Genomic DNA, 143291 nt, shown 5'->3' with positions numbered 1-143291 from the left:
GTTCTACATTAATAATAGGAGACTTTAATGCATCACTTTCAATAATAGGTAGAACATCTAATGATCAATAAAGAAATAGAAGATTTGAATAATACACTAAACCAACTAGACTTAACAGACATATATTAAACACTTCACCCAACAGCAACAGAATACGCAATCTTCTCTAGTGCACATGGATCTTTCTTCATGACAGACCATATCTATATTAGTCAGGGTTCTCTAGGGAAACAGAACAACAGGAGATATCTGCAAATATGAGATTTTATAAAAGCATTTCACACAACTGTAGGGATGCATGAGTCCAAATTCCGTAGGGCAAGATGAATGGGTCCAAATTCCATAGGGCAGGCAGTGAGCTGGCAGCTCCAATGAAGGTCTTCGATGAACTCCCAGGAGAGGCTAACTGGCTGAAGAAGAAGTGAAGGTTCTCTCTCTTCTCCCTTAAAAGTCTTCAACTGATTGGATTAAATCCAGCTGATTGAATTCTCTCATTGCTGAAGACATGCCCTTCATTGATGTAATCAGCCACAGATGCAACCAACTGACGGTTTAATAAACCAGTTTTATGGTTTATTAACCAGCCACAAATGTCCTTGCAGTAATGGTTAGGCCAGTGCTTGCTAGATCAGACAACTGGGCACCATCAAGTGGCCAAGTTGACACATGAACCTAATCATCACAATATCTTTGGTCACAAAATTAGTCTCAAGTGTAAGCTCAAAAATATTGAAATCATACCTTTCATTTTCTCTGACCACAGTTAGATGAAGCTAGAAATCAGTAACAGAAGGAGAAATGGAAAATTCTCAAAGATTTGGAAATTAAACAGCACAATCTTAAACAACCAAGGAGTCAAAGAAGTAGTTACAAGGGAAATTAGGAAATATTTTGAGGTTGTGTGAAAACACAACATACCAAAACTTATGGGATGCAGCAAAGGCAGTTCTGCGAGGGAAATTTATAGTTCTAAATGCTTTTTTAAAAAAGAGAAAGATTTCAAATCATAGACATAACCTCAAAAATGGAGGAACTAGAAAAAGAAAAGCAAACTAAACCCAAAGTAAGCAGAAGGAAGGAAATAATAATTAGAGTGGAGATTAATGAAATAGAGAGTTTTAAAAATAGAATTAACAAATCAAAAAGTTGATCCTTTAAAACTTAATAAGATTGACAAACCTTTAGCTAGATTGACAAAGAAATGAAATGGGGGATGTTATTCCTGATGCCACAAAATAAAAACGACTTTAAGAGAATACTATGAACAACTGTACAGAAAGAAATGAGATAGCTTTGATGAAATGGACAAACTTCTAGAAACTCACAGACTATTTCCACTGCCTTATGAAAAAAATAGAAGATCTCAACAAACCAATAACATGTAAAGAGATTAAATCAGTCATCAAAACCTCCCAACAAAGAAAAGCCCAGGACCAGATGGCTTCACAGGGGAATTTTACCAAACATTCCAAGAAGAAATACTACCATTTCTACTCAAACTCTTCTTAAAAATTGAAGAAGAGGGAATACCTCTTAACTCGTTCTATGAAGTCAACATCACCCTCATACCAAAGACAGATAAAGATACCACAATAAAAGAAAATTACAGATCAACACCTCTTATGAATATAGGTGCAAAAGTCCTTAACAAAATACTAGGAAACTGAATCCAGCAGCATATTTAAAGAATTATACACCATGATCAAGTAGGATTTATCCCAGGTATGCAAGGGTGGTTCAACATAGGAAAATCAATTAATATAATCCACCACATTAACAGAGCAGAGGGAAAAAGCACACATACATTTCAATTGATGCAGAAAACACATATGACAAAGTCCAGCGCTGCTTCTTGATAAAACACTTAGAAAATTAGGAATAGAAGAAAACTTCTTCCACATGATAAAGGGTATATACGAAAAACATCACACTTAATGGTGAAAAACTGAAAGGTTTTTTCAGCATGTATGTCCACTGTCAAGACAAGTATGTCAACTATCACCACTGTTATTCAACATTGTGCCTGAAGTCCCAGCCAGAGCAATCAGGCAAGAGAAAGACATAAAGGCATCCAAATTGGAAAGGAATATGTAAAACTTTCCCTCTATGCAGATGACATGATCCTATATACAGATAATCTTGAAAAAATCCACAACAAATCTCCTAGAGCTAATAAATGAATACAGCAAAGTGACAGGGTTCAAGGTCAACACCCCCAAATTTTGTGTTTCTAAGCACTGGTAATGAACAAACAGAAAAAAAAAGTGAGAAAAAAAATGCTTTTATAATAGCAACTGTGGTGGTTTGATGCTGTACATACTCCAGAAAAAAAAGTTCTTGAATTTAATCCATTCCTGTGGATGCAGAGCCATTCAAATATATAATTCACAACAATGAGAATGTATTCAATAGCACTGAATCATATGTTTGAATATGGTTAAAGGGGGAAATTTTAGGCTGTAAATATGTTACTAGAATAAAATTTTTAAAAAAAAATCCATGGGACCGTACAACACAAACAGTAACCCCTAAGATAAACCATGGACTATAGTTAATAGTACAATTATAAAAATGTCCTTTCATCAATTGTAACTAATGTACCACAATATGTAAGGTGTTAATAGGGTGGTATATGGGAACACTGTATTACATGCATAATTTTTCTGTAAACCCACAATTTATTTAAAAAAAAAAAAAAAGACTACAATATCAGTTCCTGTCTGAGTTCCCAGCCAGCCATCCAGCCTAATGGATTTCAAACCCGCCAGCCCCCACAATCACATGAGCCAACTCCTCTAAATCAATCAGTCAATCAATCAATCAATCCTTTTGGTTCTCTTTCTCTGAGACACTGCCTCAGTGGAAGATACAGGTTGATCTGCCCATACTGCTTCTTGCTCTGGGCCCTTTTAGGAGGCAGACTACCTGCACTCTGCTCTCTGGCCGCCTGGGAACAAGGCACTTGCCACTCAGAGACTCTGCAGAACCTCTCTGAAGCCCCACCTTTCTCCTGGCTCTGCAGAGCCACTCCTAAGAGGTAAGGTTGCAGGAGGAATCCATATTTGGGCTCCTAATGAAACTCCCCACTAGACTACTGCTCTAGCTTAACTAATCTGGAAATTTGAGCCAATTCTTCTCCATGCCCCTACCCATCTAGGAAAGAAACTTGCAGGGGTCTGGAGAGCAGGGAAGCTTCTTACTATGAGCATAATTCATTGAAGCGCAAGGAGACTAACATCAGGGTTAAGCTTCTGTTGAAATGATTGAGTGTTTGTGTGCTTGAGAAGCAGGATAAACAAAAAACGTGATGCTTTTAAGAACCCGTTATTTACAAAACAGTCTCATAGAGAACAGAAAGTCACAATAGAGCTGGATGACCCCTTTCCCAGTCCTAGTGGACATCAATTCACCTATTGATGATTCAGAGACAGTCGCTGCTGGCTCAGCCTCTTTCCAATCCTGATCATCGTCCACCTACCAAACTAGCTTTAAGATCACTGAGTGGAAGAGCTGCCAGTAGCCACTCATAGCAGAGCCAGAAAGATACCCTCCTCCCTCCACCCATCCCTTCCTCACTTAGGCTCCTTGGGAAGAAAGGGTAGGCAAATCCTCTTAGTGCTGCTCGGACCCACTAGACCGATGCGATACTCTGGCCAGGCACAAGAGCCTGCCTTGGGGCAAGTGTGTGTCCAAGGAGGTAAAAGGTAAAGTGTAAAGCTGTTACAAATAAGTAAGAAAAAGATGAACACATTATGGGGATGAAATGGCAAACGAATTTAAAAAAAAAAAGCAAATCATAAAAGAAGAAATGAAAATGGCAGTCAAAAATTTAAACAATGTTCTACCTCAGTGGTAATCAAAGAAATGTGACTTAAAAAATAAGATGCTATATTTACTTAACAGATGGCAAAGATTAAAAAGAAATTATAATGCCCAGTATTGCCAAGGGGTGGGGAATGGACATTCATACACTGCTACTGGGAATAAGTGGGAACAAACCTTCTGGAGAGTAATAGGGTAATATATATCAGAGGCTTTAAAAATAATCACATTCAAGAAAATAATTAGGGAAGTGGGCAAAGGTATATGCATAATGCTATTTTCATCAAAGCATTGTTTATAATAGCAACAAAAGGAAGGAAATTTAAAATTCAAACAATAGGGAATTGTTAAGTAATTTATGTTATGTTCACACAATAAAATTATTATGAAGTCATTAAAAATGATGATGTCAATCTATATTTATCAGCAAGGAGAGATGTTCAAATATACTGCCAAGTGAGAAAAAGCACACAATAGTCTAATATAATCCCAGATATGTATGTGTAGAGAGAGAGATCTAGAAGGATATATACCAAGTTACCAACTGCTAGGAATTGTTTTGTTTGTTAGGAATTATTTTGTTTGGTTTTCTAATTTTCCTAAAATGAAAATAAATGCTTTTTGAAAAATTAATATATGCCTTAAAGGAATGAAATGGGTTGGAGTGCTTCTCCTGCTGTCAAGCCACATTCCACATGATGCCCCTGGAGGAAAGGGTCCAGCCTTCCTATGCCCCTTTGCTCAGCCAGGGAGTCAATCGTTCAGAGCAGACAAATTTTGTTCAAGAATGGGCTGAGAGCTGACAAGTATTCCTCCTCATGCATCTTACCTCCACTTGACTCTGCTTTGAAGCCTCAAGCTGACCTTCCCAGATCTCCTCATTTCACCTCCAAACCAGCCAGTTCTTCCTTTGGCTTCCGTTTTTTGGGGTTTCTGCTCTCTTTGCTACTTCCCCCTAATTTTTACACTGGGTCTAGTAACAGGACCAGTGCTTTTACCCCCTCTCCCACAGTAGCCCAGCTCACTCTAAAAATGCCCGTTTCCCCCATGCAGTGTGAGCAGCTCAAGGTCAAATGCATCTTGTCCAACTGCATCTCCAATTTCCAGCACTGTGCCTGATGCATAATAGGTTCCTTGAATCGGATTGAATCTTACAATTGCTAGTACAGAAAGGGACTTGGCAATCAATTAATAACAATCAACTTACTCACTTCATAGATAAAGAAAAACAAGGCCCAGATAATCAAAATGTCTTGCTAGAGGCAAAATGAGACAAGAAGCCAAACCTCCTGATTCCTGGGCCAGGGGGCCTCTCAGGAGGGAACTGAGCAATTTCCTCAGAACCTTCCAGAAGTCTTCACTGAATTTCTCCCAGAATCTCTTTACCAAGTTTCTCTCCTTTAGGCCCTTTCAGCAGGAGCAAGCTCCTTTATCAGTGGCCCTGACCGGCTGCACCTCAGCCCTGCCTGCATCATTCTGTCCCTCTCCAGTGGCCTGGAACCTTCTGAGCACACTTCTCTGCACCCCTCTCCCTCCTCTCCACATCTCGGTCTCACTGCCCCCCACCACCACCCCCAGTCAACTCCCAGCCTCTTGAGTCCTGTGACTGCCTGCTCCCCAGAAAGATGCATCATGCCACTGTTGCCCCTCAGGCCTCACATTCCACCTTCCCCTTGGGTTTACACCTAATGCCTCCCCACAGGTGACGGCTCGTAAAGTCTCTGCTTCAGCCCCTGCGGGAGTTCTCCTGACCGTTCCTAAGTGCAGCTCTAATCCACGTGTGGACAACCACCTCTTCCCCTCTGTCTTTCCCTCACTGAGCCCGTCAGAACATAGCCAGCCCACACCTCCTTCTTGCCCAGGGGGGGCCTCCTTCACCCCTCATGGGCCCCAGTTAATCCAGGAATGACAAGCACATTCTTCTGCAGAGATGAGCACCTGATTTCTTAGAAAGCTCACCAAGGGCTCCTCAGGGGCAACCAGGCACCTGACTTAGTCAGTTCAGTTTTAACCCCTGCTGCTATCCATGGGAAGGGAAAGGAGAGAAAAGAGGTAGGGGCAGAACTCAGGAGCCAGACCCAAGGCAAATGGAGGTAGACAAACAGTGGCAGTGGCTTTTCCAGCTGCATACCACAGACACAGAGCTCCTGGGGTCCCCACGAAGTGGGGAGGGGGAGGCTGAGCTGGCAGAGCTGAGAGCCCTCCCTCCATTTCATCCAGAGCAGCTCGACACTTAACTCTTTTACAGATTGGGAATGCCTTCAGGTTTTATTTGACAAAAAGGATGCCATTACTAAAATCAAGGTCTAAAAATAATCACTGAACTAGGGCAGCAGAGGAAGACTGGGCTTTAGGACTAAGGCAAAAGTTCCATTTCCACAATTGGAAAATGCCTTTATTCATTCATCAAACAAACATTCTGAGTCACTACTATGTGCCGACAGTGAGTCAATGTCAGGCAGACCTGATTCATCTTAGGGGCAGAAACATCTGACAACTCGGGTCAGGACTGGTTCAGAGGACTTGGGAAACTGCCTTGGCCTGGGTTCCAGTTTTCTGACAAAGCACACCAAGGATAGAGCTGCAAACAGCAGTCATTTATTTTACTCTCATATCTGCAATTTGGGCAAGGCTTGGTGGGGACAGCTCTTCTCTCCTCTGTACACAAATCGTCAGATGGCTTGCTTGCATATCTGGTTGCTCACGCCGGCTGCCAGTGGGATCTCAGCTGGCACTGTCAGCTCAAACACCCAAATGTGGCTCCCCAGGTGCCTGCTTGCTACCTGGCCATGTGACAGCTGGGTTCCAAGACTGAGCACCCCAAGACAGAGGAAGTGGAACCTGCTAGTTTCTTTAGGCTCTGGCTGGGAAACTGGCACAGTGTTACTTGTCCAGTATTCTATTTGTGAAGTAGTTACAGAACCTAGACTCAAGGAAAAGGACATAGACTCCCACCTCATGTTGAAAGGAGTGTCAAAGAACCTTAGGGCCATGTTTAAAATAGCCAGAGGCTGAAAGCTGGAAAGAAGTGGCCCCAGCTGTAGAGAAGAAGAGTCATGTGGGCTGGAAACCCAGCTCACCTCTGCCTCTTCTTCCATAGGGTATCGTGGTTAACAATGTGGATTATAGTTAAGTTCAATCCTTGTACTCTAGTACTGCCCTATGGAACAAAATGGAATATCTTTCTGTCCTCTGCCTTCATAGCAGCTCTTCACAGATCAAGTGATGGCTACTTAACTCAGTCCCCAGTCCCAAGAAATACCCAGGTCCAAACTTCAGTATTCTTAGTTTCTTCATCCATTCTTTAACTGGTTTGATTCCTATGCCCCTTAGAAAACTAGTCACTACCCTGGAAAATGTCTGCACTTGCTGATGTTCCTTGGAAAACGCCACCCTGCACTCAGCTCTCTAGTCACTGTCCAGCACCAGGTATCCCTGGACCCCAGAGCCTTTGCGTGGCTATTAGGTCCACTGATGTATACTGTTTCCAGGAGGCTAAAGCTTTCATCCCTGTGGTGCTGTTAAACTCAATTCATTCATGCAATTCAATCCCAGAATTTATTAAGAGAATGACCTGCGCTTAGGTGGCTGACTGTTTGGGACAACAATGTGGAACTTCACATTGCCTGCAGAAATGAAAAGTCACAATGCACATGACCATTTCTCTCTCTCAAGGGCCCTTTAGCCTAAGGTTCCTATTGTCAGAGGTATGGAAGTTGAAATGGGCAGGAGAGAGCTATCACCTGTGCAGTAATTGTCACCAAGTTTCAAATACACAACAGGACAGTGAAATAATCTTGGGAGATGCCAATATCTGATTTCACATCTCCTCCCAAATCAACTACCCGACTCCCTCTCAAGTAAGAGAGGGCACATTCAACAAAAGATTTGGCTCCTAAACTGACAGGTGGCGGCACGGGGCTAGATTTATTTAGAAGCACCTAATTAGGCTCCAGAGTATACTAGTCATCAAGGGGTTTAATTGGCAGTATGTGACTATTAGAAGCTAATTAAATTGTTCCCTCATACTTTAATTAATGCTTGTCATTCGACCACTGGATGACAGGCACAAGGTTAAGGAAAGTAGAAGGGACCCACTGGCCAGCCGTTAGACGCAGTGGCTGTCCTCAGTATCAAGGTGGAGCTGAGCAGATGGGGCAGTGTGTGGTGCTGCACTGCTCATTCCACTGCCCAAGCCCCAGAAGTTACTTTGAATGCAATTAAACATTTATTGAGGTTGTACCCTGTGCCAGCCAGTGAGGCAGATGGTGTAGTAGAAAGAACCTGGCTAGCCTAGGTTCAAATCCCACCTCTGTTTCTTACTATCTGTCTACCCACCTGGCTTTCCTGAAATTCAGTTTTCTTATCTGTAGAAGTAAAACAAGTAACACCTACCTCATACAGCTGTTGTTTTAATATGAAAATCAGGTCTCCTCCATCCTGTGTTTAAAATTCTTCAATGACTACCCATCTCTGAGTAAAAGCTAAAGTCTTCAAAGTGACATGAAATTTGCCTCCTTCCCCCATTTGCCTCCCCTTTATCGCTCCACTTCCTTCTACTAATCTCTCCTCGCTCTCCTCATTCCAGCCACACTGGTCTTCTTCCTGTTCCTTGGCTATGCCAAGTTCTGTCCTGCCCCAGGGCCTGTACACTTTCTGTTTCCTCTGCCTGTCATGTCCCCCTTCCCCCACCCCAAATATCCACACATGGTTCACCCCCTCAGGCTTTGCTCAGTCACCTTCTCCAAGAGACCTCCCAGGACTTCCTGATTTAAAATTCCAACAACCCCTCCATAAAAAAAAAAAAAAAAAAAAAAAAAAAAGCTGGCTAGTACTCTTTCCCATCCCTGCTTTATTTTTCTCTTTAGTATTTAATCTCATCTAACATATACATTTCAATATATTTTTCTTATTTATTGTTTTAGAATGACCATCCCCTATCTAGAAGGTAAACTCATGGTTGCAGAAAACTTTTGTCTGTTTTGCTCAGTGAAGTATTTCCAGGTCCTAGAAAGGTACCAGGTACATGGTAGGTGCCTGATATATATTTGTAAAATAAATGAATAAATGAGTATTAAATGAGATAAAGAATACAGAGGATATAAATAACACAGTGCCTGGCACATATTAGTGTCCATTATTATTCATTTGCTTTTCCTTGCCTTCCTCTTCTCTTGCCACTGAAGTAAGAACTAGTCTCTTTTCTTTTAAGGTCCTCATCTCACCTCAATCACCTGCCTTACAAACAATCTTCTACCCACTCCTGAAAACTGGAAACAGGGAGAGGATGGACAAGACACCGCTTGAGGCAAGGCTAAGTAGCAACCAGCAGCCCACAGTATTGATTGCACGTTTGCTGTCTGACAACTGTTCTGCCATGTGCTGTGGGAATTCAGGCAAGAATTCCCACACTGCCTGCCTGTAAGAAGCTTATAGTCTAGGGCTTGGCAAACTTTTCTGTAAACGGCAAAATAGTCAGTATTTTAGGCTTTGTGGGCCATGGGATCTTCATCACAACTACTCCACTCTGCCATAGAGAATATGTAAGTGAATAGGTGTGGCTGTGTCCCAATAAAACTTTATTTATGGATACTGAAATTTGAATTTCATGTAATTTTCAAGTGCCGTGAAATATAATGTTTTGATTTTTTCCCAACTGCTTAAAAATGTGAAAACTATGCCTGGCTCATAGGTCATCTGAAAACAGGCAGTGGACCATATTTGGCCTGTGGGCCATAGTTTGCCAACCCTTGGTCTAGACAGGGGGAAAAAAGAATAAAATACATAACATTGCTTATAGCAAAGGTCTAAATATGGTGATACATTTAAGTCTCATAAATATTCATGGAGTATGGGGTGACTAAATAAGGATTGGAGATGTCAGTGAAGGCTTTGGAGAAGAGGCGAGACTTAGGCCAAGAACTGAGACACGATTAGGATGAGGTCAGCTCCGTAGAGGATGGGAGCGCTTTCCAGGCAGGGACAATAACAATGAAAATGGTGATAATAATAATAACAACAACAACATATTGAGTGTATACCAGGTGATAGGCCCTGCTCTCAGCCTTATAGAACAATGCTTAATGCTTTTTAAACAGTTAAAGCATTGTTTAATTTAATCCTCACAACTCTAATCAGAAGTAAATTTTGCTCCTATTTTCAAACGAGAAGACCAAAGCTCAGAAGGGTTAAGTAATTCACGCAAATAAACCCAGCTAGTCAGCAGCAGAGTCAGAATTTCAGCCTAGGGTGTCTGCCTCCCAAGACCACTTCTTGGTGGTCTTCACAGTTCCTCCTTGGTAACCCCCTTTTGATCTGGATTCCTGCCCATTTCCGATGATCAGACACAACCATGTCCCTGGTGTACCCGTCTTCATGTAAATAACCATTTCCTAAATACGCTCAACGAAAAATCAATTACATAGCAAAGTGGCTGAGGTTTGGATAAACAACCTAATTGTTCCCTCTGGGGCTGCTGTCTGAGCAATCCCTGCTGAGATAAGAATGAGAGCTAACATTTATGAAGAGCTCTGCTCCGGCTCTGGAATGAGTCCCCTCCCTCCTGGACCAGAATGGGTCTGAGCCCCTGTGCCCAAGCCCTGCACAGCATCCCATGGAAGCAGCGGGTCTCTTACATCACTTGCGATGGGACTAAAGGAGAACCTGATGTTCAAAGAAGACTTCTAACAAAGTCAACCTTGAGACTTTTACCTCAGGGGTCCTTCCAGGTACCTTACTCAAAGACAAACACCTAGCTCTTTCCTCTGATTTGATTTCATTCCCTCCAGGAAGGCCATCCTGCCTTCACCCCAAAATGGTCCTCACTAGTTCTGTTCCCTTTTACTTAAAATTCTGCAATTGGACTTTCCTTCTTTTGCATCAGGGCACTGTCTCTGGTTGATATGCACAGATCCCAGGAAGGCATATCCAATCAAATCTTATTAATCATTAACACTTTGTTCTGAACTTGTTTTCATAACTTTTCAACCAGACAGGTAATTAAAATTGAGCAACTGGCTAGAGAAGATGTAGAATCTGGGTTTAGGGCACAGAAGGGGAGGTCTGGGTGAGTTGATGAAAGTGGCCTTTGGCAAGAGAGACCCGGGAAGGAAGGTGTGCAATTCCAAAGGCCTGAGTCTGCATGTTGTTGTTGTGGTTGTTTCCAGTTAGTTCTTATTATCAGTCGTTTATGGTGAGCCAGACACAGTGGGTGACTGGTGATGCTGGAAGAAATAAGACACAGTTCTCAGTGTGGGGTTCACAGATAATTACAACACCTTCAGTGCATACCATAAGCACTGTAGGGATGCAAGAGCCACATCCACCAATTTGGAGTAAAGAGTTCTACGGTCTGACCATCTGACTAGGATGGTGTAGGATAAGTGAAGGAGCCCTAAGCAGAGAGTCAAGAGATAAAGGTTCTAACCCTGGTTTCCTGCACATTCGCTGTGTGGCTTTACCTGAGCATCTTTCCCTCTGTGGACCTCAGTCTACCCATTCATTCATTCATTCAACTCTGTGCCAGCAGTGTGATAAAGTCTAGGGAGAGAAAAAGTGATAAACATAATACCATTCCTATTCTTACAGTTTTCACAGTCTAATGAGGGAAACAGGCATAAAAGAATTAATTTCATAGTAATTGCCCTGTAAAATGGTGACACTGGTCTAGATCAGGACTTTTCAACCTTGTCTGCAGGTTAGAATCATCTTGAGAGCTTTAGGAGGAAAATAAACAGACTAATGTTTAGGCTTTATCCACTAAGAATATGAGTCACACAGGTAGGGCTCAGCCATAGATATTTTAATAAGACCCCCAAGTGTTCTAATGTGCAACCAGGGTAAAAAAATCACTGAGTTAGACAATATCTAAATTTATTCCTGCTCTAACATTCTATTAGTTTCACATAATCACTTCTTCCTCCAATTTTCTTCCTAGAACAAGATGCAACAGCCAGTACATCATTAGCCATCTTGAACCACGTGATGACTTAGGGGATGGAGAGATACAAGGAAACTGCATGAATCCTTGGGAACAGTCACCTGGACTGCCTACTTCTGTTTCTCTTTCAACTGAAAGAAAATAAAACCCCTAATTTGTTGAAATACCACAGAGGACATTTGATTCTGATACAGGAATTCTATGAAAAAAGAGCTTCCCATTCAAATAAGTTTGAGAAATATTGTGCACCACAGTATAATCCCCCACTTTGACTCTTAAAGTTCCCATTGCACATTTGCCTATTGAAGATTCCCAATAAGGAAACCTGTTCACTTTGTTTAACCTGGCATTTCAGATCCCAGGTTTCCCTACACTCTGTTCCCACAGCACACACACACACACACACACACACACACACACAGAGAGAGATGGATCACCTTTTAATAGTCCATGAAACTAATATTCTTTTCAATGCATTATTTTGGAAACCCTGACATAAATGCATAAACCCCCACCTGTTGAAACTCCAGACTACCCAAAATCTGAGCAGTTCAGGCCGAAGTCTCAATCAAATGTTTGATATCAGATGTGACACAAGTTAGTGTTTCCTTTTTTACATTTAGTTGTTGGTGCACTGAAGAGACACTATCACAGGTGCCCAGCTCCAAAACAGCTCCAACAACCCAGGTCCAAAATAGTCCAGGAGAGTTTTCTCCCTCTAGAAGCTAATTGCTCCTTTCTTATATTCTGCAGCTGATTCAGCTGCAAGCATTACAGTAAAGCATGTGTTCTCACTCTGTCCCACCTGAAAAGCTTCCAATGACATAAACAAAAATCAGGGAGGCCCAAGGACTGACTTTCATAATGAAGATTTTTTGAAAAACCCATTTCTCAGGCAGACCTAAGAAAGTACAAACCATTCAGACATTAGCTTCTCCGCCGCGAGAATTAACTGTGTGTACACACACAGCCTAACCTACTCATGCTAGGCCATTTCAAGAGTTACAAGGAGATTACCTATACCCTTTCTCACTTAAAATCCTGTTAATGATGGCAAATCCTTTTATTTTACAAAGGGCTTAAACTGAAAAAATTCATGGCAAAAGGAGCACTGAAAAATTCACAAGTATAAATGCCTGATACAGTTTCTTGAAAGCTAGTTTGGCCAGAGCAGGGGTTCTCCATCTCCTTACTGTTGACCTGTCTGTGCCTTTATATTTAAAGAGTGTTTCTTGTAGACAACGTAGTTGGGTCTTGCTTTTCTTTTCAATTCACTCTGGCATTCTGCAACTTTTAATTGGTGTATTTAGACTATTCACATTTAAAATGATCATTGATAAAATTGGATTGATAGCTACCATATTTGAAACTGTTTTCTATGCATTGTACTTGTTTGTTTTGTGAGCTTCCCCTCTTTCTCTGCCTTTTCTGGCTTGAATTGAGCATTTCATATGATTCTATTTTTTCTCCTCTCTTGGCATATCTTTATACTTCTTTTTAAAATATTTTTAGTGGTTGCCCTAAAGTTTGCCCTAGAGTAAACACAATATACATTTACAACTATGCAAGTCTACTTTCAAATAACTCTATACCACTGCATGAGAAGTACAGGTACCTTGTACCAGAGCAGTCCCAAATCCCCCTCCCTTCTCTTATAACATCACTGTTATTCATTTCACTCATCCATATATTATAATCACCTAATACAATGTTACTATTATTACTCTGAATGATTATCTATTAGATCAACAAAGAATAAGAAAATTAAAACATTTTATTTTACCTTCATTATTCCTTCTCCAGAACTCATCCTTTCTTTGTGTAGATCTGTGTTTCTGCCCTATGTCATTTTCCTTCCCTCTGAAGAACTTTTTAGCATTTCTTGTAGGGCAAATCTACTGGCAATGAATTCTCTCAAATTTTGTTTGCCTCAGAAAGCTTTTATTTCTCCTTCTCCTTTGAAGGATAATTTCTCTGGATATAGGATTCTAGGTTGGTGTTTTTCCCCCTTCAGTTTAAATCATCAGTTTAAATATTTTACTCCACTATCTTCTTGCTTGCATGGTTTCTGAGGACAAAGTCTAACGTAATTCTTAACCACATTTCTCTATAGGTAAGGAGTTTTGTTCCTCTGGCTTCTTTCAAGATTTTCTCTTTGTCTTTGATTTTCTCTAGTTTCAATATCATATGCCCAGCTGTAGACTTTTGGGCATTTATCCTCCTTGGTGTTCTCTGAATGTCCTAAATCTGTGATTTGGTGTCTCAACTGCTATTACTTCAAATCTTTCTTCTATTCTTTTCCCGCTTTCTTCTTCTGGTATTACAGTTTTGCAATTGTCCCACAAGTGCAGCGATTCTCAAAGTGTGTTCCCTGGACCAGCAGTATCAACATCATTTGAGCAGTTAGTTGTTAGAAATGCAAATTCTCACGCCCCACCCCAGCCCGTACCTACCTATTCAGAAACTCTGAGACAGGGCCCAACAATCTGTGTTCAGTCGAGCCCTTAAAGTGATTCTTTTGCATGCTAAAGATTGAGAACCACTATGCTAAGGCAAGAAAATGAGCACTAGGACATCTGAAGGGGTGATGCAGAGGAAAGGAAAATACAGAGCTGGAAACATATAGTTTACCTTAAAATTTTGCCCTTAATATTTTGCCTTACCTGTAGGTGGCACTTCCACATGAAAAACCACAGGAGCCACCAGCCTTCCTGCCTTCTTTAATTCTGCTCCCAGTTAATGGCTCCCCAAACAGACATCATGTCACCCAGAGAACACATTTAAAATAAACTGTAAACCTACTGAACCAGAATCTCTAAGGCTCGAAGCCCATGCAATCGTACTTTTAACATGATTACCTAGGCATTCTGACTCAGCTAGTCCTTCGCCTGGCAATAGGAGACCACTGCTAGAGTCCCATAACTGGGCCTGTAGGTTGCTCTTCATGAAAACTCAGGACGAATCATGACATTTCTTGGGCCATATTTAAATAGCCACTACTTCACCCTCCCTCCCTCCTTCCAACCCTCCTTCCTTCAGTTGACCTATTATCTTTCACACCCTTAGAGATGGGCTTAAAAGCCCCAGAGCTGAGTGCTGGACTCCAGGTGACTCCTCAGTCTCCTTTGATGCCATTCAAACACAGGACATAGTGCTCCTAGAGACACTGACTAATGTCTGGACTTAGACCAGTCCATGAAAATATGTTCCAACTAGTTACCCTAGTACTGCAGATTCTACTCTAGGTTCAGTTGGTAGCTAGGAGCCTTGCTGATCTGCATGTTTTTTCTAGGTTTACATCCTAGGACTGTTAGCTTTCTCCACATTCCTGTCCATGGGTTGCCACTACCTTGCTCCCTTGGACAGATTGCCTGTGAGGGCTCTTCCTTTACCAGTCTCTGAATGCTGCAAACATTAGCTATTCTGGATTCCCTAGACCCCACCATTTCTTGGGACCCTACCACTCTTCTTGTGCCAAAAGTCTCTGAAATCATGCTGGGAATTCTGGGTCCCTTGGGCATGGGCTGGTCTCATTCATCCCAACAGCTCTGTACATCAGTGTGAGTGGCAGAACTGGATTCCATGGAGTCTGGTCTATCCCTGTATATGGGGCCTATCCAGATGGCAAGACTTCTGCAATCCCTCTCTCCTGAAAGTGCTGGGACTAGAACAAGGCAAGTCAGGCACCCTGGAGGCAAAATTTAAGGAGGTACTCACTCTTGGGTGCCAACCTTGCACTTGCACAACTCATATTTTGTACCATAGCCTCCTCACCCACTGAACCCTAGACTCTTCATTCCAGAACACACTTAGTCCCAGCCCTGCCTCATGCCCAGATAGCAATGAATGTGCCTGGTCCCTATGCAAGACCAAAGATAGGGCACATCGATCTCAAGGCCTGCATAAAAGCATTCAGTCACTCAACCAATAGTTACTATATACCCCTAGACTGTAAACAGAAAGAAGGTTGAGTCCTTGCCTGTAAGGAACTCATAGTATAGTGTGGAAGGAAAGCACGTAAGCAAAACAAAACAAAACAAAACAAAACAAAAAAAACCACAAGGTTGGCTATGACAAGTTCTATAAAAGAGGCATAGATAGAGGTGCAGAGGAGGTCAGGGTTAATTATAACGAGAAAGAGTAGAGAAGACTTAAGAAGAAGGTAGGAGTTTTACCTGGGCTTGGAAATGTGTAGACTACATCTAAAAAGAGAAAGTGGGAACCTGTTGGCAGGTAGAAAACAGTGTGAGTCAATACTTGATATATTCTGAGATCAGCAGGTAGTGAGGACTAACTAGTGGGTTGAGGACTTGCAATGATGAAAGACGAGAACAGAGAGGAAGAGCACCCGACTGCAGCGAGCCTTGAATACCATGATAAGGAGTGCTGGGCTTCAGCTTGTGGTCCATAGGTGTCTTGGAAGACTCTGAGGCAGAGTAGCAAAGTGATTATATTTCAGCATCACAAATAAAGAACCAGAGGTTGGAGGCCATAAATAAGATCAGAGATGGGGAAGAACAGCTGCCAAAAGTGTCTGGTTTTTCAATGCATGGGAATCAAATGCCAGAGGCTGTTAAACTATAGGCTGGAATGGGCTGGAAAACTGGGCAGCCACAGGAGTACTGGCCCTAACAGGTACTCCATCATTCCCTAAGCATCTGCAAAGCATTGGCCTCTGAAGAAAGAGAATCTAAAGCCACTGACCCAAGTGTTCTGTGGGACAGCAGCCTCCAGAGCCAACGGTCAGAGATGGCATGTAAGAGGGGGCTAAATCGGCTGTGTGTCTGGTGTCTTGGGATGCCCTCAAGCTGCTGATGCTTTGACAAGCTTCTGTGGAGAAGAAAATCTCTTCTCCCAAGTCCAAGGAGCAAAGCACTTACCTACTATATTGTTCTTCAGGTTTGGGATTAAATGGTTCCATTGTCTCAGAACTCCTAAAGAAAAATGTCCAAATAATTTCCAAGCTATTTAGGATTCATTGAGTATCACACTCAAACACTGGGGAATTTAGTCCTTGTAGGGTTCTTGCAGAAGTAATCCTGGTGTCTATAATAAATATTGATGTTTCACTTCTTTCTATCCACAGTGCAAAAAGTGTCCAAGCCCCTCTCCTCTCTCCCCTGGACCACTGCTAGAACCTTCTGCCTGGTCTTCCTTTTTTCAATTTTGTCCTCACTCCTCATTCCGTTTTCTACAAAGAAACTGGGGTAGAAAATCTAAAGCACATCAGTCTGTTCAGGTCCTGCTTAAAATTCTTCCTGTTCTCTAGCTAAGCCAACTTGGAAGGTGAAATCACTGCCCTCCCCACTATGTGGGATCAGACACCCAAGGGAGTGAATCTCCCTGGCAACGTGGAATATGACTCCCGGGGAGGAATCTAGACCCGGCATCGTGGAATGGAGAACATCTTCTTAACCAAAAGGGGGATGTGAAAGGAAATGGAATAAGCTTCAGTGGCAGAGATATTCCAAAAGAGCCAAGAGGTCACTCTGGTGGGCACTCTTACGCACAATATAGACAACCTTTTTCAGTTCTAATGAATTGGAATAGCTAGCAGTAAATACCTGAAACTATCAAACTACAACCCAGAACCCATGAATCTTGAAGACGATTGTATAACAATGTAGCTTATGAGGGGTGACAATGTGGTTGGGAAAGCCATAAGGACCATACTCCCCTTTGTCTAGTTTATGGATAGATGAGCAGAAAAATGGGGGAAGAAAAAAAATTCTTCCTGTTGCCTTCAAGATATAGTCAGACTCCTTCAGGGCATTCACTGGACCCTTTGCAATGCTGCTCCCTGACCTATCCAGCCTTGGCTGTCACCAGCCGCCCCCCCAAACTCCAACCTCAGCAACTAAAATCCCTTCCAATTCCCCAAACCCACTGAACTCTCATCTGCCTCTTGGACTTTGCAAAGACCATTCCTTTGACTAGAACTGTGTTGGCCAATAGAAATATTATGTGAGCCACATGTGTAATTTTAAATTTTCTAGTATCTACAATGATAAAAAGTAAAAAAGAAAAGGTGATCTCATTATTAATAATACATTTAACTTCACTCAATCTACCCAAAATATACTCATTTCAACATGTAATCAATATAATAAATTAATAATGAGATAGTTGGTAGGAAGTCCAGAGAGGTCTTTTATTTGCTTCAGGTCACATAGCACAACTGGGGCAGAACTGAAATTATAGACCCAGGTGACAGCTGGGGCAACCATGCCACCCTTTGCTGGGCAATTCTCACAGCACATCTCGGTTTGGATGCCACATTTTGAAGGGCTCAGTGGCTATATATGGCTGATGGCTACCATACTGGACAGCACAGAGCGTTCTGCTTCTCCTCCACCCAGACCCCCATCCCCTGCATTACTGAGCTCTCAATGGAAGAGCCACCTGTTCAGGTGGTCTTACTCTGTGCTCCCACAGCTCCCTAGTAGCCCATCTTCTAACACTCATGCTGAATTGCAAAAGCCTGTGTTCTTGTCTAAATCCCCAAGAATGTAGGCTCCATGAGGGCAAGGACCACATTTGCCTTCTTTACCATTAAACTCCAACACTGAGCCCAACAGCAAACATGTTGTATGTACTAAATCAGTATCCATTGAAGGAAGAAAAATAAATAATCTCATGTGTCCTGGCCCATCACTGGGAGATACTAAAATTCCTTCAAAATTCCTTTATAGATTGCTTTCTGCCTCATCCTCCCTTCCTCTACTATTGCCACGTATGCTCACTCACACACCCTCTCTCACATGCTCGCATTCACCACACACTTTCACATAACTCCACGCTTAGAAACACACCCACATGCACTCACACACTCATATACTCCCATACATCCATACACACACACTCCCACTCATGTACTGAAACACACTTAAACACATCCACATGCACTCATGCACACTCAAAAACACACTCGTGCACACTCACATACTCAAATACACACTTATACACATTGCAGAGACTGGTGGGAAACCCAGAAAAGTCTTTTATTTCCTCCAGGTCACATAGCACAACTGGGGAAGGACTGGAACTACATCCCATGGAGACAGCTTCAGCAACCCTGCTGGCACCCCTCCTGTGCCGGTTTGGATGTATTATGTCCTCCCAAACGCCATCTTGTGGGGGTTGACGTGTTAGTGTTGAATAGGTTGGAATCCTTTGATTGAATGTTTCCATGGAGACGTGACTCGATCAGCTGTGAGCAAGATCTTTGGAAAATTTCCATGGAGGTATTATCCCACCCGTTCAGGGTGGGTCTTAATTGAGTCACTGGAGTCCTATTAAAGTGTTCACAGACAGAAGGAGGTGCTGCAGCCAAGAGAGAGACACTGAAAAACGCACAGGAGCTGAGAGTGGAGCTGGAATGCAACCTGGGATCAACAGACACCAGCCACATGACTTCTCAGCTAACAGAGGTTTTCCGGATGCCACTGGCCTTCCTCCAGTGAAGGTATACTTGTGTTGATGCCTTCATTTGGACATTCTCATGGCCTTCAGAATGTAACTTTGTAACCAAATAAACTCCCTTTATAAACACCAATCCATTTCTGGTATTTTGCTTAACGGCAGCATTAGCAAACTGGAACACCACCACTGGACAAGCAGAGGAAGTGCAAGGGACACAGCCTATCTAGGTGCATTAATAATGATTCTTGTTTCCTGCCAGCCAGAAACTGTTGCCATAATTGACCATCAGTGAAGTACCTCCCTGAGCTTTTATCCCTGGCTGCACCACCTCAGAAAGAAAGCACTCTGTTGATACTCAGACAGAGCTTTGCTGACACAGCAGTGGGCAGCTGGCTGGTCGGTGTGGACTTGCCAGGATCTGACGCTTGTCAGTTTAGAAGAGCAAGGAGCTGAACACCACAACAGAAAACCAGACCTTTCCCAGTTTCAGAGAAGGAAAGCAGGACTTTAAGTCTGGGTAAGGGGAGCTGTAGGTGATGTCCTACAGCAGTGGGACACACACCTCTGGAGTTCACAAAGACATTCCATACATGAGGACGTTCCAAAGGGTATGTGATATGGCAAATTTTATCAATTTACAGATCCTCACTTGCACATCACATATACTATTTTATTTTATCACAGCAGTTCCTTTACCCACACACCCCCTTTATAATTGCTCCTCTCCCACTTCACAAAAGAAAGGTATTTCCCTCACCCAATCCAAACCTCACTATGGTGTGTTCTCCAGGACATAAAATCCTTCTGGGCACTGTACAAAAAGGATAGTTGGAAATATTATTTGGGGTGGGCCTCCTTATTGATTAATTAAGGCACAATAAACCCAGCTTGGGTCTTCCGGTCCTTCCTTGTCTAATACATATTTTAGTTAACAGAAAGCCACCGCCTTAGTAATTGCCTCTATTTAAAGTGGTCTTTAATCAAAGATATTATAGAGTATGAGAGGCGTGACGGGAAAGTTGGCAATTTTCATGTAGGGAACTCATCTCTGGCATTCCCTAATTACTGTCAAACAATGCACTGCTTTTGATAGAGACTGGGAAGAACAAAGAAAAGACAGTATTGTGAGAAATAGTGAAGGCTAAAAATAGTGTTTTTCCCCCATCTACTAAATAGAAGCAACCTTTTTCAAGTACTCAATACTCAACCCCAGGAAAATAGAAAAAAAGGAAAAGAAAAAGAGACCTCAAAACAACCAAAGCAGTAGAATCTTCAAGGACTACCAAAGTTTATAAGTTATATGGATAAAACTCACACATAAAAATTGTAAGTGATTTCTTTTGAATGCACTGTGCACCATTCAATAGCGTAGTTAAAATCTATTTTATCAAATCATATGAGACATTTATTCCAACTACAATCAATCCTGAGCTTATTTCATCTTATAAAATATTTAATGTTTAATATTTTTCCTCATATACTGCCTATTAATCAAAAAATAAAATTAAATGCTAACTGCTGAACCAATTAATTTTTAGCAGTATATACTTTTCTCTCTCATTAAATTAATTGGAAGAGTTTATCACAGTGTTTAATTAAATTATATGAGTTATTTCTGTGTTTTTGTACAAGATTCTTATTTGATTATTGCCAAAAGCCAACTTCCAAGTTCCGTACATGCTTGCACACATATTTGCTAAAGCAATGTCACAGCTTTGATCATGTTCTTTGTCTCATAAATAACTTACAGTCTGGTCTGCACATAACATTATGGTATGACAAACTAAGTAATGAGATGCATTTATAATTTTTCATAAAATTGATTATATTATACCCTTCATGATTCTAATCTTGACTGCTTTTAGTAGTATTTTTACCAGATTACAAATAATCCCTCTTACGGTAGATTTTATAATATTTCTTAAAAGACATGTAATGTTGATTTGAATTAAAAATTTGTCAGACTTTTTCTTACAGAGAGTAAGTCTGATTTGCAAACTGGTTAGCAAAAGGAGACTGGTTTTGTTAAAAAGGTTGGGTGCAGGGTATTTTCTATAAATTGAATGAGATAAAGGCATATTCCAAGGTTTTGACACACACAAAAAAAGATATTTAAAGCATGTAATAAAATAAAAGGATTTTATTCTTTAAAAATTGTATTGGATAAAAGGCATTGAAATTAATAGTATTTTAAAATTCCAATAAATTGGGTAAGACAAGATGCCTCTAAGTGAAAAATAAATGGATGTAATTAATAGTCATTTAACAAATTTTGGGAAAGCCTTTAGGTATATTCCCAGAAATTGAGAAAGTGAATGTTTCTAATGATGGGTATCAAATTCCTTAGGAATTTGTCTTCTATATTAACAAAATAAAGGAAGAAATCATTTTTGATAAGTTACTGTGTGATTTGGGAAGTTAACCCAAAAAGAGGTCAAATATTTGATGAAGTTTCTATAATACAGCACCTTACATTCTCATCAGCTTATTCGTGAAAGCTACATGTCTACACTCACATCTATATAAACAAAACAAATTTTCAAAAGCGAATAGAATTGATGCTGTACCCTTTCTCATTCTAGCAGTAAGTAAATTTATTATCTAATTGAGGGGTCATATTCATCTTACTAGGAGATGTATTTCCAATAAAAGTTTACTACTTATTTATTTTAGTATTGAAAATGTATATTACATTTATGTTATTTTGGTAATTTGTACACTGATATAAATTATATTGATCAGCAATCAACAAGTAATTTCAACACTTAAAGTTTTATGGAAATATTTTAGAACCAAAATTTCTGAGTCAGTATTATTTCAGACCTGCATATTAAGTGATCAGTAAAAGACTATCAATCATTGAAACATACTACATTAGAATAAAATTCTATGGAAGACAGAATAGAAATGGGAACTTAAGAAGGCTAACGAATGAAATAAAATTCCCAATGTTAAAGAAAGAGTTTGTTCACATGTTTTGCAAATGGAAAACGATGGATAGCAAATCACCACAGCGTGTAGATTTCATTTTAACAAGTGATAACATTTTCAAGTCAGTATTAACAGTTATGCCTTCCACATCGCAACTTTTGTGGTTTCAATATATCGCGGGTTGGCATAAGAAATTAAATGGGAGTTTAATGGGGGGAGTTTTGCAAACTCAAGAAGGCCAGCAGACAACACAAAAAAGTTTAGAAATGCAGCAATGCATAAAACATATGTATCTTATTGTATAAGACAAACATATCTATCTTTTAATACCATAAATATATAAAGTTTCTTTTTTTAACTTTACTCATCAAATAAAAAAAAATTCCAAACAAAACAAGCAAAGCAATGGGAAAAACAAATATCCTGAAATAACTTCATTCCTTCCAATATACTCCTACCATACCAAAAGAAATTTAACGAGCTATGGTCACACTGAGCATTTCCTTATCAATAAGATCATCCTCAATATCTTGTCTGTTCTTATTAGATTACAATGTCTTTTTTAATTTTCATATTTATTTTGTATTTTAAAATTTCTTTTTCTTCCAGTATTTTTTACTTAGCATTGACTTACATACAGCTTATGACCAAACACTTAACCCAAATTTTACAATAAGGTACTATAAACACTGTATAAAAGAAAAAATACAGACTTCTTCTCTGGTACAAAGGGAGAGCCAAAATATTTTATGTGGATTTTCCAGCTCATGGTGTGCCGTGTCCCTAGCCCCTGCAAAATGGAAGGGATAACTGTATAATACACCGAAATTATACCATCTTCCTGAATGATTTCAATTTATGTAGAAAAGTTGGAGATGTCAACTTTAAAACGTTTGAGGCCCCATAGAGGTTTTCAGAAATCTTTTGGGAAGTACATGCACAAAACTGAAGGCCACTGCCCTCGAGCCAGAGGAAAAGGACGGGTCTTCCAAACAGAGAACGGTTCTGTGCTTCCTGAGGAGTCGCGATTGTCTATCCTTGTTACGTTTCATTCCTTCAACCATTTCTTTCTCGTGGAGAAAGCAATGACCCTGTAGACCAGAGTTCTCAAAGGGGTGTGACCTTCTCAGGCCTTATCCACCCTGATACAACAGCCTTTCGGTTCAAGGGGAAATCAGGTGGGCAAGGTTACTACATGAACTGGTTCATTCATTTAGGAAGATGCAGAGGTGGAGATCTTTATTTACTGAACATCTGCCACATGCTACATACTGTGCAGGATGCTTGATATACGTTAGCTCATATATTAATAAGAATAGTTACAGTTATTATTATATATGTTTTTTTTTATATTGAGCATTTACTATGTACCAGACACTGAGCTAGCTGAAAACTTTACATGAGTTATCTTAATCAATGTTTACAATAATCATGTGTAGTAGCAATTATTATCATTCCCATTTTACAGATGAGAAAAATGAGGCTCAAATAAATCTCCCAAGGTCAAATACCTAGTAGGTGGTAAAGCCTGATCATGATGCCAAAGTCTGCAATTTTGACCTTAAATGGTATCATGCTCATTTTAGAAGTGAGGAAAATGAAACTCTGAGAGTTTAAATAAACATGCCAAGATTACAATTGGTAAGTCACAAGTAAGTCTGATACATTCATTCCCTATTTTACTCCAGAAAGGAATTGAGCCACTAATATACACAAATATTTCATATTTATCTAGAATCTCCAAGTTCATTATTCTCCTTGCTTTTAGCCAATTTTGTAAAGTGAGTAGAATTGATTTTATTGTAATTACTATCCCCTCTCTTTTTTTCTTTTTCTTTTTTCTTTTTTCATTTTCACAAATAAAATTTAAATCCCCAGAACCTTTTCTGAGAATCACCCCACCCCCGCAGCTTTCTCCAAACTCCTGATCAGAACACGCCTAACAGCTGTGGAAAACCAAGCCAAAGCAGCTGATGAAATACCAGGAGCCCCCGAAGTACAAAAGGCCTGCACAGCTAAGCCCAGGGCTTTTGGGTATCACTGAACATGAGGGACCCTAACCAACACACCCCGTCAGGTGGGGACCTGTCTGTCAACAGTCTCATTCAGGGTTTTGAGCAGCAAGCACTTGGGCCCTTGTCAAGGAGCAGATGGGAAAGGGCATGCCTGATAGTCTTGAGAGAAAAGAGGGTCACACTAGGGTGGGCTTCTGCAGGCTAGAAAAACCTGCTGCTCCTTCTCCCTTCCAGGAGAAACATCATGAAAACCATTAGTAGCAGGTGCTTATTCTGTTGCTTAACAAAGGCAGGGTCTTCAGTGGCTTTGTATAAGGACCTGTTTTTACTAATTATGACCCAGCAAATGGTGTGAGTGGGAGGGTGGGGAGGTGTCACTTAAACATAATGTATATACCACTTGCAAAAATCCAAACAGAGATTTGATTCTGAGAGGTCTGAACCTTTGAGGAACATGCTAACACTGATAGAAAAGAAACAAGAGGTAGACCAGAAGACTGTCCCCTTCCAACATTCAGCAGGATTCCTCCACAGGGAGCCTCTACCACAGTTTGCCTGCAGAGATGCCCAGAATTCTCCTACTTACCCTATTTTACTTCTCCCCAGGGAAAGTGCATCCAAGGAAAAATAAATGTTCTCACACTGGTGCTTTTTTTTTTTTTTTTAAAGAATCTAGGGTATAAGAATAGCTTTTATTTTCTTTTATTCCCTGTGGCAAAACATGACATCTGACCTACAGGCTTGGAAAATAATTTGACCAGCAGCATGAGCAATTAGACAGGATAACATCCAGGGGTATTTTCTCATGGAATGGGGAAAGCCCAGGTTATCTTGTCTTCTAAAATTTGTGACAATCATCAGAACAAAGCAACTGTCAAACTTGCCTCTTGCCCCAGTGGGGCTGCCAGGTCAACTGCAGTCTTTATTTAATTGGGTTATCAATCTTATAGTGCAACTCAGTCCAGGCTCTAATTGTGCTTTACTAGAATAACTTTGTAAATATGTTTAATTAAGCTCCAAAACCAAGAGCTTCTCTTCTCTTTATTACACACTCTTACCAGGCCAGACACCAGCCAGAAGTGAAATAAACAAGTGACTCTGTCTCCTTGCCCATCTACTCCCACCTAGGGATGGTGACACCAGAAGAGGACATTCTTAGGGAAGAAACATGCTCCACTTCATCTGAGGTTTGTTGCTTCCCATGGTGGGAGAGCTGCTATCCAGTGGAGAAGCATTAAGTGTTCTAGAGGGAAATGAGAGAAAATAATGTTCTTCAAACTTTTATCTACAAATCCCTAGTTTTTCTAGCCACCAATACTTGCTTGGGAGGGAAATCTAATCTACCACCAAGGAGCAGCCCTTCTCTAGTAGTCTTTGAACTCCAGAGGACAATGACCCCATCCTGGAGATGTGGGGGAGGGGGACAACAGGAAACGAGGAAGAGAAAGTAAGATGTCCAGAAATGGGCAGGGAGAAGAAATGAACTTGTGCATATTCTACTACTGTGTTTTAATAGTTGCATGCACATCTGTCTCATCCAATAAACTGCTAGTCCTAGCAGGCAAGGAAGGAAGGGAAAGAAAAAAGGAAGGGAGGGAGGGAGGAAGGAAGCATCAAAGGAAGGATAAGTGAGTGGGTGACAAAATGGGTGGACGGATGGGTGAGGATATGATAGGGACTTGCACCAGGGGCTGCACTCACAGACCCTATGGCTCCAGCAAACCAAGTCATGGTGTTTCTTCCTTAGGCTGCTCTGTGTGTGGAGGAAACCCTTTCCTAGGAGGGCATCCAGAGAACATGATCAGAGATGGCTAACATGGCATCTGCACACCATGCCCCCAAAACAGCACAGCAGTAAGAAGATCCTAATCTATCTATTAGTTGTTTTGATGATGCTGAACAACTCACTGCTTGGGTTGTAGAGGTTCCCTTCATTTATTCATCTATTTGTTTTTACTGAATTGTGTCCCGAGGGCACAAAGCACCCAGAATAAACAAAACTGCAAAAATTTAATTCACCATCTGGACATTTCTAAACATTTGGATATTTGGCATCATGTTGACCCCAGCTGACTGTCTCGTGGCCATGGAATTATAGCCCAGAGCAACAGCAGGACAGAGGAGGAAACACATAAAGAGGAGGTGTTTAGAGCGATCATACCTCCCAGAATGCTCACAAATGTCCAGATTCCAAATGCTCTGACCCATTGTCAGGCTATGTCCTGGTTTTTAATTTAATTTTAATTTAATTAGATTTTCAATCTCGTTATGCTATATACAGGAGTAAGAGAGGGGGCAGGGCATGGAGAACAAGGGAAAAGGGAGAGAAAGAGGAAGCAAAGATAGAGAAGGAAAGAAAGCAAGTGAGAAAGTGAGTGGTTGGGGGCAGTTGGCGACAACACATCATGCCACATGGCATTCCCGAGAGGATACTTTCCAGAGCAGCTGGGTAAGACCACCTGGAGCTATTCTCCTTAATTCAGGCTCAAGACCCAGGTGGAAATAGCCAGAGAACCAGGATCCCTTAGAGTTTATCTTACACCAGTTACACCAGTTTTAGTAATACTGCCACCTTGTCTCACCCAGTGTGGAATAGAAAAAGGAGAGTGAAAATCTCCCCATTCTACAGAAAAGAAAACTGAGGCTTAGGAGGGAACAGAAGCTATTCAGGGAGTCTCCTGAAGGCAGAGGTAAATCTAAACCTCCTTGCTTCCAGAGTGGCACTCAGATTTGTTCCTTTTCCAGAGGTAGGAGTACAGAGAAGTCTTAACTGGAGTTATCTTTTCACACTGCCCATACATGCGTCAGAAGTAGGGCAGGGGGTGGGCTGGAGACTTCTTGGAAGCCAAGAAAAGATTGGCATCACTAGAAACATGAACCTTCCCCCACACGTGCGTGCATGTACACACGCACATGCCATATGTCCTTAAGATTCATTTTATTTTAAGCCCATAAAGAGAGAAAACATCCTTTCCACAGGGTTCCCTTCCTCACTGCCTGCCTTGCATCTCTCCTTAGCCATTCCAGCCTTGCTGGGGTATGCTTTTGTTTTCAGTACCAAGTGATTGATTATAGAAGTGCAAATTAGCTCCCACTGCTTTCAAGTTACATTTTCTTTCTTAAAGAGAAGATGATGTGAGCATTACTTCTCTCTCCCCCTGCCTGCCTTGGCTGTTGGCCTGTAGTTACTGCAGCTTTAGAAAGGCATTCCGGGAAGGGAGAAGGAACAGCAGGTTTTTCTTGCCTACACAAGCCTATCTGCTGTGACCCCATCCTTCTCTTCTCCTCCTACTGCTTCCCCACACCTCCCCCTCCTATTCCAAGGAAATCTCTGGTTACTCCAAGCCATTTTTACCCCTCTCTGTATCAATACATGTGAAACCAGCTGCCTAACACAGAACAGACACTGTTGAGTGAATGAACAAATAAACAATGAGTGAATTATAAACATTAAGGTCTCAACTTAATGAAATAAATATGCTCTGGGTTCCAAAGCACTTAACTCTCTCTCTCCCTCTCCCTCTCTCTCTCTCTCTCTCTCTCTCTCTCTCTCCCTCTCCTATGGACCTTGCTACTCAAATTGTGGTCCCCCTGCCAGCAGCACTGGCAATCACCTGGGAGCAAGAGACCCAGGTGACCTACATACAGAATAAACTTTGAGAAGCCCTGCTGTGTGATTCCCATTGGAGGTAAGGTGGTAGACAAGATGGCCCCTTAAGGCCACTCAATGCTTTATAAGTTTCTCAAATCAAAGTGATATTGTATTGATATGTCTACAAGAAGTCCAAACTCAGGGCCGTTTCAGACCTATAGAGTTGGCCTTGGATGAAGAAAGAATTTCAATTCTTCTTTCCCTTCAGCTCTAGCCCTTCCTGCTGTTCTGCTCCTTTGGAGGTCCCAGCTGACAGATCCGAAGCACGGCATAGTTTTGCTCCAACTAATTGCCAACAGTTGACTGCAGCTACATTTATTATTCCAAAAGGCTATTAATCTCCTAATGTTATTGTATCCATGGATGCTAATGGTGCTTCTCACCTTCCAACACCCATTTCTTACAGTGTAGCAGTAGGAATGGCTCCCTTCTCAGAAGGCTAAGCAAGTGTCTGGAGACATGGAGCCTGGCTGATTTAGAACCTGGTTGAGCCCTGGCCCTGGCTGCAGTGGTCCTTGGAAACCTGACCCAATTCCAGGTCACCCTTAGGTTACAGGGTCTTGAAATGGTTCAGCTGAGAATAAGAATAGATAACAGTAATCCCACACAAGGAGGGTTAACTGGGACCTCTTAGATCAACTGAGATGCCCTCTCACAACCCAATCCAGGATTTCACTCTCTTGGGACTAGGGATGAGCTCTATCTTGGCAAACATTGCAGGATGTTAGAAGACGTAGAGGAGATACGTCCTAAAAAGCTCATGATGAGGAAATCCCGATGACCTCTGGAACCTTTGCCAAGGTTTAAATGAGAGGTTCAAAATTTTATTTATCCTATGATTCAATGACTTAAATTTAATTTAAATGTTCTCCTATCTTTTTCCTCCCTCTAAGTCCAGCTTCTGTGGATGTCTTTCTAAGACTGTAAACTCTCAAGGGAGGGGATCTGTTGAATCCTCCACACCTACCCCTGGTGCCCAGTACCTGTCCCTGCTAACCCACAGCCATCCGCCCAGACCCATGCCTATTGAGATGTTTAATAAAGATGAAGTCATTGCTTCCAGGGGCAATGGGACTGGCCCCAGATGGGTGACCTACCGGTGATAGGTTGGAGGAAGGCACAGCTTAGGGCTCCATCCTCTTTTTTCTTCCAACATTTTATTATGAAATTTTTCAAAGAGGGAAGTTGCAAAAAATTGTACAGAAAATGTTAATTGTAAAATATAGATGGTGAGTATATGGATGTCCATCTTTTGTGTTCTTCAAATGGACCAGCCGCTCCTGCCTCCGTGAGTTCTGTCAGTGTTGCCAAAGTTTGTGTGGGCAAGCAGGACGTCACACCTATTTGTTTGTTAAAGCAATACTGCCCTCTGCTGACCACAGGCTCTCATTTCTCCGGAGCAGTTCCACTTCACAAAGGGCCCGGAAAAGGGCGAATCAGATTGCCCCTTCCCAGCCTTATCCCTCCCATGACTCACTCTTAATTCTGGTGGGACCAGGCAGTGATGGGCATCAGGACTGAGACACAGTTAAGCTAAATGCATCAGTCCAGCAAATGTTGTTGCATCTTCATTTTCCTTCAACTGTTTACTGGCATCTTCTTGTGCACAACACAGTGCCAGACTGTGTGCAGTGCAAAGTTGTGTCTCCATGCGGTGGACAAATAACATGACCACTCTGAGCCTCAGTGAAATGGGAAGCATCAGACTCTTTGTTTCCAAGGGTAAAGTGGGGCCTGAAAGCAGAGTGAGAGAGTGAAATAAATACATGAGCAGGTTCTGCAAATTCTCAGTCTTTTTGAGATGAGTCTGAATAAAGGAATCAGATGATTGCAGACATACCTTAAAAGAACTAGAAAGCATTCTCCATAAAGCAACACTTTCACTTCTTTCCAGGTGGTTCACTGATTTCAGGTATATACCCTGGACCTTGGAATATAAAATTGTTGTTAACTATTCTGAACATTTGGTGCTTAAATATTTCTACCAATGGAAATGGGTAAAGGAAAATAGATCATCCCAGTGGTGACAAACACCCTTTAAATGGCCTTGAGTATGGAGGCCCTAGGTACCTGGAAGCTGAAAGAGCAGGCTCTCACCTTGGGTTTTGCCACCTGTTCTACTCAGGATGGGATAGAGCAGTGGTTCTCAAACTTGAGCTGTATCGGAATCCCCTGGGGAGTTTGTTAAAGCTGGGATTGCTGGACCCCAACCTCTGAGCCTCTGACTCAGTGGGTCATGGGAAGAGCCAGAGAATTTGTGTGTCTAACAAGTTCCCTGGTAAAAAGATCAGACAGAAGACTGCTGGGCTAGGCTGGGCTATGCTAATAGACCCAAATCTTTGTGGTTTCATACCAAAAAAGCTTATTTGTTGTTTATACTACATATCGAATGAGAGTCAGCACAGGCTGTGTTCCACTCAGTCACTCAAGCACCCAGGCCAACAGATGCCCCACTGTCATATGGCTGCAGCTTTGGGAACACAGTAAATTCTTGGTTGCTGTGGCAAAGGAAAAGAAACTGGAGAATCACATTTGGGCTTTTGACTGTCTCGTCCCACAAGTGATGACACGAACCACGTCAGTTCACAGATCATTGACCAGCCCCGCCCATGTTCCAAACAGAAGTCTTCCGTATCCCTAAAAGGAGAGGTGAACTGGAGGTTGGTGGGGTCTTATTACCATCAACCATGCCACTTAAACGTATCTCTTTTCTCTTTCAAGAATATGTTTGATCAAATAAAAATGGGTTGGTGGTTAATAGGGGCACAGTTTCAGCCTCTTAAATTTTGGTCATATAGTAATGATGATGATCATCATGATAGATAGATGATAGATAGATAGACAGATAAATAGACAGATAGATAGATAGGCAGGGTGCTTACTATGTGCCAGGCACGATTCTAAGTGCTTTTTGTGTATTAACTCATTTAACCCTCATAACAGTCCTACATGGTGAGCAGCACTATTTATATCACCATTTTATAAATGAGGAAACTGAGGCAGAATGAGGTTAGGTAGTTTGCCTGAGGTCAACAGCTAGTAAGAAAGAGCTGGTATTGGCACTAGAATCTGTGTTTTTGACTACCATTCTGCTCCATTGCTGTGAAGTTAATTTTATTTTTGAAGAGAGAGCAGGGAAAATTGCAGTGGGAAGGCCTGGCTTCTGGAGTCCAAACTCAAATATTCTAAATATAAACAGTTCTACAGAGAGCTCTACTGATTTACAAATGCATTGAATCAAGTAAATATTTTTAAATGGGTTCCAGTTCCAAAAGAGTGTCCTTAAAGGACTTCTCAGATGATCACAATGTCCAAAGGGCAAACAGGAAGTGTCTACTCCTCCAAAACAACACAGTCTTCCCAGGAATTGGCCAGGGATCCAGAGGATGGAGCAAAACATTTCTTGGCTTTTCTCTCAGGATTGCCTCCTAGATCATCCAGAACCTCCTTAAACGGGGACCAGGAAACTTCTTACTCTCTCATACCTCCCTCTCCCCTCCCCAAACCCTCTCCTCACCACTATTCAATCTGGAGAGACACTACCAGCTGTAGCACCTCCACTCAGACTCAACATCTCTTTTCATGTGATTGTGGAGGGCCAGTGGCAGTTTCATATGTCAATGATATCATAGAAGCAGCATTGCTGAGGGGAAACAATTCCTCAGGTTGTAGCATCTACACAAACAAAAAGCGAAAAATAAACCTTTCTCCCACTGATCGTGATAGCCTCTTATTACCTTCAATGAGTTATGCTAATAAAAATTCTTTTCCTTCATTCTGTTTTACCAAAAACCCCTTACCTACAGAACTTGGGCAAAGAGGAGCCGGAAAAAAATATATTTAAGGGAATGAGGAGAAAATCCCACCTGGACATAACTGGTTTGTCAGTGAAATGGGTAGGATTTAGGAGCAGAGAGAGGCTCCGGGTGACCCAAGAACAGCCAGCAGAGGGCGCTGGTCTAGCGCCTTAAAGAGCTTCAAAGGAGAGCTCCAGCTTGGCCCTCCCTGGCCGCCCCAAACATCCCTGTTATTGCATCTAAGGGAGTCAGTCCTTGGTCTCGAAATGTCATATTTCTTCTCTAGGATTCACAATCCTCTCATTTCCTGTTTTTCTTAATAAAAATTCAAAATCTCCTTGGCAATGATTTTGAATCACTACAGTTTTCAGAGCAATCTGAAAATACCAACTATTTCGTTTGGACAGCTATAAGGACTCATGACCAGACATCCCACCCACAGCTCCCTCCCCCCATCCTCTCTCTTACACACACTCAAACACAAATACACACACACACACACACACACACACACACACACACGGTGGCAGGGGGTGGGCAGAAAGGAAGAGAGAGAGAGATTTATTCATACCACATTTACAATTTCCGCCAACAGCTTAAACCCACATCTGCAGCCTGGGATCCGACTGAGGAGGAGGAAGACTGGGAATTAACTGCATGCTCAGATGAGTTATTCTGCACTGCAGATCTGCACATGAAGAATCTCCAGTCTGCTCAGAGGTGTGCTTAGCATTGCTAAGGCACAGTTCCTTTAAGTAGCGACTAAACAGTTCTTTCCGGCCTAGTCTCCAGGTGGTTCAAGGCATGGAAAGATATCTTTCCTTTCTTGCAGGAGTATCTGTTAGGGGGCCAACAGCAGGAATTGTGCTTTGGAGAATAGGCAATGCAGCTCGTTTCTCGACTAACTCTGACAATGTAAAAAAAAAACAGCCTCTGAAGGGCACGTCCTAGGCTCTGGCTCCAGATTGTGAATGAAGAATGGGGATTGGGGATTTCACACTGTCAGCAATTCCATGTCTTGAGAAGGCAGCAAAGGCAAATTTGGGATCTTCCATAGCTCGCATTCCAGCTTGTGTGCCAAGGAGACAGACTGACCCTTACACATCTATACCAGACCCCTGCCCCACTTTGCAAGATTCCTACCCTGAGAGGTCAACCCCAGCCATCCCTGTGGAGGGTGCCTCTCCCTCAGTCACAAACCCATCTGCCAGGCCAGACAGAACAGTGTCTGGGTGATAAAAGAGAAAATAAATCACTCATTAATTAAATCTTAGATCTAATTTCCTCAGCTTTCCAGCCTACCAGTATATTGCCAATATAGATTGGCAAGCTCACTAAGAGGATTGTAATGGTTAATTTCATATTTCATCTTGGCTAGATTATGGTGTCCAGTTGTTTGGTCAAACACTGGCCTAGTTGTTACTGTGAAGGTATTTTTTAAATGGGATTAGGTCAATCCAAGTGCTTCAGGACAATGGGGAACAAGCAATAACCCAAATTTCCCTGGCTTTCCACCCCACCCCATAAATTCCTGCCAATCCTAAAACCTCCAAGGTTGCCCTGAGTATTTCTGTAAATCCCCAGGTGTCGTCTCATGTCTGCCCTTGAGCCACTCCACTCTGCTGGCCCCCTCGCGGCTCTCCTGGGCTGGCAGTCCTCACTGGGGCTGCTGCTCTGTGATGCTCATAGCTCCTCTGCCAACCACTCTGACCTCACCTGCTTTTCTCCTGAGCTGTGCAGTTCTCACCTTATCACCACCACTGACCTATCATACACCACCACCAATATCCTGAACCTGCACAGTGCTGATGCTGCTACACGTGGCAAATTTGGGAATGAGGTGGAATAGGTTGGAAACGGCTCCTTCTCCCTCATAGGACACAGTTAGGAGGAGTCCCACAGCAGTGGTATCTGTGTCTTAATGCTTTACAGCACTTGGTGAAGCAAAACCATTCTGTTTTTAATTAGAATTGCTTTTTCTTCTTAGGGTACAAATAAGCACAGAGCCAAATGTGTTTCAAATAACAGCCACCATGCTATATTCAGAGTCCCTCCTCCCCTCTAACAATTAATGTCTTACTCAGGATCAAACTCATCATGCCTCAGAATGACTTCTTCCAGAAGACTCCTCAGCTCCCCCCTGCACAATGGCTTCTGTAGAACAATCCTTCTAGTTTATGAAGTTTTGGCCAATTATGTCCGAACCCCATCAGTGGCTAGGCATTGAAGTTCTTTCCCAGGCTCTGCTCACCCTCCATACAAATAGACTTCTGGCAGGTCCACCCCCAGTTTTCCAGATGTGCTTACATGTGTTTGAATCTATCTTACATTCAAGCATCTACAAAGTTCCAATCATATATTAAGAACTAAGGCTACCAAGATGAATATGACGAGGTCCCTGCTTCCACACAAATGGCAGCCTAGCTGGAGACACTGTTATAAGGGACACATCTTAGAACATAAGGAACATAAATAGAGTAATAGGATTCCATGGAACCTCCTAACCCAGCCCAGAGAAGGCTTATCAAAGGGGGAAGTCTGAGGTGAGTTTTAAGGGTGAAGAAATACAGGATGGGTGTCCTAAGCTGAGTGAGAGCAACAATATGATAAAAGTGCATGAAGCATGAAACAGCAAGGTGTGTGCAGAGAACTCAACACAGCTCTATATTACATGATGGTGACATAAAAGACAGATCACAGACAGCCTTATATGCTATTCCATAGTGCTTGGACTTGATCCTGCAAACAATGGGGACCATGGACAGATTTTTAAATAAGAGTTACATGTTCAGATTTGTATTTCAGATCAATCTCTCTGGCAGGGCTAGTTGAGAATGGGGATGAGAAAGGAATAAAACTGGAGGAAATGAGACCAGTTCAGAATCTCTTATGGTGACCCAGGCAAGAGATGATGAAAGCAAACCATGAAGGAATGCAGAAGTAGGGACAAGTACAAAAAGCATTGCAGGAAATAAAATCAGCAAGACTTGGAGGTTTATTGGATGTGGATGGGTGAGGGAGAGGGAGGAGTCACGAGCAGGCCTCTAACTTGCAGGACTTAGAAGATAGCAGCACCAGATACAGGCAGAGGAAGAGGTGTGGGGAGGTGTGGGGTACGGTCTCGTTGCTCCACTTCACCCCGACCCTGTGCACTCCCGACATCACAGTTCTCATCTCCCACATTCCACTTAGATGCAGCTGTACATGTGTTGAACTTGAGGTGACTGTGGGCCATCTGGGGGAGGTGTTCATCTACAAACAGCCTCATTCAACCAACCAACCATTACTGAGCCCCAGCTAAGTCACCAGGCGTAAGACTGAGAATACAAAAATGGCCAAGGCACAGAATCTGCATTTGAATAAAGATGGACATGTATGATCCAAATATGCCTATACCTATAATTCCACAATCCACTGTCTACAATTTCAAAATCCAAAAGGCCTTAAAATCTGAAAGGATTTTTTAAATATATAAATTTGAAGTAAGTTCAGTTGGCAGCAAAACTGAACTGAATTGACTTGAGGTCACATATACTGTTTATTTATTCCAGTTAGTGTGAACAATCATACATTTTGCTGCAGATTATTATGTGCTTGATTATGAGGTGCTGCCTTAGAGTCTGCTGTGAGTGTTAGGTAATATGCAGTACAAACACCACACTACCTTTCTTAAATCTCATAAGTTTTGAGTTCCAAATAACATATGGGGAGTCGTAAGGGTTTTCAGAAAGGGACTATGGACTTGCACCTGAATTTCACAAGCTTTTTAGCCTCCAACTGCATTACTGCTGGACCTCAACCTCCCTGTTAAGTTTCTTGCTCCTCTTCAGTATTTCCCCTGGAAACACCAGGAAAAGCAACAGATCAAGCCACCACCGTCCTCACCTCTCTGATCTCATGCCACATAGCTGCTGCCACAGCAGTTGATGCCCTGTCCTGTGCCTCCCTTCCCCTCTGCTGCTGCAAACACAGGAGCCACTGAAACCTGTCATATGAGCTGGAGCACTACTTGGCCACTGATGCCACTGCTGTCCATGGCCCCATTCTATGGGGCAGGGTCTTAACCAAAGATTTTCTTAAGCGTCACTGTATCACCAGCAGCTCAAAATTTAAGAAAGAAAAAGAGAGCCTGCTCTGTGTGTTTGGCTCCATTGAAGGGCTCACACAGTAGGGTTGCTGGCTCTTAAGATATTGCAGACTTTTACTTACACCCTTCTCAATTATAGTCTCTTCACTGTACCCAGAATCACAGGTTATCTCTGATCCTTGAGCCCCATTTCTGAGCCTGGCACTTGGTATTTCTGACTTCTTTTTAAGGATAAATTCCCCCTCAAAGGCCCCACAGTCTCCATTCTATAATTTGGTTTCTATTCTCCCCTTACAACCAAATTCCCCTGACACACCCAGGTCTTTTATTCTTCTTTCTCCTTAAGTGATCTTATCCAAACTCTTGGCTTTAACTACCTATATGCTAACCAATATCACATTTGTACTTTAAGCTCAGCTCACCACTTGAGCTCCAGACTTGCCCATATACTCTCAGATGTCTCATAGGGATCTCCAACTTAACATACCCAAAACCTGTTCCCCAGTCAGGTTTACTTGTAGCAATAAATGGTGCCACTATCCATCTATTGCTCAAGGAGTGGGGTTCATCTTTGATTCCTCCTTCGCTCACTCTCTCCCATATCCAATTCATCAGCAAGTTCTGTCTGCACTGCCTCCAAAGTATAATTTAACTCCATCAATTTTGCTCCATCTTTACCCCAATATCAGTTCTAACCAGATCTCTCCATTTCTACCCTTACCCCTATAATCCATTCTCCACACAGCAGCCAAAGAGTCATTTAAAACCATTAAATCAGTTACTTGTTTAAAACTTTTAATTCATTAAGAAAATATTCAAAATGTAATATTACACTTAGGCAAGGTATAGAAAGAATAGAGGAAGCAATATACAGGGAAGGGTGATTAAGATTACGAAATCCCTGTTCTTCCATTCAATATCTGGGTGACCCTGGTTAATTCACTTCTCTGAATCTCAATTTTTTTCATCTGTAAACTAGGGATGACAATGGTAACTACCTCACAGGTATTGTAAGGATTAGATGAAACAATGCAGGAATAGCACTTAGCACAGGGCATGACACATACTAGCTGTGCTTTTATTTTTATTATTCTTACTGTAAAGGAAGGCATTATTATCTATGCCATGGGGAACAGAGATTCAGGAACATTTTCACAAAAGATGAGTGATTGAATGGGATTCTGGAGGATGAATAAGAGTTCTCTATATTGATGAAGCAGAGTACAGAAGAGCCTTCTAGCCAGATGGGAAAACATATGCAAAAAGTCATAAATCAGCATGGTATGTTTGGAGATCCACCACTATCATTAAGGCATTAAGTTAGTGATGAGATAGATCAAGTCAGGAGTCTAGTGAAGTAGTTGGAGAATAGATCATGGAGGCCTTGTTTGCCATAACAAAGTAATTGGACTTTATCCTGTAGGAGCTTAAGAGCCATTAGAAGATGGTAAACTGAAGGATAAGATCAGTTTTTCATTTTAGAGTCTCTAAACATATCTGATCCTCCACATAACAGGATTTTGAAGTTTATTGTTGTTAATATTAACAATCCCGTACATGGCACATATACCTAGTCCTGGATGCCTTAACAGACCATTCTCATGGGTAAAATCTCATTTTCATTGTCATTGAATTATATGACCTTAAACTGAACCTGTTTTTAAGTGACAGAAACCCAGCTTGAATTAGCTTAGGCAAAAAGAGGGATTTAAAGGCTCAGCAATAAAAGGAAAAGCAGTGCCACTGAGACCCTCTCCATATCTCATCTCTGCTTCTTTTTGCATGGGAACTTCATTTTCTCAAAAGAGCTTTGCCTAGATAACAGGAAAAAAAAAATGGCATTTTTCTGCTTTGCACTAGAAAGGGGCTGGGCTAAGTTCTTAGCCCCAAGTTCCAAAAACCCAGGGAAGGATTCTTATGGGGCTGGTTGAGTTAAGCCTTTCTCTCTTTACCAATCAACTGTGCCGGAGGAGGGACCCCCATTTCCAACCTGCAACCCTGTGCTGGAGCCTCTGTATTAAAAATATGCCCAGCGCCCAGTTCCTCCAGGACCCACACACTTCCTTACTTTAGTTTCTGTCCCACTTTGATAGCTGTTTTCCTGATATCTCCCACCAAACCTCACCCATATGCTACCTGCCATCCTGTCTGAACCTTAATTTATATTTGTTAATAGAATTAGTAAATTACTATCTGCTATATGCTAGGCACTTCAGATACAATAAAGAAAATAGTTTCTACTCTAAAGGCTCAAAATTTAGTGGAGTAAATTACTTTCATAACTGAAAATTTTGAATATAATTGATCTATGAATAAGGTGTTCCCAAACACTTTGGATAGACTGAATTATTTTCTTAAGGAGGAGGTGAGATGTGAGCTGGTTCTTGAAGCTTAGGCAATAATTCTCCAAGCAGAAAAGGCAGGACACTCCAGGCAGAGGAAATGAGGCAGCAAAGACATGTGACATGAAAATGTCAGACCCCCTACTGCTATTCACCGCACACTTACTGTGATGCCCCCATTACCTCTTGCTGGAACTTCAGGACGTGATGATTTTCTGTACATACCAGCATTGCCTATCCCCACTGCCTCCAGATACTCAGCTCCATCTGCTCGCTAAACACTTTCCTCCTCATTTGGTTTACACGTTATGATGAAGTCACCCTTAACTTGTAGAGAAATGTCCAAAATGACTGGCCTGGACTTTTTCAAAGGCTGATACTTCCAGAGCTTTCTAGGGTTGTGAAGGAAAACTCTGCCTTCAGTGCCACTATTTCTTTCTGTCCCTGGAATCTCTTTCTCAGTGGCTATGCCCTAACCAGAGAATAGAAATTCTTCCTTCCCTGACTCTCTCACACACCAACTTGCAGGCACGGCCCCCAAACTGACCCTTTCAGTCCACTGATTTAGGGTCCTCTAGACCCCAGGATCAATCAGTGTTTTTCTGGTACTACTCGGTACACTGGCCTTACCAACACCATGAAAATTTAATACCTTGTCTTTTTTGCAGCCCTTTCGTCTGGATGCTTTTCCTATGGTTTTGACTTCTTTCCACTTGTTGGGGGGAGGTGGAAATGCTAAAAGCTGGGATCAAAACAATCCATAACTTGGAGTGACAATGCCAGTCTGCTTCCTGTCCCCATGCTGCCTCCAATATCAAGAACTGCAGGAACCAGCCTTGGATTGGAGTGCCTGTTTTGCCTGGTTTCCAATGCAGAGCACAGAGATGGAGCCAGGCTATTGTTCTCAGCCCACAGACCTTGCCCTGGAGGCATCATGACCACATTCCTTCCCTCAATGTATTCAAGAGAGTTCTTTCAATCCATCTCTGAAGGTCAACTTTGGACCATGGAACTGGGAACACTCAGACAAGAGATCTAGTATCTAAATCAAGCAATTGTTTCCTTCCTCAGGAGTAAATTATTTCTGCTGATTTCTACTTATTGTCAGTTTTATTATTTACACAGCCCATCTCAGGAACAATAGCAGATGAGAACATTTACTTGATGCTGCTGCTGTCTTAGGAACCAAACTTCTCTGGAAAAGCTGGGAGAGGGAAAAGGCTGAGGAAAGAGGGGGAGGGAAAGGGGGTTTTCTCCCCACAGTAGTTGTCAAGGGAGAGGACAATTGGAAAAAGGATTTTCTTGTTGCTACCCTCCCCCAGGGCCTCCTAGAGGTGGACGTGTCTCTACAACACTGACTGGCTCCAGGTCCTAAACATCCCAGTCATTCAAGATTCCTGGTCACTCTCCCAAGTCCATTATTCAGAAAAGGTTTTGTCTTTCCCTGGTTCCTCAGTTCTGAATGAGTCCCCTATGTAGGGCATTCATTTTTTTGGTCTTGCTTAGACACTAAGTCACCAGGTGGGGTGCTTGGGAGCTCAGGCCCCCTCTTCTACCTGGAAGGGACACGTATGCCAAGAGAGGAGAGTACCTGTCACCTCTACATCCCAGGATCTTAAGCTAAGCCCTCTTTACACATGGAAATCCTCTATCCCAGACATCTGGCTTTCAGACACGCATGTCTACACAACCACACTTACCTGTGTACACAGACACAGCCCGTTCCCTGACCCTGTTTTCTGCCTTCACCTAGCTCTCCGAGCTGCCTTACTATCCATATGGATTCCTGTAGTATCTCAAACTAATTCATGCTACCAAAGGTCCTTTCCCCAGTGCTGATCATTTACCAACCACTTCACATGCATTATTTAATGCTTATGATGCTCTTGTTGAGGAAAATATTCTCTTATACCCATTTCACTCCTGAGAAACTGAGACTGAGAAATGTTAAGGAACTTGCCTAGGATCACACCTCTAGTAACAGAGCACGCAGAGTTCAATCCCAACTCTGCCTCTGGTGTCTGACTCTTAACGTCTTCACTACATTGACTCTCAAAGAGGCACACTCATACTGACTACAGAATTTCCTGGTCTCTCAGGGGAGGGTGCCCCCAAAAGGTCAACTGGTTGCTCAGTAGAGCCTTCCAGAATGCCTGCTCTGTGCCTGGCCACGAGCCGGGCCCCACAGGGCACACAGAAGCCCATCTGGAAGTCTCTGAGGTCCTGTTGAGTGTTTTTCACAGGAGGCAGAGGAAGATCAATAATCATCCGTGGAAAGTTCCCAGGGGGCTGGTGTCCAGGAAGTAACCGGGCTGAGATTCCCCCCATAAGGGAGAGAGGGGAAGGAGAGGAAGGCAGAAGAGGGGGGATGAGCGTCTTCTCAACACCCGGACACTGCCTTACCCAATATAGACACCTGACAAATATTTGTCCATTTGACCTCTTTATTCTTATAATATTATAGAAAAGGAGTAGCAGTGACTATTTGTCTTTTTTTGCCAGCTGCTATGATAACTATCACACAGTGGGTGGGCTTAAACAACGGGAACTTATTGGCTCATGGTTTTGAGGCTAAACAAAGTCCAAAATGAAGATTTAAGCAAGGCTTGCTTTCTCCTGAAGTCTGAAGCATTCTGGTGCTGGCTGCCAGCAATCTTTGGGGTCCCTCGGCTTATATTTCTGCCTCCTATCACCTTGCAATGTCCTTTCTTTTTGTGACCTCCTCCAGTTTCCGCTGACTTCTGCCTTCCTCCTGTGTGGACTTCTTCCGTCTTCCCACTTCTTCTCTTTATAAGGCCTCTAGTAATATGGGTTAAGACCCATCCTCATGTAACTGGACCACACCTGAACTAAAAATAACATCTTCAAGAGATCCTATTTACAATGGGTTTGCACCCACAGGAAAGGGGATTAAAACTAAAAACATCCATGTTGGGGTATATAATTTATTCTACCACACCACTCATATCAGGAATATGGAGAATTTTGAGGAAAGGCAGAAGGAAAATTAGTCAGAAGCAGCTCTGCCAAGAAAAAGATCTGTTCCCTCCCACCGGTCAGGGGGGGAAAGACACAAGGAACACATCTGATAGGATTTTGTCACTAGAGGGCAGTGCAGCTTGCTCTTGGGAGTGAGGGAGCCCCCCCGAACACTCCATCTTCTTTCCAGAGAGCCAACAGTAATTTCTGCTGCATTATAGCTCTGCCCTATTTGGAGGAGGTAAGGGGGCCTGCAGGATATGGAGGTGAACATGCATTTTCAATTGGAAATAAATGTAATGTTACTTTCATGTTTCCATGCACATCATTTCATTTTATTTTACCCTGTCAGTAGACTCACGTACTGGGCTGACATTATTATCCCCACTGACAGAAAAGAAAAGGAAGATATTTGAAGCCTAGACATCCCTGGCTAATAAAGGTGCTATGGGTTCAGATGCTGGATGTCCTAAACCCCAGGCCAATGGAACCAGCCATAAGAGGTCGGGAAGCCCAAGGCTGAATCCAGTGCCTGTTTGTAAACATGATGACTTGGGCTAAATTCTTTAATGAAATTTTTACCTTTGCAATTTTTCCCTCAAATGCTATTTCCATTGCTATTTGTTCATCTCCTGGAGGATTAGGAAGAAAAAGGAGATTAAAATCAAATTGGACGATCAGGTACTTTGCAAACAGCTTTGATGAAAGTTTGCATGAGGCAAGGGAGGTTGATGACCACCCACTAGCTTTGTCCCCCAGTCCCCACCTATCTTACTGATTCCTCCAGCTGTGGCTGCAGAAATACATGCAGATCGTGTTGGACAGAGAGGAGAAAGGTCCTGCAAATCTGTGCTGAGGACGTGAAGCAGTTCTCTGTAATAGGAACTGACTAGGTTCTAAGCCAAAAATCAGAAGCCTAGAGTGATGGGCTTTATCCTGCCCCTCACATCCTCCTGGAACACAGCATATACCAAGGCTGGGGATCTTTGAGAATGCGACCCAAAGAAATGGAGATGACAGATTCTTTTTATACATCCATACACAGCAAACACATGAAGAGAGGATCAGGTGACAAATCTACTTACCTTGTAGACATTCCACCTGCAAGATCTAATGCCACCCCCCCACCCCACCCAGCATAAAGCTAGATATAAAGGAATGTTTGACAAACCTTGTCAGGGGCTGAGGTAGAGAACAGAAAAATCCGAGAGAGGGTTACATAGGATGAAAGGGCCATGAGAAAGTGGGAGAAAAGGGAGAAAATCCAGGTGGAATGGGCTGATACCTTCCTCTGTAGGAGCAGTGGCCATGAAGGGACAGCACCGAGATCCTGACTGAATGGCCCAACCCCCTGCAGACTCTAGACATTGGAAGATGCAATACAGAAAACTCATTTTTAGGTTTTATTCTGCCCTTCGATTCCACAGATCTTTATAGAACCTGCTCTCTGCCAGGTCATGTGGTAGAATTGAGCTAATCAAAGCCTGGTTTCCACCCTCAAAGAGTTTGTCATCCAAAGGGCAACCCTGACATGTATCAGACCAATTTCAACACCACTGGAGCAGGGCAAGTGCCATCACTGAGAAGGGGAAGCTTTGGGCGCACAGAGGCTTCGTCCATTCTGCCTGAGGGTCTGGAGAGGAGTAGACTTTTGAAAGGTCCAGCTCAAATTAAAAGCTGAGCAGAGAAGGCTTCACAAGTTGCAGGAACAATGTGAAAAAAAGATTCAGCAGCGTAAGCTGTCTATTCCTGGAAGTACTAGAAATCTGGTGTTTTATTTTTAAAGTAAATAAATACTAAAGTAGCAAGTATTACACAGATAGATTCACGCCTGTGTGCCAGCCTGTCTTTACTGTCCTGTAATTTCCTTTCCCTCCCACCCACCCCCTCTCCCTGATCAGGAGCACAGCTCCATTCTCTGTTAACCAACCTTAAAACAGAAACATATTACGAAATAATTGGTATTTGTTCCTTGGTGGCCCCTCCTTCCCTCTCATTATTTTTTCTCTCATATCTTAAGGCCTTGCACAAAAGATTCCTGCCTTGCCAGCTGCCTTGCCAGCTGCACCGAGGGCCACAATCCTTTTGCTCTCAGTACCCATCCACAATTCACTTCTCTCTGTCTCTCCAATAGGCCTGGCTCCTCCTTTCCACCCCAGGGCATTTGTACATGTTGTTCTTTGGCTCCACTTACTTTTCATTTAGCTAACTCTTCCTTCTTATTATTTCAGCTTGAAAGTTTCTTCCTCAGGGCTAGATGAGGTCTCCCTATCCTTTACTTTCAGAGTACTTGGAACTTTAGGTTCACAGCACTTATCACAATTGTAATTAAATAATCAACTCTGTATTTGTTTAAAATCTGAGATTTTCTGCTAGAACATAAGATTCATGAAGGCAGAGACTGTGTCTATATTGTTTACCATTGTACGCTCAGAACCTAGGATATTGCCTAGGACATAGCAGGTTCCCGATAAATATTTGTTGAATGAATGGACGTTGTTTTCCCCTCCCTTTTCCACCCTGGCATCTCATTACCTCTTGTTTTCATTTTTCTGTCCAGACAGCCCAATCTGGAGACCTAATTAAGCATAAAAGACACTGCAGATGAAGGTGAAGCAAGAATCTGCTCTTTAACAGAGAAAGGTTTGCTCTGTCCTCCTGAGCACACCTCCTTTTTTCTCCTCCTTATAGCAAGCCATAAGGGTATTTTGGTTTATTGGGAGCGGTGAGCATGATCAGGGGGAACAGCGGAGGTGACTACCTAGTCTTCCTGACCACTCCTCCCTTTGCCTCCCTTACTTGTGTGTCAAACAACTTGATAAGCTCAAACCCACTGATTGTTTTGGGTGACAGGAAGGGTAAACCAAGGCAGGAGTCTTCTGACAGGCATTGACTTCTCCTTCAGAATGACTTCCAGCTCAGATCTTTCTCTTCACTCCTGCTGCCACCTTAGTTCAAGTCCTCATCCCCTCAAGTCTCAGTGACTACAAAAAGCCTCCCAACCAACTTCCCAGGCTCCAATTTCTCTGATTTCAGACACACTGCCATTGATTTCCCACAAATGCCCTTGCTTGAGAACCTACAGTGACCTTCTACTGCCTTTGAAGCCAAGTGCAAAGCCCTCAGCCAGGCTGCTCAAAAGCCCTACCCGTTCAGCCTCGTCTCCCACTGCACTGCAGGCCTGGCTTGTCATTTCCAGCATATGTCTTGTGTGTTCCAACTTCTGTGTTTTTCCTAATCCCATCAGCCCACCACTCATCAATCTGGTCCTACTCACCCTTAAGGCCCAGGTTGACTTCCATCCTTTCCATGAAATCTTCCTTGAAGTCTCCAGCTTACAGCAAGCTCCCTGTGACCCTCTCTCTGTTGACAATATGAGTCAACAATACCCAATTTAGCTAGTGATTGATCACCAATTCTCTGAGTTTTAGTCTTGTCTCCTCTACCAGGCACATCGTTGAGGTTTAATAAACATTAACTTGAATTGTTGATTGGGGGGAATGTAGAGATGAGGCCATTAAAAGAATCTGAACTGGGCAGAACTGCAACTCCATTCGCGTGCCTCTGTGTGTGTGTACGATTATGTGTGTGATTGTTGTGTGCATATAATGTCAAATGCTCTCTTCTGCCTCTTTGTGGAATATCACCAAATGCACCTTCAGTTCCCTAGTCTCCTGTGCCAATACTCAAGCAGCGGATGTCGTGTTCCCCACTTTGGGCCTCTGACGCTTGTCATATGACCTGGTAGTACCTGGGAGGAGAACTGACTTCTGATTTCATATAAAGAGGAAACCTTTCTCAAACTCTGGCACCCAACATCTACTGAACATACATCTGTTTCCACAGCTGAGAATTCACTCGTGATGTGGGTATTTCCAAGGCCACCAGTATGCAGGTGGAATGGAGAGAAGGGAAGGGAGAAAAGAAGATTGTGGTGGGCTGGTAATGACAAGCAGTTCCTTGCCCAATTCAAACTTGTATCAGGACTTCTTACAAAGTGCCCAATTGACTGTTACATGTGCAAGGACAGAAGTTCTATGAGCATTGGGACTGGGTCTAGTTTTGCATCCCAATACCTAGCACAGTCGGCTCTTGATAAATGCCTAGGGATGTGTGTGCTGGGGAGGACTTTGGGGAGATCAGCTCCCTCTAAGGAAAAGCTCTCTAATATTGTTGATCATGGGCATTACTTGGCTCTCTCAGGCTGCGATAAACTCCTCAGTTTCAGAGTGTCCAAACAGAAGGAGGACAACTGCTGGTCAGGGATCCTACAACCAGGGAATCTCAGCAATAATCAAGATGTTGGACCAGTAACAGTAATATGTTATTCTAGTTATCAATATTAATAACAGTGAGCATTTATTGAGCACTTACTATGTGTACCAATCATTAGCAGATCATATTTAATTATAATGACTCTCGAAAGCCTTTCCACCTCTGAGGGCTTACAAAACTATCAGGTCCAATAAACATTTGCAGAGCGCCCACTCTGTGGCAGGCACTGGAGGAGGATTGGAGAAAGGAGGAGAAGGGGTAGAAAATACAGGCAAAAATTCCTGCCCTTATATAACTCCCAACTCAAGAAAGGAGACAGAAGTGGAAAGAAAAACTATAATTCAGGGCAGAAAAAGATTAAAAAGTAAGGAGATTTGTAGACGAAGAGCTTTGGGCACTGCACAGAGGAAGGAATGATTAGTTCTGAGAGGGTGGGGAAATTATAAAAAGTTCATGGACAAGGTGACATTTGATGTGGATTTTTTAAAAAATCTGTTCCATTTCAACAGGCAGAGAATGAGGAAAGGGTATTCTATACTGTTGAGGACTGAATCATGACTACCACAAAAGGTATGATTGGGTCCCAATCCCTGGTCCTATGACTGTGAAACCATTTGTAAATAGGACCTTTGAAGATGTTATTAGTCGAAGTGTGCTCAAACTGAGTGAGGGTGGGCCTTAATCAATATGGCTGAAGTCCGTATAAGCAAAGGAAATTGGAGTGAGAAAGAGAAGCCAGAGGAAGCAACTGGAAGCTAGGAGTCAACAGAACCTGGAAGAGAATGGAGAAGAGGCTGCCATGTGCACTGCCAGGTGACACAAAAGCCAAGGACCAAAGGATTGCTGAGCTTTGTGCCATTTCCTAGAATGCCTTCAGTGATGGGCTAAGATGTTTGGATTTTATTTTGTGCACAATGAGGCACAACTGAATGTTTCTGAGCTGGAAGCAAATGTTTCATTGAAATAATTCTAAAAATAATGGAAGTTGAATTGGAGAGATGATAATAAGCGCTGACACTTATTGAGTGCTTACCACGTAGCAGTCTCTGTTCTAAGCAACTTGCTTTCCATCTCATTCCACCCTATTAGTGCATGAAGCAAATCCAGTAATTATCCCATTTTAAAGATGAGAAAACTAAAGCACAGACTGGTTAGGCAACTTGCCTGAAATCTAACATCCAGTCAATGGCAGAGCCAAGATTTCAACCTAGATCGACTTCTAAGTGTCCCACTGCACCACCTCATCCAGAGACCAATTAGGAGCCTATCACAATGGTACCTGGGAGAGAGAACGAGAGCATATATTAAGATTGCAGAAATGTAAATATAAAAGAGGCAGTATTTACTGTGTTTTTATATGCGTTCTTATTTGCTTGCTTCCACGTAAAGAAACACTGGAAGGATGAGAAACATTATAATAAGAGTGACCACCTATTGAGGGCAGGGAGCAGGAGGGTATGAGGGAGTGAGAAAGGAGCAGATGGGGAGTGCAGCAGGGTGAGACCTCTCAGCGTATGCCTTTTAATATAGTACTGAGTTTTGACCCATATTAATGTATTATTTATTCAAAAAGTAAATAAAATAATAGAAAATAAAGAGGCACAATTTTAAAGCAAATTAAAAAAAAAACCTGAAAATTTATAATGGCTGGCTGGATTTGGAAGATAATGAAGGAGACAAAGTAGCCAGAGAAAACGCCTGGGTTTCTACTGCCTTGAGTGTTGGGAAGATGGTGGCCCACTCTAGATGAGAAAAGTAGGAGAAGCACAGGTCTGAAGGTGACAATAACATGGATGGAAGTGAACATTTGGATGTTGAGGTTAAGGAAGACAACCCAGCTGGGGATGCTGATTTTGGAAATTAACATGAAGATGGTAATAGACCCTGCAAGTAGTTGTTAACATTAAAGGGAGACTAGAGAAGGAGAAAGCAAGAGAGTAGAAGACAGGTTTAAGGGACCTACACTAAACGGGCAGCCAAAGAGAAGCTAAGATGGAGACTGTGAAGACTCAGTCAAAAGTCAGGATGGAGAGATGGGTATCAGGTCTCTTGGAAGCAGAGAGTTTCCAGAAGGAGGGGAATGGTCTCTTAGTGTCTAATGGATTAGAACTGAGAAGAAGATGGTGGGTGTGCTGGTTTGAATGTATTATGTCCCCCAGAAAAAGCCATATTCTTTGATGTAGTCTTGTGGGGCAGACATTTTGGTGCTGATTAGATTTGCTTGGAATGTGCCCCACCCAGCTGTGGGTGATGACTCTGATGAGATACTCCCATGGAGGCATGGCCCCACCCATTGAGGGTGGGCCTTGATCAGTGGAGCCATATACATGAGCTGACTCAAAGAGAAGGAACTCAGTGCAGCTGTGAGTGACGTTTTGAAGAGGAGCAAGCTTGCTAGAGAGGAACGTCCTGGGAGAAAGCCATTTTGAAACCAGAACTTTGGAGCAGACGCCAGCCACGTGCCTTCCCAGCTATCAGAGGGTTTCCGGACACCATTGGCCATCCTGCAGTGAAGGTACCCGATTACTGATGTGTTACCTTGGACACTTTATGGCCTTAAGACTGTAACTGTGTAGCCAAATAAACCCCCTTTTTATAAAAGCCAATCCATCTCTGGTGTTTTGCATTCTGCAGCATTAGCAAACTAGAACAGTAGGTTTGGGAACCAGACAACCACACTTCTAGGAACAGGGGAGACATATTAGAGATGTTGGATGGAAACTTCCAACATAGGATGGTCCCCTGTGGGACATCCAAGGGCTTATCTCCCCATCCAGCTGAGTGGTCACTCGGGTCTTCAGTCTCTACTTTTCATTCAGTGTAGATGAACTGTTGCTCAAGCGTCTTCTTTTATACAACATATTCTAGTCACCAAGCAGTTAAAAGGGGAGCTAAAGCAGGCAGTTATGGGAAGCTTCTCTGATTTTCTGTTACTGCCCCATTCAGGCCAATGGAAACCCATTCTTATTTTTATTCTCCTTCTCTCTCTTTCCATTACACAGGTAAGTGCAAACACAATTACACACACACACACACACACACACACACACACCATAGAGGGTCTCTTCACAAAAGCTGTTTTGTAGATCAGGCTCGATGCAGTCGGAGGGAGGGAATGCAGCACAGAATAAAGGAAGGAGAGATGCAAGCCACCTTAGCTACTTTTACTCCCCTTTAAGGCTGCCTGGTTACGGTCCTAGGAGAGAAAACCTCTGCATTCCTCCCCTTTAATTCAGTTTATTGTTAAAGCACTGAAGCAGCTAATCCTCACAGACCTGTAGGAGCTGGAGTGGAAGCGCCAAGAGCACGATTCTGCCTGAGTCCCTGGGTAAGATGTAACTGCTTCTTTTCTTGGTTTTAGGGGGTTTCCTTGCTTGGTGGGGGGCATGTGGTGCCTAGAAAGTGGGTTTGAAGGGACCCTTTCTTGAGTGACTTGGGCATTTATTTCAGCCCCATTCAGTCTTTCCTGACTCTCGTAGTATCAAGGGTAAGTTGTAGCTGCTTCTGAATGGGGAGATGTCTGAATGGGGGGTCCAGGTGGGCCACCGCTCCAAGGCTAGCTTGAGAGGGACCCTTTTGCACTTCTGGGCAGGGAAAGGGGAGCAAAATATCTGTATATGCCCCTCCAGCAATGCCTGCCTGCAGGCTGCATTCTAAGGACAATTCTATGGGGCTCTGTGCCTGGGAGGGGCCCCATCTATCCATCCATCCATCCATAGGATGTCAGGACCTCCAAGACTCCTGCTCAGCCTTCCTCTCTTAACCTCTCTGACCCTATCTGTCAAATGGAGTAACTACCGCTCTGCCTGCCTCTCTAGGCTGTTGGGCAGATTTGGAGAGTCGGTGAGGAGAAAAAGAGGTTAGTAAATTGTCTGTGGCTCTTGCAAACCCAGGGAAGGATGATTAGCCTCAGTCTCTCCTGGCAGGGTCCATGGACAGGCTCCGGGCTCTGTGTCCCCGCCTGCGTTGAGATGCACAACTCAGCCGCGGTGATGCTGTCAGTCACAAGACTACTCCTTCGCCTCTTTCAGGGGCGCACCTGTCTCCTTTCTGTCTTTAAACTTCCCTAGTTTAGCTCTCAAGCAAAGATGCTAAAAGAAGGTCTGGATTCACCACCAACACCACCACCACCCCCGTTCGCACTGTGGTCCCTTCTCTCCACGCAACTTTGCTTTGACGCACAAACGTTAACCCTAAGTCTCCCGGAGGCTGCGGCCAGGACCAGCAGTGGTCTGGCTGCTGGACATGGCTGGCCAGCCTCCTGCTCTGGAGTCAGATTAATGGGTGGCAAATAAAACCTCTGGGAAGGGTCTAGAAAAGTCAAGCTGGTGCTGACTTGGGTCAGGAGATGATCTTTCCCAGATCAAAGGCCAGAGATAGAGCCAGATCCCTGTCATTCCTACTGACCCAAGGACCGAAGTCAGTTTCGAGGTCTGAAATAGACTGTAACACGAAGTGCTTAGTAATACCTGATATGGGGACTGCATTTTACAGTTTATGATGTGCTTTTAATTAGTCATCTCCAGGAAAAGTTCAAAAAATTGTGGGGCAAGTATTATTTCCCCCTTATTACAGATGAGAAAACTGAGGCTCAAAGAGGGTGAATGACTTGCCTGGGGTTGCAAAGCTAGATACTGTAGAGCCAGCATTTGAATACACTGATACAAATTCAGTGACCTTTCCATGACACTAGAAAAAGCTATGGTGTGAGTGTGTGTGTGTTTGTATGTGTGTGTGAGTAAGTGAGTAAAGAGCACTCTTCAGAAAGATGGGGCAAAACTTTGGGAGAGAAGACTGAGGTTGGAGTGAGAAAAGGTTTGAGCTGGAGCCAAGAGAGATGCAGGCAAGGAACATGGTGCCCCCAGCCTCAATTCTGAGAAATCTCTGTGCTCCAGAAATTCAGCCCTGCCCAGATCAGCCAAGCCCAGTGTTCCAGGAGGAATCAGTCAAGTGTTGGGATTGCATGAAAGCACAGTAAAAATGAGAGTGGATGTAAGGGAAATCCTGGCAACCACCTCCAGAAAAGAGGAGACAGATAACATGGAACAGTGTGATAAGGAGACTGGTGTTGGAATCTGATGGACCGGGGCTCCCAGCCCAACTATATCGTTTACCATCTGTTTGATTTGGGGCATTTTACTTAAGATCTCTACCCGTCAGTTCATCATCTATAAAATGGAGTTGAATGATACCTACCTTGAAAGGTGTCAATGAGGCATTCAATAAGATGATGGATGCAAAGTGCCTAGCTCTGTGCCTGCCCAGGCGCTCCATCCACCTGAAAGGATGCTATAAGGTCAGGGAGCAATTCTAGCTGGAACGGAAAAGAATGCCCCTCTAAGAGGACAGAGCCTCCTTCGCTCCCTTTGCCCCAAACACACACGCACACACAGCCAGAAATAAATTGCCACACGGAGCGCGAGTGACGGCTGCGCCTGCCAGAGCCAGGCAGAGTGAATGAGCTGCAGCATGAATGAGAGGGGGAGGGGGTGAGTCTGCAAACAGACTGCATGCCTGGTGCTACAACTGCAAGCTCGCAGCCACTGTCAATGGCTAGGGGGCTGGGGCTGAGAGCTCTGCCAGCATTTAAACAAGCCCATGGGGACTGGGGGGCTGCACAGACTGTCAGTGATTGTCAAACCCATGTTCCCAGAGGGAAGACTGGTAATACAGAGCATCTTGTCACTGTCCTCCTGTCTCCTGAGCTCAATCTTTTCTTCTTCTGCACCTTCTCCCAAGGTGAACATCCAGTCTCTCACCTTCAGGAGCCACAGTTGAGTACCTGGCCGGACTGTTTAAAAATAATGAGCCCCACACCTGTACCAAGGAGGCATGGTTTGCATTGGGAGTTAGCCTTAAAGACAGCATGTGACACAGTCAATATCACCCTTGAAAAATCCTTAAGGAGGTTCCCCAAAGGAGCCCAGCATATTGCCCATGGGGAAATCCAGCACAGTCGATTTCTCCTTCAGTGTTGCAAAAGCTCTCTGTTTCCTTGGTCGAGTACCAGATGAAGTAGTTGGCTTTGCATATCAGGGACATATTGCATGAAAAATAATGTATCTTTAAACACTAGAATCACAGTGAGATGAGATGCTCATACTGTGAGAGGCACGTGGGAGCCAAGACCAGCTGAGGGAACAGGAGATTCCCTCTGCTGAATCGTGCTCACCCTTATTTACTTTTTTCTCTGTCTCTTTCCCCAGTGCATAGGGTTTGGTCCATGTGCTACCATGCAAGCCCACTGCGTAGTACTTTACAGGTTGCAAAATGTTTTCATGCCCACTGATGTATTGGATCTGCACAGAATGTTGAGAAATAGACCAGGGATCATTATTCCCATTCAGCAGATGAGGAAACTGAGGCCCATTGTGGTTAAGCACCCATTAGAATAAGTAGCACAGCTGGTCCCAAACCACACCCTATGGGTTGACCTCTCAACCACCAAATGAAGCCCTAGAGAATTCTCTTCATTTCCTCTATGAGAGGCATACAATAAACCTTAAGCAAACTCATGAAATCTGGCCTGTCACTGCAGCAGGAGTGATTCCAGTTAAACTTCAATGCAGGTTTGAGCCTGAAATAAACTGCAGGAGGCAATTGAAAAATCTTCTTCTGCAGATTTTATAAACAGAAACTGATGTGCAGAGTTGGCCTTTTCAATGATTAGCAGAGGGCTGGAGAATGGATGTTCCTTGGAGCTTCTATTCAGCCAGAAGTCTCTATGAGCCTTTAGAGTCCGGGGCCTGGGATGTGGCAGTCTGTTGGACCCACTTGGGTTGAAACACATGAAATGGAAATGAGTTCTGACAGCAAACACAGACCCAGCCATGTGCCTGTGAAAGCACAAGGAAGGCAGACTGTGACTGATGGCAGCGGGGTGCTGGAAACCTGAAATACTGCTCCAGCTCATGGAGAATCACAAAGCCTCAGAGATGGCCTAGTGCACATTTCCCAAGTGTGTTCTGGGTGTTAATAGATGTTACCAGGAGATAGGTTTTCACAATCTAGTAAGTTTGGGAAATGCCGGGTTAAACAGCATTAAACAGGTGTTTTTAATAGTCCTCAGTGCCTTTAATAAGGTAATGTGGATCATGAATCTCCAAAAGGGCCCACAATGGGCAGCAATTCCTGGCTGTTCATGGAGAATCTCCCAGGACTAATATTCTGAGAAATAAACTTCAGAGAAACTTAATCAAGTCCAATCTCCTCTTTTCATTAAAATGAAAGACGGAAGCCCAGAGAAGTGTAGCCATTTGTCTGGAGCAGCACAGCACCTCACTGCCAAGCCAAGACTAGAGCCAGGAACTTTGCTTCTTTCCAGTTTGCCTCTCAACCCAAAGGATGTTGGGAAGTTCAATATGGGCCAGGGTCCAGGAAATGGGACTTGACTTTCTATATTACACCATGAATCTGGGCAAGATTTCTCAGCTATAGCCTTTTATTTCATCCCATTTCTAACCAAGTGATTTGTATATTTCCATGATTCTCTGTACCCCAGGATAAAGACAGAGAGTGTATTTTTATTAAAGATGATCTAGTTGATAACCTCGCCCTGAGGTCACAGGCCTTTTCCAGTCATGCTCCCAAAGAATGGAAAACCCTGGAAGCAGAGAACATAAAGCATTCTTAGGGCAGAGAGACTCCTCGGTAAAAGAGCCAGGCAAGGCCCCTGGGGAAGGCTCTGGGGCCTGCTTATCTTGCCCTAGAGGACTCACATCCCTTGCTCAGAAGTCTCAAGTGAGAGCATGGAGGAAGGCAGGGTGGCTCTTCCCAAAGGTTACGAGTCAGCTAATCTCTGTAGGTTGAAGGCTGCAGATGTGCTACTGAATGGATTCTCTCCTTCCTTGTCCCCCTCTCCTCTGGTTTGTCCGTGTCCAATTTAGGAACACTACTGTCGATTTCATAAACATACATCAGTCTGAATATTGAATCCAATTGAATTCCTTTGGATTAAAGGACTCTGGGACATCTTCTAGGAGGGGCAACATTCTTAAGCTATTAGCCCAGTGAATTTATTAAAGAAGCACCTCAGATCAGGGCCCTAGGTGGCTGTGACTCGCAATAGGAGACTTTGGTAGAGGAGATCATGCAGATCAGGCTGCAGGAGTGGGGGTCCAGAGAGAGTTCCAGGACAATGTGGGGCCATGAGGTGGCCTGGTACCTTCAGGGTATGGTGATGGCAATGAGGAGGCCACTGCAGACAAACCTCATCCACCTAACAGTTCTGTCTGGTACTAGGGCTGCTCCTGGGACCAAACTGAGCCTGGTAAGGAGAGAAGGACAGTGGAAGGAAGCTCCATGCAGGGAACACGTGAAGGGCACTTGCATCCTGGGCTCTCAGCCCAAGCATCCCTCACCAGCACCTCATAAGTAGCCAGGCGTGCTGCCAACAGGGATCATAAGCCCATCCCCAGAAGAAGGGAAAGGCCTACACTATGAGACAGCATCCACCCCAAGGCAGAACAGCCAGCTCTTTAGTAGAAGCTTTCCCCTCTGCATTCTCCTCCTCTGCTGCAAAATCCTCCCCCAAGAGGCCAGAAAAACCATTCAAAAACTCCAGCTGAGCACTGAGTAGGAGCCAGGCACTGTGCTAGGCCCTGAGGAGACAATAAGATGAGTCTTTGCCCATATGGAGCTACTTTCTAGTGAGGATATTGACCAACCTCAAATAATCTCAGATTGTCACATATAATAGGAGCAGGAAACAGGAAGGAAAACAGAAAGGAACAGGCTCATATGATAGAGAGTAAGTTTGGATGGGGGCAGGGGGGTGGACTCTAGAATAGTCAGGGAAGGCCTCTTCCAGTGTTACAGGGGAGTTCTGGAATGGGCCCCAGATTGCAATCCAGACCCCACATTGTCTGCCCCAAAAGTGATGATGATGGAAGGAAGGAAAGAAGATGCTGCCTTCTGTGGCCATTCTGCCCCTCCATTTCTCTGCAATGGGCAGAGGCTCACAGCAGAACTTTAGAGAGGAAAGCCCAGGCTTTTTCATCTCAGGGCTCTGGTGGCAGGTTTCCCTCTAGAGCAATGTAAAGAATACATCCCCCCACCCTCCATCACCCTCCAACTCTTCCACAAAGCCTTCCCTAATCAACCCACCCCATAGGGCTCTCTTCCTCATTCACTCATCTAATAAATGTGGGCTGGACCCTTAGTATGTGCCAGGCACTGAACTAGGCACCAGAGATTCAAAGATGAGTAACACATTGTCCCTGCCCTTTAGGAGCGCACAGTCTGCAGCCAAAAAGTGACACATGAGCAGATGGCTGCAATCAACCTCAGAACCATTTTGGCCCCAATCCAACCAGCCCATTCATATCCCAGCTCTCATTAACTGGCGTGTGCTTTTAGGTGTTTATTTACCTGTAGGGTCTCTCCAACTTGAGGATAAGCATTTTCAAGGCCAGGATCATATCATAGAAATTTCTGTAGTTATTCCAGTGGGTCTACAGGAAGTGCTCAATAAATGCTTGCTAAACGAAGGAGTGTTAACTCCACAATTCAAAGATAGTCCCAAGAATGAGGCCATTTCCTTTCCAGGAGCCATTTTTTTGTAGAATATTCTGGAAGGTCTTGCCCTGATGCGATAGGAGGGTCCTGAACTAGCCTGAACCAGCTACAAATGGCAACGACCATGGCGGCTCCTGAGCTATACATCGGAAATCACCACTAAGCCTCACAGAAGTTTGCAGTGGCTCTTTCTGAGCTTTGAAACAAAAATGGAAATTGTTGCTGGAAAGAGTGAGAGGTAGGGAGTACTTTGTAAACAAACAAGAGCAATATTGGAGATTTAAGCTTCTCAGAAATTGTCTTCTTTTCCTATGAAGGGTCTAGATTGTGGAAGTCAACCCCTTCGGAGGAGGGGGAGGAATTTACCTAAAAGAGGCAGGATGTAACAACAGAATATGGGGCAACCTCGCAGAGCCCACCGTTAGACCTCTGCCCCTCAGGGCCTAGGAGGCCTTGAGACCTCTTCAAGGCCTAGCAGGGGTGGGAAATGAAGGACCAGTATGGAGGTTTCAGATCTGGGCTCCTAGGTTTTCCACATTGCACTGACAATGGAACTAAATTGCTAGAATTGAGTGTATGGGAGGAGGGGTGGGCGGGAAAGATGTTTTCTCTTCCAGCCTCGCTTCAGCTAAGAATACTATGTTTTTAAGCTATTTAAGAGAAACAAGGAAAAAAGGAACAGTGAGTACAGATCTGCTAATGAGGTGGGGATGCCTCCTGGAGAGCAGGCAGTGATTCCATGGGGCTCTGGAAGGGGGAGTGACCAATGCCCAGCTGATGGCCCATCCCTGAGCTGGGAAGAAAGCTTTTCATTGGCTCCTCACTTTGAAAAGCAGCATCTGCAGCCTGTTGTTCTCCAAAGGGGAAGAGGGGAAGAGGAGGGAGGGGATGAGACACAGAGGGAGACAGATAAACTGACTCTGTTGATTTCATTCCTTTAAGCGTCCACCTTTTACCCTCATGCCCTCCTTTCTTCAAGACTTGCATCTGCAATGCATCTACACAGTAAGAAGCCTCTGATCCAGGCCCAGATGCCAAGCATCCTGATTAGTGGAAGCTGCTACATTTGGGGCTCAGAATCTGCAGGATAGCACCTGGCTAAAGATACTCCCATTTTAATATTTCACCTGTTCCAAAATAGCCTCTTGCAGTCAAGGTCCATTTGTCTCTGCCTTGGAGATGGTGCCTTCAAAATCAAAGGTCAATCCCGCCAGTGTTGGTGAATCTCCTCTGGCTAGTGACTGGGCCCTGTGCTGCTGGAGTCCCTCTGGGCTGCCACCCTGCCAGAAAGGAGCAAATCAACAAATGGGGCAAATCAATACTAGAGACAACCACCAGACTGACATTTGGTTGAATCAAATGCTGAGGAATTCTGAGCATCTCAAATGCTTTTTAAATAATAATAGCCAACATTTATTGTGTAGTTGGGTCACAAATTTGCATACTTTGTCAAAATGTGCAAAGAAAATATAGCTTCTTTACTTCCTATAAAATCTTTCTAATGAACTCCCACCCCACCAGGTAGCAAGGAAAATGCACAGCCTTTCCTCCTCCTGCTCTATATCAAGGTGGCATTTTATAGTGTAAGGTACTGACGTTACCTTAAAGTATGGGCAAAAGAGGCCTCAGACTCATCAGGTACCTCAAACCCCACAGACTCTGGGATCTCACCAGAAGCTGCTGACTGGTGACCTCTGAGGTGTGACTGGCCCCATCTGGCCCTTAGGGGGTCATGCTGACAACTCCGCTAGAGGCCCTGATCCCAGCCATCTGCTTCCACTTGAGAAGCCCTGACTGTAGCCCTGTCTTCTTCCCAACCCAGGCCCCTGGGAGTTGACTCGCCCTCTAGCACCTCCACATCCACTCCCCTGAGCCATGGGCAGTGGTGAGTGGGTAAATATTTAACAACCGGTTCTTGGGGTGGGGGTGGGGGTACAGGGTGATGATTTGTAGCATGTGTTTGTTTCCATGGTGTAAATACACCCACCATGGCCAATTTCCAGCTAATAGCATGAGAGCGCTAAATATGGAGGCGGGAATAGATGTGCAGAGTCGGCTGTCATGAGCTGGTACAAGCTTGCTCCAGCACCACACTGGGGAACTTCTAGAGACCCTGAACATCAAATAAGCATTGTCTCAGACTCACCCTTATCCCCTATGCCTGTCCTCCTAATTACTTAGTGCTACGTTATATATGTTTGCAATCAGAATTCTTTTTAGGTGTACTCTAGACTTACTCCCACCAGCAGGGTCCTGGGAAGCCCACCCATCCACGTCACCAGTCTTTCCCATTCCTGACTGGATGTTCTATTCTAAGAAGGCATAAATGTGTGCTTCTGACAATTTCACCATCTGTCTCTCCCATCTCCTTCCCAGGATCCACTTAGAGCAAAATGCTCAGTCCTTCCACCTCGTCTTACTCTCTAGCAGGAACCTTATGGTGTCACATTCTCCTTATTCCTGGGTCTCTAAGCCTCACAGTTGAATGTTAATGGTTTCCTCCATACTATGGAAGCTATTTTATGACATGAGCCCTCCAGATGTGGCCAGTGATATGGGAGCCATAGAAGACTTAGAATTGGGGACCAACCAAGATGAAAATATGTTGATGCAATATTCCCAAAATATTATGTCTATAGTAATATATATTATGTTTGGTGATGTGCTAAGTCTCTATGTACACTATTTCATTAAACCTTCACCTCAATCATGTTTTGTTCCCTTTTTACAGATGAGGAAATAGATTCAAAGAGATCAGTCACTTGCCTAAGGCCATTTAACTAGTAACTAGCAGAGGCAGGATGTGAACTTAGGTTGACCTCCAAAGCTAAGCTATTGGAAACCCTCTGGGTGTTATGGGCAATTTTTTAAAGTGGGAAAGAAGAAGCATTGCCTAAGAAAGGCAGCTGTAAGACATATTTTCCTACTTCTCTGTCAGGTCCAAAGAATATGGCGGGGAGGGCGTTGGCAGAAATGGCATGCCACCCATCATTCCCAGGCCCTTAGTGCTCCTACCATCCAGCTGTAACAGGGGGGCACTAGGTCAGATTCCCTCCCCCCACCCTTCCCCAAAAACACACCTCCTGCTAGTATTCACAATTTCAGGAAGGGCCCCATCACCCCAGAAGCTCCTGCCAGCAACATGGGAGTCATCCTGGACTCCTCCCGCCCCACCGTACAGCACAGCACGAAGTCCAGCAGATTGGGGCCCCGGATTCTATCTGGGTCCATCCACTTCTCTCCTTCACTACCACCATCGTCTCTCTCCTGGACTTTTGAAATAGCCTCCTACCTATTTCCCATGCATTAACCCTTACCCTCTTTTACTCCATCCTCCACAGAGTGGCTAGAGTGACCTCTTTAAAACATGAACAGTGTAATTTAACCCCACTGCTAAAAATCCTTCAGTGTCTTCCTATTTCACTTAGAATAAAATCCAATATCTTTAACAAGGCCAAAAAGGCCCTGCAGGATCTGGCCCCTGCCCACCTCTCCCTCCCACTTCTCCATGCCACCCTCCCTGCTGCTTCACTCCGCTCCAGCCACCCTGTCCCTTCAGCCACTGGAGCACACCAAGCTCTTTCCTCCCTTTGGGTTTTTGTGTTTTATTCCCCCTCCATGCCCTCTTTGCTTGGCTGCCCCCTTCACAAACTTCCGGTCTCAGCTTAAATATCACCTCCTCAGAGAGGCCTTTCCTGACCACCTTATCTAAAGAAGACCTTTCTTGTTTTCTCTATTACAAACTCAGGTTTATTCTTTTACGGTTTCCCCACACAATCTGTAACTGTATATGTATTCGTTTCTTTGCTCACTGCCTGTCTTCTCCCCTAGACTGTGAGCTCCATGAAGGCAGGACCTTCATCCATTTTGTCCAGCAGTACAGACCCAGCACCTGACACATAGTAGGTGCTAAATGAATATTTGTTGATGAATAGGTATTGTAACTCTAGAACTCTGTTATACAATTAGGACACAAGGCAATTCAATTTTCAATGAATACCTAATATTTGCCCAGTACTGTGCTAAATATTGTAGGAGTCACTGAGGAAATATAATGTTCATTCTTTTATTCATTCATTTAAACCATAACAACTAGGAGAGAGGTAGGAGTAAGAATGACTGGGAGAGGTGGCAGAGTTCTGTATTAGAAAGGAAGTCAGGCTGACTCTCTAATTTGAATAAACACCTTGACAATCATCTGGATAACATAGGAAATGCCTCAGCTCAGCTCAGATCTCCTCAAGACTGGGTATATCCATAGCAAGCTGTGCATGTATGTATCCTTGCCCTTAACAAATACATGTGCTACAAAGTAGTTTCCATTACTAGACTCTAAGCTCCTTGAAGGCAGGACTGGGCCTTACTGATTTTGCATTCACTGTACTAGCCCTATGGTATGTAGCAGACACTCAAAAACATTGTTGTAGTAATTAAAGAAAGCAAGTAAGGGGAATAGTCTTACTGCCAATTATCAGGTATTACTCCTAATCCTTCTGGCCATTACACGAAGGACGTGAGTATTTTAGATACTTCTTGTAACTTGTTCTGATCTCAATTGAGAACCATTTCTTCCCTCCCTTCCTTCCTCCCACCCTCCCTTCCTTTCTTCCTTCCTTCTTCAAACACAGCATCCCCGGAAGTTTCAACTCTGGAGGCAATGGGCCGAAAGGAAGAAGATGACTGTAGCTCCTGGAAGAAACAGACCACCAACATCCGGAAAACCTTCATCTTCATGGAAGTGCTGGGATCGTAAGTACTCGGACTGGGAGACCCGGGTTGGGTTGGGGCTGGGCTGCTTGCTGCAGGGAGTCAGAAAGGAAAGAGCTGTTGCGGTGAACTGGGACTGAGGCTGGCTGTTACATAATCTCAATAGCTTTTTATGGCCTTGGAGATGGGGTGTGGGAAGGGTACCTTGTGGTGATACAGAGGATGATTCAAGGCACTGGAGCTCTCAGGGAATACCAGCCGCTTTTCCCCAGTTTCTGCCTCCTTCTGACCCACCCTCTGTGACCCCTACCCTACTTCCTGATCTGTGCCAATTTGTGAGTTCTTGCCCTGGTCTTGAGAGAGGAGTTCTGGACCACTTCCGCAGATTCCTGAACCTCCTCACCCAGCTTCTTCATTTCCCCCAGCAGTGAACGGGCCAACCCCATCCTCGGCTATAAAAGAAAGAGAAGGGGATCCTGAGGCCCAGAGAGCTGATGAATTACACCACACCTGAATCAGCTCACCACTACCACCATCCCTTCTCCATATTTACGTGCTTTGGCTGTGTTGGAAAAATAAAGATGTGTTATAATCCAAACATCTCCCAGTCTTTGGGGCCGTCTGTGCCTGCCCCTTGACAATGATTACGTGGCTTGCAGACCAGAGACAGCTGTCTGGAGCTGACACCCCTCTTATTCCAAACCTCTCCTCTGGGAAAGCAGGCAGCCTCTGACGCAGACACAGACACAGGCAGGCAGCAGCTCCAGGCCCCACCTCCTCAGACCCCTCCTGGTCGGCTAATTAGTCGGGGTTAATTGGGCCGGGTCAGTGAGGAGCAGTCGGGGGCTGTCCAGGCAAGCTTTCTCATTAGCCAATTCTGGCTAAGATTATCTCCACTCTGCCCGGTATAGAAGACAATGACCTTAGGCAATGACGACTGCCCACACTCTCACTGCAGACTGAGAGGAGCCAGCATGGAAGCTCTGAGCTAATTTCTCAACTGAGATCAGAACAAGTTGCAAGAAGAATCTAAAATGCTAACATCCTTTATGTAACGGCCAGAAGGAAGGAGTAGGAGCAATACTTCTCACAGTATCTGAGAAGAGACCTCTGGGCCCTCTGTCTACAGGCAAGCGTAGGGCTCTGCACACTCAGGAGGAGCTCAGCTGTGCTGCTGGGCACTAGTGCTGACCCTCCATCAAGGGCCTCTGCCAAGACCAGGTGGCTAGAGAGGAGTTTGGGGCAGGAGAAGGGCAAAGCCCATGAGTAAATCAGAGATGATTTGCTTAGCAAACCAAAAATCAAGAGAAGGAAGGAGAAGGAAGCCCAGGTTTGTGAGACCTTATTTCTTATCTGCCCTGACTAGTGTTGTAGGACTGGCAACAATGTGGTCAAAACACGACAGACCCTTCCCTGGTGGAGGCAGTGGAGTCGGCCACAGTGGCTGCTAAACCTGGAGGACACAAGAGTCTCCTGGGGAGCTTATCCCCTAACTTTTAATTATGAAAATGTTTAAGCATAAAGAAAAGGTGAAACAACAGAACAAAGAACATCAATATACCCACTACCTAAATTCAACAGTTGTTAACATTTCACTATATTTGTTTTACACACACAAACACACATGCACATACACACATTTTTCTCTGAACCATCTGAAAGCAAGTTGCAAACATCATGACACATCACCTCTGTATCCTTATGTCTGCATTTCTAAGAGTAAAGGCATTTTCTTATATATCCACAATATCATTGCCACCCCAAGAAAATTAACAGTAATTCCCTAATATTGTCTTAGCCTAGTCAATGAAAAAAAAAAAGAAAAAAGAAAAGAGATTCCTGGTCTCAAACTTGCTAAACAGGAATTTTGTGAGATAGGACCCAGAAGCCCTGTCTTAAGCGTCCATTTTCTGTGGTCTCAGAATGCCCCGTGTTTATCTGTATGTCTGTTTCTTGCTCTCAATTCTAAGCTAAACCAATACTGATCAAAGTGCCTAAACTAGATTCCATCAGTTCAACAAGCATTCACTGAATGCTTAATAGCATTTTTCAAATCAAATTTTAATTGCTTATTTGTCTGTGTTCCTCACTAGCCTATGGACTTCTCGAGAGCAGAAACATTTACTCACCTTTTTTTTTTCATCTCCAAGCGTCTAGGAGGCAGTGGGTGCTCAATAAATCTTGGTGGAAGGACTGAGTGAATGAAAGGATGAATAGAGCAAGTTCTGAAGTCTCTGATTAATTCAATTCCAAGTGCAGCTGGAGGAAACAGGAAACTCAGTCACAGGAAACACCAAGTATTTGCTAAGGCAGATTTTTAGAGTCCTTATAAAAATTTTACTGCTTTCCAGCCTTCATTCTAGAATACCCAGGAGAATGGCAGAGGAGAGGGAGGCTCAGCTGTGTCCTCACTTACACTCTGTTCCTCTTGTACTACTAGGTGTCTTTCCCTCCAATGGTATTCATTAATAATACAACTACTAATAATAGTAGTAGTATCTAACACATACGGTTTAATAGAGGTCAGGAGTTCTTTAAGCACTTTACATATACATATAACTCATTTAATTTTCTAAACAAGTCTATAACTTAGATACTACCGATACTCCCATTTTTCGGATGATGAAACTGGGTATACAGAGGTTAAGCAACTTGCCCCACAAAAAGCTGAGATTCTAACATGGGTAATGATGCTCCAGCATCCACTGCTTGCAAACCGCTATTCTGATGGCCTGGTTCCCAGGGGACCCCTTCCAACAAAAAGTCTGTAATTTGTAATACTTACCTATGTTTTCATCTGCTTCTATCCTCTACATCTGCAGAAAGCCTATCACAGTGACACTGGCCCTCAAGCTGTTGGGGTTTGTCTTTCCTTCTTGTGAGTCCTGCTGAAAGAGAGAAAGCTCAGCTATTTTGCCCTCTGATAATTGGGTCAGGGTGATTTTCACCCCTTAAAACTGATAGAAGAGTCTTTTCTCTCTCACCATGTCTGAGCCCCGTACCCCAATGCTACTTCCAGGTGCGATCCCAGCAGGCCCACACCGTGCCATATTGGGAATGAAGTGAACTGATTCTGTGCTGATCCCTCTTTAATGGGTTTACCCAATGAAGAAATCACTCCAAAGCCAAAGCCCCGTCTCTGGGAGCCATTCCCAAATTAAGGAACCAGGAAATAGCACCCGTGCCCAGTCTGTGAGGCTGTGGTGGGGTCTTTTCCTTCCTATATGATATAGAAAGAAAGAACACAGTGCCATGTCAGGTGGGCCCTTCCACAAATACAGCTAATCAGGTGCCACAATGACAGTGGAAACTATCAGCCACACGTTCTGTCATCTACCGTTTCGTTCTTCTTCCATCAATGTTCTCTAGCCAGCCACTATTCAGGTTTATCTCTTGGTGTCTTCTCCTCAGAGGAGCTTTTTCAGAAGTTTTCCTGGTGAAACAAAGGGTAACTGGAAAGCTCTTTGCCCTGAAGTGCATCAAGAAGTCACCTGCCTTCCGGGACAGCAGCCTGGAGAATGAGATCGCTGTGTTGAAAAAGTGAGTGGGTCTTGGGGTTGCTCAGATACAACCGTGGGATCACATTTCCTTCATAAACTATCTTCTGGAAAGACTGGAGCTGTATTTCCACACCCAATGGCATTGCTCCCTTTGATTGAGTTGACAGAGTTGGTTAGTTTGACCAATCAGCTCAGTTTAGTCAGACATCTGTGTTGGCTGATTTTTGGTTTTTTTTTTTGAAGCAAATTGACAAGTAACTGGTGACAGAGCTGGTTTGTGCATATAGGCCAGAGAGTAATTAGCTCAAAGGAAAAAAAATCAATTTAGGGCTGATACCAGTAAGTACCAATAATTAAGGAAGCAGTGTAAGATTTGGAAATTAGCCTCAATTTATACCAAAGGAAATGTAGGTTTTGTACCCCAATGATCATGATGCATCAGATGTTTACAGCAGTTCTCATAGAGCAAACCCTTTGTGGAGCTCCTATGATGTAGCAAAAGTATGTTGGACATCAGGACCACAAGGAGGAGACTCCCTCAGGAACCCAACATTTTCCAGTCAGATAGAGAGGTGCCCTGATAAACTTGAATCCCATCAGTTGTGAGTCACACTAGCAGACAGCAGAATTTGGAGGAGGTATGGATTCATTTTGCCTTTGTGTGTGTTTTTATGAGGATGGATTTTCAAAGAAGAGTGACCTTGGTGAATGCACAGAATTTTGTGGAGGTAGGAGAGACAGTATCCAAAGGGAAAAGTAAGAGGAAATTCAGGTCAAGAGTAGCATAAATTTCAGTGCAGAATCAGGGAAGTGCAAGGGCTGTGTAGGGAAGAGTTAGCACTGGAAGCCTCTGAACTTAGAGTGAGTCATATCGAGGGATGGGAGATGAAACTCAAATGGTGAAGTGGAAGCTGATTATAAAGGGTGTTGGATGCCATGGCAAAGAATGTGGACTTTATTCTGTGTACAAAGAGAAGTCATCAAGGTATTTTTAACTAAGGAATAACATGATCAGATTCGTATTTTAGAGCTATCCTTCTTAAGCATGGTGGAGGATGAATTGGAGGATGAAAGCCTAGAGGACGAGAGACCAATTACAAGACTTTCACAATAATCTAGGAAAGGTTTGAGAATACAAGCAAGGGTGGTGGCAGAATCATGAGGTGGCAAGAAGACTGGATTCAAGAGATGTTTCAGAGAGAAAAGTGATTGTTTTGAGGTTGGCTGGTAAGAGAATAGAAGAGAAAAACATTAAAAATGACCCTGAGATTGAGTGAGTAAATGGATGATAATATCATTGCTTGGTGGAAAGAACAAAGAAGGATGTATAGACTTGGAGGAAATGGAAAGAAATTGGTTAGAACATATCAGATAAAGGTGGCCATCCATGTCTACATGGAGGTGGCTGGTAGGATGTTGGAGATAAAGGTTTGGGATCCAGGGAAATTAGGGCAGAGGGAGACTGTAAACTCATTGAGAACAGGGACTACAGTGGTCTTTCTTATTACTGCATTGCCAGTTCCTAATAAGGTCGATCTCAATGAATATTTGTTCAGTGGGTGAATAAATCAATAAACTAAAGTTAGCCTTGTCAGTTTGTGAGTTTAGTTGAATCCATCAGCTAACTGTAGGTTGAAATATGGTTCTATATTTTTAGAAATCCCTAAAATATTACAATAGCTACTTTGATTGTGTGTTTACTATTCCCCAGGCACTGTATTAAACATTCTACATGCATTATCGCTTTGAATCCTAATATAACCTGATGAGATAGGTGTACTTTACAGAGAAGGAAATGGAGTCTTAGAAGATTTAAGAAAGCCAGCCAAAGTTACCCAATTATTAAGTGCCTGAACTGGATCTGAACCCAGAATCTAAATTCTTAACCCCTGTGAGTAAAAATTCTTAGACACTTCTCTCCTGCACAAACATTCACTCAATTGTTGTCTGGAAAGCCAAGACCATCAGCTAATATGATGGCTGCTGTCTCAGCCTCTTAATAAACCAAGACACAGGTCATCTAGAGTAGGATTTCTCATCCATGGCTCCACTGACATTTTGTACCAGCTAATTCTTTGTTGTGGGGCTGTCATGTGCATTGTAGCATGTTTAACAGCATCCCTGGCCTCTACCCACTAGATGCCAGGAACACCCTCACCCCAGCTTGAAAATCAAGAATGTCTCCAGACATTGGCAAATGTCTCCTGGGGAGGAAATAGTCCCTGGTTGAGAATCATTGATCTAAGGAGTTCCACAGAACTGACCCTAAAAACTAGATCTGCCTTGTTGTTCATTATCTCCCAGAACAATGCTTTTGTAACACTCACTCCATAGCCCCATAGTCACCCCTCAGGAGGCTTAGCTAACCTAAATCCCTCTTGTGGAAAACTTTCCTCATGCAGTGTTTCCAAAGGAGATCTGGATACCCCATTTTGGTTAATCATCTTGTGTCAGGTCGTCCCTCAGCCTTCCTCAGTTCTAACTTTCTCTCTTGGTTAAGTTTAAAGAAATTCATGGAGCAACAATGAGAAGTTTGTTCTCTGAAGGCAGCATGATCCATTGTTTTCAACAAATATGGACTGAACATCACCCTGGGAATCTTTTGTGTGGGGTTTCTTTGTGACTGCCTGCTCATTATGAAGACTTCACAAGGATTCAATCTTCCTATACACTGTCATCAAAAATTTCTAACAGAAACGAGAGTCTGCATTCTTTGTCAGACCAAACTGAATCACAGAATTTTCACCATGACACTCACTTTTCCCCCAGGATTAAGCATGAAAACATTGTGACCCTGGAGGACATCTATGAGAGCACCACTCACTACTACCTGGTCATGCAGCTGTAAGTGAAAGGTGACCCACTACCTCTGTAGAGGGCTGGTGGGGCCCGGGGGGCTTAGCAAGGTTGGCAGTTGGTAAGGGAACGGTGGTGACTGAAAGAATCAAAAGTTAGTTCAAATGGCTCTGAAATGTCAAGAGTCTTTTAGTCCCAGTATGCTTCTGGTCATGGCATGTTCTGTATGGGCTGAGGGGTAAAGCTGGGTATACACCAGAACATCTCGCCAGTTGTTAAAACATTCCCTACTGGTCAACGAATAGCTGCTGTGCCAACCCGTCCATGCTCCCTTACTGCCCTGGCCCCTCCCCTGGGACTTTCTGGACTTCTGCACAATCCAGCAACTGAAGGGATACTGCATGGTGCAGCAGGGCCTTCCAGAACCCTTCTCTGGCACCATCGCTTGAGTCTGTTCTGACCAGTCCATGCTAATCAAACTGGATGTTAAATGCTTTAATATCACCCCAGGGTAAAATTATTGTGAGATTACAAGCCACAGATCTATAGATTTTGATTCAATATAAAGAAAGACTTTCTCAGAAGAGAGCCATCCAAAGTGAAAAACAGGCTTTGATTCTGCGTGTCCATCTATAGGGTAGAAGTAGTTCCCCATTACAAAGTTCTGTGGGTCATCGTCATATCCAGATAAGGGTTCTGCCAGAGAGCAACTTTGGTAGGGTTTGGTTTGTGCCCCTGAAGGCTCAGCTTTGGGATTAGAGATACTTTGATTTATAAAGTACACACACACACACACACCACTCTACAATTTCAGTGTGGTTAACCCAATGTGGTTTTTGACTGACAACCTGATCCCTCAGATTCCTCTGATGCCCTGAAACTTTAATGAGCTAACTGAGGCCTAAGCAGCCTATTAACTCCTGGGCTCACCTGAGGCCTGGTGGAGAGCGGTAGCAGGTGGGCAAAGACATGAAGTGGCAAAGCCCAGGGCAGCACTGACAGGTGAACAGGGACCACGTGCCACCTTAATGAGGCTGACTCAACAGGATTAGCACACAGTCCCTCAGATGGCTCAGGGGAGGTTTGGAAGTCACCAAGCAAGAAGCCACCAAGCTTCCTAGAGCACCAGCTCCAGGACCCAAGCCACTTAGAGTCAGGATTTATTCTTTGTTTGTGTACAAAGAACATCTTCCTTGTGGGCTGTGGGTTTCCGGCTCCTACACAGAGTTCAGAGCTTAAAGGTAGAAACAAAAGAAATGGAAAGGTGTACATTTTATTGGAGAAATTATATTCCCTCATTCCTGCTTGGTGCTATCATGTGCAATATCCACATCTAATGTCATAGAACAGTGGGGACAAGGGGAAAGATAGGAAAACCCTTATGGTTGAAGTATTCTGGGGAAGTTTATCCTGGAAAAGAGAAATCCTCAGGAGAACATTTCACTGACTTTGAATACTTGAAAAGATTCATATGAAAGTGACGTTATTCTTATGCTGTGTGGCCCCAGTGAGTAGAAGATGGTATTTGTTGGTAGAAGCTATGTGGAGTTTTCAAGGGATGGGGGTCAAGCTTGATCTTTTGATCTTTAATTTCTCCTGAGTCCTGAGATACCATACCATTTGAGCCTCAAAACACCCTTTCAATTCCCATCCCACAATTCCAGCTTTAAGTAGCACAATTTTCCAAGATGAGGAAAGAAATCCTGACAAGAAAAGTCAGTCTCGTTTGCACCACCTTTCCTCCTTTGCTCCGATATCGTTTCACCTCTCTCTTTCATCATGGCTTCCCATGTCCTAGGCTGGGAAGGAAGACAGCACTAAAGGACTGGTGGCTTCTTGTGTGACTCCAAACAAGGGCATTTCCATCTTAAAGGAAATTTCCATGGAAAGGTCAATGTTTGGCCCAAAGAGATGACTCCCAGGAAGAGCTGTTCAGAGACTGAAGTAGTCCTCCCTGCACCCCTGGAATCACAATCCACGGGTGCCTGCCTGTTCCACCACAGCTGGGTTCCCCATGGCTACAGATCAAATATATTCTTGTTCCTTTGACCTGAAATAAGAGCTGGATTCCTGCTTGTCCCTTCTGCCTATAGTGTTTCCGGTGGGGAGCTCTTTGACCGGATCCTGGAGCGGGGCGTCTACACAGAGAAGGATGCCAGCCTGGTGATCCAGCAAGTCTTGTCAGCAGTGAAATACCTCCACGAGAATGGCATTGTACACAGAGACTTAAAGGTGCAAAGGCTTTGAATACTTTGAAAAGATTCATATGAAAGAGATGGTTCCTCTGGTGGAAATGTGATAGTGACACCTTGAGAATCTGCACGGGTCATGGGAAGTCTAAGCTCTATAGCATGAGAGTTGGATTAGTTGATTCCTAAGGCCCCTTCCACCCTCAAATTCCTTAAACAGATCTTGGATGATTCAAGAGTCTTTAATTTGTACCTCAATCTTTTCCTGAACTTTTCACTATTCCTCACCCTATGAGGATAATACAAAAATAATCCACACATTTCTTGAACCCAGCCACATCCAAAATCAAGTGCATTGAATACTTATTGAGGGTCTGTATTGCATGAGGCATTGCACAGACATTGGAGAGATCAGAGCTGATTAACCAAGGGTTTGTCCTCTCAAAATCAAATAGACCCAGAGTAGTTGGGGATGAGTGGAGGGAAAGATTGGAAATGAAAGTGATAGGTTCATAAATGGCTATAAGGCAGGGAAAAATCAAGGCCAGAAGCAAGACTGGGTGCTGGGGTGCCAGTAGTGCATATGTAAGTAGGAAAAAGGAGGAAGAATGAGAAGAGATGAGCTTGGCTTCAAGACAGGAGCCCAGAACTCAGCTGCCTGAGAAATCATAGACAAAAGTAAGGAAGAAGATATGTGTATCCTACACTGCATATTTCCCTTCCCCCCACAGCCTGAAAACCTGCTATACCTCACCCCTGAGGAGAATTCTAAGATCATGATCACAGACTTTGGTCTGTCCAAGATGGAACAGAGTGGCGTCATGTCCACTGCCTGTGGTACTCCAGGCTATGTGGGTGAGTCTGGGGGCAGGAGGGAGGTTGACCAGTTAGCTACCTGCAACCACATGGATGCTATTCAATCACAGAGAGGGATGGTTGGGAGATACAGGGTTTAACTCAGAGGCAATCCAGGTAGACAATTCACTTATGAGGTTTAGGTCCTGCCAATCCATCTATCTCTGGAACTACCCCTACTGCTCCAAAATCCTGTATCTTTAAAGAAAGTCTACCTCTGAGTCCCTGCCCACAGCCCTTGCTTGTACTTTGGTTCTCACGCCTACAGACAGACTTCCTAGTTCTTCCCAGCTACCCAGGGGCAGAGACAAGGTTGCAAACCCAGAGATCAGTGAAGAGCTGAGCTCCACCCCAACTGTTAGGAGCCTGCAGGCTGAATGTGCTGAGTTTGGGCCTGAAAAACGCAGACACGGGATCCCAAATGTACACCTAAGGATGCACCCTGAGAAACTGGCAGAGGTGGGGCCTCCTGCCTGAACAGCTCTGTAGGCTTCTAAGGCCTCCAAAAAGGGGTGGGCAGGCAGGGTGCCACGAGAGAGTATTCTTTGGATCCAAGAATCCCTCTTATGCAAGCATAATTTGTCTGGGATTGGGGAGTGAGAAGCAGAGCCCTGACACAAGACAAAGGATCTGCTGTCACCCAGAAGGAGAGGTCAGTCACTCACCAGCAGGCATTGAGTCCCACTGGGTACAAAGCCCTAATATCTGGGAGAAATAGATAAGGAAGACATGGCACATAGCATCATGGAGCTCTTAGTCTGATGGGACAGACTAAGCCCCGACCCTCAGGAAGTACCCAGAGTCTGGGAGTTCTTAACCTAATGGGGATACTCAGCCTCTGACTTTAGGGAGTTCCCAGTCTAATGAGAGAAACAGAACCCTTACACTGGGGAACCCACCCCCTCCCACCCCCCACCCCCCGATTTGAAGGGGGAGACATGGGCCCTGCCTTCAGAGAGCACCCAAGCTGAAGGGAGCGTCATAGCCCCTGCCAGGGGGACCTCCCAGTCTGATAGGGGAAACAGCCCCAGCCCTCAGGGAGTTTTCATTCCCCTAAGACAACACAGTCCCATGGGCTGTCCTAGTCCTCCTCTCCTAAGTCTGCTCCTGGCCCTCAGCCTCACCCCACAGTCCTTTCTTCTTGTCCTCAGCCCTGACTCTGCCTTTGGTTTGCTGCAGCTCCGGAAGTGTTGGCCCAGAAGCCTTACAGCAAGGCTGTGGATTGCTGGTCCATTGGCGTCATCACCTACATATTGTGAGTAGAAGCTGGCATTGGCTCGGTTCCTGAGAAGTCTCAGAGCCGTCCCACCCTATCCTCTCCCCTCCCATGTCAGCTCCTTAAGCAGCATCCACCTCCAAAGCATGTGCACGCACATGCTCATGCACACAGCTCCAAAACATCCTCTGTACTGATCCCACCAGGTCATAAAAACAGAGCTTAGTGTGAACCCACTGTACACCCACCTGTCACTCTTACCCCCATTTACTGTACATAAATGTATTGAGTCTCACTCAGTGACACAAGCAAGAAAAAAGAAAGAAGCTAAGTCAAGCTCTAAAGCCAGGCAGACCCAAGATTCCAGCATCTCAGTCTCCTGTCCTATGAAGTCCACCCAAGGCAAAATGATGGCCTGGGTGACACTGGTCAGGGCCTCTCCTTTTTGCCTCTCATCGCACATTCTCAGTCTCTTCTTTTCCTAACTTATTCATCACATCTTCCCCACCATCCCTCCTTGCCTATAACAACCTTTGCTCCTAGGAAAATACCTGCTACTGTTGACCTCTTAGTGTGGTTCAGTTCACTATTCCCTCATTTTACGTTCAATAATTACTCCCAGTCATCCATTTTCTCAATATTTATGCAATGGCTGTCTGCTCTGGGCTAGGTGCTAACAGATAAAGCAGTGAACTTTAACAGAGTTAAAAAAAAAAAATCCCTGTGCTCGTGAAACTTATATCCAAGTGAACATTATACCATCCTTCTTAAAGATGGTTTATACATCATCCAAGAGTCAGGGGAAGTACAGGAAAAGGGGTCAGGGGATGGAGGAGATAATGTACAAAGGGTCATTCCAGGACCAGCTTTTCCATACCTCATGGGCCCTGTGCATGAATCAGAGGCAGACCCCTCTCCTGGCCCCGCCGCTGGTCTGGACCCTCACAGCCTGCCTGTGTGTACGGTGGGAGGCTGGGGAAGATGAGCGGTGAGCCCAGGAAGGGTGACGCCACTCGACATCCATTCTCTTTCCTCTTCTACTGCAGGCTGTGTGGGTATCCCCCTTTCTATGAAGAAACTGAGTCTAAGCTTTTTGAGAAGATCAAGGAGGGCTACTATGAGTTTGAGTCTCCATTCTGGGATGACATTTCTGAGTCAGGTAAGGCCAGCGAGTGTGAAGGGCAAGATAACAGGCTCAAGGCAGAGACTGCCAAGAGAAAAGAGTTTAACGAAGGATGACAAGCCTGGCTCTTGGAAGTCTCCAGGGATTTTCTAGAACAGGCTGCCAAGGAAAGTGCTGAAATCTTCATCTGGTTCAAAGGCTAGATAGATTATTTGCCTCTAATGCATGCTTTTTGTTCTCCTGGAGGCAGAACCACAGTTAGAAAATCAGGGTTGGTGGAGGTGCAGTTTAGATGTGAGGGCAGGAGGGCAGAGCCAGGCTGAGAGAAGTGTTCCAGGCAAAACCGGGAAAAAGATGCCAAGGCCAAGAACATGCAATGTATGTGCATGCAGTAAGGCAATGTAATACATGCTTGTTGGATCTATTAAGTGGAGATCAGAGCCGGAATGAGCCAGCACTCACGTGTGTCCCCGTGCTGGTGCTGGGCCCTGTATCTGTGCAAATGTGGACACGGGTGGTGTGCAGGCACATTGGTGCCTCGTGACTAGGAACGTATCTGCAGTGCTGTGTGGGTGAGCTACTTAGAGCCTCTCTTCTTTGGTGATTTATGGTGGGTTGTCGTTAGGTGGTTTGGAATATTTTCTCTTTTTAAGACGCTGAAAATTGCCTCTTTGGAAGATTAGCTAGAAATGCATTCACTGCCACCCACCAGCCCAGAAGTTAATTTCCATCAGTCATGAAATCTGGTCCCTATGAAACTGTGTCTTTGATTGCTCCCCTTAGCCAAGGATTTCATTTGCCACTTGCTGGAGAAAGACCCAACTCAGCGATACACCTGTGAGAAGGCCTTGAGGCACCCCTGGTGAGTGAGGGGTGAGGTGGACTCCAGACCCTTGCCTTCTGGCCCCAGAGACCACACTGGCTCCTTAAGTCTCCCTGGAATCTGCTTGCCCTGAGCTGTTTACTCTTGTAGCAACCAAGGAGCTTACAACTGTTGGTCAGGCCCAGTTGGAGGCACAAACAGCATGTGATAGAGCAGGTTCTGACCTGAGTGGTCCAGTCAAGTGCGGGAGACAGACGCAGTCAGTCAGCACGGGGTGTTTGTCTGTCCCACAGCTGGAGAACTCGACCAGCTGCTCATGAGGCACCCGGGAGCAAGCAACTCTGCCCTCATCCTTGAGAGTTTCATTTTACTCTGGGGCCAAAGCCCATATGTACCATATGAAGTGATTCAACAATCACAAAACAACCAATTGGTAAGGAAGGGAAACAATGTCTGAAATAGTTTTTTGTTTTTTCCTTTGTTTTTTTTTTTCCATGCAACTCCCCAGCTCAAGAATTTATAATAGGTCCCCATTTCCTGTTACATGGATGCTGGGTTTATTTTTTACCCCCCGGGTTTTTCCTAGTCTGGCCTGACCTTTTATATCCAACCTTATCTTCCAGGATTCCAACAAGCCTTCTCTGTTCCAAGTAGGCTTGCAAGCTGTACTTCTCTCCCTGCCCTGCCCACTACACATAGCCACTCCATGTAGCAAGCTCTTTCCTAACTACACCTTGGGTCCATGCTATTTTCACTACCTAGAATGCCCTGCCTCTCACCGTGTATGTAACATTCCTCAGGGTCCAAGTTGGTCTTTGCACCTTCTTGGAAGTCCCTGATTCCTCTATCTCCAAGTTCCTATAGCTTTCTTTATTAATTATAAGAAATTGCTCTAGCTCATGGAATAAAACAACTCTCCACACCTAACGTAAGCTTCCAGATATCTGTGTCTCTTACTTGTCTGAGTCCCTTAGTAGATAGCACAGTGCTGTGTACGTGGTAAGTATCTGAGGAACACTTAGTGATGGGTGAAGAAGAAGAAGGGGCTAAGGGAACAGGAGAAGTGCAGCCTGTGTCGGGTGGCCTCATTGAGGAAAGTTTCCAGGAGGAGACCGATTCCGAGTAAGGTTTTGAGCTAACAACTGGTGGCAACCCAAGTGCCCTCTAAAGCAGCCCCCTGCCCAAACCCTGGCTGTGTTTCCATAGCCACCAACTAGCCTGTATCCACAGGATTGATGGAAATACAGCCCTCCACCGGGACATCTACCCATCAGTCAGCCTCCAGATCCAGAAGAACTTTGCCAAGAGCAAGTGGAGGGTAAGTTGTCCTCTCCAGGTGGGAGTGAGGCTCTCCCCTGAGCAGGCTGCTCTGGGTTCTTGAGGCTGGGTTGGGGCAGGGGCTGGCAGAGGGCTTTCCTTGGGGCATCTCCATGGAGTAGACCCCAGCAGACACCAGAGCTCCCTGTATCCTCTCTGAAATGAGAGGTGAGCACATTGGTTTCGGGATGCCACAGGGCATAGGGAAAGCCTGAGCCCCGTGGCCCTCTAAGGATGGGAAAGTCAAGAGGCTGGTTTTGTGTTTCCTTAGCAAGCCTTCAATGCAGCAGCTGTGGTGCACCACATGAGGAAGTTGCACATGAACCTGCACAGCACAGGGGTCCGCCCAGAAGTGGAGAACACACCGCCCGTCCCTCAAGCCTCAGAAGCCTGTAGACCCAGCTCCCCTGAGATCACCATCACCGAGGCCCCTGCCCTGGACCAGAGCGTGGCCCTCCCTGCTCTGGCCCGGCTGCCCTGCCAGCATGGTCCCCGGCCCACTGCCCCCGGCGGCAGGTCCCTCAACTGCCTGATCAACGGCTCCCTCCGCATCAGCAGCAGCCTGGTGCCCATGCAGCAGGGGCCCCTGGCCACGGGGCCCTGTGGCTGCTGCTCCAGCTGTCTGAGCATTGGAGGCAAAGGGAAGTCCTCCTACTGCTCCGAGCCCATGCTCCTCAAAAAGGCCAACAAAAAACAGTACGTATTCTCAGCCAGAGACAGGCTCCCAGACCTGCTCAGCCTGGGTCTGAGAGAACTCAGGCAATAGGACTATAAGAAATTAGCAAAGGACCCCTCCCACCCAGAGGCATCTCTATAGAGCTCTGCACTGGGGGTCAATGAAGGGATCCCAGCCCCGTACCCCTGTCCATACCACTCACTAGCAGTGGGCACATTGACAAGTCAGTCAATGTCTGTGTTTCTAATCTGTGCATCATAAAAATGGGGTTGATCAGCTTACATTGACCTGCTGAGCCTGCCTCACAGAAGTAACAAAGTTTCAGTGAAGCAACAGAAATTATAAACGCCTGTGTAGAAGTGTAGAGTACTGGGTGTATGTGAGTGGTGAGCATTAGATTTCTGGAGGGTTTTCTGGGGCCTCCATGTTTTGGGGGCCCAGGGGTGCTGGATTGTCTTGGTGCCTTTTCTGCAGGGGCTTGTAATTTCTGAACCTCACAGTAGGAGAGCTGAGTGGATGCCGCAGGTTCGGAGAACTACCCCCAGCTTTTTATTCCTTCCTCAAATACTTCAAAGCCTGTGGCTTCATTTCCTTTCCAGGAACTTCAAATCAGAGGTCACGGTGCCAGTTAAATCCAGTGGCAGTTCCCACTGCCGGGCCGGGCAGACTGGAGTCTGTCTCATCATGTGATCCCGGGAGCCTCTGCCTGTGTCACTGTAATTTTCAGGTGAGGGATCCAGGGGCAGGAGGGCCAGGGCGGGGGTGGGCTGGGGTGGGGGCTCAGGGAGCGCTTCTGTCCGAGAAGGAAAGCCCCACCCCAGAGTCTAAATAACAGGGTCTGAGGGGTGCATGGGGTGGCAGCCCCTCCCTCACCCTGAACCCCTTTCCTTTGCAGGAGAGATGTTCTACTCCTCTCTGCCTTTCCAAACCTGGTGTCAACCCTGCAGAGGGAGGAAGGGGGAGCAAGCAGGGCAGGACCTGGCAAGAGCGTTTTCTGGTCAGAAGTGCCAGTCTGCTGCGGCCTGGGGACAGACCATCCGAGCAGGCCCCAGGAGCGAGCCCCAAGTTGTGGAGACCGCACTGAAGCATTGCCCAAGGGCAGGAGGAGAGGCATCTGCTGGCTTCTGGTCTCTCTGAGCTGCCTGCTCTCTGCCCCCACACCCTCCGTGCTGTGGCTCTGTGCAGTGTGCGTAGATAGCTCGTGCCCGGATCTGTGTTTGTCGTGAAATGCTTAGTGGACTGGCCAAGCTGTGTCACCTTCTCTGAGCAAAGCCATATGGAGCGTCCACCCAGACACCCCACTCTGTACACACTTGCTCCTGCCTCTGAGGCCTCTGTCCTCGGGGCCAGAACTGGCACATGAATGTAGTTGGCTGCCCTCTGCATGAATGACAGGCAGCTCCTGCGCAGAGTTCTAATCCTTACCGCCAGGATTAGCTCCCAGCTGCCGTGAGACCCAGCCAGCATCCTCCCCGGCACACTTCTGACCCACCTCCCTTCCTGCCCCGCTATAAAAGCAGTGCCACACCCTCCAAGGTGAAATAGATAAAAAGCCTGTACTAGATACCATAAGGAATCAAGATCCTGGGCATACACCGTTCACCTCCACACTTATGTCCAACTGGGTCAACATTGGAAGTCGACTATTTTAATTTCAGCCAGTAATTCTAATCCTGCCTCTGCTCCCTTTCTCTCCCTAAAGACAAGTACATCTTTTTTGTCCCTCCCCAGTTTTCTTGCCCCACTTCCTCCAGCTTCATGGTCAGTGTTGTGCTCAATAAAATGGACATATTTTTCTCTACAAGGCTTCATTTGATTCTTTGCAAAGTCAGAAGTAGTTCAGCTGCATTGGAGCCTGTGTGGAATAATAGAAAAGACCTGGAGAGCTTGAGGTCGGGTAGAAGCTAGCAATTGTGACTGACAGGTAGGGGGGACATACAGTGTGCCTGACGCCTAGTTGCAGATCAACTCATTTACTTCTCACAACCACCTTTTGGGGTAGCTGCCCGTGGGGCCCAGACAGCCTTGCTCAGCAGCCATTCTCCTCCTGACTGTACTAAAGAAACACGAGTTTAAGGCCCAGCTCTTCCCTGACCTACCAGATCTGTGACTGTGGCGGAGTTACTGAATCTTTTGCTTGTCAAATGGGAATAACTATGTCATCTACACCATGAGATAATGCAGGTGAGATGCCTAGCACAGTGCTCAATAAATAATTAATATGATCAAGAACGATAAAGAAGTTAATGTAGATAAAATGCTAGTCCAGGGTCTGGGACGTGATTAACACACAAATGTTCAGGCCATTCCCAGCTTTGCATCTGCCCTACTCCCCATACACACATCTCCATCTCTCTGGAACTTCTCTTTGAAGATCCCAAGAGATGCAGGTTCTCCTCTCGGTTCTGCCTCCAGGGAGCTGTGTGAATTTGGGCACATTATCTCCCTTCACTAGATTTCTATTTCTTCCTCTGTAAATGAGAAGCTGGATCATCATTCAAAGGTAGAAACTGTTCCTCTGGTCTCTCAAGGATGGAATCCATCATGTCCTGGAGCAAAGGGGCTCAGCTCCAAGCCAGCCTAAGTCTGGGTGACGGGCACACTGGACTGAGCAGAGCGGGGCAGCCTATACTTCATATACCCCTGGGCCTTGGACTTGAGCAGACGAGGCATCAGGAACCCCAGATGGAAAGCAGAAACGAGTGACAAAAGTTTACTTAGTGGGGAGAGAAACCATTTTCCCTCTGAACCTCCAGGTTCCCTTACAAAAATTTTTATTAGGCTTTTCATTTGTACATCATTTTGTGGGTAAGTTTCCATGTTGGTCCAAAATTCAGCCTCAAAGGAAGGAGGAGAGGGCAGGTGCACTGCCCAGCTCAGCTCTCTGCCCTTGAGAGCACCCAGTCACCATGACATGTCCCACCTTCACCATCTCTGTCCCTCAGCTGGTGCCTGTCCCATCAGCACAGTTCAGTTGCAGCCAGGGTAATCTTAATGACTGCAAATAAGGGGTGGTCCAGGCTGAGCTTGAGGCTGCATAAAAGTCTCATGGAGCTGGAAAACATTCCAACCCAATTTGCACCCAAAATCAAAGGGGGCAGAGAAGTAGGGCCAGGGGCTGGAAGCTGGAGCATTACTTGCAGGTGGCATAGTAGAGCACACGCCTGTTGATGTGGTCTCGGATCTTCTCCACGTGCTTCTCCAGCCCCGTCAGGTCTGCAGAGCGAAGGATGATGGCCTGGCTCCCCCGCAGCAGCTCAGACTCCATGTCTGAGGGAAGATGGGACAGCATGGGGAAGAGGAGCTGGTGAGATACCCAAAGGCTCCCACCCCTCTCATCTCTTTCCACCTACCTGGAGGCAGTGTGTGCAGGAGAAATGCCTCCAGGGGAGTCTGTCCTCCAAGGCAGGGGCTGAGACTACATGCAAAATGCTCTTTCCAGCCCTATGCCTCTTCTCCAGCCACCTTCTGGCTCTTAGATCCAACAAGATCCAGACCCAGAAGACATTACTCCCAATTATCTGTTCCCCCACCCTTCTCCTCTACCCTGGGTTCTCTCATTTGTTCCAGACCCAAGTGGCACCAAGATTTGCAACACATTGCTCTTGGACCCAGACAGCTGCCCTCTCCCCAGTGATCCCCAATTGGACACCATGGCAAAGGAGCTGGCTGGGTGACTGGAATTCTTCCCCACTTTCCTTCTCCAAAATGCCACTCCAGATAAATCCAGTCTTCCTCCTCCAGTCCATTCTGCATACACCACCAAACCATGCTTGGAGGACTTGAAGCATTCTAAAGAGATCTAGTCTAGCCTGTCCCTCCTGTCCCTCTAGGCATGAATCCACTCTTCAGCATTTTTGAGAGCTGGTCCCCAGCTTCAACCTGAACTTTTCCAGGAATAGGGAGGGAATGCACTGCCACACAAGCCTCCAACTTCAGGCGCTCTGAGTATTTCAAAAGTCTTCTCATTAAGCCAAAAATCTAACCACTTCTTGCTTCCAGCCATTGGTTCCGGTCTGCCTTCTGATGGTTTGGCATATACCTGTTCTGTCTCCCACACGGCAATCCTTCATATGCCTGAGGCCTTATCTTCTCTGGATTAAACATCCCTAGTGCCTTCATCCATTCCTCATCTGATGTCATTGCTGGGCCCTTCTTTTCCTGCCCACTCTAGACACTCTCCTCTGAATGAGTGCAGATTTGTCAATATTGCTCTTGAAGATGTAGTAGCCACCACTCAGTCACCATCCCCCAGGTGAGATGCTATCAGCAGAGTGTACAAGGTTAGTCCTAGTCTGCTGGGTACCCACATGGATCTACAGGTTAATAAAATATGTAAATACTTTCACAGTGGTTGCTAAATAGCTGTTGTCCTCATGCCCATGATCCTCCCAATAACCCTGCAACTAAAGGTATATGCCTGCAAGCAGGTACTTGCCTATTCCACTGCTAGAGCCTGAGCCTTTTGGGTTGGCAGGTGCTTGCCACACCAGCTGTTAAATATTTTAAAAATCACTCCTGCGCTATTACGTCCCTTATTTTGGCTCCTTTGTGTTTATTAGCTCTCTATCAAACTTGCAGTTATTCAAAACGCTCAGGTCTTTTTCAGGTGAGTAACAACTGCTGTTTGCTTATCACCTACCAGCTATAAAGTATTATCAGCTATATTAGCTGAAACTGAGAAGCCAGGCCTCACCTGAACTGCACTTGTGGCTTTAGGCCCAAACAAGGCAATAGTGGGAGTTAACTTTTCTCCTTATCTAATTTTGTCCTGTTAGTTTCAGGCCATCCTTCAGACATTTGTGATTGCCTTAGACTATTGGTTCTGTTATCGAGCAAATTAATTATCTGTCATCCAAGAAAAGATTAGCAAATTCTTTATCTTTGTGCAAAGCATTGATGACCAAGGGCAGGGCAAGCACCGACCCCACCCTGAATGCCCCCTCTAGGTCAGCTCTTCCCCTTCCACCTTTCAGGTGTGGTTTGCACAACCTCACATCTGCTCATCATCAACCCACCAACCTACCCTTCCCCAGGGTGTCCACTTGGCTTCCCAAAGAGATTTTTACCAAAAGTTTTCACTGAAATTCAGAGAAACTCTCTTTGTGGCATTCACCAGACACACCAGCCCAGTGCTCCATCATCAAAGCTTAGAGAACTGACCCTGATCCCAGGAAATCTCTGTTGCCCTTTCTGAGGAAGCCTCAGAACCGTTTCAAAAGCTACTTTCATTATGTTTCTGCCAGATTCAAAAACCTTCAATGGTTCCTACTGCCTCCCAGACTGAGTCTACACTCCTCATCCTGCCTTGGAGGCCAGCCGTGTTGACCCCATGCCACTTCTCTCCCACTAGTTCTGTTCCTCATCAATCCTCCTCACCTGTTGGGTGGGTCCTGTCACATCCTCAGAACATGCCTTGTTCCTTTACACCTGCCTTTGTCTTGATATTCTGCCTCTTCTTGTCCTCTCCCAAACTGCATATCCTTCAAGGCTCACCTCAGACATTACATATTCTGGACTGATATTTACCTCTGAAATTATTTATCCTCTGAATCCCTAGAATTCTTATTATTTGGTCCCCTATCATAGGCCATTTTGTGCTATTAAATAAAGCATCATGCATCTTGCAGGTGATAGGAAAAAAATGGTCCCAGCTGGATCATAACCTTCTTGTAGTCTTGGGCTTGTGAACATCCCTGCCTTCCCCATAGCTCCGTGATTGTACCTCATATTTATTAGGTCCCCAATCAATCCCAACTGATCTCCCTTCGTTAGAGTGACTAGCTCTGAGAAGGGTGGGCCTCAGAAACCCTGGGCTGGGACTGGTCTTCAGGGATGCCCAGCAGTCCTAGCCCCTGCACCATTCCCTCACCTTTCATCTTGTCCATCATCTTCACGGTCTCCCCAAACAGCTCTTCTGCCTCCATCTTGACACTCATGATCCGGCTGCCCTGCTCCCCCAGCATCGGGCTCTGCCCCAACCTGTCCTTCAACTTGGCATACTTTTGCTTTAGTATCTCAAATCCCTGGAAAAGGTAGAAAGGTCTCAGTGTCACCATCATTATCATCCAAAGTCCTAAAGTGTGAAGGCAAAGCATTTGATATCACCCAAGTCAACACAGAATGATGTGGTGCCTCCTATCACTCCCCAGTGGGTTTGTTTCACCTAGAAAAACCCCTAGGCCGTAGACTGTGTTTTAAACTTTGTCTGTATTTCTCCCCCTCCCACCTCCAGCTCCTGTCATTTCCTACTTCACTGCCAGCACAGTGCCAGGCACATAGTTGTCATTTATACGGAAGGTGGTATATCTGAGACACCGAGATTGGCTCCTTGATCTTCTCGCTGATCTAATTCTGACAGTGATGGGACCTGGGTTAGGTTAAGCCAAGAGTATCTTTCTAGGCTGGGGACCCATGACAGGGCTCAGTAGAGTGGGACAATCTGGACCAAATATCAAGAGACCTGCCTTATAGATGAGCTTTGGACCTCTGGACAAGTCACCACCTCATCTGTAAAAGAAGAGGGATTGGACCAGATTGTTTCTAATGTCCCTGAACCAGCTACCTCAGAAGCAACTGGAAATAGAATTCAGAACGCAGCCAGATTTGGGTTAATTCTGAAAGCCCTCATAATTCTGTTATTCTATTTTTGGGGGGAGTCCATGTTCTTATAAAGTATCTGAAGTCCCCTCCTGCTCAGGACCCTCTCCCTGACTGAATTTCCTTGGACACTGCCCTTAACTCTACCCCTTCTGTACCTCCTGGGCACTCAGTGCCTGCTTGCTGGCACCCTTGGCAAGTTGCTGGGCCTGGGCCGCTTGAGCTTGCTGCTGCCCAGCCTGACGGCGGAGCTCCTCCATCCGTGCCCGGAAGTCACCCAGCTGCTCCATCATGCTCGTCACCAGCTTTTCTGCTGGTCCCAAAACCTGCTGAACCTTTGTGGAAAGAGGAGGGAGATCTGGGGTTTGTGGTGAGTCTCAGAGGCAGGGGCCTTCATCCACCATCTTTTCTCTGATTTATCAGGCCGCAAAAACTCTTCAACCTGGAAGTCACAGATTGTCCCCCTCCCAATCCTCTGTCTGGCCCACTGACATCCAGGTCTCCTCGGGTGAAGCCCACCCTGCTGGGTGGGGATTCAGCACCCCTGCCATAAGACCAGTAAATCAAAGGCTCAAAGCCAGGCCCAAGGCTTATAATCTTCCTTCTTTGGACCTTCAGCTCAGTGTCCATCAGGGCCACTTTCTGGAATCTTCTATGTCCTGGGCCTGAATTTGGTTGTTCATGCCCCAAATATGGGGGAAACAAGCTATAAGGCTCACCTCAGCCACCCTTTCCTGGATAAGCCGAAGGGAGTGGCTGGTGCCTTGCATGGTGTCCTGAGCTTCCTGCAGTGCCACTGTGCCCTGCTGCAGGTTCCCCACCACGTCCTCGACCTGGCCTTCCACAGTGTGGGCGCGGCTCCTGGGGCGAGGGGAGCGGAGGGAGAGGGGAGAGAGAACAAGTGAACAGGAGAAGGAATAAATGCCTGGTTCTCTTCCCTCACCAATCCAAGAAAATACTCTTCCCAGCAAAGACAAAGGGCAAGTGGAATATTAACTCAGTTAATACACCCCAAGACCCCCCAAGCAGAGAGGAGGAGTGTGAGTGTTATGCCCAAGACACCCTTTGAGCAAGGTTTCCAACAGCCAGGGCCATGAGGAGTGAAGTTGAACCTGGACTCTGTATCTTGTCACTGTCTCCCACCATGTTAAGCAGCCCCTCCTGTCTCCCAGCCCTCTGCACCCCTCAGACCTACAGAGGTTCTTCTCCCACTCCCCGCAGAAAGCCAGCCCAAACCAGGGCAGAAAACCAGCTCCAGTTCAGGGCTCAGGACCTGTACCTGGCCTGCTCGGCCTCAGCCTGGAGCCTGCGGGCCCGTGCGATGTCCTCCTTGGTCTGGGACAGCACCAGGTCCACATTGGGGAGCCGGGCCGCAATGGCCTGGATCTCATTCATCTTGCGCAGGACTGTCGCTGAGTCTGTGGGCAGCCACAGGGCCAGCACTGCCTCACTGACCTCCTGGATGGTGGCTGCATCTGTGCCAGGGTCTGGAAGACAGTCATTCATCATGTTGGAGGAGCCCACCCACCTCCCCAAAGATCAGGAAGCCCCCCAGGCTGGGCAGCACACACCGTGGCACTTCTGTCTTGCTGCCCCAAGGAGCAGCCACCTCTGATCAACCAGTCTCAGGGCCCTGTTTGGGGAGAATTTCCAGGAGGGCTGCACAAGGATGATTGTCCCGTGCTTCTGTGCCACAGGGAGGAGGGGGGCCAGCACAGCTGTGGCAAACTCAGTGTCTGGAACCCCAGGAAGCCTCGGGTTGGGGAGAAGGAGGTGGTGCCAGACAGCTGGTTCCAAACAATGCCTGAAGCACGTATATAATCAGCCCTAAATTAGGGAGAGCAGCCAGGAACTGGAGCTGCTTCCCTGGGCAATCAGACCCTTTTCACACACCCCTCCTCACGCCAGGGTGATCAATTTTGCAGAAGCAGATAGAGATGAGCAGTTCTTGGCTTAAATGCTACCTTCTCAGAGAGGCCCATGTTGGCCATCTGATCTAAAATTGCAACCACCAACCTACTTGTATACTTCTTGTCCTACCCTACTTTACCTTTCTCCCCCAGACATACACTTAGCTCATTTATTTGGTTTATTGTTTGCTGTCCCCACTAGAATATAAGCCCCCATGACATCAGAGCTTTTGTTTTCTCCACAGCCATATGCCCAGCACCTAGCACAGTGCCCGGCACTTGGAGGCACTGAGTAAGAATTTGTAGAGTGAATGAATGATTGAAAGGGCTCCATTCCCAGTTCTCCCCTTTCCTATTCAAGCAACCTGGGGCAAGCCAAGTGGCCTCTGTGAGCTCAGTTTCCTGATCAGTGAAATGGGAATAACAACTGCCAATCTGAGGGGAGGAAATGAAATCATCAATTAGCAAGAGTTTTAAAAAGCCAAATCTGTGCCAAAGAGCAAAGTCAGAAGTGTAGAGATGGTCTCTCTTTCCCACTCACCCTGCTCACTTTTACAGATTCTACTGGCATAGAAGTTTGAGGGAAAGGTGCACCCACCCAGAAGGTTTGCCCTAGAAACCGTCCACCTCTGTGGGCCAGGGCCCAGCCTTACTTGCAATCAGCTGGCTACACAAGCCCCAGTCCCAGGCCCTTCCCCTTGCCAGTTGGAAGAACACTCCTGGAAGAGGGAACCCATGACCTGTTCATCCCTGTGTCCCTGTGGGGCCAGCCTGAAGCAGCACACTACAGGAGCCCAAGGCAGAAATGTAGTTGAGTTTGACTAAGTGTGCTTATCCCCAACTCCAAGCTATCACAAGGACCCTCCCTATCAGGACCATAACCTCTCATCTAACCAGAGTCCTTTGCTCAAAACAAGGCTCAACATGCACCTTCCCAGAAAGCCTCTCACCACGGGAACCATCCCACCTAGCTCTGCCCCTTCCTTTATTCCATGTGCCGTCTGCCACATCCACAGGCTTGGTCTGCATTACCCTTGGTCTGATGCGCTTCTGAGTCTCCGAAGGATTCAGCAAATATTTATTGCTCTGACCAATAGCATGCGAAGAGCTGAACCTACAAATCAAATTAGACTCAGCCTCTGCCCTTATGGAGCTCAAAATCTAGCAGGAGAGACAGGCACAAAAACAAGGAATTACAGTGTGCTAGGATGAACAACTGGAGTGGGGCACTTATCCCAGTTTGATAGGGAGGCTTCTGAAGAGTGGGTTGCCTGAAAGGGTTCTTAGAGGGTGAGTGGGAATTAGCCAGGTCAGGAGAGGTGGTGCAAGGGAGACAACCCAGGGAGAGGAAAAGCATTAGTGAAGGCAAGGAGGCAAAAGGGATATGGTGTATACGTGTATATGTACGTGTGGATGTTTATCTATTGTGTGTGTATGTGCATATGTATTATGTGTCTGTATGTGTGTGGTGTGTGTTGAATGCATGTGAATCTGTGTATTTTGTGCGTGCAAGTGCACGTATTGTTTGCGTATGTGTGTTCCTGTGTATGTATTACATGTATGTGCATATGTATATGTGTAATTTATGTGCATGTGTAGTTGTGTGTCTTTGTGTGTCTGTTTCCCTTAGTAAGATAATCAAGAGTGTGGCCAGTGGAGTTAGACCACTGGGCTGGAACCCTAGCTGCACATCCTCCAAGCTGTATGCCCCCAGGCTGGTCCCTCAACCTCCCAGTGCCTACATTCCTCATCTGCAAAGCGGAAGGAATAATTCTACTTACCCCCTGTTGTCAGGATTAAATAACGTAATACATGCAAAGTACTTAGAACAGTGCCATGCACTTAATGAGAGCCCAATGAGCCTTAGCTATTACTTTTATCAATTATCTCTAAAGTGCTGGGAAAGATGTTTTGTCCCTCCTCCTTAGGCCTTCCACTCTCCTTCCCATGCTGTGACTCCTCATGTCCGCAGCTAGTACCCGGCCCCTCCCACACTAGGATGTTGGAGACCAGAACCCACCCGGCTATGGTCCCTGTGGGAATTGTCCCAGGCCCTGCTCTTCTCTCTGCACCTGCCCCCAACCTAGCACTGACCTGAGACACCAGTTTAACTAAAAGGACCAAAAGGGCCCCACTGCCCAGCACTCCCTTTTCCTGTGAGCTGGGGCTGCAGTCTGGAGAAGAGTCTTCCAAGCCACTGGGATCCCGAGTTAACACAGGACAGGTGCCCATTCAGCCCCATGGGGCTCGACTCAGGGGTGAGACCTCCTTATCCATGAGTCTGAGCCCCAAACTTTGGCCTGCCCCTCCATCCGTGTTGGTGTGCCCCAAGTCCCTGTGCCCCCAGGTGACATTCTCCCCCAGGGTGGGACTCTCTGGGAGGCTGGCCCCTGCATGTCCTGGGGCAAGACACAGCACCTCAGAAGACCCTTCTGCCTCTTTCCAACCTGCTATTTGCACTCAGGGGGTAGGGGGGTTGGGGGAAGGCTCTGACCTGTTTGAGTAGCAAAAAAAAAGACACTAGAGTTACCAAGCCCTCAGCTCATATTAACTGGGCTCCCAGCCAAGCAAATTCCCTGGCAGGGACCAGAAATCTAATAATATCAACTCACATTCCTGAGGCATTTTTAATTTTTCAAAGCACATTTTACATCAGTTATTTGATCCTCAGAATAAACTTGTGAAATACTACCATTCCCGTTTCCAGAAGTGAAAGAGGAGGAAAGAGAAAAGCAACTCCCCCAAAGTCATGCAGGTCCCCTGAGCTCCTCACAGCCCTTTCTCACTGCCTGGGACAAGAGGGGAGGGGGGCTGACTCATTCATTTATTCAACAAACGTTGGGTGCCTCTCTGTATCTGGACTTCTGCTAGGTGCTGGTAACGATACAGTGGCAGACAAGACATACCATTATCCCTGCCCTCCTGGAGTTTACAAACTAGTGAGGAGACAAACAATATACCAGGAGACAAATGAATTAAATAACCACAGAGACTGAGTAGCACAATGAAAGTAAGACACCGAAGGGGAATAGGAGGGGAGAGGGACGACCACAGATAGGGTGGTAAGAAAGGCCTCACTAAGGAGCTGATTTTTAAACCGAGACCTGGAGGACAAGAAGCAGCCTCTGGAAGAGCATTCCAGCAGAGAAACTGCAAATAAAAATCCCCAAGTCAAGCAACAGCTTGACGCATTCAAAGATTGGAAAAAAGAAGACCAGTGAGCAAGCGGGAGAGGGGCACAAGGTCACCTCCAAGAGGGGGGCAGAGGCCAGACTTTGCAGGCCATGATAAGACTTTGCAGGCCGTAATAAAATCTCGGGATTTTATTCCAAGAATAAGATGATTGAAGGATTTTCAGCAAGAGAAGGATGTGATCCGGTTTACATTTTAAACAGATGTTTCAAGCTGTTATGTTGAGAGCGGGGGGGGGGGGGGTGGGGGGGGGTGGGGGGTGGGGAGAGCAACTAGAAGGCCATGATGGAGTGATGGTGGCCCTGACGGAGGGGATGGAAGATGATCTGGAGAAGAGAGGAGAGGAGAGGCGGAGATGGCCGGTTGATGATCTGGATGTGGAAAAGAGGGGCAGTAAAGGATAAAGACTGGGCTTACCTGAGAGGAAGTCCCGGACCTGCTGGATGAGGAGCCTTGTGCGCCTGACATCTTCCTCCATCTGGGAGCGGCTGGAGCTCACCTGGATCTCCAGGCGCTGAGCATCCGTTTGCACCTGCGAGGCGGCTTCCTCGGCTGCCCTGATCTGAAGACACACGCTGGGGTCAGGAGCAGCCAAAGTTTCATGGATTTTTTAGCCTCAGAGAGGCTCAGTAAACACTTAGCACTCTGAACAATAGCATGCGAGGAGCTGAGACTACAGATCAAATTAGACTCAGCCCCTCCCTTGATGGAGCTCACGGTCTAGGGGGAGAGCCCCTGAGCAGCCCCCAAGGATCCCACCAACCACCCTCTACCCCAAGGCCAACCTAGGAAGCATTTATAACTAACAGGGATGTAGAGTAAAAAAGTCCAAAACCTTGGCTGCAAAGTCTCTCACTTGCTGTGGGGCCTTGGACAAGTTGCCTAACATCTCTGAGCTTTAGTCCCCCAACTATAAGAAGTGAAGTCTGAACTGCCACGGGGTCCTAGAACTGCCTGTCCTCTCTGCCTCCTCCAGGGGCTGCCCAGCCCCCCCGGCCCACACCTACCATCTGCCTGGTCTGCTGGAGCTGGGTGTTGAAGCCCCGCAGCTGCTCGGCCACCTGCCCTGCCATCCGGAAGGCCCCGCCTGCCCTGGGGAGGGCACCTCTGCAGTGGGAGCCGCAGGCAGTGACATTGTCTCGGGGGCACAGCTCACCAGGGCACGCTCCTGGGGTGCAGGCTGTCTGCCTGGAGCCCCCACAAAGCTGTGGAGAGATGGGGCTGTCAAAGAGGCTACCCCAGGTTCCTCAACAACCATGCCTATCCCACACCTGGAAAGCAAATAGCCAGACATCTCCATGGTAACCAGGCACCAGAAACTTTTCCCTTAGCAACCGCTGAGGGCACCATGAGGGGCACAAGGGTCAGGATGGGTGGGGGACTGGAATGGGTTCTCATTGGGGCACCTTTGCCCCAATGGGCAATGTGTGGCAGCCTTTAGCGGGTGGCAAGCTGGGGCGGGGTGGGGTAGGCTCCAGGATGTGGGACCCCATGACATGAGTCAAAGGCTCACCTTGTTGATGGTGGGAGTCAGGTCAGGGAAGGAAGCCATCTCCAGCCTCAGGGCTGCGAGCTGAGGGCCACTGGCACCCCCTCCTCCGCCCACCTGCTTCTCCAGCCGCTCTGCCTCTCTCCGGCTGTCCCGGAGCTGGAGCAGCAGGCGGGAGCTGTCGGAAACCTGCTGGGCAGCCTGGGATGATTGGTCATAGGCTGCCATCAGCATCCGGAAGGCTCCTGTGGGAAGAGGGGAGAGGGATTGAGCCTCCCCTGGACCTGGAGGCTGGAGATGAGAAGAGGAGCAGAGGCTATGTGTGGGCGCTGAGGCCCCTCTCCTCACCTGAAGGGTCAGCACTGCTGATTTTTTCAAACTGCTCCCTCTTGCTCTGATACATGATGAGAAGGCGATGGAAGCTTCTGTCCAGACTCTCCAAGTCTCCTGGGAGGGACAACGTCTCCTCCTCTAGGGGCAGATCCAGCTGCAGGCCCTGCAGAATCCCCCTGACATGGGAGAGGAACTTTCACTTAAATATAGGAGGGGTTTTGCCACCTCAGGACCAGCCATCCCCTTGGAGAAACTGCTACTGGGTCAGGAAAAACAGAGACCTTCAGCAAAAGGCCACAGGACAGAGAGCCCCCAAGCTGAAAGGCCACCTTCTGCTGAACAAAGGGCTGGCACAATCTCCCCTGATCCCCCTGCAGGTGAGACCCTTACATGACCTGCATAAAACTCCTCCCTGGACTTCCGTGACCCTAACATTCCTGACCCCCCTGCCCCTCCCCACAGCTGCTCTCCTGGCTCCTGGCTTCCCCCGTCCTCCACGGCTCTCTCCAGGCTGACTTCAGCCACCCACCCGTGGCTCCCCTACTCTCCATCCTCCAGTCCAAGCCTCCCTATTGAGCTCCAGACCCCGTAGCCCCTGCCCATTGCTTGCCTCCCTTGCAGGGGTCTCAGGATCCACTTGCATCCACCTCAGTCCCACGACCACTGAACTGTTGGAAATTCCTCTCTCGCTGATGCCCCCTGCAGCCCCACCAACACCCAGACTCCCACCCCCACGCCTTGCCTTCTTGCACTTGGAGGCTTGGCTCGGGCACAGTCTGTTGAGGGCCTGTGGACCACCAACTCAGCTTTTGAGGCTTAGGTCAGACGGCAACTCCCTGCTGAAGCCATCCATGACCACCCTTTATAGGAGTTTCACCTCTTCCATGACATGCATGACATTAGAGTTCACTGTTTACACATCTGTCTCCCCCATGGGAGCTTCTTGAGGGCTAAGACTACAAGACCATGTCATACTAATTTTAATGTTCCCATCACCTAGCACAATGCTTGGTTCATAACAAATGCTCAAAAAAAAAAAAAAAAAAAATGTGGAAGGAACAAATGAATGGATCCCAACAGTTGCTCCAGCTCCTCCACCAGAGCCTCCAAAAGAAACTCTTGCACATCCATGAATAGCTGTGCCTCAGTTATCATTCCTCTCAGGCTGCCTTCCCCACTGCTAATCACACACCTGGACAGCTCTGTGCATGTCAGTCAGCGAGTGCTCAGGGAATGCAAACTAATTATAGAAGCTTCCAGAACCAAATCTCACTAAGCAAGCACTTCTGCTGGGGGGAGGGGTGTGGGTGGGAATGCTTCCATTCCAAAGGCAAATTTAAGCTATTTTTAGAGGCCCTGGCTCTCTGATGCCCTCCACCAGGGTGACTAATGCCGAGCTGATTTTCTCCCACAGGCAGCACGGGATGCTCGGAAGAAAGAACGCCAGGCTCGGGCTCCTGGCCTGTGCACCGAGTCACTGTTCTGCCCCTCCGTGGCCATGTGGCTCTGTCTCATCACCTCTCTGTGCCTGTTTCCTACCAGCAAAATGGAGGTAACAGCACCCACCACACCAGCCTCACAGGACTGTCATGAAAATTGAAAGAGTTAACATACATGAAAACGCCTTGTAAACTGTAAAGGGCTGTGCAAATGTCACGAAGGTCAAGCGTGCCCCCTCCATGAACCCAGGTTTGGCAGGGAAGGGGAATCACCTGAGGGAGAGTATGGCACTGGCCACCTGGGCCACCTGCTCCTCCGTGGCCGAGGCACTGCCAAGAATCGCTTGGATCTGCTCAATCTTGCTCTTGGCATCCCGGATCCGGAAGGCCAGGCCGTGAGCCTCCAGACCTGGCCTGGGCCACAGGCCAGCCGAGACGTTGCGGAGGCTGCGGAGACGCAGGGCCCGCTCCCGGAGGTCCGCGTCATAGCCCTGGAAGCAAGGATGGCAGGCCACGCACACTGGGTAGCGGTCGCAGAAGCCTCGCTGGCACTGGTCGCAGCGGGGCCCGGTCAGGCCAGGGCGGCAGAGGCAGCGGCCGGAGGACTTGTCACAGCCCGGGCCCTCCGTTCCCCGGAAGTCACAGTCACAGGCTAGGGTCAGGGAGAAACAAGTCAAAGGCCGGGGTCTGACCCCTAGATGACTCCACAGGGTCCTTCTACAGGACCTAGAATCATAGTCTACAATAATCATGCAGAATCAACAGTGAAAGCAGACACTTACACAGCACCAACTGTGTGCAGGCACTGTTCTGTCAGATGTACTTACAAACACACATGCACACGTACACACGCACCCACATGCACACACCTATACACATGCACACACAAACACGCATGCACGTGCACACACACACACACACACACACACCAGCTCATTTGACCTTTGCCACCACTCTTCAAGTTAGTAACTCTAGTGTTCCCATTTTCATAGATGAGGACACCGAGGCACAGAGATGTTGAGTACAATGTGCCTCCTTCTTCAGAGGGGGAAACCGAGACCTAAAGAGGGGAAGTGACCTGTCCAAAGTCACTCATTGAGGCAGTGGCAGAGCTGAGAGGAGAACCCAGGTCTGCACACCCCAAGTCCCTGCTCTTGTCACTATATCAAACTGATGCTCTGGGGAAATTTACAGAAATCCATTTACCCTCAGGACCCATTTTCTCCATCTGTGAAGATGGAAAGAACCTCCCTGCCATTGCCCTGGAAATGGCTGCTGGTACATGCTCCTTTTCAAGGAACAGGGGAGAAAAACAGCCCCCCTGCCATGGGGATGGCCTGACCTTGACCCACCCCAGGCTGAGAGGAATAGCAGAGTGGCCCGAGCACCCAGTGGTTAGGGAAACTGAATGCTCTCACAGGGGCCACCGGGCCCACACCACTTGTATCAATACATGAAGTCCTCCCATATGACAAAACCACCCCACTCCCCATCGCACATGCACCTCCACGTGCTCGTCCTCCCACAGTGGGAAGCCTCAGCACCCCCCCAACCCCGTCCCGCGTGCACCCACACGTGCTCATCCTCCCACAGTGGGAAGCCTCAGCACCCCCCCACCCCACAGGGTGAGAGCTTACCTCGGCATCCGACTGCCGTGTCTCCGTAGGTCTGGTCCGGACACTGGCGGAGGGCTGCAGCACTGCAAGTCAGGCCATCAAACCCTTCCCGACAGGGGCACTGACCTGTGAACTGGAGGGGATGGGGGGGAAGGACCATTGTGGGGCTGCCCTCACAAGCTCTGCCTTGCGCTGGCATGGGGGTCTGTGCCCCAGATCCCTGGCATCAGAGCCAGAATCCAGGTCTCACCCACTGCCCACAGAGCTGGTATATCCCCAGAACAAGGGCTCCCACTCAGAGACAAGCCCAGACGGGCCCTGCAAAGGGTGTGGCAATATGGCAATGCCAGAGACTGAGAGCCACAGAGGAAGGGGACATTTGGTGGCCTCCCAAGAGAGGTCCAGCCCTGGCTCTGGAAAGTCCCAGAAGGGCAGTGTGGAGGCAAGACAGGGAAGCTGGTGGGCACCACCCCTGCCGAGGGAATCCTGGAGCCACCCTCCAGCCATACCTGGTTGCACTGTGGGCTAAGGGAGCTCTGGGGGTCACAGGCACATGGCTCGCAGCCCCGGCCGCTGGCCAGCTTCCAGTGGTAGGGAGAGCACTGGTCACATTTGGGGCCCACCACGTTGGGCAGACACAGGCAGCGCCCACTCTCCTCATCACACGGCATGTCTGGCCGGGACCCCAGAACGTTACAGTCACAGCCTGCAGGAGGGAAAACTGCTGAGAGTAGACACCCCACAAAAAACTCACCCCCAGAGGATGGACCACCAGAGAGTGGGATCAGCCTGGGAAAAGAACTGGGCAGGGCTGTTCCCTCCAGACAGCAGGCCTGACTCACAAGACTTTCCCACCAGCTCCAGCCACCTGGTAGCTTGGCGGCCGGCCTTCCCCCGCCCCCTCCTTTCCCTCCCTCTCTGATTCTGTCCCACCTGTCCAGCCTATGCCTGCACTGCCACCTGCTGGAGGCCAGGTGCATAGCACCTGGCATGGGGCAGGGGAGGAAAAGGGGAGGTCAGACCTCAGGCAAATGCCCCCCACAGCACATCTGTCCACACAGCAGGGGGATTTCTTCTGAAGAGAGCACAGTAAGCAGGGCAAGTCACAGGTCTGATGGCCCCCGTCATCCCGCCCACACCACGCCAGGTGGGCCCACCCCTACTCACGGTGGCAGCCCTGCGGGTTGGAGTGGGTGAGTCCCGTGAAGCCCGGCCTGCACAGGTCACAGCGCTCTCCCTGCACCTGCTCCTTGCACACGCACTGCCCGGTCACTGGGTCACAGGGAGCCCCTGGTACTGCCCCATCAGGGTCACACTCGCAGGCTGAGAGAGACAAGCAGTCACCACGGTAGGATGGAAGAAGGAAAGCAGAGGGTTAAGAGCAGATTCCAGGAGCCAGCTTGCCTGGGTTCAAATCCCTGTTCCACCATTAAGGCTGTTTACCTATGTCAAGTACTTAAACCTTCTGTGCCTCCATTTTCTCTTCTGTAAAATGGGGATAATAACAACACAGCTCTCAGAAGCTTCTTATGAGAAGTAAATGAGTAAATGTAAAGCATGTGGAACAGCGCCTGACACATATTAAGAAATACAGAAGTATTTTTGCTGTCACTATTTATTGAACAACTACCATGTGCCTCTTGCAGGTTGCCTTATTCTAGCCACATGATAAGCCTGAAAGTGGGGGTTAATATCCCCATTATACAGATGAGGAAACTGAGGCTCAGACATGTTTAAGAGCTAAGGTCATACAGCAAGTAAATGGTGGAAATAGGGGTCAAACTCAGGTCTGTCTTACTCTTTCTCTAGACAAATATCAATAGGAAATGGCTCTGTCTCCTTCCACCCCTACTCCCAGACTTCTTTTACATTGTTTAAAACATAAGATTCATTCTTGATCCAGAAAGTCTTCACCAATTAAACCTGCCTGAATCAGATTGCCTCAGTCTGGTTTGCTCTCTCCACTAGGAATTCACTAGTATGTGGACATGTTAAGCTACTCCTGGGTATTCTGTGCCATCCCATTCAGACATTCATTCACCAAACATTCCTTGAGCAACAGTTATTTGCCAACCATTGCACTAGGGCCTGAGGCCATAAGTCATAATTCCCGCCACCAAGGAGTTTTCTTTGTGGGGGTGGGAGGAGATAGAAGAATAAATCACAAGTCACATTACTACATGGTAAAAGCAATAACACATATATGGAAATGTGAACTTGATGCATAAGTATGAGTTTGTCAGGTAGAGTAGTGGGAGGAGGGAGGGACAGAAGCTTGCCAGATAGAGGAAATTGTATGTGCAAAATCACAAAGGCATAAAACAGTGAGGCATGTCCAAGTAAGAGTGAGCTGCTGCTTGTACACAGGCATTCGATGGAGGAGCATCAGGGACGAGACTGCAGCCAGACCATGAAGAGCCTGGGAGCCACGTGTGGAGTGTGGATTTTATCTCTAGGTAATAGGTACCCACAAAAGGTTTTGAGCATAATCAGGTTCCTCTTACAGGAAGGTCAGTCTCCTGCAGGGTGAGGACAGGCAGGAGGAGGAGAAATGGCTGGCAGATGGATCACAGGGTTGGCCCCAAACAACTGGCCCCAAACACTGCTCCCCTTCCCCAACTCCCTTGTGCTCATGGATCCCCAGGTTATCACCCACTGGTGGCCCCCATTAGGAGAATCGTCCCCACATCCTCTCTCTCTTCCCTAGTGGGGATATCAGAAGTGGCCTGCCCCCTTCTCCTTTAAGAAAACAAAGGAGCTCCACCCTATTCTCTGAGGAGCCCAAAGCTCCCCTTCCCACCAGCTCTCTTCTCAAATCCACATGGGCAAACTACCTGGCACACAGAGGCACTTGGTAAATATTTGTTTCCTCCCTCCCTTCCTTTGCTCCCTTTTTTTCATGTGTGTATGGTTTATATTACCAAATAGTCTGTGGTTTCCTTGACAGCAGAAACTTTATTTTCTATTTACTTTTTTCTCTCCCATGGCCAAAATAAAGGGTATACATTGATTCATTGATTCTGATGGAGCGATGGTCCACAGAGGTTAAATGACTTGCTTAGAATTGCACAGCCAAGACAAGAGCACCCAAGTCCTGACCCACAACCGAGTCTTTATGCTCCCTGGGCCTTTGTGTCCCAGGAATGCAGGCAAAGCCACCCTGTGCTGTTATGCTCAGAAGAGATGGGGAGCATTGAACAGATGACACCCTGGGTCCCGGAGTCCCTACTCACGGATACAGGTCTCCTGAATGGAAGCACCCGGGCGCCGGTTTCGGAAATAGTGCAGCTGACACCGCTCACAGTTCCTGCCCTCAGTGTGGTCCCGGCAGTTGTCACACACACCTCCGTGTGCCCCCTGGCTGGCGGCAAACACAGCTGGGTCGAAGTGACAAGTCTCCGAGTGCCCGTTGCAGTCACACCCTGGAAAAGGAGAGTCGCGGGCCTGACGTTTGACCAGCACCATTGCCATCTACCAGGCATTTTCAGGGCAGCTCACTGGCATCTCTAACCACTCGGCAAGGTGCTCAGGGCAGGGAAGTGGGGAAACTGAGGCCCAGGGAGGTTTGCGTAATTTACTTTAGGTTACATGACCAGTAAGAGGGCAGAGTGGAGCAAGAACTCAGTTCTTCCAACTCCCGGTGTGGTTTCCAACCTAAGAACCGTGACCATGTTGGGCCAGGGAGACCCTTTGAATGGTCGTTCCCAGCCCTCTCCAACACCCGCCGGGGTCTCCTGCTGGTCAGTGCCTCTCTCTGGGCTGGGGACCCATTTTCCCTCATTTATGCAGACAAAGGCCAAGTAGGAAAATTAACAAGAGGGCACCAGATATGTCCTAAATAGGGGAAGGCAGCTGGAGGGGACAGAAGGAGGAGGACCTGGGCATGATGTGAAAGCCATGTGGAGACAGAGGAAACATGGACCAAGCCCCAGGCCCTCCAGACCTGGCTGAGGAGAAGGGTGGGAGTCCACAGAGGAATGCAACCCAAACACTGTTTAATTGTGAACAGGGCAATTAGGTTTAGATTTAAATAATGCATAATAGATTCTCCCTGGGTCCTAGGTGAAGTCATTGCATCCCAGAGGGCTGATGGTCCCAGACCCATACTTTGGCACTCATGGGGGTGCTGGTCATCTGCAGGTCTCCAGGGCTGGTTGTTGTAGAAGGGGGCACAGCGTTCACAATTGGGGCCGGCAGTGTTGTGCTGGCAGGCGCAGATATCATGGACCTTGGAGAGGAGTTGTCAGTCATCAGTAGTAATTAGCAATACAGGGTCCCAGGGGTGGACCTGCCCTATCTCCTCCACCCCGCATCAGAGGCCAGCTCAGACCTCAGCTCTACTGGGATGCTTACCCTCAATGCTCTGACCTACAACAGCTCCTGTGACATTCCCAGCAGCCTGCCTCATTTTTTGGTCTGTTTTGTGTGTGTACAAGCACACGTGCATGTGTGTACATGTGCACGTGTGTGTGCCTGTACTGCTCCTCGGTCTAGATTCTTTAAAGTTCATTCTTTGCCTCTCAGTCCAGAGTGGTCCTGGAAGGTGCTCAGACACTCTTGTTAGTAAACTTTGATACTAGATTTATATTCTAGCAATCTAGGACTGCAGTTGTTTGGGTAATGGGTCTGTCATAATGAATCGTCACTAGACTCATTATGGCATAAAAATAGAATAGCTACTGGGTGCTAATTGCCTTCCAAATTAAGCACAACACCCTCAGTCTGGCATTTGAGGACCTGTATCATGTTTGGCTCCATCCTCATCTCTCACTTCCTCCTGAGAGCACAGCCAAATGAGACTTCTAGCTGCTCCCCATAGAGCCCTACTTTTTCCCACCTTTTGGCCTTTGCTAATACTTTCCCTTCTGCCTGGAACTCCCATAGCTCCATGTTCACCAGCAAAACCCTGCCTGTTAAAACTCCAGTCTAGGGTGGCCCCTCCTTCATGAAGCCTCCCATGGTCCCTTTAATTTCAACCCAGGCTGCACCTCAGAATCACCTGGGGAGCTTTTTTAGAAACACCAAGGCCCCAGTGCCAAACCAACCAACTCCATCCCAATCTCAGGGGGCGAGACCCAGGCATCAGTATTTTTTCAAAGTGGTGGTTCCATTGTGCAGCCAGATTTGAGAGCCACCAGGGCTGAGGGTGCTCTGACCCTCCTGTAAGTCCCACAGCACCTTGTATGCTCACCTGTGCAGTCCTGCTCAGCCTATATTCTAATAATTTGCCTTATGGGCCCTAATGGACCACACGTTCGGCAGCTGTACTCGCTCTAGACTCCCAAGACTGGGGCAGGAGCTCCAGGATGCTCATTTTACCTGCATTTCCCTCCCAGGCCATTTTATATGATTTCCTCTTGTCTCTCTTTTGGGGCAAATATTATGTCCCCAGCAAGTCGACAGAGGAACTGAAGCCCCAGAAAAGTGAATGACTAGTCCTCTGCTTCTTTGCCCAAGGTCCTCATTCCTCCGCCAGTGGTTCTGTGTTTGGCTTCACAGCAAAATCCCCTGGGGAGCTTGTTAACCTGGAGCTTCTCAAACCCCCATCCCTGATGAATTGGATTTAGCTCATCTGGAATAGACCTAGTACCTGTGCGAGACTTGTTTGCCTTGCCCCATTTCTCACCGCTAGACAGAGACTTGAGAGTTTCTATACAAACAGCTCTAAACCCTGACAGTATGTTAGAATCACTTGGAGCTTAAAATAATAATAATAACAATAACAATAATAATAGAATTAAAGTATCTGAGGGGGAAGCCTAGGCTCTGTTTGTTAGTTTTTTCAACTCCTCAGGAAATTATAATATGCAGCCAGTCTCGAGAACTATTGCCTTAACTTCCCCACAAGCCCTACATACCAACACACTTACTTATATGTGACTGAAAATACAAACCATCCCAAATTATGAAGTAAGTCTAGGGAAATACTACAGCATTCTGATTTTTGAAGTAATGATTACTTAGATTTTTTTTTTTAAATATGACATATCCAAGTCTTAAGTTTAGTGTCCTCTCTGTGTTATGGGAGCCCCAAAGACGTACTTAATCCGCCCTGTCCGTGCCCCCTTCTCTCTACCCTTCCCACCCTGAGTTGTCACCTGCACAGCGGTGGAGGGGCCAGCGGGGGCTCCAGGCGTGGGGGTGCAGCGGTCAGCGTGGCCATGACAGAAGCAGCTCCCCTGCAGACGCAGCTGGGACACGGCGTAGTAGGCGCTGGGGGGGTGGTAGCCCCTCTGGGGCACAGGGGCCAGCCTGGTGAAGTTGATTCTCAAGTTTGTGATCTCCCCCAACTCTGATGGGGGAAACAGCAATGAGGGGGGGATTTGGGGGAGAGAAAGAAGGAAGTTAGAGGCAAATAGCCTCCTAGGGCAGGAGAGGAATCCTAGTCTCACACCCCTTCCTCCCTGGCTTCATGAAGTTATACCAGAGACCCCCCTCCACAGCCCCCAGTCCTCCCGCAGCGTCCCACAGTCTCAAGGCAAAGGGCCTCCCAGCTCAGGCTTTTTTAATCTCTGGGGCTACCTCAGTGTGCCTGTGAGGCCATCAGGGCAAGTATTAAATCCCCAGCCACGTTAAAGAAATACGAGACGCAGGGAAGTCCCCGTGACCCAGATTCCAGCCCTGCTCCGTCCCGTCCCCACCCGCAGCCCCACAGGCTACTGGAGTACCCACACTGACCTTGAAACTTTTGACTTTGACTTGCTGGAATTCCAGATGCTAAATCTATGAGGTTAAGTTGGACCTACAGAGAGATGGGGAAGGCCAGAACTGAAGAAGAGTCAGTGTGCCCTGACTTAAAAGAAGACTTCCTTCCCACCCAGGGCCCCGCCTGCCTCCCCTCCTCTGAGATCCTTCTTATCCAGAACCTGAGAGAGACCACGGACCACCAGCCACCCTGAGGGAGCGAGAGAACCACTGGGCCCAAAGAAGCCTATGTGTGTGTGAGTATGTGTGTGTGTGTGTGTGTGTGAGTGTGAGCATGTGTGGTTTTGTGTACAACCTCCCCTCTCCAAATGAAAATACAGGTATCCCAAGAATTCCCCAGTTTCCTTGGGTCAAAAGTTATGGTAAGACATATGATCTACCCATGAAGGTTGAGGGGATACCAGAGACCCAGGATGACTGAGAGCTCTTGAGCCCATGGACATATGGATGGGCTGACTACAGCCCTCTGGGCAACCCCAGTTTCAGCTACGCTTTTTCTTTTTAATAAAAAACAATTCATTAGGTGTGACTTCATCCTGGGAAGTTTTCATGTCAATCCCCCACAAATCAGAAGTCCTTTACAGGCGTGTGTTCAATCTGGGGTCTGGAAAATGTGGGTAACAGAGATTTGGATAAGGATACAAGCAAGGAGGAGCTGTTGAAACCAAAGGAAAGAGATGCACTGCCCACAGGGAGGGCGCCAGTCCAAGCACTTGGCCCAGGTGAGAGTGTGGGGGGTTAAGGGATAGATCCAAGTGTAGGCACGTTCTTAACCGTAATCTGCATTCTTATGGGTGTGAGCCTTTGTAAATAGGACCTCTTGAAGATGCTGTTTTTAGTTAGGGTGTGGCCCAACTAAATGAGGCTGCCTCTTAATCTGGAATACTGGAGGTTTTATAAAGAAACCGGAAAGTCACAGAAGCAAGAAAGGAGAAGGCATCACCATGTGACAGGAAGCAGAAATACAAACCAAGGAACCCCAAGGATGGCCGGCAGCCAGCACCAGCACACGACCACCCCTGGGGGAAAGCATGGTCTTCAACACTTTGATTTGGGCTTCTGGTCTCTGAAACTGTGAGCCGAGAAATGCTTGTTGTTTAAGCCAAACCAGTTTGTAGTATTTGTGATTGCAGTTCTGGTAAACTAAAACAGTCTGAAATGTTTCTAGAGGCAGATTCTCATTTCTAACTAAAGGCCCCAGTTCAGGTGACCTTGAGCTGTGGGTTTCACCTGAATTTCTCCCAAGCCCCAGAACAGAGCAAAACAGCCAGTTAAGAAGGGTAAATTAAACCTGAGCAGTTTAGTCTTGCATTAAACCCCTACCAAGGTGAAATCTGGGGATAAACTAAATTTGTGTAACTTGCTCACTTGTATCTAACTAACCGTTTCTTCTCGCACTGGAGGAAAGTCGATTTTACCCTTTGAAATACAGGGATCTGCCAATGAGCCGTGGGGGAGGAGACCAGGAAGGAGAGCAGGGTTGGGTTATGCAGTGGACTCAAGAGGTTTCTAAAATACTCTGATAAGCAGCGCAGGTTATGAGGGTGGCCAGAGGGCTGTCGTTGGAGAGTTCAGGAAAGACAGCAAGGGGAGCTGGAGGGTGTCTTTGTCTCTCAAGCGGACTTGTGGGTTGGAGAGTGAGTCAACAAGTACCCCCGCCTGTTGGAGGGCAGCAATGCCACGAGGTCGGACTGGCTGGGATTGGAACCTCTGGGACCACGAGGTCGGACCGGCGCAGTAGGACCTCCAGGACCTCTCCCCGTGCCTACGTTTTCAGCACTGCCAGGCCCCCTCCACCTACCTTCCCCCCATGTAGGTGTCCGTTAGGCTGCTGGGGGAGGGTCTGGCACCGAATGTCCTGCCAGCTCTGAGGCTGGCCCTGGGGGGCCCGAGGGAAGGCAGAGGGGCAATCGGTAGCCAGGAACTGGTACACCTGCCAGGTCTTGCCAAAGTCTGAGGAGCGCTCAATCAGCATCGCAGCTGGCAGGTGATCCTGCGGAGACACGGGCAGGGTGAGGCCTGAGTGACAAAGGGAGGGGAGGGATGGGCCTTGTGCCCCATAGGGCCACAGTCACAGAAACTCGCTCCTAAGGAGTGCTGCTGACCCCTGAGACCCACCACGAGGTGGGGACAAAGGGGCCTGAGAGGGAGCAAATGGGGACAGCGACATCCAGGCCCAACTCAGCCTGGTGAACCACAGGCCACAGGGGCCTCTCCCCAGGGGACCCGTGGAAAGTAATAGGCATGAGATCTGCACTCCAGGGGCCTGTGCCCTAACAGCCTCCCCATACATAAGCTTCCAGATCAGAAAATACTCTCTCCTGCACTTACTATAGCAAACATTTTGTATCCCTACCAGCTCTCAGTTCTGTCCCTCCTTTCTCCTGGACATGGGCATCCTGAGCTTGAATTAGTCCAACAGCCTGGAACAAATGTCCAGCCTCCATCCTCTTCCTCTAAATGCCTCCCCCCACTTTACTGGACAGCTAACCTGGACAGGCCTCTGCCCCACAGGAGACCTTTCCATCCCTCTGCATTGGCCAAAAGATAAAACACAAGCTTCTTGGCATGACACATTGCCTCCCTACCCTCTCTCTCCCTCAGCAATTGCATCCATTTCCCTTGGCTTTAAATACTGTCTTTATGCCAACAGCTCCCAGCTTGGACCCCTTCTTTGAAGTGCAAGTTCATAAACCCAACCCCCAAAATAGACTCTGAATCAGGCCCATGTCTCCAGCCTCAGTGCCACCAGGCTGTCCAAGAGGCTGCCACCGCTCCCTTCCTTCACCCTTACCTCAGTCACACCCACCACCGTACAGAGACAGCTTTCTTTTTAAAACATAAAATGAGTGAGTCACTCCCTGCTAAAAAAAAAAAACAAAAAAAAAAACCTCCAACTGCTTCCTACTATTCTTGAATAAAACCTCACCTGCTGCCCCTGGCTGAAGAGGCCCTGTGCCACCTGGGCCCCACCTGCCTCATCACTTCATCTGCTCTCCTGCACTGGGCACCTCCATCCCCACCTTCAGCCATACCAGCCTTCAGGCCAGTCACACCAAGCTCGTGTCCTCCTCACAAGCCTTTGTCCATGTCATCCTCTCTGCTTGGAAAGCTCTTCCCCTGGTGGTTCTTTATCTTTTGTTCTCGGTGTAAATGTCACTTCCTCATTGAGATCTTTATATACCTACCTAAGGCGCATTCTTCTGCCCAGGCCCCGCCCACCATACCCCATTAGTTCCTACCACAGCACTTCATAATGTTACCACAATTTTCAATCATTTACCTGTTAGTTCCTGACTTTTATTCTTCTCCCACTGGACCAAGGTTGTTCTGTGCGTTGTAGAAATGTGAGCAGCAACCCCAGCCTCTACCTACTAGATGTCGGGGCACCTGCCCAGTAATGACAACCAAAAACGTCTCCAGACACTGCCAAATGTCCCCTGGGGGTGGGGGCAAAATCGCCCCCACCTGAGAATTACTACACTAGGCTGGAGTGCCCCTTTCTGTCTTGTTCATATTTGTGTCCCCTGCATCTAGCACAGTCCCTGCCGGACACATAGTAGGTGCTTAGTACACATTTGTTGAATGAATGGGTAAATCTGCTCCCCATCTCCCATTAATATCCTGAAACTCATCTCTCACCAGCTGCCAGCCCTCCACATCCCAACCCCCACCACATACACACCTTTTACCCTCCAGATCCTTGTGTACATTCCCCTGCTGCCTCTCCAATTATATACCTTCTGCCTCTTGCCTCAAGGCCTTGGCACTTGCTATTCTCTTTGTCTGAAATACGCTTTGCCCTTCACCTTACTGTTACTGGTTTATGAAGATTCACCTTCCCTGGCACCCCAGGACAGACCAAGCTAAATGCCTCCTGCTCTGTGCTCCCCAGCACCTCTTCTTTCCAATATCAGAGCACTTATCATTCCCTCTTGCTACTGTTTCTCAGGCTGTTTTACTGCAAGCAGCTTGAAGATTGTGATTTGGTTTTATTCATCTTTTTATCCCTAACACCTGTCACCAAGCCTAACATAAAACCAGTATTCACATGTGTGTAGCGCAAATGGACAAATAAATGAATGGGAGAGTGATAATAAAGCAATGGGACTCTTTAACAGTATGCATCCAAATGAATGTTGCCCTTCAAAGTTGTCACCTTCAGAGATTGGGCATTTATTCAAATGACACTGGCATTTCTCAAAATACTTTTGACCTTTTCTCGGGGCAAGGCACTTAGAGCCAACTTCCTCAGTCATGTAAGAAAATAGGTCCTATTACTTTTAATTGACAGCTGATTTTAACTCCTGAAAAATATACCACCTTTCCTGGTCATCTAATCTTATTAACCATTTTACTATTTCTGTAGAAAGAATAAAATCAAATCTTCTCTGAAAAAAAGAAAAGATTTGCCACAATGAGTGAAAATGTTCCCTACAAATACAGTGTCTCAGAAGGCTATTCTAAATGAGGAATCCAAAAATACTTTGAGAAATACTGGCACCGAATGAGCAGATTGTCCACCAAGAGGGCTGCTCTGAAGGCACATCTTTCATGTACATAGGAGAGTTCTTGGCTGTTCATTAAACACAACTTCATTATGATGGTTACACTAGGATCTCTAAGGGCCATTCCAGCCTTAAAGTTCTGAGTCTCTTTTATCAAACTCCTTTGGATGACTGACTACCTACCTGCAAAGCCATCAAAACAGAGCATATGAAAGAACACACAAATATATATGAAACAACCAGGGCCAGTAAAATTGGTACTTGGCAGAGCTGAATTAATTAGATAGGGTGAGGGTAGGGGGTTGCAGAGAGGCAGCAGATGCACAACCCTGCATCATCAAGACAGGGGGAATGACAGTGCTACTGCTCTCCCAAGATGGGGCCTCTGCTGTCACAATCGTGCAGGCTCAGGGTGAGTGTTGCACCATCCTGGGGAAGGGAGGACCCACCCAGCATGTGGTGCCCACACCCCAGCCTGGGGAGACAGGGACACTGCGCTCCTCCAAGATTTCAGGCCCACGTGGGCCAGGGTCCCCTCATCCGTCTGCTGCATCCCCAAGAAGCACACCTTAAAATCAATCATGATGTCCTGAAGCTGGAATCGTCTGTCCAGGTCCAGCTGCAGAGACACAGGGTTCACATCTGGAAGGACAAAAAGTGACAAAAAGGACAAAACTTTAGGTGAGAGACTTTCTACCTTCCCAGCCCTGAAGAAGGCCCTAGTCGCTCCTAGCCCTAGAAGGTCAGAAACTTTCAAACTTTGACTCTTTAATTTTCCTCTTGGAGAGGAATAGTACCAGTATGTTCAATCATCTATTCAAGACTACGTGTTCTCGGTCCAATTTCCTTCCCACCACCACCTGATGCCCCTAATATCTTGAGGAGTTTCAACTTGTCTCTTTGCCACAGCTCTGTTACCAAAGCTCAGTTCATTCAACAAGCCATTGCGATAAAGTGGAGTAAAATAACAGCATCCCCTCTCCTCAAACCCTTTCCTTAACCTCCAATAAACCCTTCTACCAACAGATCCCAAGTATAGAGGCAGAAAATTTCAGCTTGTCAACCGCCAATATCCCACCACCATGAGAAATGCCTGGGAAGCCCAAAGGCTGCCCAGGCACCCTCCCTCCACAGTCTGGCCCCGGTAGGTGGCAGACCCTCACCGTTCTGTGACTGCCACCAGCGCATGGGGCCGGAGACAGAAGCCACGTTCTCCACTCGGTGACCGTTGTAATTGTGAGGCAGCCTGGAGTCGCACTTGCAGCATTTCATCTGCCACTGGGGGACAGGGAGAGGGTAGAAACTCAGAGACCGGGTCCTGATGGAATTCTCCCCTCCTAAGTTCCCTCAGTGGAAAGCCTACCCTTAGGGATCCATCGAGTTCATTAATACGCTTGAAGGATTAACCTCTTAAAACAGGGCTTCTGGTCACCTTCTAATTTAATTCCTTTATGTCCCTCCTAACTTCTAGCTAAGTAAATAGATGTAGTGATTAGAGGAGAGATATGAGGCAGTGGAAAAAATAACTTTGGTGCATGATATTGCCCTGAGAACAAACCTGTGTAGAGTGCCAAGGGCCAAAAAAAAAAGGAGGTGTGAGGGGGACAACACATTTTTAGTATCTACTGTATGCTAGGCACGGGCTAGGACATTTTATATCTTAGCTCCCTTAATCCCTGCAGCCTGGAGAACACTGGGTTTCTGAGGACCAGGGAGAGGGGACACCAAAAATGGATGAGAGGAGTGAGTAAAGGTAATTTGGAGCTCTGTTACCCCACTGTCTGGGTTCAGTTTTCTCCTCTGTAAACTGCATATGTGCTGGACTACTATTGTTCATTCATTCAACAAATGTGTATTGAGCATGCTCTGTGTGCTAGCCACAGCTCTGGGCTCCCTGCCCTCAGAGAGTCGACCCTCTGGTTACATTTACATGATCTCTAAGGCCTCCCAGGCTGACCCTTCTCTATCTGCAGGAGAGCAGCCTGGAGTCTCCAACAAAGGAGGGCTCTGTAGGTAGAAGTTCCCAAGGCCAGGAAGACACACCAAAAGCAGAGGCCCTTCCCCATGAAGATCTGGGCCAAAGTGGGCTGCCAAGAGGGAACCAGCATCACTAGGGAGGTCCCCAAGAAACCACACATTCCCTGGCCTAATTGGGTTCGGGGCAAGACTAGAGCTCACCAAGAAAAAGAACATGACCAGAGGGGCCACACGTCCCTTGTTCTTTTGTGTGTGATGGGCCTACGCACACACATGTAACAGAGAAATGCTGACTTTGTCCCAGCAACCCCCTGGAGCACACACAAAATCTATGTTTCACCTGAGTAGCCATGGTCCCAAACTGTGCATCCAGCTTAAAGAGCACTCTTCATAACACTCCATACTCCCCACAGGTAGAAGCCAGGCTTGGACAAAAGCCTCAGCTAGTCATGGGTAGACACGACTATACCTACCACATGCTGCGTCCCCCTGCTTTTCCCCAACCCTCCACTTTCCTCCACCATGGGCATCGCTGGTGGCCTTCTCTGAGACCGTACTAGCTCCTAAACCTCTGCCCTGTCCAAGGCAAAAGGCTAACTAAGCTGATAGCATGGAATGGGTGGTGTCTGCTGAACTGAACTGAATAACCTACCAGCTTAAATCCCCAAGAGATGGAGTTAATATGCCTTGCCTGGGTCTTAAGTTACAGAAACTCCTTGCCCAACACCAAGCTTCCTCCTCCACAGCTGACAAAGCTTGGAGCAGTGGAGAACACAGAAGGGGAGCCAGGGGTCCTGGCTCCCTAGGCCTCTTCTTCCCACCCCACTTTCCATCTCTCCCCTCCAGTATGCAAAACAAGAAAAGTATCACCCTTCCTGGTACTTACTGAACACTAATTCTTGGCATGTTTAATCCTCAAAGGGTGGCTAGTACAGAGGCCCTCTAAAAAATAAAATAGCACCCACTGCCCACCCCACACATACACTGTCCCTGTCCATCCCCTTGCCCTGCTACAGTTTCTCCTTAATACACATCTCCACTTGACATGTTATGTATTTATTGTCTATTTATTCATTTGTTTACTCTCTGCCTCCCCCTGCTAAAGTATATACTCCATGAGGGCAGAAACTTGCTTTTGTTCACTGCCATATTCCCAGTTTTTAGAACACTGCCTAGCACCTAAGTAGGCTCTCAATAAATACTTGAGGAATAAATGAATGAATAGTAAATGCTCAATAAATGCTCATTATTTTCATTACCATGATTGCTAGGCACTCCCTTCCCACACTCAGAGAGTTTCACAGAAGGGCGGGGCGGGGGGAGGGGGTGATGAGGAAATGAAATATCAGTATTAGGTGATTGAGTGCCTACCAAGTTCCAGGTGCTGTATGAAGTAGCTTCAATACAATAACTTACTATATCTCACAACAATCCTATTCCCATTTTACAGATGAGAAAGCTGAGGCTTAAAAGGCTACCTGATTTCCCTTTGGTCAGATAGCCAGTGGCAGAGCCAGAGAGGGGCCTTGACCATCTCCCTCTCATTTCCTTTCCTTTCAGGTTCTCATTTCCACTAGGGAACTAGCTGACTGAGTGCACATAGTAAAGGTGTCAGTCTCAGATGCCCCCAACAGACCCCAAGAAGCAGTCGATTTGACCCTGGAGCTGATCCTGGAGAAACCCAAAGCAGAGAGAGAACTTTGGGAAGAAAGTTGGTTTCTCAAGCTAACCCAGCCCAGTTACCAGAGAGCCTGGAGATATGTTAGCTGCTAGAATACCTGAGCACTGAAAATAAACCTTTCTGGGCAAGAGAAGGCTCTTGCTGGAGTCTGACTCCCTTCCAGAACCCTATTTTGGTCCCTGGCAGTCAGCATGCCCTTCTCCCCACTCTGCCCAGCTCTCAGGGGCAAATTTTTCCACTCCCCATCCCCCATCTGCCCTCAGCACATGCCCTAGGGAAAGACAAGGGCCAGCTGCCTTCCGGCCGCCTGTCAGCAGCGCTGCCTCCCCAGAGCTGCTGGGAGCCAATCCCAGCCCGCTCCCGGCCAAGCGAGCACCAGAAACAAGGCTCTTTCTTTCCCTGGGCCATGGGGCACCGAGCTAGAATGGCTCAACCTGAGACTCCGGAAATACCCTTGATAGTTCCAAAAGATGGAGTATTATGTAACTATTAAAAATACTGTTTAGAGGACATTTTTAATTGCAAGAGGAAATGCTTGTATTACAATGTTTATGAAAAAAAGAAAGTGGGGGATAAATTTGAATATGCGTGATGATCTCAAATACACATTTTTAAAGAAGTGTTTGGAAGGAAATATACCACATATGGGGTTGAACCACATGAAATTGCTAAATATTTGACCATTTTGGCCTTGTATCTCTGGTAATGGGGTTACAGGCGACTTTTTTCTTTATTTTTTTATATTTTCAAAATTTTTTGTCTTAAATATGTATTAACTTTTATACTCAGGAAAATAGACATGATCAGAAAACAAAATAAAAACATCCAAGGTGTTCAGCATGAGTTCGTTGACCTGCTTCCTCCCTCCATCTTCTGGGGACAGTTTTGGGGTACCCCTCACCCTCTCACCTTCCTTCCACATGTGCAGGCCTGACGGAGGGATGAGATGGGCCTCGTGAGCTTCAAAACTATGAGCTGCTTATCACAGTAACATAGCTAAGGAAGGGCTAATCTCAAGCCTTGGAGACAGGCTACGCCAAGAGGCTTAGGACAGGCATTTTAAGTAGCTCTGCTTGTCAATCAGCTAGCAGGATGGAGGCCTGAAAATAGAGTGGCTTATGGCAGAAGCCCACATGAAGACAAACTGCAAATTTCTTCCTTCCCTCTGGGCCTCGGTTTCCTTTTCTGTTTTATTCTCATCTACCTACATGTGAGTGCCTGTGATTCTCAGTGGGAGTCTCTTCCCTCACATGTGTTACGTGCCTCCGTCTCTGCCTGAGATGGAAGCTGTCAGCTGCAGCTGCCTCCCTCTCTGGGGTCATCTAGCCAGCGTTCTCCTGGCTGTACCACCTCGGGGAGAGCATTATAGATTCAGCTTGTCAGGCCTCCAGCCAGTTTAGCTCCTGCTTGCTCTCCAGCTGGAGAGGCTGGGCCTGCTTCCTCATCCTGGAGCTTGCTAGAAGCTCAGCAATCTGGCTAGAAGACAACACCACCCTCCCACCCCCACCCACACCCCACAAGAGAGCTGAGAAGGGCAAAGGAGAGAGCAAGAGCCAGCAAGGGCCTGAATCAGTGAAGAGGGGGTGGAGAAGGAAAGCAAATGCAAATCAAAGCCCTTGGCCTTTGCAGAACAGAGAGCTAATTCTAGGGGAAAAGAGGAAAACAGACTCTAGTTATACATGGCCCAGCTCCCTCCCCTGAGCAAGCCAGGGGGTAAAGTTACCACTCTCCTGTGTCCATCTAAGGAGTTATGATCAGGCTGTTGGCCACTGGCCAGGGCAGAAAGAAAAGAAGCCAGGACCAAAAGAAATCTAGCTGCCCGCAAGAAAAGACATTTTCCCCCACTTCAGCTTCCTCATTGGTAAAATGCAGGGCGTGGATGAGATAATTAAGTTCCTTCTTGCTCTAACATGTTATTGGAATTCTCTCCTACATCAGCTTATCAACCCAGAGTTGAAGGCACCCGCAGGAAGTATGCAAAGGAAACGAGAGAAAACTAAGACACAGACAGGATGCTGAACTAGAGAAACTTCCTAGCATCGAGGGGAGGGGACAGGTTGTTGGGGGCTGTGTACGTGAGTCAGGGGAAACCTCAACTGGCTACTGCTTTTCTGGTTGTTTCCAAAGGATAAAATTGACAGCTGTTTGGTTTACACAGTTAATTAACCTGAGGAATGCACTAAGACTGTTATTAAGGCAATTGGGTAATTAAGTTTTCCCCCAAAAAGGGAGGGAATGGAGATGAATGAAGCATTTAGGGAAGCAGACACAACAATGGAGGAGACTTCCTTAGCAGCAGAAATCAGGGCTGGAAAGCATCCAGGCAGATCCCACCAGTTCCCGCCCAGTGGTGACTGCAGAGCAGAGCCCAGGCCCTGCCAGTGTTCCCCTGGGAGACACTGTGGCAGCCCTCGGGGTCAAGGCTGAGACACCAGAGCCAGAACAAATGTCAAAGGTTGATTAACCCAATCCTTCTCTTCGTCAATTGGAAAATGGGGGTCTAGAGAGGAGCCAGGACCTAAAGTAAGTGTCAGAACCAGAACCAGAACTAGAGTCTTCATCGCTGGTATGGGACAACTTCGCTAAACCATGACCACCTCTGGATTCTCCAACCGTCCACTGCAAATCAGCTTAGCAGCAGTCACCTTGGGAGGCAGCAAGCAGGATGGCCCAAGGACAGGATCGTCTCAGCGTGGCATGCAAGTGTGCATCCTGATCAGTGAAAAAATGGTCAAGCGCATGAGGCACCGATAGGAGCAGCCTCTGCCTGCCCATACAGCCTCCAGGAGGCAGCCTGAGAGTCTGGGGGTGGGGGCAGGAGTTGGGGGGAGTGGAACATATCGCATTTGCCACGTACCATGCTGGTGGTCACTTGACACATTCTTTTATTCAATCCTCACACAACCCACTGAAGGGGGTACTACTATTACTCCCATTTTTCAGATGAAGAACTGAGGCTCAAGGACAGCATGGGAAGAGAACCAAGGGTCAGAGGTGTTACCAACATTTTCCTCCATGCCTTGAGCTTTAGGGAACAATGGTGCAGTGAGCTCACCGAGAAGTTATCTAGGAACTGGAAGAAACAAAAAGGGAACAAGGTGGGATTCTAACCATAGGCCCTTTTGGAAAAGAATGGTCTGGGCCCAAGCCCAAACAGTTAATGGGTAGCTCCAGCAGGCTGGCCCAGAAGGGCAAAGTGGGCGGGGGGGGGGGGGGTTAGGGGGAGGGAGGTGCCCTAAGGCAACACTAGCCGAGTCCTATGCCCATTGCAAAGGTTGCAACCTGGACCCAAAAGCCACAGAACCAAGCCCTCGAGGCCAGCAGGATTTAGCCACTGAGACAGAATTAGGAGAGGAGGTAACATGCAAACAGGCTAAGATTGGTCCATGAAAAAGGGGGAGACATGCTTGGAGGTGAGGAGATAGAAGAGAGAATTTTGGAACTGGAAGAAGTCCCCACTGCTCCTGAAACTCCCATCCTGCTGAGTCCTCCTCAGTTAGTGGCCTGGGGTGGGGGTGAGGGGGGGTGCGGAGAAACACAGCAATGTCTGAGAGTTATAAATCCCCAATGCACTTGCATCTGTGCCATCAATAGACAGGCAGAGGGTGCTGGGTGATTTTGTACTGGGCCCCCCACTGCCCAGAAATGGAACAGAGGCACTAAGCAGAGGCCTTAACTTAGGTATGAGTGTGTATGGGAGTGGGGAGGATAGGGTAAGGAAGCAGGCACTAGAAACATCACTCTGTGTCATGCCACCCTCATTTCCAGCTGTGGCCACCCAGCACCACCCCTGCTTCTAACTACTCAGAAAATTCATCTCCTCTGTGGTTCTGTCAGAAGACCAGCGTGCCAGCACACATCCAAACTGTTTCAAGGTCAGGCTCATACGGATGACAATAGTGACTTCATGGGATACTGTGAAAAATTATTTAAATAATTTACATATAACCCTTAGTTTGATGCCTGGGACACATAATATGTTCTAATAAATTATGGTTGCTATTCATATCATTTAATAATAAAGTAAATTAAGCTTAACTGAAATTGGAACTCAATGGAGTTAAAATCTGAGTTCCGAATTTTTATCACACAGTTACCACCAGGTCGGGTGAGGGTTCAGGGTACCTCCCTATAGAGGACTAGAAGGGGGTTCTCCTGTGCTTTTAGTGTATGTCTTCATTGCTGGCAACCAGTGGCCTTTGAGAAGGTTAGAAGGTTAGGCATGTAAGGGGAAGGAAAGAGAAATGAAACAAGACAGAGAGGTGGAAGGCAGGAGGAGAGAAGTTGGTTCTCAGTGGTCTGCTCATTCCCAAAGAATGTTGGTGCAGGCAAGGATCCTAAAGACCATCTCATCTAAGCCCCACTTATAGAAGAGGCAACCCAGACTGAGAAAGGAGCAATACCTTGCCCAAGATGATCACACTGCAAGTTATTGGCAGACCTGGAGCCAAATCCAGCATTCACAATGTACCTAAGAATCTAATCTACATGGATTTATTGACCCTTTATTGGAGAGAGAGATAGAGAGAGATAGAGAGAGATAGAGATAGATAGATAGAGAGAGAGAGAGAGAGAGAGAGAGAGAGAGAGAGAGAGAGAGAGAGAGAAGGAGAAGGAGAAGGAGAAGGAGAAGAAGAAGGAGAAGAAAAGAAGAAGAAGAAGAAGAAGAAGAAGAAGAAGGAGGAGGAGGAAGAGAAAGAGAGAAGAGAGGCAATGCTTCTCAGGCTTTCACAGAAGGAAAATAGCTGAGATGAACCCATTCCCAGGGTTACAAAAGTCTAGACTTCTCTTTTGCAAGGGTCCTGTTTTGCTCTCAGGGGGGCTTCTTAAGAGTAATGAAGACAGTTGGCTCCCTGAGGCAACTAAGAGAGGCAAAGGGTAGGTCAGGGTGAAGCCAATAGCCCTAGGCCTAGAGGGGGAGATGCTGTCTGGACAGGCTGGGGCCCAGTACAGCCCAGCACAGAAAAGACCTCTCCTTGCTGCCCATCCCAGAAGGCAGGTCAGCCTGAGAAGTGAAATCAGCAGATGTCTCCCCCAAATTTTCAGACATGGGGTCAGTGGCACAAGATTTTTGCAAGGTGGGAAGGGGGCAGCTAAAATCATTCTATTGCCTAGAAAGCTCAGCATCTGCAGGTCCCCTGATAATTGTGGCATAATCCCAACCCACAGGGAGTACTCGCCTGATGCTGGCCATCTTACCCAACCCTGTCAAATGGGCCTTCCCACATCCAAGTGGGCAAGATGAGAAACCACAGTCATCTCTGCTCAGCACTTCCAAAGCCACTGCCCAAAAGCATCTGTGATTAAAAATAGCCAAGAGAACACTGAGGACTGGAAAAGGCAGAAAAGCCCAGAAGCTGTATCCAATACCACCCACCACAGTCCTGAAGACAAGGGCATTCTCAAAGATAACCCAGGCCCCTTTATGGCAATCAATCTTTCTCACTCACTTTCTCTCTCCCTCTTTTTCCCCAATGCTGCAGACACAGAAAAACCAATCCCTCACCCATCCCCTTGTCCAAGCCCATACTTTGAGTACAGAAAAATGGCCAAATAAGACAGGACACTGAGAGACAAGACAACACTAAGTGATTTCAACCTTGATAAACATAAGGAGAAAAGAAAAAACCCAACCTTGTTGAGAGGAAAAAGAAAAGAAAATCAAAATCCTATGGAAAAGGTATAGAGGCAATATGGAAGAACAAGCCAAGAAGCACATTGAAAAAAAATCAGTTGCCTAAATAGGCAATTTAGTTGACATAGCCTTCATATCTCTGAATTTGTTGAGCTTGTTTTCCAACTCATCAGCTGAGCTTCTAGACCTCCTTGCTGACCTCAAGTCACATCCTCATTTATCTCACAGATCTATTTCCTTTAGCAACAGCTTGAACATGTTCCACCATGTCTGAGCTGGGGTAATCATGAGGACTAATGAGGCTGACAGAGGTGGGTTGGCTCTTCATACACAACAATGGCAAAACACAGAAGGTGAACTCCATCCTGCAACCATATATTCTCCTGCTTGTTCTGCTCCCACCCATTCTCCACCATTGGCCAAAAAGATGATGGTGATAGAGTGATCGTGGCTGTACTCAACTTACCCCACTGGCAGGAACACAACCGTATGCACACATCTCACCAGCCCAGTCTTTGTTCACCAAAGATAGCACACTGGATTCTACATACCTAAAGGATGATGATTTGTCTGATTGCTTATCCTCAAGACTTGAAAAATCATCCTGCCTATGCCTAAGGGCTGAAAAACACTCCAACTTTTACTGAAAGAAAAGGGAAAAGAGCTATTCAGCTAATTCGAAATACTTTTCTCTTTCCCAACCAAAATGTAAATTCCTTAGAGGTAAGGATCTTGCCTCATATTTTTCTTGTATCTCCCACAGTACATAGGCATACACCAAGTTCAGGAAACAAACGGCAGGTTCATTCACCCCACCCCACCCCATCTTTCTCCAGCCCTGGAGGCCCTAGAGGTGAGACCTACCTCACCATACTGGGTACAGTAGGTCTCAGGCCTAGTCAGTCCACAGGTGGATGAAGCTCGGAGAAACTGGGTTCTTCCCACTAGCAGGTCCCCAACAGGTGGATAGCAGGCCCCACGGGAACAGGATTGCTGTGCACGCAGGAGTCTGGGCAAGGCTATAATCACAAGGAGATGCTGGTGTCTAACCCAGGAGGGGAACCTACCCAGACACCCAGTGTCCCTCAGGGGAGCTGATGTCAGCAGGACTAGACCCTCTCCCTCATTCATGCTGGTCAGCGTGATTGCGGTCCTGGTACCTTTAAACAAAAATGCTTATTTCATGCTCTGTAACCCTCAACTATTCTTGAAAAGGAGAGGTAGAGAAACACTGCCAGGCAAAAGCCACAGATGATCCTGAAATGTGACATCCACATGTGGCTCTTAGAACCAAGTGGGAGACACACACTCAGCCACCAGGACACACAGCACATAGCTCTGTTCACAGGCAGCGTGATCTCCATCAGTAGCCCAGAGTGGGGCTGACTGCTGAGCCATCTGTGGAGCCCTGGAAGATGATGCTTGTATACTGCTCCTTTATCTGCCCACACTTGGGATGAGAGGATGGGAAATCAACTGTTCAGAGCATCCAGGAAACCCAAACCACTCTCAGGTAAGAATAAGAAGACACTTAGGAGACTCTGACAGAGGCAGACTATCTCTCTTCCCCTAAAGGTCCAAAGGAGTGGGGGAAATCACACGGATGTCCCCTGAGGACTAGTTCTCCAAACCTGAGGGGCTGTAGGTAAGAGGTGATGTTCACACTTTGTTAAATTCCCCCAACCCCCACTCCCTGACCCACCCTGTGGCTATCACCATCTTGCTCTATCACAGGGCTTAGAAGGAGGAGAAGGGATACTTACCAAAAAGCAGGAGAAGGAGTGGCTGCATCTTCAGCCAATGGGCCTTACCTGGAAGAGAGCAAAGCAGCCTGGGTAAAACAATGCTATACCCCACCACCACCACCACCACCACCACCACCACCACTATCATCAGACCACACTAGCTCCTTTTCTTTCCTGTGTCTGGACTCATGTTTTTTCAAAATTCTTTACTTCAGGTCTTGACCTGGAACACTTCTGACCAGCAGGCAGGTGCATTTGTAACCAAAAGCTTGGAAAATACCAGCACCCTCCTGAAACCCTGTCCCAGCTGGCATGTAACTGATGGATGCCCTGAAAAAAGTCCTATCCCCTCCTAGACTTCAGCTTCCTCCTCTGAAATGGAAGAGAAGGAGGATCAACTCCAGTCTGTCCCATATGGTCACAAGGGCTGTAGGAAGGTCCCAGGCCTTGCTGCTGTTCAAGAGAAAGGACTAGCCCTTCTCAGGGCCAGACCGGCAGCCATAACTGGTCCAGCCTGTGACCCAAGGGTGGATGCGTAAAGGAGGCCTGGAGAGGAGCCCTCTCCTTCCATTGGGTTGGTCTCCAACAGCACCCAGAGCCACCCTGAGGGTGACCTTGTGGCGGCCACAACTCTGAGAAAAGCAGGTAGCCGGGATGCGATGGGGAGAGAGGCAGACCTGGCAGATCTTTAAAAAATGAGTGAAGAGCTTATCTGACCAGGAAGCCACCCAGAATGTCTCCAGCTATGGACCGAGGCTCCACGGGAGGGGTGGGGCCGGGAGGCAACAAAGCAGGGATTCTGAAGGAGTCTGGTGATGGAGACTCAGACGCAATGGGGACGCACCCGAGATGCAGGCCGGCCCTGCCAGGGCATACTCCACCCTTGTTCGTGCAGTGCCACCTCTACCTGGGATTGGATGCTCACTGCTTTGTCTAGGGTGGAGGGTGGAGGATTGTCAAGGCAGGGGAGAAGGGGAACGGGGTCCACTCTTGGCATCTTTAAATCATACGTCCTAATGCTTCAAAATCACTGTTTCCAGTCCCCTCCCAGAACAGTCCGGGACCCAAAGAGGAGATCTCTGGCCAGAGGACATACAGCTAACAGTGGTCTGCAAGGCAGACCAGCCTTCTGGTTTTCATGCAACACCCCCCCTACTTGATCCCACCACCACCCCCTGGGCTGGAAATACCCCTGGATCTAAGCATTCAGGGAAGCAAATAAAAGAGCTCTCCCCCATCAGCCCACCCTTTCTTCCGCTTGCTTTCTTCTAAGTCACTAAGGCGCTTATCAGATGTGAAAAAAAAAATCCAAATAATGGCAGACATTTTCAACCTGCCTTTTATAGGTGAGCTCACCCAGGAGAGCTCCCAGGAAGAGGAATGAATCAGGCCCTGCAACCAGGCCCCAGGCAGCCAGAAGTACAGCCCTCTCCCCACCCTGCTCCCGCCGGGCAGGTAAAGGAAGGTAACATACCTGGCTCCGTGGCTGCCGCTGCTCTTTCTTTGGATCACCTCTCTGAGCACTCCCCTTGAATGTAGGGGTCTCCCTTCCTGGCTCCAAGTTTTTAAACAACAGCCTCACCTCTGGAGACTCCCTGGCTGGGTGTAGCCCCACTGCAGGGCGTGTCTCAGGAATCTGGCAGCCGGCACACCCATCGCCGTCACTGCACCCCCACCCCCCAGGATGGGACTGGGCAAGCGGCTCCTCCGAGAGGCCTCACAACAGTCTCCGCAGTGCCCGTCTGTCTGTGGGTGCCTGGGGGGAGTGGGGGGGGGGGTAAGGACACTGCAAACAGGAAGCACCAGGCAAATGTCAGTGATCATTAGAGACCAGGATTCCTGGGGTGGGGATGGCTGCTTGCATTTGTGCCAGACACTGGACTTGGCACTTTCCCAAGGCTGGTAAGGGCCAGCGTCCTTCTGTGACCTGGACCACCCTGGACAGAAGAGCAGAGAGAGCACACGAAGACCAAGGCTTGTATTTTGAGTATAACTCCAGATCTGTCACTTGGTGAGAAGTCCCAAACCTCCAGGACCCTGGAAAGCACCAGACCCCCTGCCCAGATAGCACAAAGTGGAAAATCCCTGAGTCTTGTTGAATTTGGAGGACCCTTAATTTGGAGGAAGCTTAAAGGACTAGGCTTCACCAGGAAGGGGTCAAAGCCCAACTCACCCAAGAAAGTTTAAGCAGAGTGAACAGCGTAACTCTAAATGCCTCCCCTCCGGCTCCCGCCACAGGGTTGGCAGGGAGCCCGAGGACAGGTAACTACCTGTGAGTCACTGCCCCCAGTTCCAAGGAGGGTTGGTCTCCTGGCTCCTCCCTCCCAGGGCAGGAATGCCCGCCTGGAGGGCCAGGAAACAGACCTGACCACAAGCGGTGGAAGGGAAGGCTGAAGCAGAGCTGCACTAATAAAGTCAAAGCAGACTTCCCCTGGCCCCCTGCCAGGCCTGAGGACACAGCTCCCTTTGTGGGGCCCTGGTGGGCTCCTGGCTTAGGGCTCCGGGGTTTCGAGCCATTGTAAATGGCAGTGACTAACAGGTCCAGATTGAGAAGTTGGTCTCATAGGACATTACTCCCCTCCAGGTTAGGTCAGAGGGCTTTTAGAGAGATTTGGGAGGCCACCCTGTCTATATTTTGTCCCTGGAGGGCCTGCAGTGGCATCCTTCTGGAGCACTAGTGCCTCCTCTTTGCCTTAAATTTCTATTTAAAGGACTCTTGGTTATACATTCCAGCCTGTCACTGTGTCTCCTAGGCAATGTTCTCTACAACTGGAGGATTAAGTACAAGAAATTGAAAAGAGGACCTGTAAGGGAATAATGTGGCATTTTTGTAGATTAAATTGAACATTTATAACCAAAGGTTCTAATTTAGCACAAGAAGTTAAGATGGGGTAGGTTCGAATACTGTACTTAGCAAGTGCACAATAAGTTGTTGACACGAGTTAACTGATACCCCAATGCATGTTAGTGTCTTGTCCCCTATAAGCATTCTAGGGATGCTTAGTGCAGCCGATTGGAGGGTCACTATTAGCAACTTCCTTTCCTCCATCCCTGCCTCTGTCAACAAGGAAACAGAGACACCCATCAAGTCCCCCAGGAGGAGGACCGTCGCCTCTGACACCCTTGGGTCTCCGACCCTCCACCTGGTCTCTTTCTCTCCACTTCTCCAACTCCCTGAATTCAAGGCTTCCAGGAAGCTTTCACACTGCTGGAACTGCCCACCCTCTGCCCATCACCAGGAAGGAGGATGTGACAAAGAATTCATTAATAATTAACTCAGCAGAAGAGAGCAGGTATTGCACTCCCAGATCCTTAGACAAGGTGGGGCAAGTGTGTGGTAGGCCTCACTGTGTGGGGCTGGGGCCCTTTAAATTCTCTCCTACTCCCCCTTATAAGCCCAGAGCTCAGTAATTAAGAATTCGGTGTCTCAGACTGGACAGGCTGAGGCAGGTCCCAGGAGGGGTTTGGCTTTGCAGGAGGGAAATGGCAGTTGCTCTGCTCTCCCTCCCCCATGCACTCACTCCCAGCAAAGCCCAGGATGTTCTTTATGCAGACCCCAAAGAAAGCCCAGTCAGCCACACTCTCCAGGGCCACTGAGAATTCCAAGTGAGGATCCAATTGCCAGAACTCCATGGCCCCAGATTCAGAGCCCAAATTGTTTAGAGACAGAAAGACCTAGACTAGAGCCAGAGGCTGGGTTGGGGTCTGGCCAGGGCTAAAGCAGAGGTGGGGGCATTGCTTGAACACCACAGCCTGCTCTCTCTGCACCCCTTTCCTCTCTTCAAGCTACTCATCTCCCCATTTCAGAGATCTCAGCTCTCATCTCCCCTGGAGTCTTGTCTCATTAGAATTTAAGCTCAGGAAAGTGGCTAGCAAATCAGCCTTGTCTCCTGCTTCTCTCACACCCACATCAATCTATCCGTTTATCTGTTAGCCCTCATTCCAAAGGTAACCAGAATCCACTTCAGCCCTCCTGGCCGAGCCTCTCGTGGCCTGCTGTCTGCAGTAGCCTCCTAACTGGTCAGCAGTCTGGTCCCAACCCAACAGGCCATGTCACTCCTCTGCCCAGAACCCTGCATGAGCTCCGCATTTCACTCAGACTCTCTCAGACAGTCTGAACACTTCCCCCCCCATTTCCTCTTTCCTCTACTTCTACTATCCCCCTCTCTCCCTTTGCTCCAGCCACTTTGCCCCTTTCTTGCGCCTCCAATTTGCCAGAGCTGCTGCTGCCTCAAGGCTTTTGCACCAACTGTTCCCTCTGCCTGGAACTCTCTTCCACCAGATATCCTCAAGACATACTTTCTTTTCTCTTTTAAGCCTTTATTCTGATGCCACCTTCTCAATGAGGCTTACTCTGACCACCCTGTTTAAAATTACAGCCAACTTCCCTACCCCTTCTCTACCCTGACTCCCAGCACTTCCAACCCTACCTACCCTGCACTATTTTTTTTTCAATTTTATAAACTTAAACCCCTTTTAACCAACTATATAATTTACCCATGGATCATGTTTATTGTCTGGCTGCCCTCAGTAGATTGTAAGGTCCAAGAAGGCAGAGATTTCTATTTTGTTCACTACTATATTCCAAGTACATAGAGAGGGGGTCTCACACAGTGGAGGCGCTCAGTATTTGTGGAATGAATGGCTTCACATTGAAGTGTAAATCACTGATGTGGCTTAATGAGTGCCCCATTTCCCTTAGACAGAGTTGCATTCTCACAGGGGACAGAGTCTGGGGTTTGGGGCCACCAGAATGGATTGCTAATAGTGGAAATTCACAGAACAGCCAGCTCCAGAGGGCAAGTCTGTTTGGAGGCACCTACCCTCAAGGCTTAGGAATGTCACCATGTCAACGTAGGCAGTTTCCTCCTTTGCCTGTTTATCCATCCTCCCAGGCAATGTCTCTAACAGGACGCCGGGGGGTGGCGTTGGAAACTACTGTCTCCACTATCTATCAGTCAAGCTCAAGCCATCCAAGTTGCCAGGGGGATCAGCCAAGATCTATATGAGACAACAAGTGATAGAAAGCATAGAAAGGAGCAAAGGAGGGAAAGAAGAGAAGAGTAAAGAGAAGGTAAAAGGGCCCAGGCTGTGAACACAGTCTCAAGTGTTAGAAGGGACACCAGGTGAGTAAGGTTCTAGGCACCACCTGAGCATGGTGAGTCATGGCTGAGTCTTCGTCTGGGGGATGGGGTGGGTTCCAGGCATGGCCATGGGGATTTGACACATGACTAAAGCTGGCGTGGTCCTCCACTCTGGCACAGCTGTTGAGCTGCCCAGACAATCTGTCACTCTTCTGTGTGCTTCTCCAGGCGGGCCTGTGAGGCTACTGAGACACACAGGGGCACCCAGCCTCAGGCAAGAGCCCGCGGTGAGCAGGACAGGAGCCTGGGGCTGTCTGTCCTGGGACCACTCCATTCCATGCCCTTCCTTCTCCCCGAACCTCACCTCCTTAACCTGAACATCTGCCCACCCAATAACTGTGCACACTTGCTTGGGCCTGAAGTCTGGGAGGAATCTGGCAGTCAGCCTAAAACAACTACAGCCAACATTTTACCAAGGGCTCTCGGTGCACCAGGCACCGTTCTAAGCCCTTTATGTATAGTAAAACATTTAATACTCACATCCCTCTGGGGGTAGAAACCTAATTACCTTTATTTTTCAGATGAAAGAAAATAAGGCATGTTTTCAATAACTTGGCTCCAGCTCGTAAGTGTTGACTTGAACCCAGGCCAGTTAGCCCCAGCACCCATATTCTCAACCACTATATAAGGACCTAAGATGCAGGTCATGTCTCCTAAAGTCCCTGTCTCCACTTTGGTAATATTTGACCGAAGTCCACCAGACTCTGGACTTCACATCTCCCAAACCAAATCCAGGCCCAATATCAGAAAATTTCTTTTTAAGCCCTTGTTCCAACACTGGGCACTCTGATGTTGACTGGGGGCTCCAGGGGAGACACTCTTGCTGTAGAAATGCCCAGAACAGACACCACAACTGCCCCCTTGTGTGTTTTCCATGTTAACAGCCTCTCTAGTGTGGGAGCAGATGGAGAAGGTGCTGGGCTCTGGGTCCTCCCTCTCAGAGGCTCCCTGTACAAAGCAGCAGGGTTTCCCCCTCACACCAACAGGGAGCTTTTCTGGTGAGGGCATGAGTGCCTCAAAAGGGGTGGGCAGACAGAGAAGCTGACTGGACCATCATCACTGTGAGATGACAAGATGAAACCAAAGCATAACAGGATGACTTAATTTCCCCTTCACCTGGGCCACCTCAGGGACCTGTGCTCCTTCTGCTTTGTCTCCCAAGGTGCACCCCCCAAATGCCCTATCCCCACCCCTCCTTCCTAGGGGACGTGGCCCAGAGAAGCCTGCAGCTTGGTGCAGCTGTATGCCGCCCTGTGGCTGGCTGCCTCCCAGAGCAGAGGGAGAACACCCTGGCACTCGGGCCACCTCCACCACAGTCCCAGATTCTCCAGCTTCCTCTGACAGGCAGGCTGGGCCATCACCTCCCCTGGCAGCACGTGTCTCCTGCTCTGCCCTCAGACACTTCTGCCTTCTCCTCTCTTAGCTAGCCATTAACCTCTGGGAATTAGGCTGTCGAGGCCTAAGCCCAGCCTCTGTGACCTTTGGTCACAGATATGCCATGTAGAGCTGGCCAAGTGGCCATGGCCCAGCCTCACCTGAGAGGATAGAGACATAGACTGAAGGGGGCAACATGCAGCCACGTGGCAGGTCGACAGCGTGCGGGCAAGGGCTGAGAGGGACTTGGGTCCTTTGCCCCGTGACAGCTGCTCCCAGGGCTATCAGAGGACCGCCCCAGAACCAAAACACACCCATAGGACTTTACACTTCCAAATATGATCTCTGAAAGGGCCACTAGAGAAACAAACTAAATTTCCCAATGTTTGAATTGGCATTTGAGGGCTGAGTATGGAGAAATAAGCACCTTATAGTTTGAGATGGAAGGGAGTTTGGGTGTGTCTGGCTGCGAGCTGGCAACCTTACCACCTAAAGGCTTTGAATCAGCACCTCCCTGCAGGGCCTGTGGCTCCAGAGGGGTCTAGTGTGGGCTTAAGCATCTCTTAAATCCTAGACCAGGTTCCAGCTCTGCCACATGATAGATGTGTAAACTCAGGCAAGCCCCTCTCTGGGCCTCAGTTTCACCATTTGAAGATAAAGGAGTTGGGTTTTAAGTATTTCTGACCTGTAGGACTATCTGGAGAACTTAAAACTTTATCTGCCAATGCAGGCCTCACCCCAGAGATTTAATTATCTTGCAGAGTGGCAGGGATATTCAGTATGTTTTAAACGCTCCCTAGGTGATACTCAAGGGACAGTTTAGAACAGTAGTTAAAAGTGTTGACTTTAGAATGAGATGGATGAAGGTTCAAATCCTAGTTCTGCACTTACCAGCTGTGTGACTTTGGACAAATTATTTAGCCTCCCAAAGTTACATCCCTGCAATGGGAATAATGATTGCATAATTATTGAATAATAATGGGAATACCTCAAGGATCCTTATAAAGATGAAAGGAAATGAGGCATGCATAACTCTCAGCAAAGTGCCTGGCTAAGTGCAATGCTCTGCCAAGGGTGTCTGTCTCCACGTGTGCATCATAGGCACGTGTTGGGAACTGTGATCCACAGTCTTTACAGTTGTGCTTAACATAAAGCAAATATCACGCCCATCCAGATGTTTCATAACTCACATACTCAGCAGTGAGCCAGCTTGGGCTCCCCTCCTCTTCCTTCCTTCCACCCCACAGGGGGGCCACAGGTCCCCACCTGTGAATCTGTATTTTATTGTAGTCTACCCTTTTCCTTAGGGGCAGCGAGCTCCCAGAATCAACAACCTGGTCCAGAAGGGAGAAGAGGGCACTTAGGGGACCACCTAAGCATCCTGGGAGTGGGATGGTGCTTCTGGCCTTTCTGGACAGGACAGGATAAGTTGGATGTTTATCAACACAGAGGACAGAGGACAGAGGTCAGAGGGCAGAGGGCAGAACAAGTGTAATCATGGCAAACATTGTTTTGTGTCCCCAGGAGTAGCAAAACCAGAGTCCAACATTTGAAAAAGATAGGAATCAAATATAGTCTGGACAGCAGGTTTGCAATTTAACTCAGAGCAACTGCTCAGCAGGTCTAAGGACTATAGAGGAAAGGCACTTTCCTTTCCTGGGGCCTCAGCTTATATAGGTCAAAATTGGCCAATTTCCCATCAGATGAGGGTGATGAGTCCTTATCCAATCTAATTCTTGCCCTTACAACATAATATAAAACTGACTTCCTTATGATATAAAATATTGAAAAAGAGATTTTAATAACCTGGGGAAATGTTTATGAGATATTGTTAAATGGGAAAAATCAGAAAACATGTTTATATAAAATCTACTCAACTCTAAAGAAATAAAAATGCTCAGAGAGAAAATATCCAAAATGTAGCATTTCCCAGCTCTTTTTACTTCTCTGTAGGCTCTTATCTTCCACAGTGGCATATTTTACTAGAATCATCAGTAAATAATAAAGTGAAAAGATTCAGGGTAAAGGGGATCGCTTTCATCCTTCCAAACATTATCCCTGATGAATTCTTCCTCTCGGCTCTCTCTTTGACCCAGGCCCTCTTCCACTGTGTCTACACACGGCCTTAGAAGGTGATCTGTAAGTTCTTTCTAATCACTGGAGATTTTGTAAGCTATGGTTTCCCCTCCTTAAAAAGTATTGCTTCACGGAGCTGTTAGATTTGTTACATCAAGAAAGAAGTTAGGACAGTTCCTCAATGAATATATGCATTCGATAAATGTGCAAGGAAGGAAAGAAAGAAGAGAGGCAAGGAGGGAGGGCTGAAAACCTCCTTGTCTTCCAACACCTTCTCTTCCTATTTCATAACTGCTTGTGTGTATTAGGGCAAAATTGAAACTAAAATCAAAGAAAGAAAGATCTCAGTTATCTATATTTTGGGGTAAAAGAGGAAGCGACAACTAAAATTCCAGACCTGCCTCTCCCATGAAATTCTCCCAGGATAATGGCAAATGGCTCTGATCTCTCCTGCTGCTCACTCAGACATCTGTATAGCCAGCTGCTCACATTGTTCAAGTATAAATGCACATGTGTTCATGCCTATGATGTTAGGCTTCTATCTCATGTGCCCACACTCCCTCCAGCAAGAGCTCCTTGCAGCTAAGATTGCCAAATAAAAGGCAGTTTTCCCAGTAAAATCTGAATTTTAGATAAACAGCAAATAATTTTTAGTAAAGTCCCAAATATTGCCTGGGACCTATTTATACAAAAAATCATTCATTGTTTATCTGAAATTCAAATTCATCCTGCTCTGCCTGTCTACACTGCCCTCTCTACCACCTGTGCACTTGACAAAGTCCTAAATCCAAGATGCAGTTCAGACTCTTGGATCATTGGCGCGTCTCTGCAATTTTCAGTAAATTCTTCCCAGACTCCCACAGCAGACCTTACCTAGACAATTCAATTGGCAATGAGTTCGGTTCTGTTTTGTAAATCCCTTCTATCTGAAATTTACATATTTATGGCTAATATTTAGTTATTTGTGACTTGTCTCCAAACCGGGATTGTAAATTCCTTGATGGCAAGATAAATTACCTGTATCGCCTAATGAATGCATAGCCCAGTGTTTGCACATAGTAGGTGTTCAATCAACAGATATTGGTTTATCAGTATGGATTCTTGGGGCAAGGGAAAACCTAACACAAAAAGTGTTTGAGGAATATATCATGAATATTATCCCATAACTCCCTCTCAAGACAGCATTGAGAGAAAATCACCTAGAACAAGAAATACCAATTTTTTCCCTTAAGAACTGGAACCCACGTAAATTCATGATGAGTTGATCCACTGACCAGCAGGCTACCAAGGCTGTGCAGACTTGAGCCATATGCTAACCTTCTGTTCTGTGAGCCATGGTTGGTACTTGGGGATGAGAGGACCTGGGACTACACTGACCATACTTTTGGTCTATGGAACTGACATACTTCTGGAATCAGGCCATGGATCCAGGCATCTGAAGCATTCAAGACCCAGCATTTAGAACCCTGGAGTGATGAATGGAGTAAATGTGGGTCTTGGGGAGAGGACAGCAGAGAAGGAGAGAGGCTCTTAGGATGCAAGAATTTGTAAACATGTTTTAAGGATTCCCTGTCACCTCCCAAAGAATCAGGAAACATGTGCAGCAAAGGTCTGTCAGTCCCTGCCTATCCCTGTGCTGCCAATGATAGTCATTGTTTCAGCCCCATCTAGTACACTAAAGAAACCCTTTCCACAGCCAAATGGGATCTAGAAATATTTGTTTCTCTACATCCACTCATGGATAACCAGTACCCAGGGACTGACATGAGCACTGGCGAGCAGTTTCTCTCATACACACCCCCTCTGTGTGCCCAACCCGCTGCTTTTCTGGTCTTTCTGTCTCAGTCTCTGACAGTGCCTGCTTTGCCTCCAGCTGTCCACGGGGCCTGAAGTTCAGGTCTATTGACCCACCCTCCTACCCCCTAGCATCTGCCTACTCCTTATCCTCAGGGCCTGGGCATTTTTTCCAGTTTATCTCATCACATCTCAGCAGACCTTTCTGACTTATGACCCAGAGACACAAAAATATCCAGAACCATTCACTCATTTGACAAATATTTATTGAGCATCTACTCAATATCAGGCACCTAGCAACACAGTGGTAAATAAGTCGGACACAATCACTGTCCAGAGGGAAACCAATGTCCCATGGGGGCTGCAAATTAAACAAATAATTATCAAATAATGTATTAATTATGCAACCAAAGTGGCCTCAACTTCTTTAACCATCCAAAAGTTACTGTTCCCTCTACTAACCAAATAACAATAATTCTGAGAATTGTAGGCATTACAGATAATATGTAGCAGAGAATTCTAGGGAAACAGATAATACAATATTCATTCAGTTGTTGCTTGTCCTCTCTCACTCTGGGCTTCTCTCTCAAACACTTCCAGATCTCTTGTAACCACCCCTCCATGCTGTCCCCGATCTCTCCAGTCTATTTTGACCCCATAGCATGGGCGTAAGCTTCTTCCTCCATTCTCCAAAGAACCAAACTCATAGCTTTGAGTTTAAGAAACTTTACTAAAAGTATAGAGATGACACAGGGAAATTACAACCAAAAAATAAATATTAGCTTCACTACCCCAAGATTCCATCTGATATCACGGCATGCTCCTGCTGCAGCCTCCCTCCTTAGCTCGGAGCCTCTCACCTGCTTGCTGAAACGCGGCCCTCCATCCTTCAGTAGGTGTCCTCCCTTAGGGTGAATTCACTTCTCCCATCCAACCCCATGAAGTCAGACTTTTACGGCACAGCAATCCAAGCTGGCTTATTTGCTTTGGGGTTAATCTACTCACTGCTACTTGCTATACATCAGCCTGCATTCATTCATTCCTTCCTTCATTTATTCACTCCAGAAATATTTCTTGAGCATATATTTTATACCATTGTGCTAGGTGAGGAGGTTAAAAGAAGCAAACAAGGCAGACAAATCTCTGCCTTCATGGTGGAGACAATAAACAATTTTTTTTAAAACTGACAACTACAGATTTTGATGCTTTCTATGAAATATTTTAAAAATAGAGAGATATGATAGATGGGGGTCTCAGAAAAGTACAAGGGGCACTTTAGAAAGGATGACTAAGAGAAGTCTCTCTGAGGAAGTGACACTCGAGATGAACCCAAAAGATTTAGTACTAGATTTCCCACCTATCTTTTTGGTGCCAACAAAATAGGGGCACCAAAATCTCTTTTGAAAATAATTTATATTTCAAATTTCAAAAAGAGACATGGAAGTAGACACCATAGGCACAATAGAATGTTGTGATCCTCTCTATGTATATTTTAAAGCTTAATATTTTATTTTATTTTTATCCTTATTTTCATGGGCAGGATAGAGGACCCTTAATCTTTTCAGTGCTTGGAAGCTCTGAAGTCTGATTCAAACTCTGGAAACGTGAGAGATGGGTGTTCCAGGCAGAGAAAGAGCAAGCACAAAGGTCCTGTGGCAGGAAAAAAGTTGGCCTTTTCTGGGAGTAAGAAGGCCGGTGGGGTAGGATCACTATGAGCAGGGTGGGAGCACCATGAGCAGGGTGGGAACACCATGAGCAGGGTGGGAAGCTGAAGCATGGGTGGGAGGGACAGGGAAGGGCCAGGTCACACAGAGCTAGGTGGTGGTCAACCCTGGCTATGTATAACAGTTTCCTGGAAGCTTTGTTTTGTGTTGTTCTGCCTGGGTCCAACCCAAAAGATTTAACTGGTCTTGGGTGGGGTTGAGGGAACTGAATTTTTTTGCAAGTTCCTCAGGTGAGTGCAATGTGCACTCAGGGTGAATGACCACTGACGGGGCCTCACCGGTCACAGACACGGAACAGTGAATGGTGAGAACGTGGACCCTGGGGCCAGATTATCCAGCATGAATCCCCTCTCGGCCACCTTCCAGCTGTGGGAGCCCAGGCGCATTACTGAAGCTCTCTGTTCCTCCGTTTCCCCATCTGAAAATTGGGGATAATAGTTTACCCATCTTGTAGAGTTGTTTGTAGTACTAATAAGTTAATGTCTGCAAAGGTCTTGGAAAGCACATATGAAACATTCATGACTCTTAGCTGTATAAGAAATAATGGCACCTTGACCTTGGCTGGGGGCAGTAAAGATGGAGAGAAGTGGATGGACTCAAATTATATATTAAGAAGAAAAACCGACGGGACTTGCTAAAAAACTGGATGAGGGAGATGAGGGAAAGGAGGGAATAAGGGATGGTTTCTATGATTTGGTTTTTAGCAGTTGGGTAGAAAGTGACGCCATTTACCAAGATGGGAAAGAAGAAGATAGAAACAGGTTTTGAAGAAAAAAGAATCAAGAATTTCATTTTGGATTTATTAAGATAAGGACATCCTATGAGATGTCCAAGGAGATAAACCAATTAGACAGCTTACATATAAGCCTGGAGCTCAGGGGAGATAAACAATTTTCAGTTATTAGCACTTCGAGCTATGCTGTCCAATACAGTAGCCACTAGCCACATGGAGTTATTTAAATTAAATTTAAATTAATTAAAATTAAATAAAATATTAAATTCCATTCTGCAGCCACTTTAGCCACATCTCAGTTGCTCAATAGCTACATGTTACTAGTAGCTACAATATTGGACAGCACAGATATAGAACATTTCCATCATTGCTGAAAGTTTTATAGGACAGTGCCCAGAGAGTCTCAATTGATAGGACTATCGGAAATCATCTAGAAGTGTTCAAAACTCTGGAAGCACATTAGAATTTCTCCAGGAATTCAGAGTCGATTCTACTTGGGGGGTTTCCAAGCATTGGTAGTTTTTAAAACTCCAGGGATGATTCCAAACTAGAACCAGCGCTGAGAACCACTGACCCAGGGAAATAATGCAGTTGGAGGACAGGAATGATGTTAGGGCCTTGGAGTTTTCCAACATTAAGAGCAGTGATTTTCAACCTTGGCTACACATTGGAATCACTGGTAGAGTTTTTAAAATTATTGCTACCTGCATCCTACTCTCTGATTTTATGTGTCTAGGGCACAGCCTGGTCTTTGGGAATTTTTAAATCTCCTCAAGAGATTCTAATATGCATCCAAGGTTGAAAAGCATTGGTTGATAGAGAAGTGTGTAGAAAAGGAGACCCAGAAAGAACAAACTAATGTGGTAGGATAAAAAACAGGAAAGTGCGATGTCCCTGAAACAAAGAGAAAAAGTGTTTCAAGAAGGAAGAAATGTTCGTATCTTTTGAATGCTAACAGATCAATAAACATTCCTTAAGATTTTGGTGGCGTGGTGGGAATGGAAGCTAGAGGGAATGGGTAAAAGAATGAATGGTTTTGAAGAAATGGATACAGCGATTGTAAACAACACTATTTAAATGGTTGTAAATAATTTTAATTATGACAAGGAGCAAAGAATTCTGGCAGCAACTGGATAGTGATTTGGGATCATGAACTCGTTTTTTAAAATATGGATATTAGAGTATATTTGTATGCTGATGGGATAATGTAATAAAGAGGAGAAAATGATGACACAGGAGAGAGGGAGGATCTGGCAGAAATTTGGCTTCCTACCCAAAATCCATATCCATCTTCCTCCTTGGCAAAGGATTTCCAGTGTTTTTCAAACCCTCAGGGTAAATTGGCCTATCCACAGCTCAGAGATAAATCCTGAAACGTCTAAGCCAGTAGTTCTCACATATTAGCATGCGTTAGAATTATCTAGAGAACTTTTTAAAACACAGATCACTAGTCCAGCTTTTGCAATTTCTGATTCGTTAGGTTTGGGTGGGGCCCAAGAATTTGCATTTCTAACAAGCTTTCAGGCGGTGATGAGGCCGTTGGTGCCAAGGACCACATTTTGAGAACCACCGGCATAAGCTTACAATGGATGGCAATCCATTCCTTCATAAGATGCTGTAGGGATGAGCATGAGACCCAGTTCTGGCCAAAGAAAAAGGAAGTATTCTGGGTGAATTCCAAGAAAGGTTTCCTTGTTGACAAAAACGAAAGACCAGTATCTTCTTTCATTGGAGAACAGAGGTGATAGGGAAGAAGAGGAGATAGGCATTTGGGGAAGAGGGGAGAAAGTGTGAAAAAGTCTTTGTAGAGAGTAATAAAAATACTTTATTTGGGAAGCATAAAGTTATGGTTAAATGTCAATTTGAGATCTGTAGTCTTAAATTTACAGAAAATAGTCAGCTTGGTTGGAAAATTTTCCCTAGCCATGACAAACAACTTGGTTGCAGGTTTAGGTAGAGCATATAGTTGACTCCAACTGTGGTTAAATCTTTTCAGGTAAAGAAGCAGAGAAGGGCAAGGGCGTATAGGGTGTGCTTACGGTGCTTGTGGTGATGGACCACAGAAACTAAGCCAGGGTCTCCCTACCCCAGTGTGTTTTCCCCAGTCCTCATCAAGCTTTGAATTGGTTTTCTCCTGTCACTGCAGCAGGAGCTCTCAACATGCTGCTTGTTTTCATTTCTTATTGCTGTGTAGCAAATTACCACAAATTTAATAGTTTAAACCAACACTCCTTTTTCAGCTCATACTTCTGTAGGTCAGACTTCTAGGCACAGTGGCTCAGGGTCTCCCCAGGCTAATATCAAGGTGTCAGCCAGGCTGCATTTGCATCTGGAGCTTAGGGTCCTCTTCCAAGCTCTCATCGTTGTTGTTGAAGGATTCAGTTCCTTGTGGTTGTAGGACAGAGATCCCCTTTTCTGGCTGGCTGTTAGCCAGGGGCTACTCTGAGATCTTAGAGGCCATCCATGTTCTTTGTCACATCACCCCCTCCATCTTGAAAGACAGCAAGGGAAAATCTCCCTCACCGTCAATCCCTCTCATTATTTGAATCTTTTCTTTAGGAAGACCCTGCCCCTTCTAGGGCTCATCTGAGAGATCAGGTCCATCCAAGTAACTCTCCCTTTCTTAAAATCAGCTATGCCTTATGACATAAGCTAATCACGGGAGTGACTATCCCATCTTATACACAAGTTCCAGGGATTATATCAGCCACGTACTCTGGAGGCAGGAGTCTCGAGGGCTTTCTCGGAATTTGGCCTACCACAGAATTAAGGATTAAATCAGATCAGCTTTTAAAATTTCACGAAGACGGCTCTTGGCCTAGATTCTGGGTGAGAGAGAAAAAAGAGCTGAATTGCTCTGGTACCTGATTTAGGAAATAAGACCCTGCTGCTCTATTATCACCACCAGCCTCAGGGGAACATCGGTGCTCCCTCAAACGCCAGATTTCCATCCCTTCCCTCCTATTTTCGCGCCTTCATAGGGTGATCCCTCCCCCGTCATTCCCAAGGTCTCAGCCACCCCCAATCCACTGAAACTTCTCAAATCTCCAATTCCAGAGCTAACCTCTCTCCAGAGCTCCAGATTCATGACTCACAGGCAACCGCATGATGAACACCTTTGCCTGCATATCCCATAAACAGCCCAAACTTATCAATAAATCTAAAATAGAATACATTCTCTTCCTCATCAAATGTGTCCCTCCTCTTCTCTTCCCCATACCTGGAAGTCACCCCATACCCCTTCCTCTTCCATAGCACCAATCTGCCAGTTTTACCTATTATCTGTCACTCAAATCTCTCTTCCTCCATCCCCATTACCTCCGTCTTAGCTCAGTCCCTCACCATCTCCTGCCCCACTTACTGTCTCACATCTTGCCCATTCTTATCATTCCTCCATTCTACCATGGTGATCTACTTCAAATACCAATCTTGTTGTATCATTTTATTGCCTGAAATTCATCAATGTCTCCCAATGCCTATAGGAGAAAACCAATTCAATATAAGTTTAATAGATAAGTAGCTATGTATTAAACACCTCAATGAATGATGCTTTGTCCTAACCCAGAGAACAATGCACTAAACAAGATAGAGAAAGTCCCCGCCTCATAGACAGGACAGTTCCTGTCCACTTTTCATTTCTACAATGGAGCTAAACAATAGGGTTATGAAAGGGAAAGCGAGGTAGCTGGGAGAGCATGTAGCAAAGGGCACTAACCTAGCTAGGTGGTTGGAAAGGCCACACTTGGGAAATGAGAGGACACTGACACTTGAAGGATAAATAAGAGTTCACCAGATGAATGGAGATGAGGATAGCATTCCAAGAGGAAACAACAATATGAGGAAATATTTGAAGTTGAGATGGAACAAAACAATGTGGCTGGTACCTACAGAGCAAGAGTTGAGAAATATATAATGAAGTTGGAAAAATAGCAAAGGATGAGGTTGCGGTGAACTTAGAAGCAACACTAAGGATTTGGGGCATTTTCCAAGGGCAATATGGGGATATACTAAAGAACTTGGAGAAGAGTGACATGATCCCATTTACTTTATTTTTAAAGATTACACTAGATTGGTTTGTTTGGGGTTGGAATGGATTGGATTGGAGGGGTCAAGAACTAAAGCAGAGAGATCAGCTGTGAGAATATAATAATAATCTATATGAGATGATGGTGGCTTAGAGTAGGAGGGTGACAGAGGGGATAAAAAGCAGATAAAATCAAGAGATATTTAAGAAGTAGAATGGCAAGGCTTGGTGATTATTTGGATGTGAGAGTTGATGGAGAGCGGGGAGCAAAGGATGGCTCCCATGCTTCCAACCTGAGCTACTAGGTAGATGATGAAACTTAAACTAAAAAAAAATGGTGGTGCAAGTTTATGGGATATAAATATTGAATTTGGTTTTAGGCATGGTAAGGTTGATATCTGTAAAATATTCAAGTCAACATGTAGAATAGGCAGGTAGACACACCGGTCTAGACTCTCTCTGTCGTCTGCATAGAGAGAGAAAGGGAAGCCCTGAGAGTGCACTACATCACCTAGAGAGCATGTCGAATAAAAAAAGAGGTCCTGGGTCTGAATCCTGAGAAATGTTGATGTTTAGAGGTAAAATAAAGAAGGAAAAGCCAGAAAAAGATAGTGAGAATGTTCAGGAGACCAGGATACGAGGAAAACTAGAAAAATATGACATGGAAGTCGAGGCGAGTATGTTTCTACAAGAAGGGAGTGGCAGACAGCTCCTTAGCATGGCATATGTAGGAGACCAATTACATAATTGTTTGTTATCTGGCTCCAGTCTACTACTCCATCATTTCTTGCCACTCCCGCAAACCCATCCTTTCTCCTCTAATACCAGTATTGCCTAACTTCTCCTGGACCATGCAATGTTCTCTCAATGCACCCTCCCCTTTCATATGTACTCCCCTATCATGCAAAGCTTTCCCTAACTCCCAGCACTGTCTCCCCCCACCCCTCCATCATCACCTCCCACAGTCACCTGGTGATCACTGTGCATCCTTTAAGACCTTAAGTAGCTCAGGCGTCTTCCACTCTTTGGACTTTTGATCACCTCCTCCCAAATTAAACCAAGTCATTTCTCATTCTGTTCTATTTGTTAATCTGGTACACAGTCCTTATCCCAGTATGCTATAATAACTTGTTTACGTATCTATGTCCTCTATTTACTATAAGCTTCACGAGGACAAGGGCAGTTATATATTCTGCTTTCTATAACTGTCGTCAACACCATGTCTGATACATGGTTGGCTTCAACAATATGGTTTTGGACTTTACTGGAGGCTACCTAAATGCCCTGGGATGGGATAAAGAATCATGGGAATGGCTGTCTTGGAGCAAGAGGTAAAGACAAGCAAATAATAACTGTTAGCAGTTATTCATTGCTTCACTTATGCCAGACACCACCAAGCCCTTTACAGTTCTCTATCTCATTCAGTCATTACCACATGACACTCATTACAGATAAAGAAATGGAGGCTAGGGAAGTTAAGTCAGTTATCCAAGGTCAAACCTTAGTAAGTCATGGAGCCAGGACTTAAACCCAAGTCTGCTCAACTCCAGAACCCTAAACACTTAAGTCCAAGTAGCATTTGAGTCTAGGGGGAAGTTCCTTGTGCTGATTCAAATTTGTAAAGTATAGTACTGACATTCAGAAGTGATAAGTAGGCCACAGGATGCGGGGATCCTAACCATACCACCCCTAGTTATCCAGGGCTCCCAGCACATCCTGCATGCTCCAGCAACTGGTGGCTCTGCTTGGCCAGAAGCCAGCAGGGATAAAGGCAAAATGTTTGTGAAGGGCCTGTCTCTCAGTGTCGATTTGTCAAGGCCTAGAATTCCAGGGGTAGGTTAGAGGGGTGTCCCAGAGTGAGCCAATCGCTGGGCACTATGTTGGGAGAGGAAGTAAAAGGTGAGGAGACCAGAGTGTATGAAACTAAGCCAAGATAGCAGTCTTGGGCAATTTCAATCCCAAGGCTTTGAGCCAAGGACAGGCCACTGTGCCTAAAATAACCTCCCAAGGGAGTCTCAACAGGTTATTTTGCAATCTCTAACCCAGCACTAACTTTAGATCAATGTAACTAATATTGACTGGGCTCTTATATGCTAGCACTATGAAAGGCACAAAGATTTGGTCTTCCACAGAAACGAGGCAAGCCCACAGGAAACAAGGAAAGCACTGTACGGAATAGTACACAATCCAGTGCCAACCTATGCAGAACAAGCCACAAAGGCAGCTGAAATTCACAGAAAGGAGAGATCAGGAAGTGCTGGCAGAGGCAGTGGTGACTTCTTGGCACATGAACTTGACCTTACCAGCTTTTCAGGTAAGAAGAAGAGTACGAACAAAGGTGAGGTGGCAGAAATGACAATGAATGGCTTCTTGGACTGTGAAGAAACCCATCTGTTGAATAAAGAGTTCCTGGTAGAGAACAACTGGAAATAAAGTTAGATACATAGGGAAGGTCAGACCATGAAGCTCCTGGATTCCAGGAACATTAAATCAGGCAAATTCAACATACAGAATCCAGGAGTTCATCATGTGGGCAATGATGAATCATCCCAGGCTTTAAGCAGTCAATTGACAATTTAAAACATTTAAATTTAGTAAGACTGATTTGATGGAAGTGTTTGAGATGGATTAGAGAAGAGATAACCAAAGGCAAAGAATGTCGAAAAAAAAAAAAAAAAACTTGAATGCTTCTTTAAGTATTCACTAAAAGTCTGAGTGCATACTAATATAATAAACATAGTCCCTACCCTGCCCATCTTTCACTCAGTGATGGGGAAAACATTCATTAATTCCATAGTTACTATTAAGGACCTACTCGGGGCCATGCACTATACTGGGCCCTGGGAACACAATGAAGAACAAACCAAAGTCCCAGCCCTCATGGTACTTATCCTCCAGTGGTTTGAAAGACAACATAAAGAAGAAAAGAAAAGAGTCAAGGATGACTCCTAGGTTTTTGACATGAGGAACTGGGTAGGTAACACATGGACGTGTAGGTGAAAAACCAAAAGTTCTGTTTTGGACATGTAAAGTTTGAGATAACTATTAGATTTCCGAGGAGATGTGTTGAAATGCAAACACAACCACATTGAAATAGTGTGATATGAACTAGATACCTCCAGGGAGATCATATCTAGCCCCATCCCTTAGGACTTCTTACGGTAGCTTTGATATCTCAGAGCCATGGGGAAAGTGTGCAGCCTTGGAAGCTCAGAAGAGCTATGGATTCAGTCAGGTGGCAGCCTGGGAAGATCACACACCTGAAGGAGGACTTGAAAGAGGAATAAGGTTTTATGAGGTGCAGCAATAGGAAGAAGGGCATTTCAACCAATGGAAACTGCAACAGCAAAGGTTATTGTAGCAAACTATAAACGACTTCGATAACATGGACTAAGCTGATAAAAAGAAGAGTTATCTGGGCTTTTGCTTATTTAAATAAAAGGGACATAAATGAGGAGTAAAGGCCACGATAATAAGGATCCTTGTTTTAAGTGTGTCAAGCTTGTGATAACAGCAACGGATTCACAGAACAATGTGTAGACTTCAGAACTCTAGTCTATTAGAGGACAGAAAGATAAAGGCTAAACATGAAAAATTTTAAATCATCCATTGATATTTGAGTGATAAAAAGCCTTCTCTCCAAAACTAATTTATATGAAATTAAGCTCAAGGACTAAGAAAAAAAATAATTGTAGGTGAAATGTGCAAATAGTTTCATCATATCTCCAGTGAAAGAAGTTTTAGTTGAGCAAGAATGGAAAGATCAAAACCCTAGATGGCATGGGTGAAAGTGTTGACAGTGGAGAAGAGGATGTAAAGGGGATTAATGATAAAATAATAGTATTTCAATTTTAGAGGACAAAGATATGAATACGTTTGAGAGTAATTCTGCATGGATGAAAGCAGGAGCTGTGTGCCTGGCAAAAGGAACAAAGAGTTAAGGGAAACTCTATATATGAAGCCCAGAAGGAACTCAGATTTGAATTGGGAGACCTGAAATCCTGACCTTTTTCTGCATCCTTTGGCCAGGAGAGTTACAAGAGGAGTCTGGACAAATGCTGAGAGAGGAAGAGTGGATAAGGAAGTGAACTGTTATGTTTGGTCCCACTAAGGTGACACAAGTAATGACTCCAATCTATAATTATTGGTCTCCGTTGTCACCCAAACTTTGCAAACTAACCAGCTGATTGTATACATACTGAAGGGGACTCTGGGGAGGGCTGCCACGGTAGCAGTAGTGGAGGAAGGTCATTGGCCCTTCCCCTTACATGACCAAAAACAAAAAAATCAAGCATGCAATCTCCTATTTGGGGTAATCCAAAGCAATGAGAGTGAAGACTGTGTAAAGAGAGAGCAGGTGTGTGCCAAATATCAGGATGGGGGAAGGAAGGAAAAAGAGTCTGGAAGGTAACAGGGAAGGAGCATTCAGAGCGCAAAAGGGAACACATTTACTCTCCAAAGCTTTATAGGGAGGATAAAAATGGCAGGTATGGGACCTCACAGGCTGCACACCTTCCCTACGGCTCTGAGATTTCAAGGCTATTGTAAGAAGTCCTGAGGGATAGGGCTATGTAAAATGCATGGAGAGGGAAGACTTCACCTCAAGCCATACTGCTCTAGGGTTTGGAAAGCTGGACAGGAACTGGGACTGGAGCCAGGGGCGGTGAGGCTGGGAAGACCTGTGGCGGACAGGGCCACCCCATCCCTCCAGCCTCCTGGAATCCCAGGGGCAATAAGCAGCTAACAATAAAATAATAATATTAACTGAGGCTTATATACCACCAACCACCCAGAAAACCTCTGACCCTGTCCCTTCGATCCCTAAGGCACTGTTGTTGGGGCGGCTCTACCTTCTTCAGCACTTACCCCTTGAACCATATGTTGCCCGTCTGTGGTTCTTCTCTTTGCAGGTGGCTCTAGGTATTTTATTTTGGGGGAAAAGGGGTTTGAAAGCAAAACAAACAATCTTTAAACCTCCCCTTCCTGTCTTTCTAGAAATAGCCAAGTCAGAATTAAATGTGGCAATAGATTTAAGGGTATGGTGGCCAACTCACCTGATTTGCCCAGAACTGTTCCACTTTGAGCTCTGAAAGTCTCACAACTCAGGAAACTCCTTAGTCCTGGGCAAATTTGGATGTTTAGTCACCTGTGTGTGACCCACGCATGATGTGACACAATACTTCTCTAAAGTGATGTCAGCACAGTTAAAGAATGTGCTTGGTTTCCTGAGCCTCACTTAAGTCCCCTGCTTTGGAAGCTCAATTCTCTTTCCCCACCCAGACAGAGGAGCTATGCCCCCAAATTCTGAGGCTCAGGTTTGCATTAGATTCCTCAGCTTTCTACTCCCACCATCTCCCACTCCATCTTCAGCCCCACTCACCACCTAAACCCAGACACTAAATCCACCAGCGACCCCAATCCTTGTCAGTGACTGCCCCCTCTGCCCAACCCTGGCCAGCAGGCTGGTGGGAGCTGCGGATGCACCTCAGATTATCAAAGAGGGGAACTGATCTGAGATGGTAATGAGCTCTGATGTAGCAAATCCCAGGAAAGGGGAACCCCAGATAAATTACAGCCTGCTGACTTTGGAGGATGTGTGGTTTACATCTTTGAGTTGCTGAAATATAGAGGAAATGCTTACTGATGCGTCAATTTCGGAGTTTTGGGTCCAGAACTGGGCTGACTCACTGACAGAGTGGAAACTAAGTGAACACTCTTCCAGAAGTCACATTGTTCGTCACAAACCTGACTTATTCTTCACCTTGGGAAAGCTCTCAAATCATTTCTGCCAGTTATGAGAGACTGCTCCAAAAATAGAAGAAAAATTCAGAGAAAACACCAAAACCTATTAAATTTAGCTTGGACCCTTGTAACAGAATTGTCCTGCCTGACAAGATTAAGGGAGTAAGAAGCAAGGACATACGCTCCAGAAATAATCTGTTTGGCCCCTGGTCACCTGGACTGCTTGTGTCACCGCTAAAGCATAGAATTTAAGATAAGCTATCTAGGTAACCCTAACCAATCTCTTTTTACATGAACTTCTAATAGCTAAGGTAAAGGTTAATTGTTATTGTGGCCCTTTTTTAACTGAATTGCCTGGGGAATTGCCCCAGACCCCAAAGAAAGATCACTGTTAACATTTCAAACGACCTAAATATTTGATCCCTGAAACAGCCCTTTCCCCTGTCCCTCCCGGAGGGCTCAGCCTAACTAACTGTCACAGGCTGTTGCAAGATTGCATCACTGACCTTTGCAACTTTCTGGCCAGTGTGATTTCCCTTTCCCTCCCTCTTCTCTCCCTTTCCCAGCTGAAGCCCTTTGGCCTATTGCCTCCCCTTTCCCCCTACTTCGATAACTCTGTTATATCAATAACCAAAGCTAAGTCAGAATCCCTCCAAGATGATTATGTTTAATCCTTGACAAAAATTAATCCTACTCATCCTCACACTTTCAACACTCTCCACTCTATATCTTCTTAGCCAAACTCACCTATTTCTCTCCCTACTATGCCTAAACTTTTTCCATGATAAAGCTGAGTGGGCACAGTGGACTTGCACCCCCAGATTCAGGGAAGGGGCAAATAATTACTGAGGAGAGCATGAAATATTTACATTCTAGATGAGCAGAAAAACTTTTACAAACAGCCCCCCTTCAATCTTCACCTCCCCTTAATCCCCCAACTTCACTTCTCAAGCACCCTGAAGTGTGTACATGGAAGTGATTCAAATACAAACACCTTGCAGGCACAGATACTAACCTGTCTCATACATACGCACACACTCAGACCTGTGCATAAAAGGGCACCCTCAATAAATAGTCATTTACCAAGTGACCCTAGCATTGTAAGCACCCGTGAATATAAATCTGTCAGGAAAGAAATAGTACAAGCACATTCTGCATTATGCGATGCGTGGGAGAGTGGTTCTATTCTGTTCTTTCCCCGGGATCCCTACCCCTCCCCATCCCCACACACGTAGGAAGGCGACAGCCCTTCTGAATAAAAACTAAAGCTTTTTCAGCTAGGAGAATCCCCAGATTCTCTAATTAAGGATCCTTCGCAGGCTGCCCCGGACAAGGGAAGCTGTGTACCCACTAAAACCACTAAGAAAGTATCGTCAAGTCCCAAATGTCCGCGGACCTCTCTGTGATCCAAGTCTTTACCCCTCTCGCCCAGCCCCGGAGCAGTCCCCCCTGCAGGGACCGCCAGCTCACTCGGGCTCGGCGTGCGCAGCTCGTGGCCACCTCCCGCCAGGTCCGGGTCCCGCCTCTTTCCCCTTCCCCACCCCCCACTCTTAGCCTTGCATTGCTCTGGCCGGGGACCCGGAGCAGAGGAGGCGGGTTTAGGAGAAAAGATATAAGCGGCTCCCGGACGCTCTCAAGGTGCCAGCTGCAGAGTCTCCGTCTGGAAGAGCTGCGGCTGCCGAGGAGGAGGAGAACGCAGAGGCCGGTCGGACCGACGGACACGCCAACCGCCCGGTCGCCTCCAGCTCGCGCTGCCTCCTGCTCGCGCTGCACCACTAGGGTGAGCACCGCCCGGGGAAGAGCGCGGCCAGGGCGCCGGGTCACGGGGTGGGGGCTGGGGCGCTTTGTCCAGGGTGGGACCCCGTTCCTACGAGCCCTTCCCGGGAGAGCTGAGGGAGGGGTGCTCAGGAAGCAGGAGTCATCCTTCAGTGATTAAAGATCCCCCTTTCCTGGTGTGCTGCTCTGCAGGTCACTCCCGCCCCCAAGAGTCCAGAGCCGAGATGGAAACGATTCAGGAGCTGATTCCTCTGGCCAAGGAGATGATGGCCCAGAAGCTCAGCGGGAAGCTTGTGAAGCTGTACGTGGTGGGCGGCGTGCTGGCCTTCTTCGGCGTGGTGCTCGGCCTGGTGGAGACCGTGTGCAGCCCCTTCACGGCCGCCAGTCGCCTGCGCGACGAGGAGGCGGCCCTGGCCTCGCTGCAGGCTGCCCGGGAGCAGGAGACCCTCCGGAAGCAGGCCCTGATGGAGAGAGGCAAGAAGCAGGAGGCCGTCCCCCTTAGCCGGGCGCTCTCCAACCGGCAGCACGCCTCCTAGGAACCGCGGAAGCCAGCGGAGGGGGAGACGGAGAGAGAGAGAGGGAAGGAGAGGTTGAGATAGAGAAAGAACAAGTTTGACTGAGATGGCAGAGAGCAGAAGCTAGGTGCTGTTGGGACTTACTTCCAAGAAGCCACTAACATTTAAAACTGACCAACCACACGTTTCCACCAAAAGGAGTTTGGGATTGAGTTTTTGCTGCTGTGCAGCAGTGCAAGGGGATGACACGCCCAAAACTAGGTATCTTTGAGGTATCTGAGTGCATCTACCATTGTGCACTAGGGAGGAAGGAGGGGGAATGCTTTTTATATTATTGTTATTGACCACCATTTTGCATTTTGAAATTTTAAAAAATGTTTTATACTGTATCTCGTAATCTGATTCCTGAGGGGCACGGTTATGAGGGGTGCGTTTACTGGGAGGAGCAGGAGGGCGGGCTGGCAGTGCTGGTGACCTGAGCACTGTGGAGGGAGCAGCTTCCTGAAGGTCAGATAATATTTCCTTCACTCCTAGGGACTCTGATATTGCTATTAGATACTTATGTCTGTTGAGGACTCGTTTTTGCTTCATGTTGGAGGTGGGATGAGAGAAACTTGTTAAGTCCCCCAAGATCAATCAACTTCTGACCTGGAGTAAGTGAAAGGGAGATAGCGATTAATTCTACAGCAGAAGGTAATTTGCCACCTCACACCTGTCCATCAGAGGCTCCCAGGGCTGACACCTCTCTTTCTTCCTAACTGTATTTTAGCCAATAAGAGCAATTTTAAAAGATGGGAGAAAAAGAGGGAAGGCAAACTCCCAAGAATGCTTGATCTGATGGCATGTGTAGCCCTACCCAGCCTTCCTTCTGTGAACCCTGATATAATAAGAAACTCTAGGTTAAGAAAAAAGACTAGTCACAGACCTGAATCCTCTTCCTCCAAGGAACAGAGCTTGCCCTACAGGACTCAGCAAAGGAAACGTTTGGACCATGGCTCTTAAAGAAACAGTCAAGGGTCTGGGCCTGCTGCCACTCTCCTGGCACTTTCAAAAGGTCACCTGCCCTAACCAGGTAGTGACACTTCACTCCTGTCATCGACAGCTATGCATTTACACCAAACGTACTAATGACTTATGTCATTGCCTCTGATCAGACCCTCTCCCCCAAACCACATGCTTGTACACACATCCTTTTCCTTTCTGCCTAAAATCTGTCTTTATCACCCCAAACAAAAGAGCAATCAGCCTGGGGTAAAGGTTTTGAAGGAAGAGAAAGATGTCAGTGGCACCACTATTCTCCCTCTTTCCAAAATGGGAAACTCAGCTCCAAATTAAGGAATAGCCTCACCTCAAATGTCCAAAAAGCTCTATAGGAACTCAGCCAATTATATTCCTCCTGTTGGTCTTCCAAAATGACACTCCTATTACATTTATTACTTCTCCACTCACACTGCCCTTGTCCTGCTCTCAACAGCTCAGGCATATTCTCCCCAAATCAATCCAGTGCCAGACTGTTCTTCCCTCAATGCCTTTCAGCCCACTGCTTCTCCACTCCTCCACTCAAAGTCAGAGACTAAACTCCAGGGCCAGGTTTTCATTGACTCCGTGATCTGGTTCCTTCTCATCCCTCTTGCCTGACTTCACTTGCTGCCCACCCACAATCTCCACATCTCCTGAAACCGTCTACCTCAAATTTTCCGAGAAGGATGATTTCAAATAAATATTCTGCCTGTTGTCAGACTGTATATCAACTCGTGTGCTCAGATTTTTGGTAGACCTCTGAAGGTAGATACCTCCTCCCCATAACTATTCCATGTTCAAACTACCCAACCATCAAGTCCTAGCCCATAAAATCTTCTCTGTCCTCACTGATCTCATTTCTGTGAATTCCTACAGGTCATGCAGTCTGGGTCTTATACTGTGTCATTCAATAGTGGATTTTAATGAATTGCTTCTCCAGTTGTTTCACAGAGGCTGGTCATGTCTCACAGTATAATCTTTTCAAGGTCAAGGATCATGTCTTCCTCTTCAGTTTCATAAAAGTTATCAAGTCCTGGGCAAATAGTAGGCAGTTAATACTTGATGCCAATTAATCCATGTATGAAGTTAGAGCAGTGGTTCTCAGTGGAATGGAGTGGGGAGGACATTTGGCAATACCTAGAGACATTTCTGGTTGTCACAGCTGAGGGGAGGGCAGGGTGCTACTGCTGTCATCTAGTGGTTTGGGGCCAAGCGTGTTGCTAAACATCCTACAATTCACGGGACAGTCCCCATAATAAAGAATTATCCAGCCCAAAAGGTCAGCAAGTCAAGGTTGAGAAACTCAGGCTCAGAGGAAAGGGATTATTTAATAATTTCAGAATCAAAGTTTTGAGGTTATCTCACAAGAATATATCTTGCTGCAATCAAACATGATAAAGTCTCTCATGCAACAAGGCGCCAGTAATTGTCTTTGGCACGTTCATGTTTGACAATTTTACCAGTAACCCAAATGAAGTAACAGAAGGTATATTTATGTTTTGTTGGTGATGCAAAGCTGAGATAGCAGAGTCAGGATTCAAATCAACTCAACAGACTACAACCACTGAATCTAATCAAATGAAACTGAATAAGGATGAAGATACAGTACAGAACTTAGGTCCAAAAACTCAATTGGATGACCACAGAACTGGGTAAGCCTACTCTAACAGCACATCATATGAAAAAGATCTAGGGATTTTCACTGATTACTACAATCTTAATATAAGCCAACACGGGTTTGTAATAGGGCTGCTAAAACAAACACATACCTCACCAGTAGAAGTAGAATGTCCAGAAAAAGGGAGGCAAAGGTGGTTTTATTGTACTTTGCAATCTGCCAGGTAGGAAAACATAGAAGTTAAGTCAGACTACTCCCCCATTGGCTAGCTCTAACAACTTGAACAATTATTTAAACTCTCTGCCTCAGTTTCTTCATCTGTGAAATAGTTCCTTCCTCATGGGGTAATTCTGAAGATTAAATAAGATAATATATGTAAAGTGTTTAGAGCAGTGCTTTACATATAGTAAGCTTTCAACCAATGTTAACTGTCATTATTATTATTATTATTCTTTATACTGTAAGAGAGAACTTGACAAACAAAAACCTACTTAGATGAGAGTAACCAGGAAGGATAAAAATCTGGGTACCCTGCCACATACAGAACAATTGAAGGGACCATGAAAAAGAAAAGATGTAACATTACATGACAATTGCCTCCAAGTGTTTGAAAGGCTGCCACACTGGGGAAGAATTATTTATTTTATCTAGCTCAAAAACACAGAACCAGGACCAGCAAGTAGGAATACCAGGAGGCAGAGTTTAGGTCATTAAAACAAAAAAAATCAGAGTAATTAAAAAACATAATGAGTTGCCTTGTGATATATAGTAAGCTCCCCATTACTGAAAGCATCCAAGCAGGGGTTGGAAGTCATCTGCCAGGAATGGTATAAACTGAAGAGGAGATTTCTTTATTGGAGGGAAGTTCATCTGAAAGTCCTATCCAACTATAAGCTACTAGGCTTCTGTCTAGTTCAACAATCAAACAATGTGTATATCCCTCATCCCTGTCCACTTCCCTAGTACTTCTCCTCCTCTATGTTTCCAATGCCTTTTTTTTTCCTCATCATGTTGATAAATATTTCCCTCAATGACTATTAAAGACAATAAATTCAAAATTCCAAAAATGAACAATTTCTCATTGATGTTTAATTAATGTTTTGCCTCTCAGCAAACACCATACCCTACTGGTTTAACCTAATGGTTCTCAAACTTGGTCATAATGAATCACCTATTAGTCACCTAGCTCTTTAGAAAACACCACAAAACTTTTATCTATTAATATAAATAAATATATAATTCTGTACTATACCAGATACTATCCTGTACTATGTTCCAGTATAGACAAATAGTAGGCATCAACAACACAAATAGAAAACCGTTCCCACATTCCTAGGAAAATACTGATTGTTTTATAATCATGGTATCAAGTAGCCACCAGAACCGGTTTTAAGCCCATTGGCTTAATGAATGACAACTCGCCTCAGTTAACTTGTTTTATAAGCCAACCAATCAGGGATAGCCCCTTACTTCTAAGCGTCAGCTAATCAGAAACAGACTCAATCCAATAAATACATCTTGGGGTGCCAGCCAATGAACAAACAATCCTGCTTCCATAGATGGTGTCAGCCCACTTATGCCTGGGAAAGTACATCAATCCCTGAATGTCATGCTTCCCAAAGAACTTATATACGATCAGCAGTCTGCTCTGTTCAGAGAGATTGAGAAGCACAGCTCACTCTTACCATAATAAACAATAAATTCATCTTTTTCATTGCAGTTACGAAGTGTTGTCCTCATCATCCTTCGGCAATTCTGGAGGATTTACTGGTATTGTAGAATTTGGCAGTATTCCAAGAGACCCTTGTGCCCAAACTCCATTTTTCCTTCAGACCTGCTGCCAGGTGAGTCAGTCTCAATGATGATCTGAACTGAAACTTGTTCCATTGAGTTTTCATGGTTTCTATGATTGGTAATGAAGTAGGTCTCTATGTAAGATTATTAGATATAGGTCTTTGTAAAAGGTAATTAGAGATTTTGGTTTGTAGGTACACATTCTAGTAAGTAACTAGACCTAGGCCATTGTAAAAAGTCATTAGACATTTGGTGGGGGTGGAGCATAGCATTGGGTAATTATACACAGGTCTTTGTATATATTCATTAGACCTTTTCTTTTGGAAGTATACCATTTGGTAAATATTTTTGCCATTAAATAAGTCTTGTTTTGTGTGTTTTTGTTTTGTTTGGGATTGTCTTGTTTCTGATATATGTGTAAGGGAATGTTCCATAGGGAATGGATGGAGGTATAGCCCCAATAAGCCTCCAATCCAATGCAAGCCAGTCCTGAGGAGTCGCAGTTGGAGGGCCATTAAACTGACAACCAATTATTGAAAAGGCAGTTGGCCAAACTTAGCTTTGGGTCCCCTACAAAACTTCAGCAGTTGGTCAAACTTAGCTCTGTATTCCCCACAATATTTTCATGGGAGCACTCTGTCTTGTCAATTTGTGAAAGAAGGTCACCTTTAGTCTGTACTCCAGGGTCAAGAAGTGTCAGGCCATTGACTGTATGGCCCTCTCCTAACCTTTGCTTAGAAAGAGAAACCAAAATATCATTCACAGGTATATACCAGTCACTAAATGGATTCTCTTACCTTTCTTGAGTTCTTTTACAACAAAACTGTAACCTTCTCGGGAAGAATTCCTGCTTCCCATTTAAGTTGCACGGTGATCCTAACTCTTGCACTTACTTTGGCAAAAGGCAAACATCATGAGTTAGGAAAACAATGGCCATCATGGAGAACATTTAACATGTCAAAATCAATAAATTAATGCATTTAAGAGGAGACCCAGAAAAATTAGGGTCCCAAAGTTATCTTCTTTGATTGGTATGCTGAGACCTTGTGATAATTAGGTTCATGTGTCAACTTGGCCAGGTGATAGTACCCAGCTGTCTGGTCAAGCAAGCACTGGCCTAACAATTGCTGCGAGGACGTTTGTGGCTG

The 143291-nt window shown here is 46.1% G+C and overlaps 3 protein-coding genes and 1 long non-coding RNA gene across 13 annotated transcripts; 2 read left to right on the top strand and 2 right to left on the bottom strand.

Moving 5' to 3' along the window:
* The first annotated feature begins 48484 nt into the window (after nt 1-48484).
* On the top strand, nt 48485-75780 carry CAMK1G (calcium/calmodulin dependent protein kinase IG). Of its 3 annotated transcripts, none has more exons than XM_037824806.1 (13): nt 48485-48589; nt 59406-59526; nt 62896-63024; nt 65754-65828; nt 67874-68012; nt 68701-68824; nt 70004-70079; nt 71087-71199; nt 71947-72025; nt 73217-73304; nt 73575-73999; nt 74579-74706; nt 74875-75780. In XM_037824806.1, the coding sequence occupies exons 2-12, from the start codon at nt 59435-59437 to the stop codon at nt 74667-74669; spliced, it is 1431 nt and encodes a 476-aa protein (XP_037680734.1). In that variant the 5' UTR covers nt 48485-48589; nt 59406-59434; the 3' UTR covers nt 74670-74706; nt 74875-75780. The 3 variants fall into 3 exon arrangements, with proteins under 3 accessions (XP_037680734.1, XP_037680737.1, XP_037680736.1); XM_037824809.1 differs by lacking the exon at nt 48485-48589 and adding an exon at nt 54882-55015; XM_037824808.1 differs by lacking the exon at nt 48485-48589 and adding an exon at nt 58603-58679.
* Nucleotides 55910-62346, bottom strand: LOC119526035. Of its 2 annotated transcripts, none has more exons than XR_005215067.1 (3): nt 62270-62346; nt 61614-61743; nt 55910-56057 (listed from the first exon to the last, which is right to left on the bottom strand). It is a non-coding gene; the product is annotated as an uncharacterized LOC119526035 (long non-coding RNA). The 2 variants fall into 2 exon arrangements; XR_005215068.1 differs by lacking the exon at nt 55910-56057 and adding an exon at nt 59446-59576.
* Nucleotides 75781-76676: 896 nt separating the features above from the next.
* On the bottom strand, nt 76677-137728 carry LAMB3 (laminin subunit beta 3). 7 transcript variants are annotated; one of them, XM_037824718.1, is made up of 23 exons: nt 136981-137728; nt 112828-112875; nt 111929-112083; nt 102935-103049; nt 102340-102413; nt 99065-99256; nt 97237-97300; nt 96657-96850; nt 94666-94786; nt 93792-93980; nt 91726-91881; nt 91068-91264; nt 90580-90691; nt 89216-89594; nt 87519-87679; nt 87195-87415; nt 86689-86886; nt 86099-86243; nt 81859-82066; nt 81299-81440; nt 80738-80914; nt 79852-80005; nt 76677-77249 (listed from the first exon to the last, which is right to left on the bottom strand). In XM_037824718.1, exons 2-23 carry the CDS (start codon nt 112853-112855, stop codon nt 77113-77115), a joined length of 3519 nt encoding a protein of 1172 aa, XP_037680646.1. In that variant the 5' UTR covers nt 112856-112875; nt 136981-137728; the 3' UTR covers nt 76677-77112. The 7 variants fall into 7 exon arrangements, with proteins under 7 accessions (XP_037680646.1, XP_037680642.1, XP_037680635.1 ...); XM_037824714.1 differs by lacking the exon at nt 136981-137728 and adding an exon at nt 134545-135926; XM_037824707.1 differs by lacking the exon at nt 136981-137728 and adding an exon at nt 114284-116931.
* Nucleotides 137021-141409, top strand: G0S2 (G0/G1 switch 2). The gene is made up of 2 exons (XM_037824798.1): nt 137021-137200; nt 137389-141409. The coding sequence occupies exon 2, from the start codon at nt 137421-137423 to the stop codon at nt 137730-137732; it is 312 nt and encodes a 103-aa protein (XP_037680726.1). The 5' UTR covers nt 137021-137200; nt 137389-137420; the 3' UTR covers nt 137733-141409.
* Nucleotides 141410-143291: the final 1882 nt, after the last annotated feature.

This window comes from Choloepus didactylus, chromosome 2, assembly GCF_015220235.1.
Source record: "Choloepus didactylus isolate mChoDid1 chromosome 2, mChoDid1.pri, whole genome shotgun sequence".
Taxonomy (NCBI): Eukaryota; Metazoa; Chordata; class Mammalia; order Pilosa; family Megalonychidae; genus Choloepus; species Choloepus didactylus.
The sequence above is the reverse complement of the archived record's forward strand: the minus strand, read 5'-3'. Positions and strand labels throughout refer to the sequence as shown.

Bases quoted from the DNA above. Each gene is read 5' to 3' on its own strand.
- LAMB3 (XM_037824718.1), bottom strand. From the start codon at position 112,855: ATGCAGCCACTCCTTCTCCTGCTTTTTG. The intron at 91,265-91,725 runs GTGAGTAGGGGT...TCCCTCCTGCAG, and splicing joins CAACCCGCAGGGCTGCCACC to GCTGTGACTGTAACGTTCTG. The intron at 86,244-86,688 runs GTAGGTGTGGGC...GTGTGTCTTCAG, and splicing joins TCCAGCAGACCAGGCAGATG to ATCAGGGCAGCCGAGGAAGC.
- G0S2 (XM_037824798.1), top strand. From the start codon at position 137,421: ATGGAAACGATTCAGGAGCTGATTCCTCTGGCCAAGGAGATGATGGCC.
- CAMK1G (XM_037824806.1), top strand. From the start codon at position 59,435: ATGGGCCGAAAGGAAGAAGATGACTGTAGCTCCTGGAAGAAACAGACC. The intron at 68,825-70,003 runs GTGAGTCTGGGG...GGTTTGCTGCAG, and splicing joins TGGTACTCCAGGCTATGTGG to CTCCGGAAGTGTTGGCCCAG. The intron at 74,000-74,578 runs GTACGTATTCTC...TTTCCTTTCCAG, and splicing joins AAAAAGGCCAACAAAAAACA to GAACTTCAAATCAGAGGTCA.